The 143,330-nt window shown below is 44.6% G+C and overlaps 6 protein-coding genes and 1 long non-coding RNA gene across 10 annotated transcripts; 5 read left to right on the top strand and 2 right to left on the bottom strand.

Moving 5' to 3' along the window:
* Positions 1-2,281: 2,281 nt before the first annotated feature.
* LOC130119808 (RUN domain-containing protein 3A-like) lies at positions 2,282-14,238 on the bottom strand. Its single transcript, XM_056288403.1, has 13 exons — positions 14,223-14,238; positions 13,873-14,090; positions 13,540-13,764; positions 12,749-13,058; positions 11,765-11,898; positions 8,912-8,997; positions 8,654-8,743; positions 7,218-7,298; positions 6,685-6,850; positions 6,385-6,542; positions 4,514-4,627; positions 4,274-4,377; positions 2,282-2,908 (listed from the first exon to the last, which is right to left on the bottom strand). Exons 1-13 carry the CDS (start codon positions 14,236-14,238, stop codon positions 2,766-2,768), a joined length of 1,845 nt encoding a protein of 614 aa, XP_056144378.1. The 3' UTR covers positions 2,282-2,765.
* A 1,621-nt stretch (positions 14,239-15,859) lies between these two features.
* Positions 15,860-17,759, top strand: LOC130119089 (uncharacterized). The gene is made up of 2 exons (XR_008810821.1): positions 15,860-16,030; positions 16,871-17,759. It is a non-coding gene; the product is annotated as an uncharacterized LOC130119089 (long non-coding RNA).
* Positions 17,760-22,097: 4,338 nt separating this feature from the next.
* rnf113a (ring finger protein 113A) lies at positions 22,098-27,067 on the top strand. Its single transcript, XM_056287488.1, has 10 exons — positions 22,098-22,223; positions 22,441-22,520; positions 22,609-22,704; positions 22,979-23,086; positions 23,841-23,950; positions 24,090-24,196; positions 24,327-24,416; positions 24,508-24,601; positions 24,704-24,810; positions 26,863-27,067. The coding sequence occupies exons 1-10, from the start codon at positions 22,121-22,123 to the stop codon at positions 26,925-26,927; spliced, it is 960 nt and encodes a 319-aa protein (XP_056143463.1). The 5' UTR covers positions 22,098-22,120; the 3' UTR covers positions 26,928-27,067.
* A 1,280-nt stretch (positions 27,068-28,347) lies between these two features.
* strada (STE20 related adaptor alpha) lies at positions 28,348-47,196 on the bottom strand. Of its 3 annotated transcripts, none has more exons than XM_056287482.1 (11): positions 47,129-47,196; positions 37,598-37,626; positions 34,654-34,756; positions 34,452-34,573; positions 34,110-34,218; positions 33,832-33,955; positions 33,577-33,748; positions 29,303-29,407; positions 28,781-29,037; positions 28,642-28,684; positions 28,348-28,503 (listed from the first exon to the last, which is right to left on the bottom strand). In XM_056287482.1, the coding sequence occupies exons 3-11, from the start codon at positions 34,703-34,705 to the stop codon at positions 28,348-28,350; spliced, it is 1,140 nt and encodes a 379-aa protein (XP_056143457.1). In that variant the 5' UTR covers positions 34,706-34,756; positions 37,598-37,626; positions 47,129-47,196. The 3 variants fall into 3 exon arrangements, with proteins under 3 accessions (XP_056143457.1, XP_056143456.1, XP_056143458.1); XM_056287481.1 differs by lacking the exons at positions 37,598-37,626; positions 47,129-47,196 and adding exons at positions 46,192-46,251; positions 46,833-46,934; XM_056287483.1 differs by lacking the exons at positions 37,598-37,626; positions 47,129-47,196 and adding an exon at positions 46,833-46,908.
* Positions 46,998-64,396, top strand: ddx42 (DEAD (Asp-Glu-Ala-Asp) box helicase 42). 2 transcript variants are annotated; one of them, XM_056287479.1, is made up of 18 exons: positions 46,998-47,076; positions 47,570-47,794; positions 47,934-48,084; positions 48,548-48,609; positions 49,060-49,096; positions 51,685-51,837; positions 51,958-52,062; positions 52,432-52,551; positions 56,147-56,323; positions 56,478-56,606; positions 56,729-56,828; positions 56,942-56,989; positions 57,403-57,500; positions 60,038-60,314; positions 60,401-60,627; positions 60,728-60,838; positions 62,605-62,712; positions 62,809-64,396. In XM_056287479.1, the coding sequence occupies exons 2-18, from the start codon at positions 47,577-47,579 to the stop codon at positions 63,445-63,447; spliced, it is 2,760 nt and encodes a 919-aa protein (XP_056143454.1). In that variant the 5' UTR covers positions 46,998-47,076; positions 47,570-47,576; the 3' UTR covers positions 63,448-64,396. The 2 variants fall into 2 exon arrangements, with proteins under 2 accessions (XP_056143454.1, XP_056143455.1); XM_056287480.1 differs by lacking the exons at positions 46,998-47,076; positions 47,570-47,794; positions 49,060-49,096 and having other exon boundaries at positions 48,018-48,084.
* A 1,575-nt stretch (positions 64,397-65,971) lies between these two features.
* On the top strand, positions 65,972-82,068 carry limd2 (LIM domain containing 2). The gene is made up of 4 exons (XM_056287764.1): positions 65,972-66,107; positions 78,163-78,207; positions 78,372-78,508; positions 78,625-82,068. Exons 1-4 carry the CDS (start codon positions 66,105-66,107, stop codon positions 78,782-78,784), a joined length of 345 nt encoding a protein of 114 aa, XP_056143739.1. The 5' UTR covers positions 65,972-66,104; the 3' UTR covers positions 78,785-82,068.
* A 2,353-nt stretch (positions 82,069-84,421) lies between these two features.
* Positions 84,422-132,871, top strand: map3k3 (mitogen-activated protein kinase kinase kinase 3). Its single transcript, XM_056287763.1, has 17 exons — positions 84,422-85,622; positions 114,001-114,081; positions 114,776-114,897; positions 115,842-115,882; positions 116,328-116,427; positions 116,634-116,747; positions 117,531-117,651; positions 119,492-119,625; positions 120,145-120,218; positions 120,305-120,372; positions 121,097-121,192; positions 121,444-121,605; positions 122,130-122,278; positions 127,297-127,428; positions 127,849-127,978; positions 128,188-128,365; positions 130,429-132,871. The coding sequence occupies exons 2-17, from the start codon at positions 114,078-114,080 to the stop codon at positions 130,655-130,657; spliced, it is 1,854 nt and encodes a 617-aa protein (XP_056143738.1). The 5' UTR covers positions 84,422-85,622; positions 114,001-114,077; the 3' UTR covers positions 130,658-132,871.
* Positions 132,872-143,330: the final 10,459 nt, after the last annotated feature.

The raw sequence follows: 143,330 nt of genomic DNA, 5'->3' as shown, positions 1-143,330 counted from the left end.
ACAAGGTGTCTTCATTATCCTCCTGTAAGGAAAATTAACAAATTTTTTGTTCTATTCTAACCCATTATGAAAAATCTGTGACTCATTAAGAGTACTTACAACTGCCTGGAGGTCTGTTATGGCAGAAAGCTCCACCAGACAGATTACACCTTTAGAAGATGAAGATTAGACAATTAAAATATAAATTTATCCAGAAAAGTGCCCCACCTAATTTGAATGTTGTTTTTACAACAGTATGTGGGCCACATCAGTTTTTTTTCTTCAAATATATAAATCTGAGTGACCTTAAAATAGATTATGATATCTGAAAGACAACTAAGAATCTGACAAAGTAGCAGCCAATTACAAATAATTGTACTGCTACAAGAAAAGCAGTGTGCCGAGTCTTAAGATGGATGGGTGGGCATCACTGAGCTAACACTGGCAAAAGGATGAATGTACATATATCATGAATTTGAATAACTAACATCTTATGTAGGCCTTTGTGTCCTGGGGGGTGATTGGGTCAGATGAGTTTCCTCCAGAGATGCCTTCAGCAATATGTCACCCACTGTTTTCATTGAAGGATACAAGCGGCTGAAATTAGTTTCCTCCGTAGGGTGTCTGAGCTCAGCCTTAGAGATAGGGTGAGGAGCTCAGACATCTGGAGACAAAGCAAGAGAGACAAGATTGAGATGGTTTGGACATGTGTGGAGGAGAGATACTGAGTATATTGGAAGAAGGATGCTGAATATGGAGCTGCCAGGGAAGAGGAAAAGAGGAAGGCCAAAGTGGAGGTTTATGGATATGGTGAGGGAAGACATGCAGGTGGCTGAAGTGACAGGGGAAGATGCAGAGGACAGGAAGAGATGAAAATGGATGATCTGCTGTGGCGACCCCTAACGGGAGCAGCCGAAAGTAGTAGTAGTAGTAGTAGATACTCATTCTGCATATGCTTTCATTAATATTTCTAACTCCTTAGGTGAAGTAGGATGACCTTTTTTTTGCCAGTTGCCATGATGAATCGTAGTATTGGAGCTCCACTGATGATGGCTTGTTATAGTCGTCATGCACACGCTTAACTCAGAGTGAAGATACTCAGAGTTGATTGAACTAACTCATATCATCCATCCATCCATTATCTGAACCGCTTATCCTGCTCTCGGGGATGCTGGAGCCTATCCCAGCAGTCATTGGGCGGCAGGCGGGGAGACACCCTGGACATGCCGCCAGGCCATCACACACACACACACACACACACACACACACACACACACACATTCACAACTAGAGGCAATTTAGTATGGTCGATTAACCTGACCTACCTCTCTTTGGATTGTGGGAGGAGACTGGAGCCCCCAGAGGAAACCCACGCAGACATGGGGAGAACATGCAAACTCCACATAGAGGACAACCTGGGATGACCCATAAAGGTTGGTCTACCCCGGGGCTCGAACCCAGGACCTTCTTGTTGTGAGGTGACCACTCTAACCACTGCGCCACCGTGCCGGCCTAACTCATATCAGTGGTCCTGAAGCCAAAAACTCTTTTGAGTTTGGCAGCTCAGAGTTAATCAACCCAGAGTTCAGGTTTAAACTCAGAGTTTGTAAAACCTGCTTTCTGAAACAGGCCCCAGGTGCTCAAAGGATGACCTTTCCATAGAGAACAATACAAAAACACAGCAAGCAGTTTTTTACAGGGACACACAGCCTAGTCTGCATCATGCACATTTCCTTACTTGCTTAGCGAAGAGAACATGAGTGCTGTGTCCATGTTAACATTTTAAAGTCATGCATCTTTTAAACAGTCAGTGGTAGACGTAACGGAAAAAGTCAGTGTATTGTGACAAAAATATTGGTAATCAAATGTGTACTTGCAAAATGAACACAAAGCCTGATTTGAGAAATTAAGATGAATAAACATAAGCAGTGGCAGTGTTTGGTAGAATCAATACATCGCTGTACAGATTTATTCTTTTTCTGTAATAGTAAGTATTGTTTGATTACTCAAGCAGGATTATGATATGGCATTTCAGGTGTGGGAAACCCCAGGTTTTGATATCAATACCTCTGCCACAGTCATCAGACGCACCTTTTGTTAAAGCAGTTCTAATAAGCTTTACCGGTGTACATCAGACATTGTGCACAATGCAGTCTTCTATATAAATATTCCATATCTCTGAGCATAAGCATCAGTTTTCTTTTCAAGTGTTCTGACTGCACCCAAAGAGCTGTAACTGCTGTTTTGAATACATTTTGACATGAAAGCGTATAACAGCAAGAGGACACTAACACAGATAATGTGATGGATGGAAGGATAACATTCAGAGAAGTTGAGAGGAAAAAAAGAAAAAAGGATTCTTTAAACACTTATGAAACCAAAATCTTCCAGAGGCATCGCATGATCTTGACTGAGCAGACTCACAGATACAACTAACCAGTAGTCTGTGCACGGAGTACTGTTGGAAAGGCAAGCAAGGAATGAAGAAAGTATGCATATTTTCAGCTTCATTGCAACTTCATGTCCATTCATACAAAAATCCAGAGGTGGCGGTGAGTCTTTCCCGTCTAATTCTCGGTGTGCTCTAAGGATGCGAAGTCGCGTTGAGTGGGTTGATGACACGGATGATAGTAGTCGCGAGGGAGTTGCAGTCAGGTGGAGATTTCATGGTCAACGCAGCATCACCAGGCAAAACAGGCTGGGGGTTCTGATAGGGTTGGGTGGGCTCTGGGTCAGCTGGGGGCTCGGCTCTGCTCAGAGCTCTGCTCCGGTCTGTTCTGTGCTTCCTAGCTGGGGGAGAGTGCAGGGCTGGGCTCCATGCTGATGTTGACTAAGCACTCGCTGGACTTAAGGCTGGCCAGGGACTTAGAGCTTGGCAGAGAGGCCAGCGAGCCACACAAACCAAGCATGGAAGGGGTGCAGTCTTTTCCTGGGGGGGGAGGGGCAGAACAAAACAATGAAACGTCACAAGCTTCTGAAAACCTCACTGCTTATACCACCCACACGAAAAACACGCCATGAACACGGCTCAAACATGTCTTTGTATATGTACATACATGTACCACTGAAACTGTGCACTAGTGCAGAGCTTATCAAAATGTGAGGCCCGCCTCCCCTAGGGGGCGACAAAGAGTTTCGGGGGGGGGGCACGGAAAAAAGAAGGGAAATACAAGAAAAAAAATGTCTGAACGCCGCAGAAAGTATGACTATGTACGTGTAAAATTGAGATTTTCTAGGACGCAGATTCATGGCTCCCATTAAGGTGAAGAAGGCTATCCATGGTAGGCTTAAAGAGTGAGCAATCTGCATTGTTCCCACAGCGCGTTTAAACTTCACTTAACAAGCCACCTTAAGCCCTTCCGCATGGTGTGGGGAAGCAGCGTTGCGCACCAGTGGGTTGTGAACATTTTCATCATCTCCATTCTGTTAATGCACAAATAGCCATTGACCTATATACTCATTCTTAACCACTTTATTGATTTTTATTAAAATGTGGGAGATTGTATTACGACTGAGTGTTCAAAATAAAAATCTTCAGACCCTTTATGATTACAACCCTTTATTTTAAAATAGATTATATTATTAATTACTTTATTATTATTATCCATCCATCCATCCATGATCAAAACCACTAATCCTGCTCTCAAGGTCGCAGGGATGCTGGAGCCTATCTCAGCAGTCACTGGGCAGCAGGCGGAGAGACACCCTGGCCAGGCCACCAGGCCATCAGACGACACACACACACACACACACACACACACACACACACACACACACACACACACACACACACACACACACACACACACACACACACACACACACACACACCTAGGGACAATTTAGTACGGCCGATTCACCTGACTTACATGTCTTTGGACTGTGGGAAGAAACCGGATTACTCGGAGGAAACCCACGCAGACATGGGGAGAACATGCAAACTCCACACAGAGGACAACCCGGGACGACCCCCAAGCTTGGACTACCCCAGGGCTCGAACCCAGGACCTTCTTGCTGTGAAGCAATTGTGCTAACCACTGTGCCTCCATGCCGCCCTATTATTATTATTATTATTATTACTATTATTATCATGCCTTTTATTAAAATGGGGGAGGTGACTTGACGCTGTCTGAAGGGAGGCTCACCTTCTTACACTTTGAAAGCCGCTGTGTTAGTTAGTAGCTTTGTGTCTGTCTGTAAAACACAGACTTTACACAACGAAACCCACATGCTGGATCCCTGCACCTGTTTGGTGTTTGTATGGAACTGTGATGTGTTCTGAAAGTCTCTGTACCTGCTGAGGACCAGGCACTATCCCCATTCTGTCTCCCATTTTTCTGGGAATCCGAGTTCAGGCTGACCTCAGCAGAAAGCTGCTCAAAACTGTGGAAACTCCTCCTGAATTGGTGAATAACAAGGCGCAAATTAGTACTGTGTAGATACTATGTCATTAACACCATAAATAAACCCATCGACTCACAGACAACAAGAGAGGTCTGTTGGACCAGTATAACAGCAATGCGTGTGAGTTTACCTGCGGAACAGCTTGACGTCACCCTGGTTGTTCTTCACGGTGGACCACTGATGGACCAGGGGGATGGAGAGCTCCTTAGCCAAATGGGAGGACTCACAGGGAATAAGGGCAGAGCTGAAGGAAGAACAAGTGGTAAAACCCCTTTATGATATCGTCTGCACTATTCGAATGAGAGACTTGCTAAAATATACCCTAATGTCAGTCCGGGGTGCATGTAAGGGACCGAGCTGATAGGCAAATGTGTGGCTGCGAGTGTGGCCATCACAGTGCCCGAGATGCCAACATAGTCCGGCTACTACAGCTCACATGTTCCGGGCATGCCGATCTCCGACCAGTTTCTGGGAGCAGATGTTTGAGGCATTTTCTCATATATGCAGGAAGCTAATAGCGCCCAACCCCATTATCGCCATTTTTGGTGTGCCTCCCCTAGAGCATGGAGTTACTTTTCCTCAGGCAAATGCCATAGCATTTGCCTCGATCCTGGCCCGCAGACTTATTCTTCTGCGATGGAAGTCAAATAAACCCCCCTCGTTCGAACAGTGGGATAAGGAAGTGCTTTCCAGACTACCATTGGAAAAACTCAGGTATAATTGAATTAGATCCCACGACAAATTTACCAGGACTTGGTCCCCTTTTATAGAAATTGTTGAGAGGCTGTGTTTTGCTTACCAGCGGTGTTTTTTTTATCAATATTACTACAAGGTTGGAAACGGGCCAGTTGGATCTGATGATGCACAAAATGTCCCTGTGTTTGTTTTGTTGTGTACTGTCAAACATGCTTTGTATTCTGTGTCTGCCTTTTTCCCCCCTCTGTCTATCTGTCTATGTTTGTCTTCTATATCTGGAGGGCCTTGGGGCGGGTGGTGTGGGTGGGGAGGGAGGGATAAATGGGGATTTAGTATGTTGTATTGACTATAATTCAAAAACTATAAATAAAGTAAAGTAAAAAAAAACTTTATTATTTTGGAGCAGTTTTTACTTGAATAGATAGGACAGTTAAGAATGACAGGAGGGGTAAGTTAGAGAGAAGATGGCAAACTCCACAAACCATGATCCCAATCCAAACACTGACAGCTGTGTCTGTACTCGACATGTACACTTCATGGTATGTGGTACATGATACATGGCTATGCCAATATTTGTTAAAAGAAATCATTTAGTTATGCAAATATCAACCTGAACACGCATATTATTGGTATGTTGATGCATCGGAGAGAGAAAGAGTGTACTCTATGTTGTCTGTTCTTATTTGATTTTTGTTTTTATTTTTGGTAGTTTTTTTTTAATTTTTAAATCTGATATGAGAGGAACGAGAGAAGCGAGATGACATGTAACACAGGCTAACTGGCTAATTGGTTGACCAAGTGCTTTTTTTGGGGGGGGGGGATTTTTCCTCCTTTTTCTCCCCAATTGTATTTGGCCAATTACCCCACTCTTTCAAGCCCTCCTGGTCGCTGCTCCACCCCCTCTGCCGATCCGGGGAGGGCTGCAGACTACCACATGCCTCCTCCGATACGTGTGGAGTCACCAGCCACTTCTTTTCACCTGACAGTGAGGAGTTTCACCAGGGGGACGTAGTGCGTGGGAGGATCACGCTATTCCCCCCAGTTCCCCCACCCTCCTGAACAGGCACCCCGACAGACCAGAGAAGGTGCTAGTGCAGCGAACAGGAAACATACCCCCATCCGGCTTCCCACCCACAGACACGGCCAATTGCATCTGTAGGGACGCCCAACCAAGCCAGAGGTAACACGGGGATTCAAACCGGCGATCCCTATGTTGGTAGGCAACCGAATAGACCGCTATGCCACCTGGACGCCCAGAGCAAGTGCTTTTTTTGGGAGGGGGTGAATTTGCTTTTGCATTCTTACAGTTGTGCCTGAAGCTCCAGCACGATGGCCTCCAGCTCCTTCTTCTCCTGTTGGCTCTGACGTGTCAGCTCCTCCACCCTGGACCTCAGACACTTGTTTTCTGCCTCCACATTCTTCAGCTGGGACTCCCGCAAGCGCACCAGCTCCTCCAGGTAACCCTAAGGCAAATGACAAACAAGTTTGTATAAAAGCAGTACAAAGAGGGGAGGTACAATGACCTGACCGGGGATGGCTCCACTTCAGCTCAGACATCGGGGAGTTTAGAGACGGTAAAGCCAAAGTGTCAAGTCGTGGAGTCACCTTCTGGGCGTAGACGATCTTAAACCTCTGCTCCATCTTGCGACATTTGTTGCTCCAGCTCTCCTCGTCTGTGACCAGAGGGATGTAGGGATGCTCTGGGACACTCTCTTCACTGTTGCTGCTGTCCACACTGCGGCGGTCCTCCTCATCACTCAAGTAGTCATAGCTACGCAAGCAGAGATGTGAGAAAATTTTACATGGATTTGTGAACTTCTCATTTATCAACACATTTCCCTTAACATGCTCTCAAAACATTCGATGAAAACAGCTGGTTTTACCTGCCTAAACACTCTCATTGAGGTCTATTTGTTCTTATTGTTTTGATATGTCATCCTTGTTCTACTTTATGTCATTACCAAAGGTTTATCCTGTTCCCTCTTGGCTGTTTCCTATTAACTGAAACTTCAGTGGTCCAGTTTGCTCACAGGATCATGAACGCTTCATGTAAACTACACACAGTGCTAACGGCTGCAGCATATTGCCATTCCAGCAACTACTATGAATTCATAAGTGGACCACCTCGGCAGCCTCACCTCTGAGTGAACTTCAGATAGGGGGTGTAGTCTATCACAGCTGGAGATTTGCCATCCAGCACCTCCCCTTTCAAGCAGAAACTGTCAGAGAGAGAGAAAAAGGGAGCAAAATCATGGCGGGTAATTTTTAAAAGAAAGAGAAGAGGACTAATGGTTTAACTCTACACAGAAATACTTGAAAAATGTACTAAAACATTATTAATGATGGGTCCCCACATTGTAAAAGTACTTTGTCTTGGAGAGGTATCAACAGGGCTGGGCTGTAACAGAATACAAGTCATGGCATTCCATATTCATTCATTATCCAAACAGTTTATCCTGCTCTCACGGTCGTGGGGATGCTGGAGCTTATCCCAGCTGTCATTGGGTGGCAGGCGGGGGAGACACCCTGGACAGGCCACCAGGCAATCACAGGGCCCGCCCACACACACACACACACACACACACACACACACACACACACCTAGGGGCAATTTAGTACAGCCGATTCACCTGACCTACATGTCTTTGGACTGTGGGAGGAAACTGGAGCACCCGGAGAAACCCCATGCAGACACGGGGAGAACATGCAAACTCCACACAGAGGACAACCAGGGACGACCCCCAAGGTTGGACAACCCCTGAGGCTCGACCCCAGGACCTTCTTGATGTTAGGTGATCGCGCTACCCCTGTGCCACCCTGCCACCGCATTACATATTCTGACTAAAAAATATCAGCCGACATTACGTTTCAAAACACCAGTATTCAGACCTTTCTACATTTTGTGGAGAATAGTTTTGGAACGCTTTCCTCCTAATTGGCATTGACATTATGACTGGGATCATGTGTTCACATTTTGTTGGCAGGTGAACACGAGCTCCACGCAAAATTGAAAACCAAATGGCAGGAAAATTTCTTTTAAACGGATGTCTTAGGCTGCAGTCTGCAACTCGGCAACCCTAAAACACAGGGAAAACATCTAACTTACCACAGTTAGTCTATGTATCCATAATTCATGTAGTGTGTTTGTGCATGTGTGTGTGCATGCATGCAGATCCAGTGTGTACATTCTCTGGCACAGCCTGCACGTGCCACACCTTAGTAGTGCACAGCAGTAATAGGCAGATGGCCAATACATATTGAAATAATGGTACTGAGATACCAGTAAAACCAAGGAAAAAGCAAAAATATGACATAAATCATATTCATCTGGCAACACAACTGTTTCATACATGTCCTTTGAAGCTGTATTCTAAATGTAATCTGAATAAGTTGCTCTTCTCTTAGCATCCTAACTGAATAAATGCTGATTGCATTTAGGACAGTGTATTCAGTATTCAGGAACTAAACAGTTTTTTTAAAGTATTCCTCCCAGCCCTGGGTATCAAAGGCCAGGGTAGTTTGTCTATAATGCTGAAGAAGAGCTCTTTCACTAGAGTACATGACAGGCCTTCACCTGAAGTCTATAGCGCTGAGCCCAATCAGCATGCCGGTCAGAACTGTGGCTTCCTCTCTCAGCATAATGGCCCCATCATCGTAGAACCTCCTGCCATGTGAAGAGGTATTAAACTCACTGAACAAAGAGTGCAAACCTTCAGATGTACAAGTGGTGGAGTAAACACTGATGATGACGAGATATACTAGTGCCACTGAATAGGTTCAGAGGGCAATAGTGAGCAGACTCCTTCGCTCTATGGATAGCGGTGAGTCTGACCTGGTTGTCCGTGTGTCTCTTAGGGCTGTGGCCACATACTCAGACAGACGCTTCTCCATCAGTGCCACTCGGACCCATGCCCGACCCTGCAGAATGACCACGGAGAAGGTAAAACTGAGCAGGAAGAATTTTTGTTTTTTTGTTCTCTCTTTCACTCTCTGACTCATTCCCTTGTGCTCCTTGCATATAAATATATATATATACACACACACACACACACACACACACACACACACACACACACACACACACACACACACACACATGCTATATGGACAAAAGTATTGGGACACCTGGCCATTACCCTACAGGACTTTTATGACACCCCATTCTAAATCTTCTGGGAAGGCTTTCCACAAGACTGTGGAGTGTGTCTGTGGGAATTTCTGCCCATTCATCCAGAAGAGCATTTGTGAGGTCAGGCGCTGATGTTGGATGAGAAGACCAGGCTTGCAATCTCCGTTCACCCCAAAGGTGTTCGATGGGGTTGAGGTCAGGGCTCTGTGCGGGTCAGTCAAGCTCTTCCACACCAAACTCACCCAACCATGTCTTAATGGACCTTGCTTTGTGCACTGGGCCACAGTCATGCTGGAACAGAAAAGGGCCCTCCCCAAACTGTTCCCACAAAGTTGGAAGCATAGACTTGCCCAAAATGTCTTGGTATGCTGAAGCATTAAGATTTCCCTTTACATGGTCTGCCACTTCGTGGCTGAGTTGCTGTTGTTCTGAAATGCTTCCACTTTTCAATAATACCACTGACAGCTGTCCATGGAATATGTAGCAGGGAAGAAATTTCACAAACTGACTTATTGCAAATGTGGCATCCTATGATAATACCACGCTTGAATTCACTGAGCTCTGCAGAACGACCCATTCTTTCACAAATGTTTGTAAATGCAGACTGCATGGCTAGCTGCTTGATTTTATACACCTGTGGCAATGGGTCTGAATGAAACACCTGAATTCAATGATTAAGAGGTGTGTCCCAATACTTTTCTCCATATAAATATATATATATACACTACCGTTCAAAAGTTTGGGATCACATTGAAATGTCCATATTTTTGAAGGAAAAGCACTGTACTGTTCAATGAAGATAACTTTAAACTAGTCTTAACTTTAAAGAAATACACTCTATACATTGCTAATGTGGTAAATGACTATTCTAGCTGCAAATGTCTGGTTTTTGGTGCAATATCTACATAGGTGTATAGAGGCCCATTTCAAGCAACTATCACTCCAGTGTTCTAATGGTACAATGTGTTTGCTCATTGGCTCAGAAGGCTAATTGATGATTAGAAAACCCTTGTGCAATCATGTTCACACATCTGAAAACAGTTTAGCTCGTTACAGAAGCTACAAAACTGACCTTCCTTTGAGCAGGTTGAGTTTCTGGAGCATCACATTTGTGGGGTCAATTAAACGCTCAAAATGGCCAGAAAAAGAGAACTTTCATCTGAAACTCGACAGTCTATTCTTGTTCTTAGAAATGAAGGCTATTCCATGCGAGAAATTGCTAAGAAATTGAAGATTTCCTACACCGGTGTGTACTACTCCCTTCAGAGGACAGCACAAACAGGCTCTAACCAGAGTAGAAAAAGAAGTGGGAGGCCGCGTTGCACAACTGAGCAAGAAGATAAGTACATTAGAGTCTCTAGTTTGAGAAACGGACGCCTCACAGGTCCCCAACTGGCATCTTCATTAAATAGTACCCGCAAAACACCAGTGTCAACATCTACAGTGAAGAGGTGGCTGCGGGATTCTGGGCTTCAGGGCAGAGTGGCAAAGAAAAAGCCATATCTGAGACTGACCAATAAAAGAAAAAGATTAAGATGGGCAAAAGAACACAGACATTGGACAGAGGAAGACTGGAAAAAAGTGTTGTGGACGGATGAATCCAAGTTTGAGGTGTTTGGATCACAAAGAAGAACGTTTGTGAGACGCAGAACAAATGAAAAGATGCTGGAAGAATGCCTGACGCCATCTGTTAAGCATGGTGGAGGTAATGTGATGGTCTGGGGTTGCTTTGGTGCTGGTAAGGTGGGAGATTTGTACAGGGTAAAAGGGATTCTGAATAAGGAAGGCTATCACTCCATTTTGCAACGCCATGCCATACCCAGTGGACAGCGCTTGATTGGAGCCAATTTCATCCTACAACAGGACAATGACCCAAAACACACCTCCAAATTGTGCAAGAACTATTTAGAGCAGAAGCAGGCAGCTGGTATTCTATCGGTAATGGAGTGGCCAGCGCAGTCACCAGATCTGAACCCCATTGAGCTGTTGTGGGAGCAGCTTGACCGTATGGTACGCAAGAAGTGCCCATCCAACCAATCCAATTTGTGGGAGCTGCTTCTGGAAGCGTGGGGTGCAATTTCTCCAGATTACCTCAAAAAATTAACAGCTAGAATGCCAAAGGTCTGCAATGCTGTAATTGCTGCAAATGGAGGATTCTTTGACGAAAGCAAAGTTTGATGTAAAAAAAATCTTATTTCAAATACAAATCATTATTTCTAACCTTGTCAATGTCTTGACTCTATTTTCTATTCATTTCACAACATATGGTGGTGAATAAGTGTGACTTTTCATGGAAAACACAAAATTGTTTGGGTGATCCCAAACTTTTGAACGGTAGTATATATATATATATATATATAGCGTGTTTTTTTTTCTGGAAACCATAAATGGTGTTCATAAAAGTGCTCAACAAATGAGGAGCGGAACATTAAGATAGATGTAGGAAAAAACTTTAATAAATAGCAGAACAAGCTTGTTTCATGCGTCACGCACTCATCAGCTGATGAGTACACAATGACATAAAAACACACAAACACACATAAACACTATACTTACCTTGGCCCTTGATGTGCTGATGTTCTCAATGTTCTCTATGCTGGTGATGCAGTTATTCTGCACCTTGCTGCATGCCAGCCGGATATATTCCCAGAAACTGCGCTGCCCATCTGAGCTGAACCACCCTCCTGATCCTGTTCCAAGGTTGAAATACAGCAATGGCTTATATCTGCTCCGGCAGAAGTCCACATCGTGAACAGGGCAACACACCAACAGCATAGTTCGCAGATGGTTATCAGAATCAGAAACGCTTTATTTGTCATTTCATTTCATGCACTTGTGCACATGAAATGAAATGATACATCATTTCCCCCAGCCCACAGCAGTGCAACACAAAGACAAAAACACTTATCCAAAAACTACAAGAACTACAGGAACACATATATCCAAACTAACAAATATATCCCAAAAAAAAAAAAATCACTGTCCAGGAGAACGAACGCCAGCCAGGTTTACTGTCGGAACTGCCGGTCTACATGGGCTAGCAGTTAGCTTAGCCTGACCCGCTTCTGCGTCCTATCAAACCCCCTCGGTGTTTCCTCCTCGGGTGCAGCTCCAGGCAGGGCCGTGGCCCCTGGGCCTACAGGACTCAGCAGACCAAGTTCTCCCAGCCGATTCAGCGCCAAGTCTCCCAGCCATCAAACGAAGACAAACTTAGATGCAGACGTGGATAAAGACACTGCATGGATGGTACTGGGGGAGGCCGCCTCAAACAGGAATGTGTGCCGCCATCTTCCCAAGATGTTATGGTATTATGGTATTATGGTATAAGTTATGGTATCCACTTCATTCCATCTTCCTAGCTAAAGGTCTTTAGCATCATTGTGTACGATACTATTGTGTACTACTATTACTATCAATAACATTGTAAATTAGATATGACATGTGCTGCATCTTTAATGTCACATTTAAAAACATCTGAATCGACGGATGAACTGTATCGTCCCTATCTCCTCTTGCGATATATGTTACCTGTTGTGTTACCTTTGAAGCGGTGGCTGAGGATGTGCTCTAAAATGGCAGCAAAGTTGATAAATTCTTCAGACGAGTCATCTATGGGCTCTGCAGTGTATTTTTCCAGGAGAGTCTTCACCGAGAATCTGGAAGAGAAGAATAGAGGGAGAGGAATGAGGGGGAGAAAAATACAAGATGCCAATATGAAAAAATTTGCATGGGTGCTATTAGTGTGTGAGGGAATCTTTTTGTTTGCTGAGAAAGGCACAAGGCAATATAATGGAAGCGTGTACTGTAAGAAAACAGCACGATTGCACACGCTCAGCAGACAAATGTACTTCTGTGTGTGAATTTTGCAACAATAGTTGGGAAGAGGATTTTTTTTTTTTTGGGAGCCATGCCATCTTACTACTGAGATCATCCCAATTGTCCTGTGTATGGCACAATGTACCCTTTAGTCCTGTGGAAAAGTTGTCATGACAATAACACAATCGCCCCCCTGTCTCCAGGAATGGCAGATGACACGGTCGGCGGCGCTGCAGCCTTTGTCAGTCACAGGCTTCCAGGTCACTCTGGCTCTCTAAAGGACCGGCCATAATCAAAGAATGATCAGATAACGCCCTCATTCCCCCTCCTCCGCACATGGTGGTGTGATCTATTTAGGGCAGCTACTGCCACAGTTTTAGTTTGGCACTTGACCTCGCACACTCACCCCTGTTCCACAACTGGTGGCTGGCCATGCTGTGTGTATGCTAGGAGTCAGGCTCCAGGCACCGGCTAGGGGTAGCTGCCTGCGGTTCCATGGGCAACACTAGCATCACCGAGGGCAAGACTGCCCTGGCAGTGGGCAAAACTTCTATAGCCAGGGGAAAGACCACCGTTTCCTTAGGCAACACCTCCATCTTCAGGGGGGTGACCACCACCTCCATGGGAGACTCCACTATCCAAAGGCAGAAGACAACGGTAGCACTGGGACGAGCCAGCTTCAGCCGCGGGACCACCACCACTTCCTTTCGTAAAGCGTTAATGTCCAAGCGAAGGACACCCTAGATGGACGGGACCCCAGAAGCCAAGGTTAAGACACCCAAGGTAGCAAAGCAGTCAAAGAGAGATTCTAACAATGAGTGGAAAACCACATTTTTATCCAGTAAGACCTCCTTCACTAAAGGCAAGAGTTCAATCCTGAAGACTAAGTACGCCATCTCCTGGGGTAAATACTCAATCTCCTGGAGCAGAACTACCATAACCTTGGGCAACACCACCATAGCGGTGGGCAAAACTTCTGTCACACGGGGCGAGATCACAAGCTCTCTCACCACTTTGACTTTCACCCATGGAACCAAGTCTGTGTCTGTGGTCAGATCCACCCTCACTAGGGGCAAAGAAACTCACAGAAACATCTATTGGGATTTTCACATGTGAACACTGTGCACACAGTCAGAACTGGGAGATGTCAGTCTCAACAGGTCAGTAGCAATATAAGTCAATACAAAACCAATCTGACTCTGATCAAAGTGCATCAGGGGTTGTATGTGAAGCTGTATGTCAACAAAGCGCTTTGAGTGGCTGTTGCAGCTAGAAAAACGCTATAAAAATACAACTTGATTGATTGATTAATTGATGGCATTATGGGTATTCATCTAACACTCAGATCAACATTGGGTGGTGATTCTCAAGTGAGAAAGTACAAGTTACGTGAGTTTTAGATTTAACAGACTTGGAATGACAGTGATTGAGGTTTTCTGAAGCTAAACTGGGATGGTTATTCCAACGTGACAGTGATGAGATGGTGGTTTGCGGTGTGTTGGCAGAGGCAAAATGTAAAGTAGCTGTGTGTGATGTATGCAGAGACAAAAGCAAGCCTGCTGTTAGCACTGCTCTTCTCAGGACCTTGTATTGCATATTGTGTGTGTACAGTAATTATATTACCTCCACCCCTTTGGTATAAGAGCATGTCATATTTTGCATGCTGATAATTCAGGTCTCTATTCTGAAGTGTGTGTGCCTCTCAATAATTAGCTACCATATGTTCAACAGCAAAATAGATTGGAATTAGATGACTGTAAAGATTTATTGATGTAACGCTGCTCATAAAAGTAACCATGTTTAAACACTGCTTTGTTTTGTTATCTTTTTGTTCTATACACAAATTGAACTATATTGTATATTGCATGATACACCCCGATGCTATGCTAACTCCAGTACGTTGCATTCAACTACCAGGACACAAATAGATTAAGAAATACAATTAAAGGAGCTACATCCATGTAAAAAAGGTAGACAAACTACACAAAGGAAGCAAGAGTAACATTCAAGCCTCAATAATGTGTAGAACGCATGCAAACATGCAGCCCTTTATTTGTCAAGTCTTAGATTGTACATCTCATTTCACATACGGTATTTCATGTTTTACACTGAGGCAATGTCTTACAATCAGTGGAAAATAGGGGACAATGGCTTAGAAGACTGTGATGTCACCACAGCTTGTTCCCTTTGCAACAATGTCTCCTTCAGCTGTTCGGTGTCGTCGTGGCAACAGGACAATTGTTCCACTGTCACCGTCCCCCCCAGGATAGGCTGTGTCCACCTACGGCTGCCTCTGTCCATTCACAGGGGACACATGGGTGGTAGGTGGCCTTCCAAAGCCCACATCTACCAGCTCAACGGAGGCATTATGTGGCACGGGGGTAGCACTATCCACGCTTAGCATTCTGGTCTGGTCTGGATTGTAGGTTCTGCTACTATCACTCCCAAGGGGCTTGCAGACTTGGGTGTGCTGCATGAGTTTGCGATGCGTTTTGTCGTGTGAGCCCCAAAAGCCGCCACCACATCAGGGTCAGCGAGAAGACCTTCTCCTCAATGGGCAACACCAGCATCACCGAGGGGAAGACGGCCCTTTCCTTGGGCAGCACCTCCATCAAGAGGGGGAAGACCAAGATTGCCATGGGCAACTCCTCCATTACGAGAGGCAGGAGCACCACGTCTCTGGGCTCCTCCACCATCACCAGCGGGAAGACCAAGATCTCCCTGGGCAGCGCCTCATTCAGCAGAGGCACCACCACCACCTCATTTCGGAAGGCCCTCTTCCCCAAACGCAAGACCCTCTAGGAGCGAGGGGATCTCACCGCCGGATGGGGGGGCTGGCGGTTAACTCCACAACACGAAAAGACCAAACAAAACAAAGCCATCACAGGGAACATTCAGACACAGAAGCATCTGCAGAGAGTTTACTCAAACTGATTCCTGAAACTGGATTAGATATAAGTTTGGAATTTTTACTTTTTTGATCATGCAGGATCTCAAAGGAAACAGGTAAGTGGCATCAGAATTATGTTATAGAATGTGTTATGCTAAAAATGTGTGGGTCCATTCTATTGGATTGTGTTTTTAAGCAGTCATATAGGGCTCTTACCAGTGTTCAATGCCCTCCACTGTGTGTCCCATAGCTTGTTTTGCAATGAATATTTTTGGCAGTTAATCTCAGCTTGCATGTAAGCAATAATGCTTCAGAGGCTGAACTACCAGATTGATAATGTATTTTAGGGTTGAGTTTCAGCCACTGAGTTTTAAAATCAAAAATGTAGCAGGAGAAACTTTAATGTTAAAAAATACCTAATAACTGGCAGGATTTGTGTTCATGTAGTGTATGTAACTGAATGTATGTCACTGAAATTTCCAGTTGTGGTGGATTTAGTGACTATGGTTTGATGAGCTCTAATCTGAAGGGGGTTAAAGAGCAGGAATTGCTGGCATGCCTCTTATGCAAATGGATGGAGTGCCACAGCAGCATGCTCTTGGTACGATTTGACACTGAAAAACAACCGCAGGGCCTTCTGACAGGCATCTTTTGTGCCCCCTCTCACTCTCGCTGGACCCCCGCCAGCCCCACTCAGCTCTCTTCAAACAAGCCCTTGTCTGACTGTCTCACTCCTCTACTGTACTTACACTCCTCTGTGATCAGCAGCAGGACCTGCCATAATAATAATAATAATAACTGACACCAACTGTTTCAGCAGTGAAACTTATTCCTAATGAAGACACGTTCAAACTAATTCCCTCATCTTTTAGCTTTATGACTTTTTGGAAACCTTTGCCTGAGTCCTGTCTTTCTTTCTTTCCCTGCCTCCTCCTCCTATATCTCTGTCTCTCTAGTCTTTGCAAAACCAGCAGAATCAGCTGACATGGGAGGAATCCTCACTGGCCACGGCTCTGTGCAGCACCACCTGATGGTGGGTTAAAAATCCCGCACAGTGAGGGCGGGGGGAGATGCCCTGTCCTGTTGTGGATCAACTCTCAGTGTCCTGAGAACATGGTCGAGGGGAACTCCTTGAGCTGTAATGGGAATTTGATGGGAACAGTTACGATGATCTTCTGGGCAGTATCCAAATAGACTGAACAATATTATGAGTAGGGGGCCTCTCTCTCTCGCTCTCTCTCTCTCTTCTCTCTTGCTCTCTCTCTCGCGAACAAGAGTCCCAGTAAAGTGCTGCATGGCCAAAGAATGTGTAGATGGGCTGGCATGTTGTAAAAGTAATGGTGTTGAGCTGGAGTCAAACTGAATGTACAACAGAGTGTGAAACCTGACAGAGGGGTAATGTGAGAGACAGCAGTTTGTCATAGTGATACTGGCATATGGAAGGAAAATAGAAGATGTTTGGCTAAAGAGAAATGATCGATAAGTGTTTATCCAAACGCATCAAACGGTATGCTGTAATTTCAAGTACTTGATCACATTGGTAAAAGTTCAAATGTTCCATGTCAGTGATCCCTGCCATTTCTTTTGCAGCATCACAAACAACAAGATACAAAGAGATACACGAGGAAAATGACACCAAAGAAACTTCACAAAACAACTTCACCCCAGATTTGCAATCTCCATCTCAGATTTTGATGTTATTGGTTAGCAATGATGCAGTTGCAAGAGAAAAGAAGAAGAGGAAGAAGGAGGAGAGGAGGGGGAGAGAGAGAGAGAGAGAGAGAGAGAGAGAGAGAGAGAGAGAGAGAGAGAGAGAGAGAGAGAGAGAGAGAGAGAGAGAGAGAGGAGAGAGAGTAAAAGAAAGGAATGGGGTAGAAGAGGGAGGGGGAGGAGAAATGGTTCAGTAAATGTGGCTGTTGTCATTCTATGCTTCTTTCAGACTAAGAAAAGAGAGGCTCACTACCATTACTACTACTACTACTACGAGTAGTATTAGTGCTAGTGGTGGTAGTAGTAGTAGTGGTAGTGGTGGTGGTAGTAGTAGTAGTAGTAGTAGTAGTAGTGATAGTGGTGGTAGTAGTAGTAGTAGTAGAGGTAGTAGGAGTAGTAGTAGTAGTAGTAGTAGTAGAGTCTCTCAAAGTGATGGGAATATGTAATCATGGTCACGATGTGTCTGTGGAGCTTTCCAACAGAAGCGGTAACAAAACGTCTGGAGAGCCGCGCCTATGAGAAGTTAAAAATCTGCGTAGGCGTGCAGCACATCAGCCCCCTCTCCCTCACTCATCTTATTTGTTTACAGGAAGCAATAGGAGGGGATGACTTGTAAGATCTCCAAAGTCTCACCCATCTCATCTATGTTTTCATAGGTTCCACCGCATCATCACCATAATCACAACACCGTCCGTCCACTTGTGGACCTCAGTGAGAGGTCTTAGGCAGCAGAACATTAACTGTAGCTGCTACACATTGTGGTACAGCATGTGGCCCGTCCACAGATTACCCTCGTGATGGCTGATTAACCCAGTTTAGAGTTCAAAACATTATATTTGCGGTATGGTGTCACTCTGAACACCTTTCAAATTTACCCTGATGAGAAAAAGCACTCCGGTCCTGCCTGTGTTGGTTGAAACGTGTTGCCCGTAGCAACAGCACAGACAGACGGGAGATCAGAATCAACACTGCTGATACTGTGGACTTGATATCCATCACTAAGTGTCTTCACAGCCACACAAAGGTTATCTTTTTCTTTGGATTACATCCACCAACACCCCTCTCTTTTTGTTATTATTATTATCATTATTGTTATAATTTTGTATGTTGTGGAGTTCAGTTTGTTTAATCATATACATTATGAACATCATAAACACACATTTTAATAAATGTCCAAAGCCCTGATGCAGGCCTACTGCAGAGAAAGCAGTTACTTATGGCAGGTTTTTCGTTCATGTTTGTTGCTGTTAATGTCTCTGTCTGATCACAGCAGGTTCATTCTGTCATATATTTCATAGGAGAGAAAGGGCTGAAATTCTCATTGTAAAGTGAGAGGTCTGCCATGTTACAAGCATGTTACAAGCCTGAAAAACCTGCCATCTCACATATACAAAACTTTTGGGTAAATATCGGCCTTACTGGGACTGTTATGCCAGACTGCTTTTGTTTTGAACCTCCATGATCAATATAGTGATGATCGTATTAATGATGATCAGTACAGACTCTGCAGCAGTCTCTGGGATTCTTGTATTCTGTCTGTAAGGATTACAAGCCACGGATCTCCAAATTGGAAAACGTCTGACTAAAATGTAAGAGGCCAGGCTTTCTGAAGTCCTATAGAATGATATAACTTCATCCAGTGAACTGAAGGGAATTCAGCGTGTTAATCTATCTGTGTTAAGTGTTTATGATGAGGTCAGACTTCACATGTACACAGATATCTATTGGGGAAAAGGCTTGAGCTAGTGCACTAACTGATCACTAACGTAGGCTTCACTGCACAGGTTAGCTAGCGTGGCTCTGTCCACGGCATGATCCTGGGAAGCGTGTCGTGTCATGTTGTGGCACAGAAGACGCCCTGCGGTGGTGACGTATGGCAGATGGCTGATGCCAAAAGGCCTGAGCAAATACACCGTCCCAGTCCTGGCGTCTGTCTGTGGGAAGGCTCAAAAAAATCACACTTCTTTTGATGACTTGAACGTCATCGACCGTCACAGGCACATGTTGGATGTGAGCGTTAAGTAAGGTCAAATGGACATAGAGCCGTACTGCCATCTAAAGCAACACGGAGGAGCCGGGTGTCTGATGGAGGAGCTGGGTGTCTGATGGAGGACCACAGAGCCACCCGTGATGCAGGTGTCTTCACATATCCAACGCCACACAGAGATGCCCACAATGTAAACTTACTCAGTGTCACGTCTTTCAGGAAATAAAACATGGGAGAAATGTGTGTGATAATTGTTACTGATGGAGAAACTGTTTACTTCTGTCTCTCTTGTTTATTGTCTTTACATGTTTGCATTAAAATGGTCTTAGCACAGTAAATCGCTGTGTAAAGGCAACATTGAACCAACTGCGCTTTTGTGCCCTGCTAACCCCTTGTGCAGTCTTCAGTCCATGACAGAAACCTTTTTTCTTTTCTTTTCTTTTCTTTTGTGTTGGAAATGTGCTGTGTAACGTTGTGTGTTTTGTTACTTTGTACGTGTAACTAAAAAGGCAAAACAGGACCTTCAACCGAGAGGTGCTGCAATAAAGACTTGCTTGGTTGTGTGTGTATTTCAGTCTGGCAGCATTTGTGTTTGTTCACTTCTGGTCAGCACATGCAGACACTGCAGACAAGCCCCAGACATGCAGACTCTGCTGATAACGCCAAGAGGCTCGTATGGCAGGAAAACGAAACACAACAAATATCAACAGATCAGTGTACAGGCCTTAACCGTGCTTGTCATTTGTTGAGCAACATGTCCCTCGTGCAAGGACAGAGTCCCTCATAAGTGCAGGGCAGACGTCCTGTGACTTCTCCCTTTGACAACACACATGCTGGCATGGCCCACATTTCATTATCAAACCCCAAACTCACATGTATCCGAGGCAGCAATTAGGCCCCTTCACATTTTCATAACATTCACAACAATAGCTAATTTACAACCTGGTTTGTCACCGTGGACAACAAACCCACAACTCACACAGGATGGATTAACATTATGTTATGACTGATCCATAAAAGATGACAGCAGTCAGCAACTACTGCAAAGCTGCTGACTGCCAGCCCTTCACCTGCAAGCGTTTGGAAACAAGGCGATGACATCTGAACTGGAAGGATGCCCGCTGTACTGTGAAGGATCATGACCCCATTAGGAAGACAGGGATGAAGACCTGTGGTCAGGTAAGATAGGGGCCACGCAGACAAGGTGTTTTCCTCACATGGTAAATTGATGGACATTCAAACCTTTGACAGCTTCCCTAGGCCTCGGCTATCACGAGAAATGGTCGTTTTTCAACGCAAAATGTCAAATCGACAACAAAACAAGCTGCCAGAGAAAAAACTCCACAATGCAATCTGCTATGTAGGACCCGTTTACTCTGAGGCCCATTGCTAACGGAGTATTTTTTTTTTCACTGCTTCAAATGCCCTTACTCCAGACAGGCCCTCATCACGGGGACGTCACTTGATGTTGATGAAAGCACAAAAGCGTCACGACGATCTGTTATTTCTATGACTCAGTCGCAGGGTGCAGTCGGTATTACTTCACCATTAGTATCTGTCTTTCCTATTAAAAGCTGCGACTCTGCGGACGGGCGGGCCGTGGAGGAGGTCTGCAGCCCGGGTACATGAAGGTGAAAACGCACCTGCCTCTTCCTCTCGGGCGAACTATAGGGATTTAGACTCGATAAAAGGCATGATATCAATCAATAATCATCAATAATAGCAATGCAACCGTTCGATGGTCGTACCTTGCAAAATATCTCAAGTGAAACCCTAGCTGTGCAGCATGCAAGATAACGGCACACCGTCGAGGAAGAAGAAACGCGGTGATATACCTGCAAACCGTGATGAGGTTTTTTCGCTCCACGCCGACGCTCCGGGCAGATGCCTTTTTCGACGTTAACCCCATAGCCATCGCTGTCTGGACGCAACCCGACTCCATTCAGCAGCTCGGCTCGGAGCCCTTCGGCACCCCTGCCTGCCTGTAGTAGGACCGCTCCCTCACGCCCTGCGCCGTATTAAAATACCCCGGTGTCCTCCTGCGGGAGGGGGGGAGGGAGGGGGGTTGTCAGGGATGCTGGAGGAGGAGAAGCGAGGAGCCAAACCAGGCACGTCAACACTCGCAGGTGGGCTCAGGTCTACTTTCACGACTCACTGGGAGTCGTTGCTGGCACTAGCACTCCCAATGAAGGGACAAAAATAACACACAAAAAAACACGTCTTCCCTCGTGACAGGCTGTTACTCCTCCAGATATACAATGACTGACAGACGTAAATTGTGGCGCTAGGTTTAGTCTTCACAAATTGAAAATGGTCTTACATGACTGATGGACGGATGGGAGGTGTAACAAATGTTTTGGCCGTTTGGTGTTTTTGGTACTGACTCATCGGGAGTGGTAGTTCTCCCATCGGCCAGCAGGGGAACACGGCGTGCCGTCTGCATGTAGCGGCTCCGAGGCACCAGGGGTCCCTGTGGTGCCTTTCGTTGCGTGTATACACCACTGGGAAGATGGCGGAGTCCGAGGAGCCAAAGGCAGCTTGCACTTTTCTGTTTAAAAAATCTTCTAAAAAATTCTGTGGACGAAAGAGGAAAGCGAGTGACAGTGACAAAGGTAGCGGTGCCCCTTATTTACGAGCTCAAATTATAATTTCCCAGCTGTATTTCCTCCCATGCACTGCTCTTGTTTTAGCTCTTAAAATAGAGTTGATAGCGCCGCTCAGGTACATTACTGAAACGTAGTTAAGTTGACCAGTTTGCGTGTGTTTTGTTTTTTTGGGAGGGGGGGGGGGGGGTCTTGGACAGTTATCAACTGATGCTGTCTCTTTCAGATGCCAACAGCGACGAGGACCAAAATGTTGTGGTCAGAAAAGAAAAGAAAGATACTCGAGACAACCCTATGATACAAAGGGTGATGTGATAACTCTCATGAGACATATTCAATTTTTTTCCCCTTTGATTGTGGAGGTTAGTTTGAACACCGTCTATTCCCTGTACAGAGCAGGAAAGTGGAGAGAGAAGCTGTATCGTCCAGTGAAAGTGATGAAGATAAAGAGGGCAAGATCACCGTTGCGTACAGGTCTACACGGTCAGCAGTGAGTTCACAGATTTCTCTCTGTCACGTTTCACACATCAGTTACCCTCCCACTTCACAACCATCACCGTCAGTGTTGGGGAACGTATAAGAACCGTCTGCGTTTGTCTGACCTAGTGGCCCTGCGTTTTGTTGTTTCTCCAGCTATTTGTTTTGTGTATTTGAGCTCTGATACGTTTGAATCTGCTCCAGCTATTTTTTTTTCTATGACGAATAGTTTTTCCTCCACACCTTCACCCTTCCCCCCTCTCTCACCCCCCTGTCTGTTTGAAAAGAAACCAGAGGGACCCGAGGACATGGGTGCCACTGCAGTTTATGAGCTGGATACGGAGAGAGACAAGGATGCCCAGGCTATCTTTGAAAGAAGTCAAAAAATACAGGAGGTAAGAAATGAGATGCTATGTTTCTAAGCTAGTATAATGGCTTAGAAGTCGTCCCTCTAGAAAAAGGACTGCCTTATGAAATGTAGTGACCAATAGAAGCAAGATCTTTGGTTGTCTAACCTCATTAGCCATTTGCTTGGGAACTTGCCATTGCTCACTAGCTTAACTAGAGCTGGGCAATAATTATTGTATTTTTACGGTATTGTATCCGGGTGAGATTTGGATTAATTAATGATACTGAGAATCTATTACGTAAAAATAATTTTGATTTTAATATTATACTTTACCAAGCAGTTCAATGTGATGAAACCCAGTTGGATTGTTAACTATTGTATTTGTGCATATGTAAGCAGATATCTTGATATATATTGATATTGTGTAAAATTCCCTATGATTATTGTGATGATATTTTCCATATCCCCAGTTCAACACAACTGATCTGCCCAAAGCTAGTTTTTTTTTATTTCAGTGATGGCTATCATAGATCAACAGTCTAATCAGTTTTGGGTGAAAAAAAAATCAAGAACAGTGCTTCAGATGTTTAGCAGAATTTGAAAATGGTATTTGTGAAAGCTTCAGGTAACAGTTATTTGTCCTTTTATTATAATATGCTGTATTTGCTTTTTGTTTTGAAATGGCAGAAGCTCTTGGTGTGCACATACTGCTCCTGCTGTCAGTAGCTGCAGTTCTGTTGCCCTTAAATGCCTTTGTAATCAGCTTACTTATTTCTTATGATTCATTTTCCCTTCACCAGGAACTGTCTGGCAAAGAGGATGATAAAATCTACCGGGGAATCAATAACTACCAAAAGTTCATCAAACCAAAGGACACCACCATGGGCAATGCATCCTCTGGCATGGTTAGGTATGTGAAAGAGTTGATATTCATCACTTCCATCCTTGACTAATCTTGACTATTAATGTAAATTAATGAGAAATAACTTAGAGTTAGCATTTATTTACATACATATACACCCATATTCTATTCACCCACCGTTGAACAGGAAAGGACCGATCCGGGCTCCTGAACACTTGAGAGCCACAGTCAGGTGGGACTACCAGCCCGACATCTGCAAAGATTACAAGGAAACTGGATTCTGTGGTTTTGGAGGTTTGTAAAAGATGATTCTTTTGACGGTATCTGAAATCTGAAAAAATGTCTTCAACCTTTAACATAAAAAGTACAAACTTTGTGACCGTCAGACATCTCTTGGAAGTTTTGTTTTTGCTACTCCATCCAGACAGTTGCAAGTTTCTTCACGATCGCTCAGACTACAAACATGGCTGGCAGATTGAGCGAGAGCTGGATGAGGGCCGATATGGAGCCAATGGTGAGTTTAAGTGTGGATGCAGAAATGTTTGCCAGTGTGTTGTATCAGTAGTCAGGATACCTCATCAACATTTGCTTGCTCTTTTATGTAGATGAAGAGAACTATGAGGTGAGCAGCGATGAGGAAGACTTTCCCTTTAAGTGCTTTATCTGCAGGGAATCCTTCAAGAACCCCATTGTCACAAAGTGAGCCAGTCTCATCAGGATACTGTTGTTCATTGTGTAATATCTTTCAGTATTACTATTGCAATTGCGTTTGTTATTTATTTGCCACTAAATGTCTTCCAGGTGCAAGCACTATTTTTGTGAGACCTGTGCTCTTCAGCATTACCGCAAGTCCAAACGCTGTTATGTTTGCAACACACAGACCAATGGTGTTTTTAATCCTGCTAAAGGTAAGACATGTTTTTGAAGGAGCCTTGTAGTGAGAGGGGTTGACTCGAACTAAAATCCAAGATTTCCCTTGTTTTGTTTTTTTTTGCGCCCCCCCCCCCCACCCCATTTCTCCCCAATTGTACCTGGCCAATCACCCCGCTCTCTCGCTGCTCCACCCCCTCTGCCAGTCCAGGGAGGGCTGCAGACTACCACGTCTCCTCCGATACATATGGAGTCGCCAGTCACATCTTTTCACCTGACAGTGAGGAGTTTCGCCAGGGAGACGTAGCATGTGGGAGGATCATGCTATTCCCCCCAGTTCCCCCTCCTCCCCCGAACAGGCACCCCAACCGACCAGGACACATACCCACATCCGGCTTCCCACCTGCAGCTGTAGACACAGCCAGTCGTGTCTGTAGGGACACCCGACCAAGCCGAAGGTAACACGGGGATTCAAACTGGCGATACCCGTGTTGGCAGGCAATGGAATAGACCGCCAAGCTACCCGGGTGCCCTGCCAAGATTTCCCAAAGGCAGTTAACGCCTACATAGATTTCCTTGAATGTTCTTACTGACATTTTCAATATATAGTTCATCAATCACTTATCTAGTGTGCGACATCTTAAGTAGGTAAGGGTTATACACTCACCGACCACTTTATTAGGCACACCCGTCCAACTGCTCGTTAACGCAAATTTCTAATCAGCCAATCACATGGCAGCAACTCAATGCATTTAGGCATGTAGACAGGGTCAAGACGATCTGCTGCAGTTCAAACCGAGCATCAGAATGGGGAAGAAAGGTGATTTAAGTGACTTTGAACGTGGCGTGGTTGTTGGTGCCAGACGGGCTGGTCTGAGTATTTCAGAAACTGCTGATCTACTGGGATTTTCACACACAACCATCTCTAGGGTTTACAGAGAATGGTCCGAAAAAGAGAAAATATCCAGTGAGCGGCAGTTCTGTGGGCGAAAATGCCTTGTTGATGCCAGAGGTCAGAGGTGAATGGCCAGACTGGTTCGAGCCGATAGAAAGGCAACAGTAACTCAAATAACCACTCATTACAACCGAGGTATGCAGAAGAGCATCTCTGAACACACAACACGTCGAACCTTGAGGCAGACGGGCTACAGCAGCAGAAGACCACACCAGGTGCCACTCCTGTCAGCTAAGAACAGGAAACTGAGGCTACAATTCGCACAGGCTCACCAAAATTGGACAATAGAAGATTGGAAAAACGTTGCCTGGTCTGATGAGTCTCGATTTCTGCTGCGACATTCTGATGGTAGGGTCAGAATTTGGCGTCAACAACATGAAAGCATGGCTCCATCCTGCCTTGTATCAACGGTTCAGGCTGGTGGTGGTGGTGTAATGATGTGGGGGATATTTTCTTGGCACACTTTGGGCCCCTTAGTACCAATTGAGCATCGTGTCAACACCACAGCCTACCTGAGTATTGTTGCTGACCATGTCCATCCCTTTATGACCACAGTGTTCCCATCTTCTGATGGCTACTTCCAGCAGGATAACGCGCCATGTCATAAAGCTCGAATCTTCTCAGACTGGTTTCTTGAACGTGACAATGAGTTCACTGTACTCAAATGGCCTCCACAGTCACCAGATCTCAATCCAATAGAGCACCTTTGGGATGTGGTGGACCGGGAGATTCGCATCATGGATGTGCAGCCGACAAATCTGCAGCAACTGCGTGATGCTATCATATCAATATGGACCAAACTCTCTGAGGAATGTTTCCAGTACCTTGTTGAATCTATGCCACGAAGGATTAAGGCAGTTCTGAAGGCAAAAAGGGGTCCAACCCGGTACTAGCAAGGTGTACCTAATAAAGTGGCCAGTGAGTGTATATCCTGCTCAAAAGGTAGTGTCTGGTATGGCTGCATGGTGGAATCCAACAACATGGGCCAACAAACACTAACCCATCCTCCCACTCAGAGTATAGGAGGTGGTTGACTGCTATTTATGTTGAGCTAAGAGTCGAACATTTTCTGATTTGTTGTTGGACGCCATTCTTTATTGTGCCATTACACTACTGTTCTTTATTTTTATTTCAGAGCTGATGGCCAAACTCCAGAAACAGCAAACTTCATCAGACCAGCCACCATCAGATGAGAATTAGCTGCTTTGAAACCATTTTCCAACCCCCCCCCCCACTTTTGCGTTTTAGTTGTTATCATCTCTGTCAGTGTGAACAGCTTTTGAATAAAGTGCTTTTCAAATAATCATTTTCATTTGGTGCCATAGACTTGAGAAGTTTAAGCAAACATTTTTATTAGCAAGTAAAATAGTAAATCTTGACATGTGCAATACTTGTACTTCCTCAGTCTTTCTCAATTCTACATGCAACCATACAAGACAAGCACCATTGTAACATTCATCTTTGACATGTGTAACATAACCTAGAGTAACTTTTAGAATACACGTAAGTCATATTTTCTTAAGGTTCAAATAAACAGATGTTATATTTTGAAGTCCTACATAACAAAAGCATGAGATGGAGCATTTAGTGTAAGACAGGCGGGGAGCTGCTCTAGGAAATGTGTACATGTGCAGAATGTGCACGATGAGGCATCCAACTTGGACCTTCCAACTGGTTTAGACAAGACTAGTCAGGTCAGGCTTTGTAGGTGCTGAAGACCAACACGAACCTTTATGGTGGTTATCACTGAGCAGATGGGACACATCAAGTATCTGTAATCAAACAAGAGGTAGACTATACCCTCTGAAATATTAGCCCATTTCCACCAATCCTGTTCATCCTTTGGAGTTAGGCTGCATCCACATCCATATACACTACTTGTAGGGCAGCCCAGTGGTTAGCACTGTTGCCTCACAGCAAGAAGGTCCTGAGTTCGAACCCCAGGCCGTCCCAGGTCCTTTCTGTGTGGAGTTTGCATGTTCTCCCCATGTCTGCGTGGGTTTCCTCCGGGTGCTCCGGTTTCCTCCCACCATCAAAAAGACATGCATGTTTGGGTTAATACTCCTGTCTGTGCCCCTGACCAAGGCAATGGAAATGATAACTGGAGTTGGTCCCCGGGCGCTACAGCTGCCCACTGCTCCTATACAATAGGATGGGTGAAATGCAGAAAACAAACTTCATTGTAACCTACGATGACACAGTAAAGTGGCTTTCTTCATATACCCTCCTCGAAACTCCACACACGTCAGATAGGGCTTCTGTTGAGGCTCCAGGGTGCCACAACAGGCCTACTTTTTACTGAGTTAAGTACAATCTAAAGATTCTGTGTGTGAGTTTATGTGAGAGAAAAGGAAAAAAGAGGCCTTAAGTGCAAGAGTTTGTGCATACCTATAATAGAGCTAGAGGTCGCGAGAAACATCAGAGGCAAGATGGCTGCTGGCTGTAACACTCAGTCTGAGAGGAGCAACTCCTTTTAGTTTATAGTTTGAATTATTTACAAAGGGAGTATTACAAAACACAATCACATCCAGTGCAGTCCTAAGAACATTTCCCCGTTAAATTTTTTTTTTTTTTTTAAGTATCGGCCCATCTCTCATCTCCATCACTGCCTCCTTCAACGTCAGAAATCCCAGTCATCCACATCCAAGTGGCTGAGGCCAGACTCCAGGCTGGCCAGTCCAGATGGAGAGTCCTGAGGCTGGGAGCTTTCAAAGCTGGTGATTGGCGACAAAGGCCGGAATAGCTCAGGCAAGGCCTCTGAGGGTCGGCGCTTAATCTGGGATTAAGAAAAAACAACTGTAATATCTTGATAAAAGGTTAAAATGTATATTCAGTGTGATAACACAGCTCTCTGTGGAAATCATAATCTTGATTGATTTCAGTTGATATTTGCATTACAGTGTAACCTACGCACCTGTTTGAAAAAAGGGTGGCCTACCAGAACAGTGGCAGAAGGTCTGATGGTGAAAACAACAAAAGAAAAATTTAATATCTGATCCTTGTCATTTTCAGCACAAGGCAAAACAAAAGAGAAGACATAGCAATTAGTTCACCGTTTTTCTGGGTCCCTCTGAAGACACAGCTCGACAAAGGCATGGAAGTGAGGGGAGAACGTCCGGCTGTATGGGTGTCCTGCTGAGTAGGATGATGATGGCTCTCCATTAGAGTGACGGACCCCACCGGCCCCGGGGCCTTCGCAGATCCCAGAGTCAGCCCCCGAGCGAGATGGCTTCATGGACAGCTCCTCTGGCGGGATCGTGGTGGTGTCCAGCAAACACGGCACAGTCCCGTTCAGCTTCTCCAGCAGCATCTACAGAGGTGATGTAGGCACGGGGGTGCTGATTTACAAACCAACTGACAAAAACAATATTACCAAACCCAAAGACAACAAACGAGTTGGGAGTAAAGAGGTGGAGTTTAACTGAAGAAAAATAAATAAAAAATGCAAAGCACCCACATCTCATCCAACCACAATTGGCAAAACAAAGAAAAAAAAGAAAAAAAAAACAGCAAAAACAATTTGAACAGAAATATGTTGGGAGAAGATGGGAGGTAGTCAGGAACTTTCTGCTCACTTGTGTGGCTGGCATGTCTTTGAAGGGAACATGTCCATTGGCAAGCTCACAGGCTGTGATGCCAAGGCTGTAGATGTCAGACCGAGAGTCATAGCCTTGTAGATTCTGTGGGGGGAAAAACACACATCACAGTACCGCAGATATTACATCACCTATGCATTTCTATATTGTTCCCATCGAATTTCAAATTCACACACACACACACACACACACACACACACGCTTGCTGGTGGTGGTCCATCGAGTCCAGTGATGACATCCCTCCTCATTAACGGTGTGTTCTTTGATGACTGTAGAGTCCAATTCTTGATCCACGAGTTTTATTGCATGTTGGGCATATGAAGTCTGAGGTAGTGGGGGAAGGCATGGTTGTGTGTCTCCTTAGTCTTTTCTGTTGTTTTTTTCCCATTCCTCTCCATTTCCAGCTGTTCTATACCTCAATGGCAGATCTCCAGCCAGTTGGAATGGTTGATGGCAGCTTGCTCCAGTCTCAAGGGGTCGATACAACACTTCTTCAGTGATGTTTTTAGCTGGTCTTTGTTTTTGCTTCTTCTGACCACCTATGGACCGGCGGCCCAGATGAAGCTGTCTATACAGGACTTGATGTGGCAGGCATTCTTGAGGCATCCTGATGACATGCCCAAGCCAGCGCAGTTGGTGTTCAGTGACCGTGGCTTCTATGCTCTTGCAATTTGTCCTAGCAAGAATCTCAACATGAGGAACATGGTGACGCCATGTGATCCCCGCGATTCGCTGCAGATACCTTATGTGGAACTGCTCCAGCAACCTTAGGTGGCGGTTGTATGTGACCCAGCCTTCACAGCTGTATAGGGGTTATGATGCAGATGGCTTTGTAAATGGCAATTTTGGTGTGCAGGTGGAGGTGTTTGTTTTGGAAGCCCTTACATCAGAGTTTGCCGAAGGCTACAGGGGCTTGTTTGATTTTATTATGAGTTTCATGATCAGTGTTGCAGCCCTCAGAAAGGATGTTACCCAGGTATTTGAAAGATGGCGCAACTGAGAGTGGTTGGTGTTCTATAGTGAAGACAGGCATGGGGGTGGAGGGCTGGACCTCCATTGGCATAACACCTCAGTCTTGGCGGTGTTGACTGATAGACCAGGCTTCCTGTAGGCATTCACAACTGCGGTAAGGATGGTTTACAGGTCTTCTGGTGTGTGATCCCTCCTCTATTGCTCTCCCTGAGGTTTCTTCCTATTTTTTCTCCCTGTTAAAAGTTGTTTTTTTTGTGTTTTTTTTAGGGAGTTGTTCCTTATCCGATGCAAGGGTCTAAGGACAGGATGTTGTGTTGCTGTAAAGCCCCTTGAGGGAAATTTGTAATTTGTGATACTGGGCTATACAACTAAAATTGACTTGACTTGACTTGAGCCACAACAGTGCAGTCATCAGCGTAGTGCAGCTCAAGGACCTGCACTGCAGACAACTTGATGGTTACCTGGAACCTTCAGATGTTGAAGAGGTTTCCATTGAACCTAAAGTCTATTGTGATCCCACTACTGTCTTCCAGATCTTTATGAAAAAGTTTTGTGACACATAGGAGGTAAATGTTGAAGAGTACCGGTGCCAGCACACACCCCTGCCTCACTCCAGTGCATACATTAAAGGGCACCGATTCCTGTCCTCCTATGGTGACTGATGCCACCATCCCATCATGGAACTATGATAGAATGTACACAAATTTGCTTGGACAGCCAAACTTTTTCAGGATTTTCCAAAGTAGCTCTCGATTCACAGTGTCAAAAGCTTTGGAGAGGTCGACAAAAGCCATGAAAAGGTCTTGATGTTGTTTGCGGCACTTTTCTTGTGGCTGTCTTACTGTGAAAATCACATCCATAGTACTCCTGTTCTCCCTGAAACTGCACTGTGACTCTGGCAGCAGATGTTCTGTCAAGTGCATCACCATCCTGCATAGCATGACCTTTGCTAGGACCTTGCCTGCAACAGCTAGTATGGATATGCCATGACTGTTGCCGCAGATGGACTTGTCACCCATTTTTGTACAGTGTGACAATTTTAGCATCCCTCCACTGTTGACGGACACTTTCCTGGTCCCAGACCTGCAGGATGTACTGATAAATCATTCTGGTGCACAAGTATTCTCCTTGTTTTAGGAGTTCTGCTGAGATATCATCACTGCCAGGGGACGTATTGTTCTTTAGGGAGTTCATAGTTGTAAGTACTTCTTGAAAAGTTGGTGAGTGATCAAGGTTTGGGATGGGCGGACGAATTGGCAGCTCTTCCAGGATGGATTGGTTGGTTGGTGAGTGCTGGTTAAGTAAGGCTTCAAAATGTTCAGCCCACCTTGCCAGGATCCGCTTTTGGTCTTTCAGGGCTGTCAGTCCATCCGCTGATTTTAAAGGTGTGATAGAACAGTTTCTAGGACCATATATAGTCTTTAGAGAATTGTAGAAGTTGTGCATATCATTTCTGTCAGCCTATGATTGAAACTCATGAGCTTTTTTCATCCAACATGTATATTGCAGAGTGCGCATGGTTGTTTGTACCTCCTTACATGCCTGTGTGCCCTACACATGGTTTCCAGCAGGGATGTGATGGTGTCATCAAGAGTTCTCATCATACCAGTCCTGATGTTTTCTGGCTCTGTAGCCTATAGAGTCGATGGCAGCTTGATGGCAATGAGGTTAGGGAGGTCAATTTCTGATCCATGGAATTGTCAGAACTCAGAATGGCCTCAAACTCTAGTGCCATCGTGCCTACAGAGCAACGAAACTCATTCCATGCTGGGGCTGACTTCAATTTAGCACAGTTCAGTTGCTTTTTATGGGTTTCTTGAGATGCTGTGGGGGGCGCACTTTGATGTGGAGCTTGGTCATGATCAGGCGGTGATCCGTCCAGCATTCTGCACCTCTCATGGCACGGGTCAGCAAGACATCACTAGTGTCAGTATGTCTTGTTATGAATCAATCAGGTGCCAGTATTTAGATCGTGAGTGCATTCAGGATGTTTTGGTCTTCTGCTGAAACAGTGTGTCGATAATGGTGAGGTTATGCTCTGCACAGAGTGTTAGCAGGCTCAGACCATTTGCATTAATCTGACCAACCCCATGCCTACCCAGTATTCCACTCTATATATCCTTGTTCTTTACTACCCTAGCATTAGTCTCCCAGAAGAAGGATCTTGTCCTTTTTTGGGATACCATGAAGGGCCTCATCTAGTTGCTAGTAGAAGCTGTCTTTCACACCATTGTCAGATGGTAGTGTTGGCACATATGGACTTAACAGAGTGACATAGCGTGCTTTTGCTAGGGGGATACGGAAGGGTCATTACCCTCTCACTTAGTCCGGTGGGTGTTTCAGTGAGGCTGGGTAGAATGCTGTTCTTGATTGCCAGTCCAACACTATGCTGATGTTGTCCGCCAAGGGGATAGCCTTTCCAGTAAAAGGTATACCCTCCTCCTTCCTCTCTCAGGGAGCCTTCACCCAGGAGCCTGGTCTCGCTGAGAGCAGCAATGTCCACGTTGTAGCATCTCAGTTCCTCAGCAATCAGCGTGGCCCTTCGATATGGTCTGTTGACATCATTATCAAGCAAAGTCCTAACATTCCATGTTATCAATTTGAATGGGATCATTTTCTTGTTTTAACCGGATGGAATTCCCAGTAGGTGCGGTAACCTACCCAGGTGGTTGGTTGAGTGGACAATTTTTAGGCCACCTTTTCTCCCAACTGGGGTGAGCAGTGTGGTCCCTAAATAGGGCTGCTCAGTCACAAGGGGGACTGCCGAAAGCAGCTGCCACTCAATCCCAGCTGCTAGTGACCATATACCCCGTGCCGCTGATGTGCAGGGCTCTGACTAGGAGCTCCCAGGCCAATTCTACTCTGCTCCCTTCACCAGACACCCCAACACCACCAGACTTCAACCGGATATAAGGCCGGATATTGTACACCATGGTCAGAGGTGGAGACCTACACAAGGTTTTTAGAGTGCCACAGGGGGTGCGCAGTCACACTGTCTTTGCCATGACAGGTCAATCCTGGTGGCACGGGCTTATACCCAGGACAACCAGTCACCCGTCATGACTGTAGGGAGGCTGCCGGAAACTCCAGACTGTCAAAGAACCACCTAATGTGTGCCGCCAAACACGCTACTTTACTCTCGGGGTGTGTTCCCCTAGCCTTTGTCTCAATAAATTTCCCACAAAGCAGTGGGGGGGGGGGCAGCACACACACACACACACGCATGCACGCACGCATGCACGCACATAGTTGGTTGTGATGGGTGTTGAGGAAACCAATACCTGCTGCAGCACTTCTGGGCTGAGCCAGGGAAGAACTTTAACACTGTACTGGGGAAAGTCATGGACCACTTTGGCCCGCTGACCATGACGGATGAGGCTGAAGATACTCCGCAGACCTGACATGCACACCTGGCCATCTGCCGAGATCAGCACATGGCTTGCCTTTACACTCCTACACACAAAGCAGAAACAGAATTTCCAGGTCCATGTCTTCACTACATATCCGATTTAATCACATTTCTAAAGGTACCTTACCGGTGCACATAGCCCATGTGATGGATGTATTCCAGAGCTTTCAGCATGCCAAGCAAAATGTATGCAATGGCCAGCTCGCTCATCCCATCGGTGAAGTGAGTGCTGATCAGGTCTCTAGCCGATCCTTTGGCATGATCAAACACAGGTGACGGTGAGAACTCAGGGGCCAATTCAGTGAACTCATTTTCATGTAGTAATACCTTCTTGCTCAGCTTTATCACATCCATTTGTTTAACATAATTAGAAGTTATGTAGGTTAAAGTCAGACTCTTCCTTACCATAAGCCATAAAGGGACTGATAACCCAGAGCTCATTTTCAGCAATAAAGACGCACTTATAGGGTAGAATACTGGGATGGTGAAACAACTTTGACACATGAAGTTCACCCTGGAGGGAAGAGAGAGAGAGACATTTTGATGCATTACATCACACTGACAGACAAAAATATACCGCTCAGAACCAAATTAGAAAGGAAAATAGATTCAGGCAGTGAAACTAATCAGAAAATGGATGCAAGCATATTATATGTAGTTTCAGCATAGAGAATGACGAGAAGCTGAGTTACTTAGATTAAATGGACAAATGAGACGATGACATGAGTGATGATGAGGGATGAAGACCTGCAGGTAGGTGACCATGTCATTGGTGCATGATTCCAGGTCAATGCGGCGGATAGCCACATGCTCTCCAGTGGGTCTGTATCGGGCCAGGTTCACTGTCATCAAGTCCTCCAGACCCCGACCTAATGCGCACATTTACAGGTTCAAAGCAAAAAAACAACAACATATATTTTTACAGAAAAATAGAATCATGTTCATTTACCAATTACAGTGAGGAGCTCGTAGGCACTAGTGTCAGGGAGGAAGCTACCCATGGTGTACCGACGTGGGAGCGAAGTCAGGCTCTCCTGGCTGTCCTCATGGGCCTGTTGGAGGAGGTAGGGCAGATAAAAATCAGTTAAAGTTTAGGTTCACTTTCTTTTGAACCCAGGCCTCATAACAATGTCCCAGTTTGGAAAAGGAAATACATAATAGATTTTTAGTTTAAACGACTGCCCCCTCCCCCATAACTGTGTTGAAACCCAGAGAGAACATTTAGCAAAGTGATACATTTCTCAATACTAAAAGAGATCAGTCAAGTTTGTGTTTGTGTGATTCTAAATGACGCGTGACATCATTTTAATGTGGTCTAGGTTCAAAAGAAGTCAACCTCTACTTTAACCAAATCTGACAATGGCATGGCCTGACCTAGCCACTGTGTAGGACCAAGCCAGAGGCCTTGTGATGGCCACCACCACAGGATGAACCACACACATGACTGACGTGCCGTCACCAAACAACTGGCTATATGGGCCTGGGTGGATAACTAAAGAGTGAAAAAACTCAAACATCTCTTTTTAACATCCACTTACATCAGCTGTAAATTAAGACTTTGTGGATGTAAGCTTTTAAACATGTTGTAGACTTTGACTTTACACGTCCTTTAACACCCAAATAAGGTGTGTTAGTATGGTGCAACAGGGACAGAACAATAAGCCATGAAACTATTGGCAATCAAACCATCACTGGCAAAAGGTGTCATAGTATTGAATAATGAGTAGTAAGTAACCTGGCTTTAAGGAGTCATAATTGATTCACTTAGTCCAGCAATTCAAAGTAGAACAGAGATTTAATACATAAATTGTTAAAATAAGTGGACTTCTCCTGAGCAAATACTGGGTGGTATTATCCAGGTGAATGCTCCCATTGCATCTAAAATAATTATCAAATCATTCCAAAGCTGTCTAACTTCAGACTATATACTATCTTTTCCTCTGTCCACTATGCTGTTTTTGGGGAAAAAAATAAAAAATAAATAAAACAAAAACACTCAAGCATAGTAGCTATTTTCAGCAGTAATCCTGTGCGGGCTGCTGAAATCTGCCGGCAAAATGACGGAAACATTACAGACGGAGGTAGAAATAGCAGTGTCTTTTTGTCTTGGTACAAAAACAAAGCCAAGCGGCACACTGTAGCCATTTGGAGTGTTTCCATAGCAACCAGTGTGAAGAGGCACTTTGAAAGAGTTAGAATATATAGATAGTGCACACCCTAGGGTATAAACCCATCAAACACCTTAACATAGGAGGAGGAGCGTTGTTCCCAATAGAGTCGTCGTTGTTTTTGTTGGACTGTTCATTGTCTACACCTAATGCCTTCGCCATGAAAACATGCAGAGTGTCAACTCCATCTACAAACTCTAATTCATATACAGTGTATGTCTTTTATAAAGGAGATGGTATGTCTAACATTCTGCTGTGTCAACATCAATTATAAGATGCATATGACAAATAAAGAAAATGGTTGATTCGGACAAGAAACCTATTCTATCCATTGTAATTCTGCGGGCACTGTGTAAAACTGCCACAGCAACCAGACCCAGAATGGTTTGCCATGCACTGCTGGAGCTGCACATGTGGAGCAGCATCCACTCCATCCATCTGTGGTACACACGAACACACAACGGCTGATGCTTTTTGTCAAAGTATGCCACTACCATATCAAAATCACCTCAACAATAGGCCATACAGACAGACAGGCAGCATCACACAACAAGCCGTGAAGTACTCACGTCACACAACAGTCCATCAAGGAAATTATTCAACATGTTTAGTGAGGGACTACAGACAGTGTAAGCCAGACCACAAAGGTTTACCCCCACGCCACAGACAGACACAGACTCAGAAGAGCAAGCTATGTGATAGAATTATTAGTTCTCCCACAAAAAGCAAAAGTCCTTCTGTACCTACATGATTGCACAGTAAAAGTACAGTAATGAAAACAATCACATTAATAACAATAACATTCTTACCAAATATCATTTCTTGTAGCTTATATCATGTTTCACTTTTTTTGGGGGGGGGGGGATTTTTCCCCCCCATTTTTCCCCAATTGCACTTGGCCAATTACCAGAGGTGGAAAAACCCGGTCCAGAAAGTAAAAACCCTAACTGTGTCTTTACTCCACCCATGTACTAAACCATCTGATTGCACTGACTAGTTTCCCAAATTAGCTGGTTTAATACATGGATGGAGTAAAGACATGGTTAGGGTTTTTACTTTCTGGACCGGGGTTTTTCCACCTCTGCCAATTACCCCACTCTTCTGAGCCGTCCCAGTCGCTGTGCCACCCCCCTCCGCTGATCCGGGGAGGGCTGCAGACTACCACGTCTCCTCCGATACATGTGGAGTCACCAGCCGCTTCTTTTCACCTGACAGTGAGGAGTTTCACAAGGGGGACGTAGCACGTGGGAGGATCACGTTATTCCCCTCAGTTCCCCCTCCCCCTCGAACAGGCACCCCAACCCAAACCAGAGGAAGCGCTACTGCAGCGACCAGGACATATACCCGCATCCGGCTTCCCACCTGCAGACATGGCCAATTATGTCTGTAGGGACACCCAACCAAGCTGGAGGTAACATGGGGATTTGAACCGGCGATCCCCGTGTTGGTAGGCAACGGAGTAGACCGCTACGCTACCGGACACACTACCATGTTTCACATTAAGTGTTCATCTTAACATAACAAGAGAAACCCCAGTGAGTGTGGATGGTCCACTGAGCATTAAACATGTACAGCTCATGCACAGAAGACGTGTTCAGCCCTGGGGGGGGGGGGGGGGGGGGGGGGTCCTTCACAGACGCATACAAATGCACATGCACACACACAGACACACACAAAGGCAAGTGGGAGGGATTATAAAAGCAGTGATAAGAGGACCACACTTACTTTCCTGCGAGAGAGTCCCTGAGCTTGCTCTGGGGTAGAACAACCACATCAATGGCATAGAAACAAAGACAAACACACACACACACACACACACACACACACACACACACACACACACACACACACAAAACAGGAAATGGATACAATCTTAAAGTGACTCTTAAACCAGGAGGTTTCTATACACTTCTCTTTGATATATACACTTGGGAGGCTTCTCGGCATTACTAATGGGATTACACTACCGCAGAAGGTTCATATTTGAGGTGAGGACGCACAAAGGCACACAGCATCATCATTTTAGGCACTTCTGCCAATAATTAACCAGGACAAGTTCAAGCAGTGGGGAGATCACCTTCATTTGGGTCCAAATAAATAAATTCTATGTGACCTTAATAAATTGCTTCCGTCAGCACAGAAGATGTAATTACATATTACACGAAGCAAAACCAGTGACTCTATCTAAATGTTCTTCCCAGACACATTATTGTGTCATGCATCGAGAACAGAGCAAAGCCAAAACAAAACTTGTGTGCTTCAACAAACATGCAACATTATGTAATAACATGTCAGCAGGAAAATTAAGATGAGGCAAAGCTTGCAACTAAAATGTAAAACCCAAGATCTTTTCCATCATGCAACTAACCTTCAATAATCTACAACAACTACTACTACTACTACTTTCAGCTGTTCCCGTTAGGGGTCGCCACAGTGGGTCATCCGTTTCCATCTCTTCCTGTCCTCTGCATCTTCCTCTGTCACACCAGCCACCTGCATGTCCTCTCTCACCACATCCATAAACCTCCTCTTTTCCTCTTCCCTGGCAGCTCCATATTCAGCATCCTTCTCCCAATATACCCAGCATCTCTCCTCAACACGTGTCCAAGCCATCTCAATCTTGCCTCTCTTGCTTTGTCTCCAAACCATCCAACCTGAGCTGTCCTGTCCAAGCTGAGCTGTATGGAATATAACCATTCCTAATCCTGTCCTTCTTCATCACTCCCAATGAACATTTTAGCATATTCAACTCTGCCACCTCCACCTCTGCCTCTTGTCTTTTCATCAGTGCCACTGTCTCCAAACCATATAACATAGCTGGTCTAACAACCATCTTGTAAACCGTCCCTTTAACTCTTGCTGGTACCCTTCTGTCGCAAATCACTCCTGACACTCTTCTCCACCCACCCCACCCTGCCTTCACTCTCTTCTGCACTCCATGTTACTTTGAACAGTTGACCCCAAGTATTTAAACTCACACACCTTCATCACCGCTACTCCTTAAAACCTCACCATATCACTGTCCTCCCTCTCATTCACACATATGTATTCCATCTTACTCCTACTGACTTTCATTCCTCTTCTCTCCAGTGCATACCTCCACCTCTCCAGGCTCTCCTCCACCTGTAACCTACTCTCGCTACAGATCACAATGTCATCCGCAAACATCATAGTCCTCGGAGATTCCTGCCTGATCTCGTCTGTCAACCTGTCCATCACCATTGCAAACAAGAAAGGGCTTAGAGCCAGTCCTTGATGTAATCCCACCTTCACCTTGAACCCAACTGTCATTCCAACCGCACACCTCACCACTGTCACACTTCCCTCATACATATCCTGCACCAATCCTACATAGTAATTCTCCGCAACTCCCGACTTCCTCATACAATACCACACCTCCTCTCTTGGCACCCTGTCATATGCTTTCTCTAAATCCACAAAGACACAATGTAACTCCTTCTGGCCTTCTCTATACTTCTCACTCAACATTCTCAAAGCTCACATCTGTAGTGTTCTTCCGTGGCATGAAACCATACTGCTGCTCGCTGATCATCACCTCTTCTCTTAACCTAGCTTCTATTACTCTTTCCCATATCTTCATGCTGTGGCTGATCAACTTTATACCTCTGTAGCTGCTACAGTTCTGCACATCACCCTTATTCTTGAAAATCTGTATCGGTATACTAGTGCACTCCTCAAGCATCCCCTCACTTTCTAAGATTGTGTTAAACAATTTAATTAAAAACTCCACTGCCATCACTCCTTAACATCTCCATGCCTCCACAGGTATGTCATCAGGACCAACTGCTTTTCCACTCTTCATCCTCTTCATAGCTGCCCTCACCTTTTCCTTGCTAATCCTCCACACTTCTTGATTCACTATCCACACATCATCCAACCTTCTCTCTCTCTCTCTCTCTCTCTCTCTCTCTCTCTCTCTCTCTCTCTCTCTCTCTCTCTCTCTCTCTCTCTCTCTCTCTCTCTCTCTCTCTCTCTCTCTCTCTCTCTCTCTCTCTCTCTCTCTCTCTCTCTCTCTATCTCTATCTCTCTCTCTCATTTTCTTCATTCATCAGCCCCTCAAAGTACTCCTTCCACCTTCTCAACACACTCGCCTCGCTTGTCAGCACATTTCCATCTCTATCCTTGATCACCCTTCCCTGGTGCACATCCTTCCCAGCTTGGTGCCTCTGTCTAGCCAATCGGTACAAGTCATTTTCTCCTTCCTTAGTGTCTAACGTCTCATACAACTCACCATATGCCTTTTCCTTTGCCACCTCTCTCTTCACTTTACACTGCATCTCCTTATACTCCTGTCTACTTTCTTCATCTCTCTGACTATCCCACTTCTTCTTTGCCAATCTCTTCCTCTGCATACTTTGCTGTACTTCCTTGTTCCACCACCAAGTCTCTTTGTCTTCCTTCATCTGTCCTGATGACACACCAAGTACCTTCCTAGCTGTCTCCCTCACTATTTCTGCAGTGCTTGCCCAGCCATCCGGCAACTCTTCACTACTACCCAGTGCCTGTCTTAACTCCTCCCTGAACTCCACACAACAGTCTTCCTTCTTCAACTTCCACCATTTAATTCTTGGCTCTGCCTTCACTCTCTTCCTCTTCTTGGTCTCCAAAGTCATCCTATATACCATCATCCGATGCTGCCCCCTATCACCACCTTGCAGTCTCCAATCCCTTTCAGATCGTGCCTTCTACATAAGATATATTCCAACTGTGTGCACTTTCCTCCACTCTTATATGTCACCCTGTGTTCCTCAATCTTCTTGAAATATGTATTCACCACAGCCATTTCCATCCTTTTCACAAAATCTACCACCATCTGTCCTTCAACATTCCTCTCATTGACACCATTCCTGCCCATCACCTCCTCATCACCTCTGTTTCCTTCCCCACTGCCCATTGAAGTCTGCTCCAATCACTACTCTCTCCCCCTTGGGTACACTCTCCACCACTTCATCCAACTCACTCCAGAATTCAACTAACCTTCAATAATCACTGTGCCAAAAATAGATTTTGAATAGCAATACCAAACTAGTAAAAACACGCCAATTTAACATAATAAATAATTATATTCCTCATTATCCTTTTCGTTTTCCCCTGTTTTCAGTTTTGTGGTCAATTCCAATATTTTTTCTTTTAATCCTCCTAGACATTTGAGAAAAGTGCAACATCTAGCCAACACCAGGTGTACAACACAGGCCCATTGATAAGCTGACAGCCACATGCTCATCACATACAAACACAAGTCTGGTCACCACAAGTGATGTGGTGTATATTGAAAAGAGAAGAGGACCGAGCACTGACCCTTGAGGTACCCCTGTGGATAAGCCATATGGTTTGGACACGTCTCCCGTTCAAGATACTCTAAAAGATTTCCCTGAGAGGTAGGACATGTACCAGCGGAAGGCAGATCCTGAGATACCAAGCTCAGTGAGTGTGGAGAGGAGGATTTGGTGGTTAACCGTGTCAAAGGCAGCTGACAGACCTAGCAGCAATAAAGCTGAGGACTGACCAGCAGCTCTAGCGAAACGCAATGATTCTATTACCGACAGGAATGCAGTCTCGATAAAGTGACCCCGCGTAAAGCCAGACTGATTCGGATCATACCGATTGTTCTCAGAAAGGAATTCAGAGACTTCGTTAAAGACTGCGCGCTCAAGTATTTTTGAAAGAAAGGGTAGGAGTGAAACCAGTCTGTAGTTTTCAACCTGGGCTAAATTGAGTGTAGGTTTTTTGAGCAGTGGGGTAACCTGAGCTTGCTTAAATGCAATAGGGAACACACCCGTTGTAAGCGAGGAGGTGATGATGTGTGTGATTATGGGGTTAAGTGCAGGGGAAATGGTCTGTCGGAGGTTGGATGGTATTGGATCCAGCGGACAGGTAGTGGGACGAGAGTCCAGCAGAAGCTTGGAGACTTCCTCCCCAGTCAGGGGGGAGAATGAAGTGAATGATGTACTGTTAGCTGGCTGTGGCAGACAGAGTTGGTCAGGCGTAGCGAACTGATTACTGACGGCAGAAACCTTATCAGTAAAGTACGAGGCAAACATGTTAGGAGTGAGCAGAGTGGAGGTCAGAGGAGGAGGCGGATTGAGTTAAAAGCAAAAAAAAAAAAAACTTTTCGAGCATCAGTGGCGCCACAGATTGTGTTCTGATAGTAAGTGGTCAGTGGGCTCTCTGGTTTTACAACCTTTTCTCTCTGCTGCTCTGAGCTCCGCCCTTTACTCTCTGATGACCTCGGTGAGCCATGGACTAGGGGGAGCATTACGAGCAGGTTTGGATGTTAGAGGGTAGAGATTGTTAAGTGAGGAGGCTAGTGAGGAACAGAGTGTGCCTGTAGCCTCATTGACAGGGAGTGAAGAGAATTTATTATGAGGAGGCATGGAAGCCAAGACGTCATTGGAGATCTGGGTCGGTGTAAAGGCCTGGAAGTTTTGGCGGAAGGAGACCCTTCGTGGAGGAACAAGAGGATGTTCCAGTAAGGAGGTCATGAACTGAATAAATTGATATTGCTACGTGTGTGTGTGTGTGTGTGTGTGTGTGTGTAGGGGGGACAGTCAGATTTGCTGAGGAGCAGTTCCAAGTCAAAATCAGATCCAGAGTATTGCCTGCCTTGTATGTGGGGAACAGAAGAGACAGGAAGTCAGTCGCTTGTTTTTTTTTAGTAAGGATATTAATGTCTCCCATGACAATCAGTGCTGTGTCATCGTCAGGAATGGCTGAGTGTAACAAGTCTAGTTCAACTAAAAAGTTCCCCAATTGACACCCAGGTGGACGGTATATGACAATCACAAATAGCTTAATAGGAGCAGTAACCATGATTGAATGGAATTCAAAGGAGGAGTTGTTACTTAGCGAAGAAACCGCAGTAAATTTCCAGTCTTTGGAAATGAGGACACCCGTACTGCCTCCACGCCCAACAGAATGGGTGTGTGTGAGAAAGCAGAGTCAACAGAGAGTGCAGCCGGTGCGACAGTGTTTTCTGGACGTATCCAGGTTTTCGTCAGGGCTAGTACCTGAATGTCTGACACATTAGCAAGTGCTTACAGCCGATTGGCAATTCCATAAGTCAAAAGTAAAGGAGGAGTGAGTACAGGAGGCTTTCCTAGGTGAATACAGGTTCTCAGGGTTGCATTATCTGCGACAGATGCGATTTTTTTCGATAACGGTGAATGACAGGGATGTCTCTGTAGCACACGGTGGGTGAGGAAGGCAACAAGATAAAATAGTAGAAAAGGGAATTACCAGTCAGTGTCCTTGCTTGGTGGACTCGCACAGGTAGACTTGCAGGTCTTTACCCAATTCAGTCTTTGCCCAAAGAGGGCTGACGCTTCTGCTAACGCTACAGCGCAGCTGTGTTTAAATACCAGGAAGTACCACAGTTGAATCTACCCTGTCTGATTTTCACAACAAAGGAAGCAACAGAGGGCGCGAACCGAGTTTGCTGACACAGTTATTGAAGCTCAGACAGTGAAACTAGCAAGTGCTCGGCCCAAAAAAAGCCTGATAACGGCCTAAATCAGAAACATTATTTGTCATTTCATTCCATACTCATGAAATGAGAAGGAATATTGTTTCCCCAGCCCACAGCAGTGCAACACACAAATCCACACATATCAAAACCACAAGAACACATATGATCAAACTACAAAAAAAAAACTCCAAAAACACATACATCCAACATATCCAAAACAAACAAAAAAAATCACTGTCCAAGAGAGCGAACACCAGGATGACTGTCGGAACTGCCGGTCTCCACGGGCTAGCAGTTAGCTTAGCCTGCCCCGCTTCCGCGTCTGTCAGACCGCCCTTGGTGTTACCTCTTTGGGCACAGCTCCAGGCAGGGCCATGGTCCCTGGGCCCACAGGATGAAGCAGACAAAACTCTCCAAGCTGATCAAACGCTAGCTCTCACAGCCATCAAATGAGACACAAACTTAGACGCAGACATGGACAAAGACACTGTATGGACGGTACTGGGTGAGGCCGCCGCAAACGTAAATTCGTGCCGCTATCATCCCACACCGGTGCTGGGTAAGGCCGCTGCAAACGTGAATTCCGGCACCATCTTCCCACACCGGAAGCGGAAGACCTTGTATCCGAATCAAATCAACTCTGAATCAAAACTCAAAGCAAGTTTTAAATCTCTTACCAAATGACTGTAATCTTCCAAGTTACAGATCAGAGCTTGTTCTGCTGAGTTTAGTTCAATCTCTCTTAAAAACTGTTAGTGAAAATCTCACCCTGTCTGATTTTCACAACAAAGGAAGCAATCGAGGGTGAATATCTCTGCTGATATTCATCTATTTATTTTTCCTTTATTTTATATTCTTTCTTTATATTCCTCGTGTTTCTTTGATAACAGCATTCAGAGTGGAAGGCAAAGGAAGAATTTCTTTGTACAGGGAAGCTTGTTTTTAACTGTGCATATGACAATAAACACTAATTTGACGTGACAACACACTGCAGGCGGCAGTGTTTTAGAGGTTAGACAGACTTAACACCAAAGGTTTGCTGGTTCAAATCCCAAACTAATTGTAAAAAACGTGAGGGGAAGTAAATGATTTTTCCTCACAAAAACTACTTCAATGAGATCCTTGCACAAGGACACCTAAAACATAATTGCTAAGCCTCTGATCAGGTGAAGTTGGTCTGCAGGGATGTGAAACAGGGTGCTGCTATAGAAGAACATGCTCAGTCAAGCTTTTTTTTAAGGTACTTAAAACTCAACCTCTCAACATGGCTCTCCAGTTGAATTTAGAATTTATTGTAATTTTTTACACCCAGCTAACATAATTTATGGTTTAGATCAATTCTAGATTACAGAATTCTAATTACAGGTCAGTCCCACTTCAATATTACAGGTCAGTCCCACTTTGCTGAATATAACTCATCAAGACATCCTGGTAGCAGAGGACCTGGCCTGCTAAAGGCTGAACTGAAAGGAATTCCTGGATAAATAGTATTTCAATCAATTCATACAGCTTATTTAAAGCAGAGGGAACTAATAGCCTTAACTAATTACATATCCTAGAATCTACTACTAAGTGAACACAGGTAAGCCAGCCAGAACTTTGCTGAATGTTTAGGCTTACATGGAGTAAAGTGTGTAATGAAAAATTAGAGATCATCCTTAAAACATTCTCAAAACAGTAGATCACTAGCCTAAGCAGTGTTTGTGGAAATGATAAAACTCACCGTCTCATCTCAAATTTCTCATTATCACTAAAGTGGTGAAACTACAATATCAAAGTTTTTGACAATGTCAAAATGGAGATAAGCTATGCAAAATCCTGTGCAACTTTGCTGTCCACAGCATGCATCACCAAAATACTTGGGTCAAGATTTAGATCTTGTTGCAAAAAGTGTTAAAACAAATAAAAATGAAATAAAATCAAACTACATTTTATGCATTCATGATAAAAAAACAGCTACAAGAAGCATTAGCTGCTATAGCACAGACTACTTGATGCACACAGGACATTGACTGAATTTGTTTTGAAATATAGCAACTGACACATTGGCAGACGAGAAATACATAATTGATGGACTAATTTAGGAAAAAAAATACAAATTGTCATTTCAACATAGATGATTAAAGGGTGTTTCTGTTAGAAGTGGGGCAAAGCAGTCTCACTGAGAGCAAAGCTATGATTAGAATGGATTTTTCTGTCTGTATTAGGCATTCATACAGTAGGTAAAGTGCCTAATGTTTCAAGCAATGGAGTATTGAACCTTTTCATTGTAATCTGGACTGCCTTGTACCTCACCTCCAAATAATTCCAAATCCCGCAGGCTCTCCACACTCAATTTCTCAGATACCCAACGCTGACAGACACAGAAAGTTAATTACAGACATGGAAAAAGAGGGGGGGGGAAATCAAGCAAGAATAAGGAAAGGTTCCACACAAGCATAATGACAGTTTAAGCTTTTGAATGAAGATGATTCAATGTCATGACAACCTAATTTAGAGCAGTTTCACAAATGGAAGTGCTGATGTGCAACAACTGTCACTTGTTTAAAAGAAGAATTGGTCTCTGGTACTTTCTATCAAGTTTTATCAGTATGGCTCCATGATATTGCCAGAAAATGATGACAAATCCTCTGTCTGGCTGCTTACAATGTGAGCTTGGAAAAAGATGGCATATGGTCAGTGATGGAAAATAGTTAATTTAATTAAACTTAAATGGTCCCTCTTGGTTATTGGCTCACGTCAGACACTGCAGCATCATATGAAAGGATACAGCAACTCATTCATATCCATTAGACAAAATTGTGCTCATGTGCAGTTGTTAAACTTTACTTACAAGAAAAGACATGGATCCCGTCGAATGTGAAATAATTTCAGAAACTAATCCAGTTATTATCTGAGGAGAAGAGCACAGCCACCGTTAGAAGGGACCTTTTTTGTATTCCCTTCAAATGGGAAACATTAAAAAGTCACCTCTTATATTACAATGGATATTAAATCACTAAACCTGAGCTGCATAAGAATTCTGATTTTCCACGTGGACATTTGGTGACGTTCTAACCGTTACATTATTCTACATACCTATCCTAGTTCATTGATATTATATTATGCTTCGCTAACTTTTTTCACGGGCAGGCGTTTGGAGTAATCCCATTTCTATCTACTATGATGGCATTACTAAAACATCAAGATGGCATATGATGTGCCCCACTCCTCGATGTCATGTGCTACTGCATTGTTGGACATCGGCAAGCTAGTAGTATACATGTATGGAGAGTAGGGATAAACCTGTTTCACCATTGTAACAACACATAAAAAAACAATTGGGCGCCTTCTTCGTGAGCCAAGCTTTTCATTAACAGTTTTTGATAATGGATCTTCGTGTTCGTTTTGTACGCTAACGTTAACGTCAGCTAACCATCCTCAGTCGAGTTAGTAATCACAGCAGAGCACCTTGCATACGACTCGGTAACCTACCTGTGTGGTATTTCAAGCGACGATGTCCGGTGAGAATTAAAAAAAATAGCCTAGTTATTGTCTTTGCAAGCTAAGCATCCTTTCCAGCGGAGTGTTTTTGACAGGGCTCTGAGACGATTGGTCGAGAAGCAACGCGTCGCTCAAAAATGACGACACGTTAAACGAATATCTCTGCGGCTTGATGACGAAACGTCACTTGGGTCTGTTGGCGAAATAAGGATCTTCCTTGAGAATTAGAAAGCAGGTAAATACTAAATGCAAACACTCGAATCACTAGGTGAAGGCATGCTACTTACAAAAGAATGGTTCAAATATCCCGGCTGTCGAAGGTAGCTGTAATAGAGTCACAGCTACGGCACGTCGTCAAGCTTCGTTCCTCGCACACCCACATCGTCCGCGTCGCACGTCGCCTTGTTTCGCGGCCTTTGACTCAACAGACACTTGAAAACAAGAAGTCCTGTCGAATCGGTGTTATTGATTACCCCTAATGCAAGTCGGACATGGCATGCCTCCCTTAAAGTGCTGTGCGACGCAAGTAAAATTGGACTAGCTACATGCTAACAAAGACACGCGTCTTTCTCATTTACTATTCTAGCTAACATCGAACTATTGCTTGCTCTTTGGTAGCACTGAACCAAGAGATCACATAGTTCAGGTGTTTGGATCAGTTACATATTCCAATTCCTAAAGCAAACCGAAGCCAACACTTTTCATACATCCCCCTTTTTACTTAACAGCGCAGTTATGAACTGGAATAAAGGTGGTCCAAGTGGAAAGCGAGGCTTTGGTTTTGGAGGATTTGCTCTTGGAGGGGGAGGTAAAAAAGAAGAGCCCCGTCTAACACAGAAGTCTCACACCTCATTTGGGGCCTCAGCCTCCGCAGGGGGTTACGGAAAGAACCAACAACTCCCTTCATTCTACAAAATAGGGACAAAAAGAGCCAATTTTGATGAAGAGAATGCGTGAGTATGCCCCCCCCCCCATACACACACTTACAAACTAATTAAACCCCTTAGCTAGTTAGATTTTATTCTGGAATCCTTTATCAATGTACCACTCTCTTAAACCATTGCCAATGTCTTTCTAATTTTTAAAATCAAGGTATTTTGAAGATGATGAAGAGGAGTCCGGCAGCAGTGTGGATCTCCCATACATCCCAGCTGAGAACTCGCCTACAAGGCAACAGTTACAGTCTGGTGGAGGCTCAGACAGTGAAGATGACCCGTTGGATGCCTTCATGGCAGAGGTGGAGGTGAGAAGAGAATTGAAATTCAGATAAGCTAATGTGCTTTCAAAAAAGGCAAAAGCTCCAGTATACTGTTTGGCTTGACTGCCAATTGTAATATTTGTAGGAGTCTTTTTTGTACATTTTTTTATTTCTAGTGTTTATATCTAAATAAGAAAATATTGTTCGATGCTTTTTGTTGACATTTCCCTTTAGTAGAATCGTAGACTTGTTCAAACACTGGCCTAAAAAGAGGCTTTACAGCTAATGAGGCAACCATTAACTAACTTACAATTACAGCTTTACCTGGCTGTTATACCCCTATCCCATTATTGCTACTATGTCCCCATGCAAGAGTTTCTTGAAATTAATTATTATTCAAAGCATGTTGTGCGCTATTTAAAAGCATATTGTGCACTTTTTCACCTTTTCAACAGCACATCCACTTTCCTAGCTATTTTCCTAAGCAAATGTTTCTTTTCTGTTCCAGAGCCAAGCAGCCAAGGACATGAGGAAACTAGAGGAGAAGGAAAAGGAGAAAAAGTCAGCCAAGTAAGCTTTTCATTTGTTTGAATTTTGTTTGCATGTATTTTGCTTAATACTGTGTTAGCACATAGTGTAATTTATGGACCTTATACAGGAGCTCCAATTTTAACTTAACCATGCATTTTGATAACTATCCAACCAAGAAAAAAAGCATCAAACATGATTTATCTCATTTGGTAAGCAAAGGTATTAGCCCACAAATTTGCCAGTTTATTAGCGTTGCTAGATAGATAACGACTAGAGGAAACCCAATGCTTTAAAGCAGAGCTTACTATTATAACAACTGAGCTCTATACGATATTTGGTTCTTTAGTATCTCTTCAACTGATTCACTGGCATTAGTTCAGTGGAGGACTTCATCAGCTAAATGACTTTAGTCATAGTGGGATGAGGGCTACCTTGGGTATATGAACGAGTCGCAGGGAAGTTTTTTTTTTTTCTCCATTGTCTTTTCAGGGGTATTCGTGATGACATTGAAGAAGAAGATGAACAAGTGAGTGAACCGTCCAAAGTTCTTAATCCACTACATTTCTGATCAGAGAGGTCTCCGGACCAACCATTCCCTCCCTACCCACTCAAACCTTACTTTGCCCTCCCTTCTCCACCTCTTCCTTAATAATACCAGCTGCATATTTATAAGCATCATCACAATAGTTATAATTGTCTTGCAATTATTTTTCAATTTGTTAAACAAATGGTTAAAAACAAAGCATGATCAGTCGATATGTAATTCAAGTAAAAAAAATATTTGATTTGTGCTTGTGGAAAGAAATGTTTGACCTTCCTTACAGAGCTTTATTTCACTAGGTATTCGTGAGTCTTCATTAGGGATGGGTATCGTTAAGGTTTTAATGGCGCAACTTCTCCTACCAATACTGCTTATCGATCCAGTACTTTAACGGTACTCTTATCAGTTCTTTTTGTTATTTTTTTAAGAGAAAAAAACCCAAAACAAATTAAGAACAGAATTAACATTGCTTTATTTTCTCATGTCTGGACAGAGTGTTACTTTTTCTTTTTTTTACTTTGTTTATTAAGTTTTACATGAAAATACAAGTGTGCCACCAGTGCATTACACATTTTTTTATCCAAAACAGGTATAAATATATATGTATATGTACATATACAATAAACCTCCCTATTATCAAAATACTGTAAAAAGTGACAATCAAAAGACAGAGTGTTACTTTTAATCATCAACCCATGTTTCTACAATTTAGTTAACTCTGTGTGGGCTCTACACTGCTAGCACATATAACATATCAGAGGTGGATGGGGCAACAAGAGAGGAACTACGAGCTAGGTGGTCGAAAACTGCATTTTCCCAGCTGTATTTGATGTACTTTCTCCAGATGTTTCAAAAGACAGCTTGTGTTTTCACCCTTACATGCAAAAGACTTGTTGCACTTGTTGCAATGAGCATTGTCAGCATTGACTCTAGTGAAGTATAACCAGACTTTTGACCGTTCAGTTCTCTTTCTGCCATTGTCCCTAAGAGCAGACCTGCCAACATGTACGCATTTCTCGTACTTGGCACGCATTTTGACCCTTAAGTACACTTGTGCGATTCACTGCTCTCCAGGTACGCATTTTGTTGCATCTCGCATTTCGCCGGTTTCAGTTTCTATGCATTCTATGAAGTTGATTCTGCCGCTGAGCCACAGCAATCTATGTAAGTGGAGTGAAAAGCTTTCGGCCAATCAGAGGGCAGTATTTGAACCCACTCGCCCACCTGCTGCAAACAGCATTGAAAAGATAATAAGTTGCCGTTCATCTATACGATGTCGTGTGTGTGTTGCAAATAGTAGGCTAACCGTCACGTTTCCCCGAATCCATTAGCCCACAGACAAAAACTGTAGGCTTGCGTGCCATGGCTGAACCGCATCAAAAGAAGGTTCGGAAACAACAAAGATTTCTGGACAGCTATCGGGAGAGATGGCCTTGCCTCCACATGTCCAGGGTACCTTATCACACGTTCTGCACCGTGTGCAGAACAAAGAATGTCCTCAGTTTACTTTTAGAAGTTTCCATGGGCTATGCCTCCTGTACAACACTTGTACAGCTGTTCTGACAATAAATCTCGATTGGTGAAAGTATATTATGTGTATTTTATGTATTATGATGTTGGATATCTCAGTGGTGGTGGGTGAGCAACGGTGGAGCGTACATTGGTGGTGGGCTATCAGGTGCGCACATGCGGGGATGGGGGAGCGTACATTGGTGGTGGGCTGTCAGGTGCGCGCGCGCAGGGCGGGGGGTGGTTGGTGTTGTGGGGGTACTCATAATATTTCTTCAAGGTTGGCAGTTCTCTGTGTGCGTGTGCGCGTCTGAGAGAGAGAGAGGCAGAGAGCTGGCCCTGCCCCTCAGCTCACACATAAAAAAAGCGCCGAGAGAGAGAGATCTCTCTTCTGTATTGGGAATAGGAAAAACGCATCATAGTCAAGTCAATTTTATTTGTATAGCCCAATATCACAAACTGCAAATTTGCCTCAAGGGGCTTTACAGCAACACAACATCCTGGCCTTAGAACCTCACATCGGATAAGGAACAACTGCCTAAAAAAAATGTTGAACATGGAGAAAAAGAAATAGGAAGAAACCTCGGAGAACAACAGAGGAAGGATCTCTCTCCCAAGATGGGCAACGTGCAATGGATGTTATGTTTACACAATTTACAGAATACAATATTGAAAGAGGATAACAGAATTATAATGGAATTATAAAATGTATGAAGATTATGATGTGCAGGATGCTAAGCATTGTCCAGAGGCCACTGGGACAGCCCATCATAGATGAATGTCAAATTAGAAACTTGAGTTGGTGAGATAAAAGGTGCAAGATAATGTTTATGTAGCCTAAATAAATAGGGAATTTAGTTTCTTAATTTTTCCAATACTGATAGCAGAACCGTTAACGTCGGAGCTTATCAATACTACGGTCTTCAATAATTTAGCACCGGTGCCCGTTTAATACCGGGTTTTGGTACCCATCCCTAGTCTCCATCTCTTGATACCTGAGTCCTGTGTTAAACAGGCAAACTGGTTCAGTGGTTCACATACATATAATGCTGTGCTTTCTCCAGGAAGCCTACTTCCGCTACATGGCCGAGAATCCCACGGCTGGACTGACCCAGGAGGAAGAAGAGGAGAACATAGACTATGACAGTGATGGGAACCCGATTGCCCCCACCACCAAGAAAATCATTATGCCCCTACCACCGATTGATCACTCAGAGGTAAGGCTTAGTCATTCATAGAGACAGGTTAAAAGCTCTCTTTCAACCATAGATATTACTTTATTAAGGGAAAATTTGTCTAATGCATCTATTGTTGCCATTGTTGTTCTGTCTGTATAGATCGATTATCCACCGTTTGAGAAGAACTTCTACAATGAGCATGAAGAGCTCAATAACCTGACAGGAACTCAAGTCTTGGAGCTGAGACAAAAACTGAACTTGCGGGTAAGTCCTGAGGACATTCACTCACCACACACTCTGCACACACTCACTTACACTTGGAGCTATCTAGATCTATTTACTTGGAATCTTGGACAGTATTTCAGTTTTCTATAACGTATTGGTTTGGTAGCAGTGGTGGTTGATTTTTATTTTGGTTCAAAGATTTTGTTCTGATGCACATGGCTCTAAAATATTTTTGGCACATAAAAAAACACAGCTGGAGAAAATTGGCAGGATAAGTAACTTTTCTTTTTTTCTTGTCAGTGTGGATGTGTAAATGTTTATTGGAGGCAGATGCTTACATAATATGACTTTTCACATCAAAAACCCTAATGCCTTTATTTTTATCCCTTTTTTTTTTTTACTTTTCAGGTATCTGGTGCTGCGCCCCCAAAACCTTGTACCAGCTTTGCCCACTTTGGGTTTGATGAGCAACTAATGCATCAGATACGCAAGTCTGAGTACACTCAGCCCACACCAATTCAATGCCAGGTATTGTACAAGCAACCTTACTTTTTGCAGCATTAGCTAATGATAAAATACTAATGTAGGGCTTGAGCACAGAAAATAATGAGGAGCCCATTAGGTTAATTAATTAACTTTGCTGCCTTCAATTTTTCGGAGAGTGCTTCCATTTTACGCGCTGTTTGACCAGTCATTTCTGCACGTTGCTTACCTTGTAAGTTGGGTCAATATCAATGCCATTTTTCTTATGTAAGGCAATTGAGGAGGCAAAGCTTAGTCTACATTTTACTACTCCTGTCTGGAGCATTTTGGGATGTGGAAGCAGCAGGGGTCCTGCTTTCCGTTGCACGTCACAGCATTTTGACTTGCATATTGAGATGACCTCCTGCATTTTGAAGTAAAATAACGAAAATACGTTTCTCCATTTAAATGATAAATTTTGATTATAATACAACAATAATCTGAAATTGGTCGTCTCCACGCTAATATTTTGTTCCCCGTTTCCTCCACGCCAAAGTAAAGAGCCTTGTTTTTCAAGATAACCTTGTTTTACTTCCATCTGATTTACACAGTCTGTTTTAAATTTCGCTCGCATGAAACTCCGACTCAACTCCCACCGTTTGAAGTCGATGAAGTCGACTCCTCGACTCCATCTAGGACAGCACCAGTGTAACACAGGAATATATTAGGGAATAAATGATCCTAAATGCAGCTTTTTTGAATTGCTACAAACACAGTGTTATGATGCCAATTAAATTCATAGTTTAAACTAAGCTGTATAGTTGAATGCAAATTCATGGCCTGGGGATGGCCTTGTTCGTGAGTAGGGTTGGGCATCGAGAACCAGTTCCAAATTCCGATTCCAAAGGAATCGTTAACAAATTAAAATTTCGATTCTGCCTATCGGTTCCTAAATAAATTTCACTCGCGCTAAAGTTTATTTCAGTTTCCGTGGTGGCGGCATGCAACTTCCGTAGTTTCCACCTTAGCGAGAGCAAGTTAAATGTGCACCATCATGGACCAGAGCAAGTGGCGGTCGAAAGTGTGGCTTCATTTTGCCTTGAAAAATTAAGGGTTGGCACAACGCCTGTGGCAAAATTATTTCGTGCAAGGGAGGATGCGCAACAAATATGGCCAAACGCCTTCGCCTACATGGTGTACAAATTAACCAGTGTACCGTGTTTGACACGTTGCACCGGTCTCCATCTCCAGCCTCGACGTCCTCTTCAGCCAACCCTGAGCAAGCAACACTTCGTTGCAATTGGGTAAGTGAAAATTAATAACGTTTGTCTTATTCGCAACAGCGAGACAGCAAACAACTTACACATGAGCGAATTGCTATAAACTGTATGCAAATACTGAAATGTATTTTTTCTGTGCTGAATGCTCACGTATACAGCCTGAGAAGGCAGATATGCTCATTTTTCTAAACAAGAACAGTTTCTAATTTAAGGAGTTTAATACCTGGTAGTCCGGACCAGGTTGAGACTGTGTCTCTATTTCTTCATCTTCATGTATGAAGACAGTTGTTGTAAATATAGATATAGGAATGAGACATTCACATGAATGATCCGTTCTTAAAACAGAATGGCTTGTATGAAGTTTTTTTAAATAAATTTTTCTTCTGCGAAATAAGCGTGTGACCTGTTTTGACCCCGCCTCTCAAAGAACCGGAATCGAGAATTGTTAAGAACCGGAATCGAAAAGCAGAATCGGAATCAGAGTCATTAAAATCCAAACGATGCCTAACCCTGTCCTCAGCAGGAGCAAACTCTTTTCATCAGCCGGCAGCCATATGAGTGTATTTTACGGTTCTTGCTTCTTGCACCATATGAATTGGGTCCAAGAATGGATCAGTTTGCAGGACCATGTATAGGTCATGTACATAATCGTCCTTCCAGAAATCAAGGTCGTCCCCCCTTCATTTGAAGATGTTTGCATTTTTTTTTTTTTTTTTTTTTTTTTTTTTGGATATTTTTCTCCCTTTTTCTCCCCAATTGTACTTGGCCAGTTTCCCCACTCTTCCAAGCTGTCCCGGTCGCTGCTGCACCCCCTCTGCCGATCCGGTGAGGGCTGCAGACTACAACGTCTCCTCTGATACATGTGGAGTCGCCAGCTGCTTCTTGTTGCCTGGCAGTGAGGAGTTTCGCCAGGAGGATGTAGTGCGTGGGAGGATCATGCTATTCCCCCCAGTCCCCCCCCCCCCGAATTGGCACCCCAGCCAACCAGAAGAGGTGCTAGTGCAGCGACCAGGACACATACCCACATCTGAAATCCCACCCGCAGACACAGCCAATTGTGTCTGTAAGGATCCCCGACCAAGCCGGAGGTAACACAGGGATTCGATCTAGCGATCCCCATGCCAGTAGGAAACGGAATAGACCGCCACACTACCCAGATGCCCCTGTTTGCGACATTTCAATGTCAACATATTTCTGGTGTTTGTTTTGCTTGCTATGTAATATATAAAATGAAACAATTGTCTTACATCCCCAAAACTTTGTCATTTTGATAAGTTGCAACCTGACGCTCACAGCTGTCAACAATCACTTGTTTGTTGCAGCTCTGCTTAGCAACTGACTGGACAAACTTTGGTGTCATATTTTTTTGTGCTGCTATAACCACAGAGCCCTGTGTATTTAAAAAAAGAACGACCAGCTGGTCATTTTTACCATTATGGATCATCCTTGTTTAATAACTTTGTGGGGGGGAAAGATACAGATCTGCCTCTCCCTGGATGCTCCTAAAATTGCATATTTGCATTAAAATGAGTTTTAGATCAATTGCACACAAAAAAAAGTTATAAGACCTACCTAAAACGACCATGAGCAGACAAAATGACCGTTCGTAATTTGTGTGTGATCGTGCGCGTCATGTCACTATTTGTGACGTGTGTTGGTCGCATCATTTCCTTCGTGAAGTTCATTGCTGTGTCCTAGAAACACACTGGCATTCTCCAGTGCAGAGTAATAATCTAAACTTGATTTTTGATTATTGCCAACATGTCTGGTTACAGACGCCGTTTCAGACGCACCATGACTACCACCAAGGCGTTGCAGTATTTACAGGCGTTGGACAGCGGCCATTTTAAATTGTTTGAAAAAGAAGTATTAAAGTTGTTAAAATGTTAATTTTGGTGTCAGTCGTTTCCTAACAGACATACTAACATATAGAATGCATTAATGTTTCAATTGGGGCATTTATCTTGACAGAATATAGCGTTTAAAAACCGGCGGTCATTTTGATAGCCCATGGTCATTTTAGGTAGGGGTGAAATCCCAGTCATTCCAGTGTTAAATTTGTACTTGCACAGATGCTCATGTTTGAGTCTTCTCAGTCATCTGTCTTAGTTTGCAGGTATAAATGCTCACACTGTAGAGTCCTGTAATGTTTATGTCAGTAACAATAGTAATGTTGGTAATAGTAATGTTAGTAATTGAAAATATAATATTGATCATAATTATATTCATATAGTTCTTTTCTACAACAAAACTTTAAAAGGTACATCACAAATATAGCAAAAGTCATGGAGATGAAATTACACAATGTAGGAATAGGAATTATGAATGAATGCTAACATGAATAGCACCTATTCCTATGTTCTGCTGTGCCTGGGATGTAGGGAGTACCCATAGCATTGTCTGGGCGAGACATGATCGGCATTGCCAAAACTGGCAGTGGGAAAACCGCAGCTTTCATCTGGCCCATGCTGGTTCATATCATGGACCAGAAGGAACTGGAAGCTGGAGAGGGGCCCATCGCAGTCATAGTGTGTCCTACCAGGGAGCTCTGTCAGCAGGTAAAAACTAGGAAGAGATGGCTTTCAGACTTGTTGATGACACGAAATAATTGCTGTAACACCTCAACCATGAAATATTGTGCAAATTAGGATTAAGGATGAAGTTTATTTTTTTAAAGAAAATTTAACAAGCATCCCTGTAAATGTTGCACAGATCCATGCAGAGTGTAAACGTTTCGGGAAAGCGTATTCTTTGCGCTCTGTGGCAGTGTATGGAGGAGGCAGCATGTGGGAGCAGGCCAAGGCCCTTCAGGAGGGAGCAGAGATTGTTGTGTGCACCCCGGTAAGAAGGGAAGGCTCCAGTTTTCTGCAGATGTAACACTCTATGTATTTTCTAATCTCAGAAAAAGAATATTCATGCTCCACAACTACAAATGCCACATTACTGTGTTTGTCTGTGCACAGGGTCGGCTTATTGACCATGTGAAAAAGAAGGCCACGTCCCTGCAGAGGGTGACATACCTTGTGTTTGATGAGGCAGATCGCATGTTTGATATGGGCTTTGGTGAGTTGCCATTTTATGCATACCTAAAACTATATGGACTAAACATTTTGTTGTTTCACTGTGACTTAACAATCTGTGCAGGTATTTTTTATTTTTCTGTTTTCCTTTTTCAGAATATCAAGTCAGATCTATTGCCAGCCATGTCCGCCCAGACAGACAGAGTAAGTGGATACCAAGTGGTCTTAGGAGTCTAAATTAGCGCAGGACAGTAGTTCAATATTATCATTTACTGTCTTTCAGTGGCATTGTATCATGATGAAATCTGTATATTGTCATATGGTGCTACACTTTTTTTTTGTTTTTTTGTAAATACTAACAGCAAGTAGATATAACCTATACATTTCTCACAAAATGAGATCTGAAATATTTGGGTGAGTATTATTTGAAAATTAATTTTGGTTTGACATTATACTTTACATTAACAAACAGTTCTTTGTTGGGTTCTTAAAACATGGTGTTTTTGCCTCTGTACGCAGATATTCTGGTATATATCGATATTGTGTGTGTTTGATGCATTTGCCTTAGTTGTTCAGCTGCCAGGCGTTTTCTCATTTAATCACAACTGCCCTCTCAGCCCTTCTGTTCAGCGCCACTTTCCGGAAGAAGATAGAAAGACTAGCCAGAGACATCTTAGTAGATCCCATTCGTGTGGTGCAGGGAGACATTGGAGAGGTATGGACTAACTTTTTATTAAGATCATTATCTGTCGGGGTGGGGGGGTGGGGTTATATTTTCATCCCATTTTAGCATGTCCAAATCCCTGTTCAAAGGCACCAACATTGCGTGATGCATGCCACAGCTGAGGAGGTCATGGACTTCTTTGTGTGTTCTCTGTGGCCAAATCCCAATTTCCCCCCTTGGCCCTACCCCTCCATTTTGCATGTGGCTGCATATGGTAAGGTGTCCCATTTCCTTTGTGGATCAAGGGGTAGTGGTCATCTAGCCCCCCAAACGGCCCTCCAAAGAGAGCGTTTTCAGATGCAGACGCCAAACGGCGAGGTAGAAGAACATTCTCAGAATGCTTTGCGAACTGAGGCAGTGTAACATAGAACATGGCTACCAGTGCCCCCCCCCCTTTTCTCCCCAATTGTATATGACCAAATACCCCACTATTCCGAGCTGTCCCTGTTGCTGCTCCACCCCCTCTGCCGATCCGGGGGGGCTGCAGACTACTACGTGCCTCCTCCAATACATGTGGAGCTGCCAGCCGCTTCTTTTCACCTGACAGTGAGGAGTTTCACCAGGGGGATGTAGCGTGTGGAGGATCCTGCTGTTCCACCCAGCCCCCCCCCCCCCAAACAGGCACCCCGATTGATCAGAGGAGGCACTAGTGCAGCAACCAGGACACATACCCACATCCGGCTTTCCACCCGCAGACACGGCCAATTGTGTCTGTAGGAACATCCGACCAAGCCGAAGGTAACACGGGGATTCGAACCGGCCATCACCGTGTTGGTAGAAAACAGAATAGACGGCTACGCTACCCGAACACCTCATAAATATATATATCTTTTCAAATATTCATGCAAAAATTTTAAAACCTGATGGAATGTCTTAGTTTAATGTAGATGTAATTGTGTATTCTTGGTGCCAGTCCCAAGCTCAGATAAATGGGGAGGGTTGCGTCAGGAAGGGCATCTGGCTTAAAATCTTTGCCAAATCAAATATGCAGATCATAAATCAGATTTCCATACTGAAATGGATGATCCGCTGTGGCAACCCCAAACAGGAGCAGCCGAAAGTAGTTCTAGTAGTAATGTAGATGTAACTGGATCGTTGTAACAAGCATTAAAGAAAACTCTATTCGTGATGTCAATAGAACTGTTTGACATGACAATTTGTGAGTGACGGTACAGTACCATGTATAAAGCTTGAAAAACGATCCAGCAGCAAATTTTCTGCACTTGCCTGCTCATCTGATATCAGTGCAGGACAGGATAACACCTTATTAGAAAAGGTGTGCATAAGACTGGCACGACACCATCATAACCATGACATGACACCTGTCATGAAAATTAAGCAATCTTTCTAAATGTTTATGAAATGCCATTCGGTCAATTATGTAATTTTTAATGCAAAGTTTACACTGTTTGAGATGTCTGTTTTTGAGCTGGAGACGCGTGAAATATATCAAATCGAGCTGCTCGGTCCTACTTGGGTTGCTACAACAAATTCTAACAGTATCGATTTGCATTAAAAATGACTTAATTGACTGAATGACAATAACAACAGTCATAAACATTCATAAAGATTCCTTAATGTTGTGTGACTCACACCTTGTAGCTCCATTCTGAAGGGCCCTAACCCTAACCCAGTAGAGGGCACTCCAAAACAAGGAGTAGGGTCAGGTGGGGGGAATTTGGAGCGGGCATGATACATGTGGAGCAAGCGGACCACTCCTTTTCACCTGCCAGCTGCAGGTTTCTTTGGGGGAACATAACCTATGCAGAGAAAGCATTATTTTCCCTGGGACGTGGTACTTCACTCAGATCTCCCCACAGCTCTACAGACACCCCACCACCTCGCTAATTGCGATGGCGGAGCACATTCCCTATTTGGCTCTCAGTTGTGCTCGCTGGGATGCACGGCTGAGCTGGAGGCAAAACCAGGGTCTCAACCGAAAGGGGATGGGATGCTAGTGTATTTGACTACTGCACCATCTGATTGCCCTTTTATTTTATTGTATTCATTTATTTTTCTGTAGAGAAGGTGCTTTTGCAAATTTCTACTTCCTTCTTAGCAGCTCCAATTCTCTGTTCAGTGATGGTCAGCATGTAGTGTTTGTTCACATTGGAAAATGGGACCAATCTTATGTAAATGAATAATAAATCTGCTCACTATTTGTCCTACTGGTTTCTGTTTTTTTATGTTTGACCATGGCACACAGAGAGCTCATTGCACTTGCTTTGTAAATGGAGTTAGATGGTCAGATGTAGGGAGAAGTCCCATGTCTTCCACTTTATTAATCACTCTCTCCCAAACTGTTCAACCCTTCAAATCTTGCAATCAAGTCCAAAGCTCTGCTTTTGAAATACGAAAAAACTCTGGTCAGTGCTTTTTTTTTCACAGCACCTACTTTCGGAATAAAAGTAAGGTGGCAATTACTGCATTTGAAAAGAAAGCAGAGTATCGTGAACACAGCCCTGAGTCATAGACACAGAAAGAGAGATTTTCCTCGTATTTACCTCTCTCTTTCACCCTCTTCTTAGGCCAATGAGGATGTGACACAAATGGTGGAGCTACTCACCAGCGGGACAGACAAATGGACCTGGCTGACACGTCGCCTGGTTGAGTTCACCTCTTCCGGTTCAGTACTCATCTTTGTCACCAAGAAAGCCAACAGCGATGAGCTGGCTGCTAACCTGACCCAGGAGGGCCACAAGCTGGGCCTGCTCCACGGAGACATGGACCAGAGTGAAAGGAACAAGGTCATCGCTGACTTTAAAAAGAAGAGCTTGCCAGTTTTGGTGGCTACGGATGTGGCAGGTAAGTGCAAGCGATGGAGTTACATAAAAGAAACATTCTAGTGAAAAGAAAAGTATTCTAGATTTTTTTTCCATATTCATCCTCAGCCCGGGGTCTGGATATCCCATCAATTCGCACTGTAGTGAATTATGATGTGGCAAGAGACATAGACACACATACACACAGAATTGGCCGAACAGGCCGTGCTGGAGAAAAGGGTGTGGCTTACACTCTCCTGACCAATAAAGACACATCATTTGCTGGTGACCTTGTCCGGAATCTGGAAGGAGCCAATCAAAGTGTTTCCAAAGAGCTGATGGACTTGGCTATGCAGGTTAGTTTATTTATAAATTAGTGGTGCTTGGTAGCATGGTTCCACACATTGCCCTTTCTGAACAATGTCTATAACTTTGCCAAATTTATATTTTACCCAGAATCCCTGGTTCAGGAAATCCCGTTTCAAAGGTGGTAAAGGAAAGAGGCTGAACATTGGAGGTGGTGGCCTGGGGTACAGAGAGAGACCGGGCTTGGGCTCTGAAAGCTCTGTGAGTCATGATTTAAGTCTGTTTTATGTGTTTTTGTCTGTGATGGACTGGCGACCTGTCCAGGGTGTTTCCCCACCTTCCGCCCAATGAGCACTGGGATAGACTCCAGCACCCCGTGACCCTCATCAGGATAAGCGGCTTGGAAAATGAATGAATGAATGATGTGTTTTTGGATGATGGTAATAATGAAGATAATGATCTGAAAAACTGTAAAATAAAAGGGTCAAAATAATTACTACAAAACCATCAGCTATTATAATGATGGAACTTACCTTTGGTAAATGGAAAAAGCTAGGGATGCGCCAATTCCGATACTGGTATCCGATATCGGGCCAAAACCAGGTCAAAATGGAATATCGTTATCTAAGATGTTACCCAAGACTAAAATTCTATACCAAAAGCCAATCATATAACGTTATGAATAAAAGCAAAATTGTATGCCTTTTTGGCATAAGGAGGCCTGTATTTCTTTAATGGTGGAAAAAAACTGATCCTATCAAAATTATTTTGCCCATTGGCCCCAAACTAATGGTCTAAGTCTACAACATTAAGCAAAAGTATCAGTATTGCCCGATGCATAAATTTGTACCGGGAATCAGTACCTGTGGTGAAAAAGTGGTATTGGTGCCTCCCTAGAAATAACACAAGCGTATGTAACACTAGTATTACAAATATACATAATTTACATAGGTTTAAAACCACAGTTATTTGTTAACACTAGGATTTTCAGCGTTTAATAACTTAAAATTAAAAAAAAATACCTGCTGCTCCCTGAATGCTCCCAAAATTGCATATATTTGCATTAAAATGAGTTTTAGATCAATTGCACAAAAAAAAAATTGATGATAAGATCTACCTGAAATTACCCTGAGCGGTCAAAATGACCGCTCGTAATTTGCGTGTGATTGTGCGCATCATGTCACTATTTATGACGTGTGTTGGTCGTATCATTTCCTTCGTGAAGTTCATTGCTGTGTCCCAGAAACACACTAGCGTTCCCCAGTGCTGAGTAATAGTCTAAACTTGATTTTTGATTATTGCCAACATGTCTGGTTACAGACGCCTTTACAGACGCACCATGACTACCACCGAGGCGGTGCAGTATTTACAGGCTTTGGACAGTGACCATTTTAAATTGTTTGAAACATAGTATTAACGTTATTAAAATGTTAATTATGGTGTTGGTTAGTTTCATAACAGACATATTAACACATGTATTAATATCTCAACTGGGTATTTATCTTGACAGAATATAGAGTTTAAAAACCGTGGCAGACAAAATGACTGCCCACGGTCGTTCTAGTAGTTTTTAAGTTCCGCTCGTTGTTTGGGACTGTTTCAGTATTTATTTTCAGTTCTTTACATTTCACGTTTTATAGGCCTTGTTACGTTTGTTAGATTAGCAATATGTGTTTTCCATTTCGTTTTTCAGGTAATATTTTCACTTTTTCAATTTTGCTATTCAAGTTCGACCACGTCTCTCTGAAGTTTAAATTGTTTAGAAATAGTATTATAGCTGTTAAAATATTAATTTTGGTGTCAGTCGTTTCCTAACAGACATACTGACATATGCAATGCATTAATATCTCAATTGGGTATTTATCTTGACAGAATATAGAGTTTAAAAACCGGCCGCCCATGGTTGTTTTAGGTAGGCGTGAAATCCCGGTTGTTCTGGTGTTAAATTTTACTTTTTTTTTTTCTGGTTATGTTTCAAAATCAGATACAGAGCTCTTGCTTTCACTTACATTCTCTTGCCTTTCCAGGAACGCAGCAGTGGGTTGTCATCTTCTTCAAGTTGTTATGAAAGCTACAGCAAACCAGCCACTGGGGCTATGGGAGACCGCATGTCAGCAATGAAACAAGCCTTCCAGGTATCCCTCTCTCTGTTGTACAGTCTCCTTGTATCCAACTTGGTTGTCTCCTTCATGACACCTAACCTCTTCATTTGTATGGTTTCTTTTTTGCAGGCACAGTACAAAAACCACTTTGTGGCTGCATCTGGCGTCTCTCCAAAGCTCACCACCAAGTCCAGTTGCTCATCAGGCTGGACTAGTGCTGGTAGTCTGAGCTCAGTGCCCACAGAGGCTCCTGAGGGCTCAGATCGGTCCCGAGCAGGTATCTCGTCCATGGCCCCTCCACCAGCTCTAAGCTTAGGAACTAAGATGGCTGGCTTTACCAGCGCTGGCTCACTGAGCTCAGTGGCCAACAGTCAAACCACATCACAACACAGTTACGCTCCCGCTGCCCCACCATCACCAAGGGACAGCTCCCGCGACAGGCATGGGGAGGACAGAGGACGCCATGGTGACAGTCACTACCGGCACAGTGACAGAAACGACCGGCACAGTGGGAGTGGAGAGCGTGATCGCTACAGCGAACGTCAAGGCGACAGAGATCGTGATCGGTATGGGGACAGGGATCGCCATGGCAGCAGCCGCCATGGTGACACCCGTAACGGGGAGGGAAGCAGAAGGGACAGAGATGAGTTGAGGAGTGACAAGGAAAGTGGAGACAGGGCTAGTGGGGATGGGAGGGGTGACAGAGGGGATGACAGCTTTGCTGTCCCAGATCCACCGAAGCGTAAAAAGAGCAGGTGGGACAACTGAAAAATAAAATGAAACAAATCAAAATAAAAAAACATTAGCTGAACATCTGAAACCAACTGCTTCTTTATGAGCATGTCTGTTGGGCAGACAGATGACAAGACATATCATAGGAGGCTGACGCAAGCGTTATATTTAGGGATCCTTACGCTCTCTTTGGGTGTATGGATCAAATGATGAAGGAAAGGGAAGGATGCTAGAGATGCTGTCAGACCGGTAAGATAGTCGTGATTGTGAGCTCTCGCGCTCAACCACCGCAGACAGCCACTGTATATATACCATCAAGACTTTTAATGTATCACGTCAGTAGAACTGAGAACTAGTGCTTTATTTGATTCAGTTGCCAGGAAGCGCCCCCAGTTCAGATTTGCTGGTTGGTGTCCTCTTTCACTCAGTCCCACATGCTTTTGCGCTTTAGAACTGATACTGTATTTTCCTACTTGATATTTGCCAAGTGTGTGTGTGTGTGTGTGTGTTTTGTCTACAATGCTCACTCTTTGTTAGAATAATTTTTGTAAGGCTTTCTGTAGCAAAATGCATACATAGTATCCACATGTAAAAAAAAAAAGTATTGTATTTGAGTTTTAGTGAAGTGCCTTTTCTTGGCAAGTTCATTTTGTTTGAAAAGGTACGTTCCAACTGATAGTTTGCAAGTGGATGATAATAACTTTTGATTTGTGTCATCTATTTTCTATGTATTTATGGTCATTCTAAAACTATCTTTTCATCCAACTAAAAGCAGCAGCATAGCTACTATGAATTTGAGTTTCTTTTTGACATCAGTTTTTATGGGAAAGCTTTTGTTCCCTAAACAAATAAATATGTGATTATTCTCATTATTTTTTACTCAACCCAAGTGTTTATTGGTTTGGTGTTTCTCCAAATGAAAGCATAAGTATCTTGTCTACTTGGTGTGAAATGTTGCGCAAATAAACCATCAACACAAAGGAAAGATGATGGACTTGTGGCTGGTATTGGGTGACAGAATACCATCGCTGAATAACCAGTGGATGCTGGATGCAGCTACACGTTAATAAAAGATACTTGGCTAGCAACCTCTTTCTTTTTAACCTGCAAGCTTCAGGCTCAGGCTGAGTCTCAAAGGGAAGATTCCTGGCTCCAAGCCTAGATTTTATCACACCTCACAGGTGAAATTACAACATACAACTATTGCTATCTGCCAAATGTTGGGGGTGTCCCCTCCCCCCCAACACACAGACACACACACACACGACCATCTCATGAAGAAACATCATCCTCCATTCAACTCTTTTCTTCTATTTCAGTCTCAGGCAAGAGACAGAACATCTGTTTTGGATTATCAGACTGAATTTGGTGAAAGAATTTAGTCCCAGCTGACTAAATGCATGCACCTATGTACTATGAAACTACCACAGCTGATTTAAGTCAACTGTAGAGTATTATTTTGCTTATTTTTCATTTTCTTATGAATTGCATTGCAGGCCTATATCCAACACATCTGTATGCTGTACAGACTGGTGCTCGACATGGACAGGATCAGTCTTAACATACGTGATGCAACTCGGCTCTATTTTCAGTCTTCAGTCGTGATCTAGGCTGCAGTGAGTCGCTGAAGAATTAATGGCCCAGTCTGTGATTTATTTGACCATGCCAAACAGGTGTATTTACATAGATAATTGTGGAGTGTTAGTTATAGATTGAAAATAAACTTTGTCTTTCTCAGCCGAAAGCAATTGAAAATATGGACCTGTTTTACTCCAATGTGGACAACCATTACTGATGTGGAAAAAAACTAGCATGAGAAAACATTAAAAAGTCAGACTTAGTGAAGCGTCAGTCCTTATCGAGATATTAATCAATTTTGGAGTGAAAAAAGGATTCTGATCATGTGTTTTGGCAGCAGGGCCACCCTGTTCTTTACATTCTAATTATGTATTGCACCTTTAAAGAACACTTTACGGTTTGTTTCAAACTGCAGGACAAAAAAAAAATTACCATTTGTTCTTTTGTATCTCTTCTGTAAACATCAAAAAACAAGAGCAACTATGAACCCCTTTCCCTGCACTCTGCTTACTGTGTGTGTGTGTGTGTGTGAGAGACAGAGAGAGAGAGAGAGGGTGGTGACATATTCTGAGAAAGCAGAAATATGGAGTAAATAATGCGCAGGTTGACAGAAGAGAAGTAAACAGTGAGTGAGAGACAGACCGCCCGCCACACACTTTTATTGTCTTACAACGTTACACTGATCAAAACATGTGACATCTGACTGAATGACACCGGAAACTGTTTATCGAATACACTGCAAATTCAGAAGAGGGAGGAGATATGAGGTGGGGGAGGGGGGTTAGAAGAACCAATCGCGTGCGACATCCTGCTATTAAACAAAAGTTAAAAACAAAAAGGAGACGAGGGGGGAGGAGAGGGGAGAGAGGTAAGATGGAGAGGGGAGGAGAGGGGAGGGGAGGGGAGAGAGGAATGGGGAGGGGAGGGGAGAATGGGAGGGGGGAGAGGAGAGGGGGGAGAGGGGAGTAGAGCCGAGGTGAACTCGCCGGCACTGTGTGGTAAGCTAATCGACAACAAAAGCCTCGCAGTGAAACAGGAGGCGAGCGAGAAAGCTGCTGAGCTGCAGAGAGACCGGAGGCCGCGTTACCCTTTCGCTTCCCCAGACAGAAGGCCAGATGGTGAGTGTGTTTCTCTGCAGCCTCCCTCCTTCCCTTCTCTGTGATGAGGCAAGGTGATGTCCGTCCACCCGCTAACCGTTAAGGCTAGCCGGCCAGGAGCCGCCGGCTTGTTGCAGATGTAGTAGCGCCGTGGCTGTAAACGCAGGGTTTCCCTCGTATTGAGGCAGAAGCAAATAAAAAGCTGCTGAGGCTTGCACCGTGACGGCAGGTCCGAGTGAGCCGGTCTGAATGCGTGCTAGCGCCCTTGCAGTTTGAACATGTTAGTTAGCCTGCAAGCTAATTAATGAGTCTACAAGGTATTTAGCTAACCACCTTCGTTAAACATTAGAGACACCGTTATTCGCCCTGATATCATTCGTCTTTTTCTTTAAAATATTTTGCCCCCCCCCAATGTGTGTTATCCTCGCGACCAAATTCGTCTAATATTATAAATGAAAAGAAAACAATTGGTTCTCAAAGGCGATGCGATGCACAGTGTCGTGTATTTCCCCTGCGTGCGCTGCAGTGTAGAGGCTGAATTCTTGGCTAATAAGTCCCGAAGATGGTTGTCATTTAAAAGCCACTCTGGTCTGTGGCAGACCGAGTCAACACATCTGCTGGTGAAATGGGTCCCAGTAAACGTGCAGTTCGTGAGTGGTGAGACTGATGCTGTTCTGTGATGTACATGACTTCCCCTGGCACCTGACTGCTCAGATTACCCTGATCATACCAACCAAGAGCTACATGAATCCTGGCCGGGAACTCTGACATAGGGTATATCTAAGACCGCAGGGGAAGGGAACCCACATTTCACATCAAAGTCTCTCTTTCCCATGTTTATGTTGTTGAGAAGTTGACAAACCTATCCGTGACCACTTTTTAATCCATCCAAGACACACCATCTACAAGTAGCCTGTATAATTATAGTCCTGGCATATGGCAACGAGGCTTAAGTAAGGATACGGTCATTTTCATTTTCTGCCGCTGTAGAATTGGGGATCTGTCAGCTTGCTGTCCCGCGGTAATTCAACACAGATTGACACTCCAAGCTATACCATGATTTGTGTCAATGTTCTGGTAGGTTTACGAGACATCTGTAACTAGGTTGACTTGGATGCCCTAAAAGCACTGCGGCTGGTGCGTAGTACCAAGCTGTAATAGGAATTAATACCATATATTTTGTGTTGTCATATGCTCCTCTAAAACAATTTCCAGTAATGTCACAAAACCTGACTTGTTGGTGCTTGTCAGAAGTGCCATATGTTGGGGAGGAGATACTTGCAAGTAGTCAGATGTGTACAACAATTGTTGCCTAAATGGGTTGCTGTCATATCCATTTCAAAGAACTGCAGAAATATTGGCTTTCACATCCTATCATCTCCTTTTCAATGTTGTCTTATTGTATTGCAGATGTAGGATTTGCTTTGGTGAGAAGCAAAACACATCAGGTTTCCAAGTGGTTTTGTCTTAAATGGGTCAGACAGAGAGGCAAGTGTCATGTCAAGATAGAAATGCAGGCGTTTCTCATTTCTCAAATGTATACTTCAAAGAGAAGTGGTGTGTATGTAATTATTACTTGGCTGCTTTTAGGGAAGTTGAACTATTTTTTTTCTTTGTTGTTGTTGTTAATGATCATGTTCATTTTCTCTCCAGCAGACACGGTGCAGTCTGTTTTTGGTTAATGGAAACTTTAGGCCTACACAGATCGCACCTTCACATCTCTGTGAGCCTGCCCATTTTGAGTAAAGCAGACGTCGTTCGTTTTCACTGATTGGACAAATGTACAATTGTTCAACCTGCATTTATTGTGGCCAACCCTCAAAGTCACATCCACCACCCTCCAAATGAAAAAACAACAACACTTAAACGAACAATGGCTTGTTAAATTGTAAACATATACTTAAAGTTGAAATCCTTAACATATCTCCATTAATAAATAGTTATTCTATCCATCTGGATTAAGTATTCAGGTTTCACAATTCTCTCATGGTTGGAGACACTCTCCAGTCTCAATATGCAGCTGTTGAATGTTTTGACCGGGTAGGACAAACACGGGTGCAGCGGCAAACACGCATGTGTTGGAAACAACTCCAGCAGGAAACAAGACTGAAACATGATGCTGATGTGGTGATTCTTCTGTTAGACAGACAATAAATATAACTGTAGAACAATGTGTTGATGTAGATTGATGAAGTTTAGCTTGCCTGTGTTAGCTTTGGTCCAATGATCACATTTTAACTATGGTGTGGATTATTTACTGGTGAGCTGACGACACATGAGCCATAATGGCTGCTACATCTTGTTTGTTGTCCAAGACAATCAGTGTCAACAGGTCTATTTTTCTCTGACTCCTATATCCAACTATGTTGGAACGCTGTTCAACTTTAATATTGATTGATTGTCCAACAGAATCGCCACATCATCACATTTGAAATAACTAAAAAAATGCAAAATCTTACAGATTGCAGTTTTAAGGGTTGTGGATGTGACAGGGCAGCCCACTACCTGGCACACTCCTTTCACCTGGATTAGTTTCATCTACATACCAGCAACATTTCCTGTCAACATTGTAGCTCCTTCACTGAAAACCTATTCTCAAAAAGTCTCATACAATCAATAGCAGTCCTGCAGATATTTATTTTATGACATGCCAGAAATAATTTAACATTTTACCCTTCTGTTAGTCCAAATCAAAGTGGGGGATGAATTGTCCAAAAACTGAGGTAGAGGATAAATAGCCTTAGCTTTCTGACTTTTCAGAAATAATTTTGGTCTACATCAACTGTACTGTTTTTTGTGGGACCTTTTTTCCCCATGTCACTTCTAGACACACCGTTGTGTAAACTAGTCAATAAATTGCTTGTCACAACATACTCCTCATAAATGTGTATGTTCAGTACTATGGGGAAATCCAGCAGACGTTCAAATCTATTCACTGGACATTCATTTTCAGTTTGAAAACAAACGGAAAACTGAACTTACGTCTAGTAAACAGTTGAACATTTTCTGGATATGTTGCTACCTGGATGACTGAAATGAATCTTCGGGGAAATGGTTTGTCAAACGCTGTTACACTCCCAAACCACCTACATTTCATCATGAGACAGGGCTGTTCCAGCTGAATCTGATGCACAGGCAAGGTGAGTGTCATTCAGGCCAGGAAACTTCAGTGTCTTAACGTAAACTCAGTGGAATGGCAGCACAAAACATTTCCATGCAAGTTTTGGTTGACACGATGGGACTTGCTGAATTCCAATCCTTCTGGAGGCTGTGGTTGTGAAGTCTTTGTGCGATGATATCTGATCATTAGCGCTGCTGAAGGAGGTTCCTCCACTGTGTTCAGTGAGGTGCCAGATATTAATGGCCTCCCCTCAGGTTCTTCCATGTTCAAGTTAATGCAAGCTTGAGGTTTTGACCCCATTGTTTTTCAGCCTGTCACTATTTATTTTTCCAAATTTTCTATTTTCTTGTTATCTTGTATCTTGTTAGTTTTTAGTTTTTTTTTCTTTCTTACTAGAGCGTGAGTGTCTGTAATAGAACCCAGTTTCCCTTTGGGGATGAATAAAGTATTCTGATTCTAAAATCGCATGAAGTGAGGATAAATGGGTTTGACTCTTCACTCTAAGGACACCAAACTTCAAAGTCGGCTGTATCGGAGACGGACACTTCCCGTTATCTTTTATGAATAATATAGAATTAGATAACGTGAGGTCACAGGATAAAATTAAAATTGGAGGTTTCTGCTAATTTGGAAGATTTCCATTGGAATGCTCCATGTCTTATTTTAGCTGGATATTGGACAAATTTCCAAATACTATATCAGCAGCTGCAAGGCGTTAATTGTATTGACAGGCAATGTATGACAGGGGGCTCTTTCAGTTTTATTTGACAGATATTACAGAGTGCCGTCATGTTTTAGGAGAACATCCTTTAAGACACAGGCTGCAAATTACAAGGGAAACATAGGTCTTCACATCTGAGATGGCATTCTCCCTTTCAGCAGTGTCACCTGTGAAAATGTGAGCGATGTTGTTCTGCCACCCAAAGGCTCAATTTGTATTGGTGAGCATCAACCTGTTTCTACTGTGAAGGTGGTCTGCAACTTATTCTGTACTTTACAGGTTTTATTGCTTCTGAATAAGACAAAACAATATAAGTGCTACTGATTTCAAAACCTGTCTAACTTTGGGTACATGGGCTACATTTATTTGAGCAAGAAGTTTGAGCTATTGCAATGGCAGGAAAGTCACATTATCTTGGGCTAAGCCCTCAATCATGTTGTCAGTGCACTTGCTATAATGACCCAGCACACTTATTTCCTCACAGGAAGTAGCCTCCCAGTTTTGAAGTGAAGAAAGCAGCGTGCCTCAGTTAACCAAAGATAGCTGTCAGATAGCACTCAGACCATACAGTGATCTGTCCCCAGAAATGCAACTGTATCTCTTCCTCTTGGTTTATCATTGAATTTAGGAAGTTGAGAAAGGAGAAAAGTAACTTGGGTGACCGAACACTATGTGACTTCCCCAATGGTGAATACTCTGTATGCTAGTATGTTGAACCCCCATCTACATACTGCGTGAATAATGTCCTGTTATTATCCATCCTTAGCAACTGGAGTGTCAAAGCCACATTTTGGGCAAATTTTTACACTCGGAGAACTGTTTGGCAAAGTCGCAGCCCTTATTTCATTTTTAACATGTGCCTGCACATTGTTTTTAATGACAACAAATCGAATTGAATTGAACTGGTTTAAATTGGACACTCTTATGGATCGCTTTTCTGGAAGCTTTAGCTTGTTGCTTTCTACCCAGGTTCGTGTTTCAAAAGGTTTGCTCAGTCTCATCATGTTCAAAGTTGAAGATGGAAGCCTGCTGTCAAGGCAAGGCCCCATACCTACCCTCAAGCAGCTGTTTTTGTTGTTGGGAGTAGTGCCAATGCCCTCCTAGCTAGGCCAAAGAGTGCAATCCACGATGTTATCCACGACTGGGGAAATATTTTAACTTGAGGTTTGAGGCGTGTCATAACTTGAAAGATTCCACCATTGCCAACTGTTAGTATTATAATCATTCAGATGATGATGAGGTAGGTATAATAAAGGCCTGTATGTTGGTCTATTAACAGTTACGATGTGCTCAAAGGAAAAGGCTCTTAAATATGTTCTGTTTTCCAGCTCAGTGTCTTGAGTGATCAGTCTCTGATCACAGATCTAAAAATAAGGGGTAGAGCAAATTAATGACCACAGACATTTGTTATTACACTCCTCTCTCTCTCCTTGTAGGGCTAGTTGCAGGGAATTGTGTACAGTCCACGGTCTCTGCCATATAAAGGGGGAGTTGTCCTCTGGTGTAGACTTTGTCCAGCTGTACTTCTTGATACCATTTATACTCTTTCTGAATACATTGACCTTGGTAATATTCCTCAGTGCTGCTGCAGCCGCTCTAATGTCAGTTATCTCTTGTAAACACTGGGGAATTGACAAGGGAGCTCTGGTTTGTAGTATTGACTCCGGCTTGACACCCACAGCTTTTTTTTTTTTTTTGCCTCGAAGTCCAACGCCCAACTGTAACCTCTTTGAGACCTAACAAACACTTAAACTTGAGGTTACTGCAATCATCCCATCCATGGGGGGGGGGGGGGTTGCCAATTAAACTAACTCGTGGAGGAAAGGGTGCCTAGCCATTCCTTTCACATTTGAAGTGAGGTGTCTCCTTGTCATCGCAGTGTAGGGGATGGTGTCAGGAGGTATAGTGTGTTTCTGTTGAAGAGAGGGAGAGAGACTTATATTATCATTGTTTGAGAAACTGTTCTTTGGAAGGATGCCAAGTATTATTTGGCTCCAGCTTCGCACAGACCAGTATGTCTTCACAGTTGAATTGTAGTGCTGCGTATGAGCCTGCCTAATTAATTAATTGCAGCGTTGCACAACCGTTGTTTTTCTGCATATGGCAAACACCTGGTTTACAGAACATAACAGCCTCCACGCTGCTGTCTGGTATGCATGGTCTCATTTGTCAGCGTGAGTACACATGACGGATGGATAGAGATCTTGTTGGTATTTTCAGCTTGCAGGCCCCAGTGGGGTCATGGCTGGCATTTTTTTATTGGAATAGAAGTGAGTGAGGCCTGTAACTCTGACCGTTCCTCCAGGGCTCTCTGTCAGACAAAGGAAGTCAGATGTGTAACCACGGCTTCCTGCCACAATTCAGCTTTTTGCTTGTAACTGTGAGTGTCTTATGTACAAATAAGGCAAAAGACAGATGGCGCAGGCTGGTCTAAAGCCTGTTTCTGTGCATGTTGGAATGAATGTGTGCCTGGTACCCCTGACATGGCATCTAATCATATTGCATCTTTGCTCTTTACTACGAGTGTAACATGGCCATTATGAGCCCTCACTCAAATCAAAAATTGCTGAAGAGAAAGCACTTTTTTGGGGGGGGGGCACTTTTATTTAGCAAAAAGATCAAGACTTTCATTGATCTCATTTCATCATCCTTATATCCTTTGTTTCTAGATGCATTTTTTTTCAGATTTCCCTCTGTTTTCCACTTTGATTCGTTTTCGATCAAACTTTTGTATATTTAGTACACTAATATTCATTACAATGCATTTTACATTAGAACGTGTAAACATACATAAAAGATTCATAGGACAAGAAATATACATAAATGTATGTATACAAACTATGTAGACCGTTTCCATATGATTTCAGTAGGACAAAGCCAAACTGCCTTTGTAATAATTTGTTACTGCAACAGGAAGTGGTGGTTGTGTTCTGTGCAGTCTAGTGTGCAGCAGAGTGAAACCTGCTAGTTAGCAGCACTTCACCCCATGTGAAGTGCTGCTAACTAGCAGAACTTCACCCCATGCATCCCCTCTCTTCAAGGGGAGGCATAGATGATGAGGGCCACTGGTTAGATGTTGATTGCATCCAAAGGAAGTTGTATGGCTATACTGTTGTTGAGCCCATCATTCCAACAGTGAACCTTCTGGTTTCTATAACTGCTTAGGTAAACAAGGCGACTAGCTTTTCCCTCTGCTCAACCCCTGACTGTTGTGTTAAGGTGAAAGGTGATGAACAGTTTGGAAAATATAGCTTTCATTCCATTGAAAATAAAATGAAAAAGAGGAATTTAATTCAGTTCATGAATGTTTGCAGTGTTAGCCACATTTATGCTGTTTTTATGTTTTGCTCATCATGAAGCATAGCATTAATCTCTTCATAGATAGAATTGGAATGCAAGCGTGGGGGAGGGTAGATTATACTGAACCCTGTCTTTTGCCCCCATGGCAGCATTTTTAAGGGCAACAGTTCATTTTGTCAATCTGATTGTAACATCTTTGTTGATGAAGGCGACAGCATACTTAGGGCTAGCCTGTGTCTGTATATGATGTTTCATGAAGTGAAGCTGATTGAAGCTCTGAGTGAAACTGTGAATTACATAGTTATTTTTGCCTACAAGCACTGATCTCACTGATCCACCAAAGGTTTATGCTTTTGCAAATGGAGAGATCAGCACGATCTCCAATGCCGAGGTCTTTCTCCCTGTCTAACTTGGCTAGACAGCACACTCAGCTCAACCCAACCCCCTTACATAGCAAAGTCTGTAGTGGATTTTCCCCTGTCTAAACAGAAGGAGCCCTTCTTCACTGTGCACACTGGCTTTTTTTCACTGGCCATTTGCATGTTACTCTAAATAGTTTTCCCCCCCCTGTCTTTGCGTGATCCACTCAAACTACCTGTTAGTCCTGCTTAAGCACACAGTCCTTCATGTTGGCTGCTGAGAGAGAAGCTGCTCTTGTCCTACAACCATTAAGACAGTTTGGCTTTCCCCTCTGTTTTGAGCTGATGAATGTTATGTGGCAAAGATACCCGCTTCCGGTGTGGGAAGATGGCAGCGCAAATTCATGTTTGCAGCGGCCTCACCCAGTACCGTCCATGCAGTGTCTTTGTCCACATTTGCATTTAAGATTTGTCTTCATTTGATGGCTGTGAAAGCTGGCGCTGAATCAGCTAGGAGAACTTGGTCTGCCACGTCCTGTGGGCCCAGGGACCACGGCCCTGCCTGGAGCTGTGACCGAGGAGGTAACACTGAGGGCCGTCTGACAGGACGCGGAAGCAGGGCAGGCTAAGCTAACTGCTAGCCCACGCAGACCGGCAGTTCCGAAAGTCATCCTGGTCGGTGTTCGTTCCCTTGCACAGTGTTTTTTTGTTTTTAAGTTTGGATATACACTCACTGGCCACTTTATTAGGTACACCTTGCTAGTACCAGTTTGGACCCCCTTTTGCCTTCAGAACTGCCTTAATCCTTCGTGGCATAGATTCAACAAGGTACTGGAAACATTCCTCAGAGAGTTTGGTCCATATTGACATGATAGCATCACGCAGTTGCTGCAGATTTGTCGGCTGCACATCCATGATGCGAATCTCCCGGTCCACCACATCCCAAAGGTGCTCTATTGGATTGAGATCTGGTGACTGTGGAGGCCATTTGAGTACAGTGAACTCATTGTCATGTTCAAGAAACCAGTCTGAGATGATTCGAGCTTTATGACATGGCGCATTATCCTGCTGGAAGTAGCCATCAGAAGATGGGAACACTGTGGTCATAAAGGGATGGACATGGTCGGCAACAATACTCAGGTAGGCTGTGGCGTTGACACGATGCTCAATTGGTACTAAGGGGCCCAAAGTGTGCCAAGAAAATATCCCCCACACCATTACACCACCACCAGCCTGAACCGTTGATACAAGGCAGGATGGAGCCATGCTTTCATGTTGTTGACGCCAAATTCTGACCCTACCATCCAAATGTCGCAGCAGAAATCGAGACTCATCAGACCAGGCAACGTTTTTCCAATCTTCTATTGTCCAATTTTGGTGAGCCTGTGCGAATTGTAGCCTCAGTTTCCTGTTCTTAGCTGACAGGAGTGGCACCCGGTGTGGTCTTCTGCTGCTGTAGCCCATCTGCCTCAAGGTTTGACGTGTTGTGCGTTCAGAGATGCTCTTCTGCATACCTCGGTTGTAATGAGTGGTTATTTGAGTGACTGTTGCCTTTCTGTCAGCTCGAACCAGTCTGGCCATTCTCCTCTGACCTCTGGCATCAACAAGGCATTTTCGCCCACAGAACTGCTGCTCACTGGATATTTTCTCTTTTTCGGACCATTCTCTGTAAACCCTAGAGATGGTTGTGCGTGAAAATCCCAGTAGATCAGCAGTTTCTGAAATACTCAGACCAGCCCGTCTGGCACCAACAACCATGCCACGTTCAAAGTCACTTAAATCACCTTTCTTCCCCATTCTGATGCTCGGTTTGAACTGCAGCAGATCGTCTTGACCATGTCTACATGCCTAAATGCATTGAGTTGCTGCCATGTGATTGGCTGATTAGAAATTTGCGTTAACGAGCAGTTGGACGGGTGTGCCTAATAAAGTGGCCGGTGAGTGTATGTGTTAGTTTGGATATGTGTTCTTGAGGTTCTTGTAGTTTTTGGATATGCGTTTTTGTCTTCGTGTTACACTGCTGTGGGAAACAATATTTTGTTTCATGTTCCTGATTCCTGAAAGACAACACTATGCTTCTAAAGTGTGCATTATGAAGGCTGTAATGCTCCTAATGTTGCTGCATTATTGCTAAATTATGGGAAGAAGGGAGGCATGTGGTAGGGAGAGGCTTCATGGGGCAAAAGTGACTTTGAGTAACAGAAAGGTGCTATATAAGTTTGATTTATTATTGTTTATTATTATAAAAACTTGACTAGTAAATGACTACACTGCAGTGTGCAATATAAAGAAGTTTCCACTTTCACAGCGCTTTCACACCATATATAATTACTGTAGCTTGGTAGCCACAATGATAACCTCTTGTTCATAAATTTACATTCATGAAACTGCTGATTAGTTGAGGGGGCCACTGATAGAGCAGAGGCAAAGGTAAAAGGCTTATCATGGACTACTTAACCTATTATTATTATTAATATTATTATTTATTATATGATGGTAGGCGCTGTTAGGCTAGTGACTAACCAGTTCACTAGGACCACTTGTTGGTCTTGTGCAAATGAGCAGTCATTGTTGTAAAAAGTAGATTGGCTCAATTTTGGCCGTTCCATTCTTTTTTCCATCTGATTTCCACTTCTGCTTGGCCTACTGTTTAATTCATAACTGAATAACCCGCTGCAATACTCTCTTTATTGGCAACATTTGCATCCCATCACAATACTTATCAGCAACTGTTCCATTGATTTTTAAAGATAGATTTTTTTTTGCCGGTAGCCATACCAACATGTACCCTGGCTCTGCCAAATGACGGAAGCCAAGCAGGTATGGGCTTGGCTAGTACTTGGATGGGAGACCTCCTGGGGAAAACTGAGTTGCTACCTGAAGTGTTGTTGGTGGGTCAGTAGGGGGCAGTCTTCTATCTGTTCCTAATGAAAAAATCCTAATGCCCCAGTGCAGTGATGGGGACACTGTGCTGTAGGAGATACTGTCCTTTGGGTGAGATATTAAAATGAGGTCCTGACTCACTGTGGTCATTAAAGATCCCATGGCGCTTATCGCAAAGAGTAGGGGGTTCCCCAGTGTCCTGGCCAAGTTCCCAACCTTGGCTCTCTCCATCTGGCAACCTAATCATCCCTCCGTGTAATTGGCTCAATGATTCCTCCCTCTCCACCTCAAGCTGACGTGTGGTGAGCGTTCTGGTGCAAAATGGCTGCCATGCATCACCTAGGTGGGTGCTACACATTGGTGGTGGTTGAAGTGACTTACTCCCTTCAATATGAAGCACTTTGGGTGTCTAGAAAAGCGCTATATAAATGTAATTGTTATTATTATTATTATAAAGTGACCTGCCATGGCAGACCACAGTAATATTTGATATAAAAGTTATGTAACATTTAAAGAGATACTTGCCTCAAAATCCAACTTTTCCTGTTGTTAATCGATGTACAGAGTGTGGATGAGATCGATGAGACAAATGGTAGCCCTAAAATCACATTTATGGCCAGACGAGAGATATCGGTGGCAGAGTAACTGATTTCCAGTTGGCGAAAATGTGGTAACTTGCCATGTCACAATAGCGGAACGCTATAAAAGCGGAGACGCACCCCTCTGGAGTTGAAGTTGGTCACTTTAGACAGACAAACAAGCTAACTTAGCTAGGTAACGTTAGGCTTTACCATTCGGTTGCATCCCCGGTCCTGTCCTCATGAACACGTTGCTAAACCAATACAGCGGGGCTACTGCTGTGGCTGCTGCCAGTGGCTCGAAGGAATACGGCTGTATTGGCTGAGCAACATATTCTTGAGGTGAGTAGTTAACTTCCACCGAGAAAGAGGAATCGTCTTCCACATCCTCAACCTCAAAGCTGCTGTCGGTGGTCTCGTCACTCGCCTTTTTTTTTTCTTTTTGTAAAGTGACGACGGCGCAAGAAGGGGGCTGTCACCAGTGAATTTCTCATTTTTCTAAGGCAAGCGGTTTAGCCCACCCAGCTACACCCACACGACCACCCTGAATTTCAGTAGCCAATAGCTATGGAATCATAAAATCACACCTACCTTTTGGTTGTAACTCAGACCACCCGTGTTAAGAATGTGCTCAGAAAAGGTATAAAAGTATCTCTTTAAGCTGCATAGTTTGCACATGCTCACATGGAACACTGTCAGCCAACAGTGAACTGAGCCTGTGAGGTTGGTATCTTTGAGGGTGATTCTGTGCTGTAGTGCTGAAGGCAGAGCCTCCTACTGCTCAGCTCACATGACCAGAAGGCACCTGGTCCTCTCAGGGTTGCAGAGACAGTTGGATAGAATGGGGGGGAGGCAGAAAGAGATCAAATTACCAATATGGAAGCACTAAAGGTAATGGTTTTGAGAACTTTGAGATTATTATACATATATATCTTTATATGATCTAGTTTCCATACATCTTTGCTGCATCATTTCTATCACAAGAAATCAGGATAGAAAAGCCACTGATGCTGTTGAACGTATACAGTACTTGCACTGGTGGTTGACCTGAGTCTGCATGTATTTGAAGGAATGTTCATTGGTAAACGTTAGCTTCTGCGGTTTCCTCCTTCAGGACACCAGAAACACCACTGAAGAGAAACCTGTCCAGCGCTCTAAGGTAATTGTGTATATAGACTGTCTCTCCTCTTTAGTGAGGGGCTTATTTTCCATTATTTTAACTCTCATCTCGAATTCCTTATCCCTTTATTTATGGTTCCAAGTCTGTTGCACCACCCCATTGATACTTGTCAGCCTCTGATGATGATGGATGTATGTGCTCAGTCCTTCAGCTTCAAGACTCAGAGGGAGGTGTGCTCATCATGTGAGAAGACGGTCTACCCCATGGAGAGACTGGTTGCCAACAATCTGATCTTTCATTCAACCTGCTTCTGCTGCAAACACTGCAACACCAAACTCAGGTAACAAGTTCCCATCTTCTGTCACTTTATTTGTCTTTGCTCCCTGTTTTAGTTTTTATTCGTTTTTTCTGTCCTTTTTTTTTGTATTTGACCTTTTCGACCCCCTTCCGTGGCAGCCTTGGCACCTACGCAGCTCTTCAGGGTGAATTCTACTGTAAACCCCACTTCCAGCAGCTCTTCAAAAGCAAAGGCAACTACGATGAGGGCTTTGGGCGCAAACAACACAAGGAGCTATGGGCCTCCAAGGAGACGGAAAATATCACCAAGACAGCATAATTAACATCTACCTGCATTTTCATCATACTCTCCCATCCTTGGACCCTGCGACTTTTACTTTTTTCCCATTGCAAATTAAACATGTTTCGATAACCATGTCACATAGTACGTGAGGGCCACGCCCTTAAATCACCCACACACTAGTTTACTTTTCTCTTTTTAAAACATGCTGTACAATAGATGAACACATGCAGAAATGCCTAGTAAATGGCAGAAAAGTCATAATCAATGGTAAATTGTGACTTTTATCTTAACCCCCCTACCCCACCACCCAATTCTCTCTTTGGAATTGGTTGTTGATTGTGACCAAACACCCTCTCAACTGTCCAGTGCACTGCTGGAAATGAGGCATGAAAAATGAGGAGTATAATTACGTATAATCACATTTGCATTTTAGGACTTTGTTTTTATCGCTTTGTTTTTATCTTCTTAATAATGAGCACCCTTTTTTCATATTGTATGCTCAGGCAAAATCTATTGGTAGAGAGGCTATAGATCACCCACTCTGCATTAGAGCATACACTCAGGTCAGTATTTACAGGGGTTCAGTTATCTGAAAAGAATCTTTTTTTTCTTTTCTTTTTTTTCCCCCTCAGACATGCAACCCCAACACAAACTAAACAATAGCCCTCACTTTGACTTTGCTGCCAGGGACAACTTTGTCAGTTTTTCAGGTTTTAAATATTTGAGGAACTAAGGGTACAACGTACTGTAAGATGATCGCACACAGGGGCGGTAGCTCACTTTTCTTCTTTTTTTTCTCCTCCTTTTACAGAGTTTGGCTTTCGTTGACCCATATTCCATGTTTTTAAATGACCTATGTGACTTTAGTTTCAAACTTGCATGTTTATTGGTATGACTGGGTCTTAATAGCCGTATCATCTTAAAACTGTTTAACCTGTCTCTCATGGGTGACAAATGATTTGTTTCATTTACTCAACAACTTCTTTCAACGTTCCTGTTCTGTGCATCTGCTGGATGTGATTGGTGACAGTGTAAAATCAACCCCTCTGAGCTCTTACAGTTGAAATATGAATGGGTTTTTAAGACTGTCATTTGTATACTATCTGTACATATAGCTGTAGTTTGTGTTTCGTGAACTTGCCACACTATGCTGTACTCTTTTCTTGCACATACGACCCACCCATGCATGATCATCACCAGGCAGGGTGTCGATAATCACAGAGAAAACTAAGGCCCTGTCTCTAAAACATCTATTTCTCATCCTTGAGAAGTAATGTTCAGGAGCTCTGAAAAGTATATTGATTTGGTCCATTGCCACCATTTTATTTTGTTCTGACGCGTGTCAGGCAACAGATGATTCTGGACAGGGCTGAAACCTCACGAGGAACCACACAACTCTTAACTTCATCACCACATGCTATGTCGAATGTTAACTTCTCCGTGTTGACGTTTTGCCCCCTGTATTCGAGTGTGTTGGTTAAGCTTGGACAGCAGTTCAGGAGACATCATTCTAGTGTGTTTCTCTCAAGGCCCAGCCAGTGAGCAGTGAAATGTTTCCCCTGATAGTAAATGCCTTTCTGCTCTCATTTCTTGTCTTATTTGCAAAATACTTCATAGCACCCGGACCTGGGCCTATTGTTATAATGAACTGAACTTAGGGTTGTTGGCACAGCTTGAGAACATTGGCCCCTAGTAGTGCTTGTGCGTATTGCAGCTAAAGCCCCACACAGAGCTCCCCCTGCTGGAGAACGTGTGCCACGATGTGGTGTTGATGGCATGAGAGGCGACTCAGATGGTTGCATCCTAGTTCTCCTCATAGCGTTTACTCACTTTTGATTTTCAGCAACGCCTCAGCTTGTAGTGCTGCCACTGCGCTGACTACTTTTTTTTTCCATTTTAAAAATACCTTACACAAATTCAGTCAGATAAGGTCTTGTCTATTTCGTTCTTTATAAAGAATGAGTCGAAAGCCATTCAAAATGTTTTAGAAAATCTCTTAACACCACTTATATTTTACTGACACTTGAATGACACAAAACACCTTTTTGTGACTGAAGGTTTACTGTGAATTTTAGCATGCTGTGCAGAATAGAAAGCTTCACTGGAGAGGAAGATATTTACTACTTGTTTTTTTATTAAATGGAAGCCTTACAAATTGATAGCCAAACTCACTGCATTTTCAAACAATACTTGTTAAGGCTCCCCTTTTTAAGATGAAAGATCGCCTGATCATGCCTTGTCAAATATATAAAGGCTGTCACTGTACCGGTCCCAAGGTTTAGTTAGTGTAACAGCACTATTTCATGCAGCCTGCCCCACCGAGTATCCACATGCTGCTGTAATGAGTCTGGTGTTTGCAGGGCCAGGGAAATGTCTAAATGTGCATGTTGCTTTATTTAAACCCCAAGACCTCAAAAAGTCTTGGATACAGCTAATTATGCCATTTCATGACTTAAATTCACATTTTAGGATTAAACTAAAAAAAAAATCTTTCTACATGTTCTTTATTTTTGGAGAAATCAGCCAACATGACATTGTCATATATTTTAACAGATGTATAGTTTTCATTTAATTTAAAATTGGAAAAGGGCAAAATCGGTCATGTATTGGCTGTGTCATTTATTCTGGTACTCAAAGGTTCTTAAAACATCAAACTTGATGTTTAAAAACTTGCAGGCACTTGTCATTATCGCATGCAACAATGTTCAGTTTATTCTGCATTGATCCTCTGGATCTCCAAGGATGCTTTTAAACCAACAGCAAAGGATTTTGAAATAAAAAAAAGTCATTCCATGTACTCGATACGCCACGGTACAACTGCACAATCTGAATTACATTTTCTCCAAAGTGAAACAAAAGAGAAGGTACACTTTTCTACACTGGTGCCAAAAGGCTCAGGTGAATGAGAGCGGTGTGACTTTTTAAACTGTTGCGTGAGTCCTTTAGTATTTTTGTGCTGAACATGATGTTGACTTTTTTTTTCTTTTCTTTTTTTTAATACAGGTGGCACTGTTATTAGATTTAAATGTTTGCATCTTATAATAATTGTATTCTAGAGCCTATTACAAACTTGACCTTTTTGGAATGAGGTGGCCTTACAGCAAAAAGATGTTGGGCTGTATTTGCTGTGTTTCCCCTCTGCTCCTTTCCCTTATCAAAGCTCTGTTGTATTATACAAATGCAACATTTTGAAATGTAAGCACCCTCTCTACACAAACACATGCAAATATGTTTGTGCATTTTTCTTTCCATGTTTTTTTATTTTATTTTTTTTTTACATGCTTTTGGAAAAAAAAATAAAAAAAATGCTGATGGCGTTGACTGAATCAGTGGTTATTTTTCTTGAATAAGTTGTACAGAAGTACAGTAAAGATGGCTTTGCTCCTTTTCAGCCTCACAACAGACTCAGGCTTGAATGCATGGTTGCTAGGATTGTTTTAGAAGAAACCCCATTGCAATGCCTCATACAGATATGTCTCAATAATGTCATTCAACTACTTTGAAAATTTAAAGCTTGCCAAAGCTGTCTACAGCACTCCCTCAACAGAGTTTAAAGTAGTAATCTCGAAGTTTTTCACATGAATGAATGTCTGTTGTTACTGTTACCAACTATGCTGTAACGGTAGTGACTCAGCTCACTGTTCATGAAAGCCTTTAATTCTTAAAGCGTTTGTGTGTGTGTGTGTGTGTGTGTGTGTGGGGGGGGGGGGTTAAAGCTGCCACAATGGAGAACTGACGGATTTTACTTCTGTCAGCAGTGGTTGGTCCCCAAGGGAGGGTGGGCAGAACTTGTTCTGACGGACCAACCAGAGCAGAGCTCCGCTTGATCCAACAAACAGGATATAAAAACCCAATCTCAGTGTCCGCCTTAAACCCTCACAGGCTTTAACTGACTGCGTGATCAATGCTTGAGGGCTTGAAATGGAATAAACAAGAGGCAAGCACTTTGGGACGTCACACGTTACCTTGACAACGGCAGTTGTTGCTACCTCGATCTGCGACGTTCCTATTCTTCCCGACTGAGGAGCATAAGTGACCGAGACTGCCTGATTTTACCATTTGATTTATTGTAAACTTTGTTGTTCGTTTCCTGTTTATGAATAAAATAGTAAGTAATGTCGAAGGTTCAAAACAACTGAAAAGTGAAAATAAAGTTCGCCAGCCATGCACATTGTGTATATTTACATGGACATTTATTCATGCCGGCTCCTTCCATGGTTGTCTCACCATTCGTTGACGTTCAGATAATAATACCGACAATGGCCGTTTGATTAAGGTGTACCAGCACGACAGACAGAACCAGCACTAACTACTGTCAATAGTACTGTCAATACTGGTTCTTTGGTACACCTACATCCAGCAGAGCCATTAATAATGTTATTAATGTTATTATCTGCAGCTATGTTTATCCTGCTATGCTAACACCAGAGTACCAAGACCAGCCTGCCATGTTTTTAACTTTTACAATGGTTTTTAACCTGTAGATGTCAGCAGACTCACTAAGATGGTCTTGGGTTTAGTTACTCTTGGTTTTTCTTTTACTTTCTTGAATTCACTAGAGAGGCAAAATCACTGTGGAATATAATTCATCCAATGGTAAGATCAAAACTAGAGAGAATTGACTCCAGATGCCCACCCAAATTTCCAAAAGTGGGATACAAGACATGTGGGGTTTTGCTGTATGGACTTGACCTGCTTTGTCAAGATTCATGCTCTTGTTCCACTGGTGGTGGGTGGACCTCAGTGATAACCAAGCAAGCGATGAGTTAGTTCAGCTTCAAGTCAGCAACTCTAATATATCAGCACAAAGTAATGATGAAACATAAACAAGTGACTACAGGCCTACGTGAATATGAAGAACAATGATTGCATTTCTGAATATGAATTGCATATTTGAATCTACAAACTGTCAGCGACGTATTTTGTTTTGTATCATGGTCAAATAAATTTATAGGCCTAATGTGGAGAGAGAGAGGGAGAGAGAGAGAATCAATCATTTGTGTATTCCTGTACTAACCATTTGCACTGTACGGATCTATGTACATAGACATACTGTACATACAGAACACATACCTTTAAATACATTTCTTGAAAAAGAATTGTTGCAGTTTACACAGTTCTTAGTATTTATATTTTTTAAACTCCAATGTTCACAATTTTCTAGTTTTATTTTAAGCTATCTGTACGTACATGTGCATATATAACTTTTTAACAGCAGACTCACAATTCTTGTCTGTATTTTTAAGTTAAATTTATCTATTTTATATATATTTGACTACACTGTTGCAATTTGACACATTGTGTTTACATATGTCTTTATTCTAGTAGAGCTCTACTAATTGTAAGTACATTTTTGTTTTATTTCAATTTATACGCGTTTCTCATGCCAATAATCTCCTTTGAATGAGAGAGAGAGTGCGAGAGTGCAAGAGAGAGAGAGAGAGAGAAAGAGAGGTCAGATCGCTAAACTGACAGCCGTGACCTACGTGACTACGTCATAGCTGGTCTGCTTCTTTGAACGCCCCGTTCGTTCTGTGCGCGCCCCCGAGACTGCGCGGCGCTAAATTAGTCGCTGTAAGTGGAAACCGTGTTGGGACTACACGTTATAACGACTATACATGTTATTACGCGTCTACGGCAGATAAATGGTCAAAGCATGTGGGAAACGGATTCCAGCCTGGAATATGCTTCTCATGTCTGGCTGGAGGCATTAAAGAGGTTCCGGTAGTGATATTTTTCGCTGTCAGGAAGTTTGTCGCATTGAAGATTCTTCTTTTTCTACTTTGTTTTGGGATGAAAAGTTCACTGTCGTTGACGTTAGACTCCGTTCGACAAGTTTGTGAAATATATGCTGTGTGCAAACAAAAGACTCTCCGTTTTTACTTTTCAGATCGCTTCAGCATTTCTGCCAAACGCTGCAGGAATCGTACCAGTCCGATCGATACTCGACGCAGTTTTTCGTGGTATTGACTGAAGTTAGCCTCGGCTAGCATGTCAACGCCACTTTTCCAATTCTGTACAGTCACTAATGTTTGATACCTTTTGCCTTTCCGTCGATTTATCTCGACGAGTCGGAGCTCAGCTCGTCTACAGCATGTCGGGTATAGTCCACCAGTCTCTCCCCTACTTTTGCTGTTCGCCAAGTTTTGGCCTGGGTGGACTTTTCAAAAACTACGTTTAGAGACAAGTTGAGGAGGCACGACGGGATAACTTAACTGACAAAGTCCCAGAAAACAGGCAACGCTGTGGAGCGAGAGACCGGGAGACACAAAGACGGGAAAATCTGCAAAGCAAGCAGGAAGAGTGGCTATCAAAATCACGGAAATCGACTGGTCTTTTCCTCCGGCGTACTGTTACAAATGGATTTCATAAAAGCTACACGATTGTTGTTGCACCTTTTTGTGATTCTTGTCATTTGAGCAACTTTCTGTTCGCAGTGAGCCTGGATACACAGTTCTCAGGGCCTGTGCTTGCATTTGCCGTCTCAGGCCGTAGGTTTGTAAAAGTGACATCCTGTGGTACTGTTGGAAATGTGGAAAACCATGTTTTCAAAAACACCGTTGTGGCGGTTGAATAGAACTTTATGTTTGGAGGCCAGTCTGAGCAGGCTGAGGTAGGATCTGTCCGCTGGAACGGTTCCCTCCGACCCCCACCACGGTCCCACCTGACAGCCGGAGCTCTGCCGTTCAGAGGCACCACATGTCGGTGTGGCTGCCCGACTTGGGTGACAACAAAGACGGTGGACATTACGATGCTGCCGCAGTGGCAATAACGTTTGAACGGGCCGAACCATCTTTGCCGAGCAGCAACGGCGGAAAAGTCAGCTGCCAACCGAGAACCTGTCCCAGCACCACCGCGGACGTCCCGGCTCCAGGTGAGCGACACCACACGTAAACTGTCGGATGCGAATGTTCGTTACATGCATAAACATGGTCGTCCCCATCGTATGTATAGTGTTGATATAGTGGAGAGTATGTCTTTTATCTGAATTGATGAGAAAATATTGATCGTTTCTCCATAAAAAATTTTCTTGCGGAACCCTATTTGATGATCAGTTTTACCTGAATCTCTGAGACTACTGGCGGCCCGATATGGCAGGCATGTTCCAGTTCCCCAGTCGGTTTGCATCTTCACACCTATACAATAAATCACATTGCAGTGGTTCTGTTTAATCACAAACTAAGCTGATTATCACATAGATAAGGCTTTCCATTTCAAACTACATGCATGAACATGCCTAGTGCACCTTGTAAAATAAAACCAAGCAGAATGTGTAGCTTACATATCCGACAGGTTTCCCTATAAAGATGAGGAATAAAATGTCTACATATTATCCAGTGTTGTACAGTCTTTCCATCGGAATTGTGAAAGCTGAACAGACTGTTGTTGACACAGGTGTAGAGTTTTGCAGGAAACTGCAAGTTATATTCCTCAAGAAATCTTTCAAATTGGGTTTGGCGTGAGTTTTTATTTGATAAATTTGCAAAGTTTACCTTGTGTTGTCACCCAAGGTTACCAAGCAGCAGCTGTTTTTCAAGATGTGAAGATAGAAGTTTAGGGAGTCGCCCAAGCCCAACAAACACAGGCAGGGGAAGCAAAAGGGGTTATGATCTAAGAGTCCAGATGCATCACTGGTCAGAGAGAGAATTTTGTCTGGGAAAACAGTTTCAGACTAAACACCTCTAAGCAGATGGGGAGGGGGGGTATCCATGCAGATCCTGCTAGTCCTGGAAATATGATACAAGCAAAATAAAGCAGGCACAGCTGACTAGACTGGCAAAGTAAGGCCTTTCTCTCCGTCCGCTGGATTCCCTGCATTCCGCTTGGGAAGTAATTAAAATCAGGAGTGCAGAGGAGGAAGGAACATGTCCCAGAGATGTACAGAGGGGTTAGTCATCGTGTTAATGACAACTGGGACTTCTCATGGTTCTATGACACCGTCTGAACTTAGTTTAAGCTCCTGATACAGCATCTTGTTAGTGGAGAAGTTACAGTTCAGTGTTTCTTGAAGTAGAATGGAACAGTGGGATTAATAAATCTCAGGCGAACATGCCAGGCATTCCCATTGGTGAATTTATTACCCGGGAATCGGGGATGTCACTGTGTTGCTTCAGGTGCTGAGTCTGCCCTTTATTTCTGTGCATCATGTTACGTTTCCTCTATGCACAAGGTAGATGTACTCAGCCAGGATTGCAGCATCCTCTGCTAGAGAAGCTCTGTCAGTATTGTATGCCTCATGTCTAGTATTTCTTCATACTGGTGTTTTCATATTCAGTGTTGAATTGTATTTTTGCAATTATTTCTCATTGCTAAGAACAAAAGAGGATATCCACACACTGAAAAATAAAGCTCACAAATTTGATGCAACATTTTGGTCAGACATCAGTCCTATGACCTAAGTTCTAAGACTGCATTAAATTACAGTCAGTGCTAAGGTCTATCAATAAAACATTGCATTAAATAAGCAGCATTGGAAGAGTATTTTGGGAGCTTTATCTTTCAGTGTGCAATTATCCTCACATGTCCTTCATTTGAGTTTTTGTCCTGCATCTGAACCCTCAATGGGCTGGATGTGCACACCAATACCTTTTTATTTTTCTTGTTATTTATCATCGCTTACCTGGGGAAGAAACAAACTGTTGGCTGGCATTTCTGGAGTATGTTCCTGAGTGAGGTGAAGGCCAGGTTAGTGTGAGTGATTCAGCAGGCTCTGTCAGGTTCAATTCCGTATTCTGTGCTCGTCCATTTTGACCAGTGACAGAAAATGTATTATTATTTGCCTCATTTCATTGGTAGTGACGTAGTTTGACTTGCAATAATGTTGACAAAGATGTAACCTTTTTGAAATAGGTGATTGTGGTTAATGCAAAAGCCATAGCGGAATGGCTTGGCACACACATTACTACACGTGAACCAGTTACCTCATAACGACAATTGATGTTGTAGAATTGTTCTAGTGTTTAGTTCACAGGATTTAGTGATTTTATATTTGTTGAGCCACTTGTTAAAAGTTATTCACAGTTTTTTTTAGGTCTGACTTGAAATACAAGGAACTCATCACCATATTGTCAAAGAATTCTTGTTTGACTTGAGAATCACCAGAACTCCTGAGTTCTGTTACTAAAATTCATTTTATTTTCTGTGTTGAATTTGTTATTTTAACATCAACAGTTTTTATTGTTAACATATTTTGGCAAAAATGCCGAAGTTTATAGTGCTGTTGTCGCCTTGCTTGGCTGATGTTCTAATAGACAACCTTATTAAGGGAAATGGCTAATCACTGAAAAATGTGTGTCTGGCTCCAAGCATCTGTCTCTTTTAAAATAATATTGCAGTCTAAACATCAACAGTAGTGTAGCTCCCCCCAGTAATCATGAGCACAAAGGTGCTTTAATTCAACTGGCAGTTTAATTCGAAATGCACCAATCATGGATTCATCCAGAATCACCATGCTGTGAAAACTTGAGAAAAATAAACATAAAATAAATGAACATTTGTAATGTACTTTGTATTGAGTACTTTCTTACAGATTACTCATGACTTACTAAATGAAATTCGCCAGACTTTCATATAAACATTATATATGCATTGTGCAATATCTAGCTTAAGAAATGAAATGAAATTCTTAACATAAATATTATAACATGAAATAACAAGAAAATCACATATACATTCATTTTGTTTCTTAGCAAACCTAACAGTTAAACTACATTGCAAGTGAACATGTGCAAACACGTTTCATGCTCTCCTGCATCATTAGCTAATTACCTTAAAACTTAGTAAACGTTCCCATTAACCTAAACACATAATACACATTGTATAAACGATAGAAACACTTCAAACGAAAATCATTGGCTGCTTATACAGAAGGGAGGGTGGTGCGGCTTAAAATCATCATGTTTCCTCATAATTATATCCTAATTCTCTTGGTAACTTGTGTTGGAGTTTAACATATTTCTGCTGAAAGCACACAGCTTAACCTTACTGTGACAGAAGAAAAAACTATGCCAGAAGCAGAAACGCACACAAGAATTAAAGCCACAGCCCCTCACTTCCTATTTCCAGTGACGTTAATTTAATATTATTAATTTAAACATCACAAATATGAACATATACAAAATTTATGAATATTTCATCAAAAGGTAGTGTACATTACACCAATTAAGATGATCAAATAAAATTACTTTTAAAGGGTTAATTGTGTTTCTACCTGAGCTTGTGTGCATCAATTAAAGGATAAGTTCACATATTATATTTGGAAGCCACACTTCCGCCAAATAATTTATGATTTCTTTCATGTAAAACTTGTGGAAATGAAGTACTGTTGTAACTGACATCTAACTGGGACTAACCTAAGGAATGGCAGTGTGTGTGATGGCTGGAGCTCTTTCATAGTGTTCCCAGTAAGGTGACTGTCTTCTGAATGGGCCTTTTCAGGTAGGTGGGCTTGGTGCGTTTGCCCTTCTTATCTAGGGTTGAGTCCCTAATCAATAACTTCAATCTTCTCACTTGGCCATCCTTCTTTGGATAAATTTCTGTCACCTTCGCTAATTTCCACTGACTGTGTGGTGTATAATCATCTTGTAGAATGACAATATCATTGACCTTTGCACTGCTTCAGTTTTTGCTCAATTTCTGCCTGTGTTGGAGATTCAGGAGGTACTCCTTCCATCGTGTCCCGAAGTCAATGGCTAAGAATTGCACCTTGTGCCATCTCTTGTGTAGATAAAGATTTTCTTTGATGAACTGTCGCGGTGGTGGTGAGATAATATTTGATTTCATTGTCGAGATGTGATTTGGCGCGAGGAGCACTGGCCCAGATGGATAATTCAGATGTTCAGAGGTTAGCAGCCTACTGTTCACAATCGCCATGACTTTGTATAGAAAGGTATGCAGGGAGGCTTTATCAGTTTTTTTGCTGGACTGGTCAAGAATGGATATCAAGACACATCTTGCTGTGTGTATTTGCCTCTTCCAGATTCCGCTACTCTTGATCCATCTCCTTAAATGTGTCAAGAAACTCACGTCTTGCACCGACGAAGTTGGTGCCTTGATTACATCGTATTTGACGAAAAGCTCCACGAATAGCAATAAATGAGCACAGGGCCTTGATGTAAGCATCAGTGGTCAAGTCGTCAAGCATCTCAATATGCACTGCTCTGGAGCACATGCAGGTAAGTAGTAGCCCATAACGCTTCCACTCCTTCCTTCAGTCCTTGACATAGAAAGGTCCAAAGCAGTCCATCCCACAGTATCTGAAGGGAGGGGTTGTCTCCATGCATTCTTCTGGGGTGTCTGCCATCCTTTGTTCTACGGTGCATCTTCTAAACTTCCTGCATTTTATACATTTGTAGATGTGAGAGGAGGCTGCACTGCTGCACCCTAGAATCCATATGCCATTAGATCGTATCTTATTTATAGTCATTACTCATCCATGGTGCTGTACTCTCATGATGGTGCTTGATGAGCAATGTAGACAAATGACTATGTCTTGGGTGGATTGCTGCATGCTTCAGATGTGGAGGAAGGGTAGCATATGCTAAGCGACCTCCCATTCTGAGGATGCCTTGTTCATCAATGAATGGACACAATGTATGCAACTTGTTTGCCTTGCCTTTGGTTTTACATTCCTTCTGATGCTTGAGGCTCTGTATATCCTTGGGAAAGGCCGCTTCTTGAGTCATTCTTATGATTGTTAGCTCTGCCTCTCTCCTTTCTTCTAAACTTGCAGTTTCACAGGACCTCAGCTTGAGTCTCTTAGCTTCCTTGACACGTTGCTTGAGTCTAGCTATAGCTTTCACCACTCTTGTCCAGTCTGAGAACTTGCTTAGGTGATCTAACAATGACCTTTCTTCCTTTGTCTCCTTAGTCTGGGTTCAGTGGACCTGGCCTTCTGTAGCTCTAGGTCATTTCTTTCGGCTTCTCCCACCTTGACTTCTCCGCTGGGAAACTTCTTCTGCCAAAGGAAGTCTGGGCTGATGAACCATTTAGAGGCCACAAGTTGCTCTGCTGTGAGTCCTCTGGAAACGTGAGCAGAAGGATTCTCTTCAGAGGCCACATATCTCCATTGATCAGGATCTGTGCTTTGCTTGATGCGTTGAATGTGGTTCGCTACAAAGATGTGGAATCTTCTGGCCTTATGGTTGATGTAGCCAAGGATGACCTTCGAGCCTGTCCAGAAGTATTATTGTAGATCTTCCAGCTCTAGCTCTTTCTTGAGCATGTTACTTATTCATACAGCTACCACTGCTGCTGAAAGTTCTCATCTGGGTATAGTCATAACCTTGATAGGAGCAACTCTGGACTTCCCCATGACTAAGGAGCAGTGAACGTCTCCTGATACACAAACTGCTCTGAGGTATGAACACATTCCATAGCCGGAGACACAGTGGCAATGGAGAAATGATGGAGCTCATAATGCTGGATCTCCTTTGAACTTGATGGAAGGTAGCATCGTTTGATCTTTACTTAAGAGATTTTGCAAATCTAGCAGCCAGGCTTCCCACTGACGATGTAGATCTTTCGGAAGAGGGTCATCCCAACTGACCTTTTCATTGCACATCTACTGCAAGATCTGCTTCCCAGTAAGAATTAAGTTCTCACATACTCAAGTGGATCATATACGGAGGCTATCGTGGACAAGACTCCTCTACTGGTGAGTGGATTTTCTTTGGCAGACTCTGAATTGGAACTCGTTAGATGCAACGCACCACTGCACACCGAGCACCCTCTCCATGTGCGGCTCCCCCAGCACCGTGTCTAGGTATTTGACCCATTCAGCACATTCTTCCTTGGGAATTGATTCCATCCCTTCCTTACTGTTGGAGATAGATTTGTGCAGCCATAGTTTACCAGTGCTGTAGAGCTCCCTTGCTTTCTTCACCAGCTGGATTGCTTTGACTTCGGATGATACACTTATCAGGCCATCGTCAACAGAAAAATATCTTTCTATAAACTGGATGGAATCTTCAATGAAACGTCCTTGCCCTTCATTAGCAAGATGCTTGAGGCCATAATTGGCACAGCCAGGTGATGAAGCTGCACCAAACTGGTGGACTTTCATCCGAGATACTGAAGGTTTGGACTCCAGATCTTCATTCTCCCACCACGGAAATCTTTGATAGTCTTGGTCTTCTGTTTTCACATGGAACTGGTGGAACAAGCATTCGATGTCACACATGATTGCCACTGGACCCTTTCAGAAATGGCAAAGGATGCCTACCAAGGTGTTTGTCAACTCTGGATCTGTCAGAAGGTGGTGATTCGACATATCATAAGACATATCTTGAAAAGTCGCTGAATAGTCAAAGACAACACATTCTTTCCCACCTTTTTGTGGGTGATACACCCCATGGTGTGGGATGTACCAAGCTGGGTGGTTGTTAATCTCTTCTACCAGGGCCTTCTCTGACTCACGACGGGCTATGAGCTCATCCATGAAGGTGGCGTAGTCACAAAAGCCCTAAAAAAGAAAAAAGAGAGAAGACAAAGAGAAAAAAAACAAACATAATCAAGCACTAGAACAGCAATGAATTAACAAAAGCACAGCATCATCTCTGCAGCACCCAAAAAAAGTGAATAAAAAAGTATATGTCCATTACACAATTAAAAACTTCCCTGTATATTCCTCCCATGTGTATATTCTCATTTACGTGTGTGTGGGGGGGGGGGATATAAAGCACAAACTAAAAGAGTAACAGAAAATCCATATTTCATTAAGATGAATATAACACCGTCTATTTTGGGTTCTATTTAGCTTACCAACCCTTTTGAGATTAGTTAGAATTTATAGCACTTCCGGGGGAGGTGAGGGCTGTCTTCTGAAAACTCGCAGTCTCTCCCTGATATTCTTTACTTGCTCTTCCCCGTCCCCTGCTGTCTCAATCCTCCCACCATTTCCCAAGCGGCGCGGGATAGCTGCTCAGCCAGGCTCTCTCTCGACATGATCACGCTGATGGGCAGTCCTCTGTTCTTCGTGTATGTAGTCGCATCCATGGTGCGAACTACGGGGGAGCTAGGGGGAGCTCAGCTCCACTTAATAAGACATGGGCTCCCCTGAAAACGTGATTTGTGAAATTTTGGGGGTCTCCAAAAATATTGACAATGTGTTATTTTGACATGCAATTTCAGTTTTGTGTATCGTAATCGTCATGGATTATTATGTGTGAAATTGCGAATGTGTCATTCATTCATGCATGACGGTGACTTAACACCAATTCACTTCAATAAAGATAACTACACATGCTATTCTTGTCATGACCATCAAGGCGTGGCGGTGCTGTGGTGCAAATCAAACTCCACTCATGTTTACATGTTAACTCAAAGATTCGTAGAAAAAATATAAACGTTGGAGGCTGAGTCCCATTGATCCGCGTGTGAAGTCCTTAGCATTTTCTTTTCGCAGTTAGCATCAATAGCCATGTCAAAAAGAAAATAAGGCAGTTTAATTAACTTTGGTTTCACTAAGAAATCGTGTTCTAGTGATGTTGGCATGACCGAGTCACCTGCTGCAAGCCCTGGGACCGCTGTTAGCACACCGCCCGCCGGGGTGCCAACGCAGCAGGAAGAAGCTGAAGAAAAGTCCTCTCTGGCTGAAGATGGTGGCGGTAACAGCTCGTCAGTGGAAGAGGCCACGGCCGGTCACGATCCTAACCCCTCTTGCTCCTCTCTCCTGTCAAACTGGAACAGCCAGCAACGGAGAGACTGGAAAAGCCGTTATACATATGGCTGTTCGTTAAGGATGGAAGCTTGGGGTGCACTGCTTGCAGGGACGCAAAAACCCTTCTTCTGTCTGAAAAGGTACCTGGCACGCACTTGTCTAAGGAGTGGATTAACGAGGAAGTAAGCAGCACTGCTCAGAACAAATTGCGAAGAAAGATATATAAACAAACATTGCACACAAGAGGGCCATTAAAGTGGCATTGACTAAGCAAAAGGCGATTCTGCCAAATAAAGTCATTGAGGTGAATTCCAAGTTAATGGAGGAGACCGCAGCATCATTCAGGTCCGCCTATATGGTGACTAAGGAAAGGCTGCCTTACAGAAAGCTTACCCCTTTAATGAAGCTTCAGGGGCTTAATGGCGCAATGGTGGGAACTGCGCATAAATCAGATCACTCCTGCGCTGAGAGTATCGGTCATATTGCACAGCACATGCGGAGGATGTTTGTTTCGAATATCCGAGAGCTTAATTCAAAAATCAGTATCACCATTGATGAAAGCACAGTACACGGTCGTGCCTATCTCATCGTATATGTGAGATGTGATGTGAGTGGCGAGCGAGATTTGGAAAATGTTTTTTTAGACATTGTAGAGCTGACACAGGGCACAGATGCAGAATCCATTTACAACAGTTTGAGACAGTGCTTTCGCACAGTGGGATTAGATGATGAGTTTTTGGGGAAACACCTCATCAGCATCGCCACAGATGGGGCTTCAGTTCTCACAGGCAAAACCACTGGAGTCATTGCAAGGCTTTAGCGTGACTTTCCAAACATCCAGTCCATACATTGCTTGGCCCACCGCCTTGAATTGGCTGTCCATGATTCTCTGAAAGTGGCTGCTGGATGTAATCATTTCAAGTTTTTCTTTGCCAAGCTGTATTCTTTGTACCACCAGTCTGCAAAGAATGTGAGATCGCTTGAGGAAGCAACTGCAAATCTAAATATGCAGATTTTGAGAATTGGACAGATATTCGCCATCAGATGGGTGGCGAGTAGTTTCAATACTGTAAAGGGCAGTCTGGAATAACTACCCTGCTTTAGCGTGCCAATTCAAAACTGCAAGCGAGGATGCATCTCACAATGACACAGAGAGGAAGAAATTCCTGGCGCTATACAAAAACCTCACAAACTCTGGGTTTTTACTTGATCTGGCTTGCATGAAAGACATACTCCATGAGCTACAGGGCCTGTCACTGAAATGTCAGCAAGCGACATCACTCTAGTGAATGCCAGTCGCCATATTCTGCAGTCTATTGATATACTGAAAGCAATGAAAGTGAGTGGAGGCAAATCCACACAGAAGGTCGAACAGCGCACGTCCCTGGGGCTGTTTAAAGATGTTCAACTAGTTAAGGGCATGGGCAAGATTAACCAAAATCAGTTTTATCAGTCTGTGATTGACAATCTCACAAGGCGAATGCCAGAATCAGACCTCCTACAGATGCTGAAACCCCTGAACAAGAACTTTTGGCCACAGGATTGGAATGCTTTGATTCTGTATGGAGAAAACAAAGTATAGGCACTTGCTAAAATGCTTGGAGAACCAGCCAGAGAGGCGGTCGAGGAGTTCCGCGACTGGAAGTTACAAGACAGAGCACCAGGCAAAATGCTAGAAAAGCTTTGTACAGCGAGTAGAACATACATACCTCCCCACTTCAGCTGAGTGTGAGAGGGGATTTTCTTCCATCAATGATACTAACAGCAAGACCACGCAACCTGTGCGCCTCTCATCACTCCTTTTTGTGGATATTAATGGACCCCCGTTGGGAGAGTTTCGACCCAATGCCCTTTATAACATCTTGGATTAAGGCAGGTCATCGCCTGTCCACATCATGGATTTCTGGACGAACAGCAAAAGCACCTGACCCCAGGCCTCTGTGGTCGATTCTGTATTAAGGTAAGGGCATGTTATTCCCAATGTGTTGTTGCTGGGTTGTTATAGGTCTCCGTGACCCTCGATGTCTTAATTGAACGGAGGCATTATGGCATTCTTCTGTAGCCTGTGACGGGTAACTTTAACCTCTGTTGATGTACTTGATTGTAGGCAGCCTGATGCGCTTTGTTTATAGCCTATTTTATATAGAGGGAGTATAAGAGTATCTACTCATATATTTTCGGGAATGTGTGTGTGTGTGGTGTTAGTGTGTGTGTGTGTGTGTGTGTGTGTGTGTGTGTGTGTGTGTGTGTGTGTGTGTGTGTGTGTGTTAGTGTAGATAGCGGGACTGAAAACTAAAGCATTTATGATCCTAATTCTTTTTGGAGGTGGTAGGTATTGTTCCAGAGAGGACCAGAAAAATAGCAGGAAATTAAAATAATTATGCATAATTATGCAAAATATGCATTTTCTAAAAATGGCTAAAAACAACTTTTCTCGGCATTTCAGATGATTCTGAGCGTTTAGGGGGAGGGAGTTGGAGTGGGGGGGGGGGTAAACCACTTTTCTCGGCATTTCAGATGATTCTGAGCATCTTTGATTTTTTTCACCTAAATAAAAAAAAATTTCTGGGACCTAGATATATTTTCGTAACTAGAAGAACCCCGCTACAATGTAGCAGTTTGGTTATCCACCCGTCTAAATCTCCCTCCTCTTCATCCTGCCAGCTAACCGCCTTCCCCCTGCCCCTAAACCCCCCCCACTCCAACTCCCTCCCCCCAAATGCTCAGAATCATCTGAAATGCCGAGAAAAGTGGTTTACCCCCCCCACTCCAACTCCCTCCCCCCAAACGCTCAGAATCATCTGAAATGCCGAGAAAAGTTGTTTTTAGCCATTTTTAGAAAATGCATATTTTGCATAATTATGCATAATTATTATAATTATTTTAATTTCCTGCTTTTTTTCTAGTTCTCTCCGGAACAATACCTACCACCTCCAAAAAAACTAGGATCATAAGTGTATTTTTGCAAAAATGCATATATTTTGCATAATGCCAAAACATTTGTCCCAGAAAATTTTTTTTATATAGGTGAAAAAAATCAAAGATGCTCAGAATCATCTGAAATGCCGAGAAAAGTGGTTTTTAGCCATTTTTAGGAAAATGCATATTTTGCATATTTATGCATAATTATGCATAATTTTAATTTTCTGGGATTTTTTCCCATACTCTGAGACAATACCTACCACCTCCAAAAAGAATTAGGATCATAAGTGCTTTAGTTTTCGGTCCCGCTATCTACACTAACTAATACACACACACACACTAACACCACACACACACACATTACGAAAATACTAGAAGAACGCCGCTGCAGTGTAGCGGTTTGGTTATCCACCCGTCTAAATCTCCCTCCTCTTCATCCTGCCAGCTAACCGCCTTCCCCCTTCCCCTAAACCCCCCCCCACTCCAACTCCCTCCCCCCAAATGCTCAGAATCATCTGAAATGCAGAGAAAAGTGGTTTTTAGCCATTTTTAGAAAATGCATATTTTGCATAATTATGCGTGATTATTATAATTAGTTTAATGTTCTGCTATTTTTTTGGTCCTCTCTGGAACAATACCTACCACCTCCAAAAAAAATTAGGATCATAAGTGCATTTTTGCAAAAATGCATCTACTCATATATTTTCGGAATGTGTGTGTGTGTTAGTTAGTGTAGATAGCGGGACCGAAAACTAAAGCATTTATGATCCTAATTCTTTTTGGAGGTGATAGGTATTGTCTCAGAGAGTACGGGAAAAATCCCAGAAAATTAAAATTATGCATAATTATGCATAAATATGCAAAATGTGCATTTTTCTAAAAATGGCTAAAAACCACTTTTTTCGGCATTTCAGATGATTCTGAGCATTTGGGGGGAGGGAGTTGGAGTGGGGGGGGGGGTTAGGGGCAGGGAGAAGGCGGTTAGCTGGCTGGATGAAGAGGAGGGAGATTAAGACGGGTGGATAACCAAACCGCTACATTGTAGCGGGGTTCTTCTAGTATATTTATATAGCCTATACGATGTGCTGGCATGAAGCAAGTAGGCCATACACTTGCAGCTGTTGTATCTTTGTAAGTCAATGTACACTCACCGGCCACTTTATTAGGCACACCCGTCCAACTGCTCGTTAACGCAAATTTCTAATCAGCCAATCACATGGCAGCAACTCAATGCATTTAGGCATGTAGACAGGGTCAAGACGATCTGCTGCAGTTCAAACCGAGCATCAGAATGGGGAAGAAAGGTGATTTAAGTGACTTTGAACGTGGCGTGGTTGTTGGTGCCAGACGGGCTGGTCTGAGTATTTCAGAAACTGCTGATCTACTGGGATTTTCACACACAACCATCTCTAGGGTTTACAGAAAATGGTCCGAAAAAGAGAAAATATCCAGTGAGCGGCAGTTCTGTGGGCGAAAATGCCTTGTTGATGCCAGAGGTCAGAGGTGAATGGCCAGACTGGTTCGAGCTGATAGAAAGGCAACAGTAACTCAAATAACCACTCATTACAACCGAGGTATGCAGAAGAGCATCTCTGAACACACAACACGTCGAACCTTGAGGCAGATGGGCTACAGCAGCAGAAGACCACACCAGGTGCCACTCCTGTCAGCTAAGAACAGGAAACTGAGGCTACAATTCGCACAGGCTCACCAAAATTGGACAATAGAAGATTGGAAAAACGTTGCCTGGTCTGATGAGTCTCGATTTCTGCTGCGACATTCGGATGGTAGGGTCAGAATTTGGCGTCAACAACATGAAAGCATGGATCCATCCTGCCTTGTATCAACGGTTCAGGCTGGTGGTGGTGGTGTAATGGTGTGGGGGATATTTTCTTGGCCCACTTTGGGCCCCTTAGTACCAATTGAGCATCGTGTCAACACCACAGCCTACCTGAGTATTGTTGCTGACCATGTCCATCCCTTTATGACCACAGTGTTCCCATCTTCTGATGGCTACTTCCAGCAGGATAACGCGCCATGTCATAAAGCTCGAATCATCTCAGACTGGTTTCTTGAACATGACAATGAGTTCACTGTACTCAAATGGCCTCCACAGTCACCAGATCTCAATCCAATAGAGCACCTTTGAGATGTGGTGGACCAGTAGATTCGTATCATGGATGTGCAGCCGACAAATCTGCAGCAACTGCGTGATGCTATCATATCAATATGGACCAAACTCTCTGAGGAATGTTTCCAGTACCTTGTTGAATCTATGCCATGAAGGATTAAGGCAGTTCTGAAGGCAAAAGGGGGTCCAACCCGGTACTAGCAAGGTGTACCTAATAAAGTGGCCAGTGAGTGTAAGTCCTCCTTTTAAGCCACGCGCAAGCGCCCCCCCCCCCTATCAATGAAAAAAAAATACAAAAAGTGGGCTTCCCGAAGGCCACAGTATAGTTTGAACACTGGTCGCCTCCGCCACTGTCTGGTACAGCCGCGTCCCGTCTTCGTAGAACTATCGTACTTTAGCAGGGTACGGAGTCTGGAAGCTGATCTTTCTCTGCTTTAACACTCGCTTTGCTTCAGAGTATTCCTTACGCTTCTGTAGGATCGCTGGGGGTAATTTATTATTGTTATTATTATTAATCTTGATCAAAATATATTGGTCTCTCATTCAAAAAACCTTCTTCTTTCCCCATGCCTCACGCAGAATCTCTGATTTGGTGTTGCAGCGGAGGAAACTGATTGACCGTGGCTTGTCTTTCCTGTCCTCGGAGGATCTCCAGGCGAACGATCGGTGTGCTCTCTCGATTTCAAGCTCCGTAGTCGGGGGGAATCTCCAGCGTGTCCCGTAGTAGTTTTTCTATAAACTCCACCACAGATGACCCCTCCACTCCTTCGGGAACATTATATAACCTCATATTTTTCCGTCGAGACCTCCCCTTCTTGATCGAGTAGTTTATTTTCTTGTTGATATATTACTTTTATCATCTTGCCTAGCACCTGTTCGATGTTTTGAATGCGATCTTCCACCTTTTCAATTCGCGTCTCTGCCTCCACTATTTTTTGATTAACGTCGGAGAGCTCGGATTTAATATCTCTAAAACTTTGTTTAATGTCTTTGCGTAAGTCCCATATCTCCTCCACAACTTTAATTAAACTGGCCACTTCATCTGAATGAGGGTTAGCATTAGCTTCGTCGCCTTGTGCCTGTGTAGGAGAGCTGTTCTCCGTATTTTCTTCACTTACCGGCTCTGCAACTGTCCTTTTTTTGTTTCTGTCCGTTTTTCCTATTCTTGCCACCCTTACCAGTTCAAATATCATCAGAGATTTTGTATTTGACAATTTAACGGGGTGAAATGCGTATTTTTTCGGAGGTGCTGCTATTTTAGACATCATTCTGGGTGATGACATCACCGGAGCCTGCTTATCTCACCTAAGTCTCCTTTCCAGGCACTCGAGATGGTGAACAGCACACAGCCTGTTTTTTGGCAGGTTAGGCCTATATTCCTTATATGGTAGCAGCATCTCATAATGCTCATTGTCCCTTCGTTAAATGTCCTTTTCCATTTTTGACAGGAAACATCTTTTTGAGAGTTGTGGCCATCCCCTGCTGCTTTCTCAGTGAAGTCCGATTCTCTATCACCTTGATGGCATCTGTTGGGTGACTATGTCTTTAATCTGCGTTCTACAGACATAGCGTACCTCATTTGTGAGGTTGAAAGTGTGTTGAAGACTTTGCACGACTTGTTTCACAATGACCTAGTGACTTACTCCAATGGCATTGTCATAGTAAAAACGTGGGCTACCGTAGCTTACTACACTACAACCTAGGTCTGTTCTCTGTGCAAAGGGTTGGATTTCTTTACCAGGCACAACTTCTCTTGTGAGGAAAACTTTAGGACAATTATATTCAATCAGGAGGCCAATATCACAACTCTGTTGAGGAGCAATCTCATCTGCGATGTGTTCAAGCTGAGGCCATGCTCTTGCAATCTTTGGTATGGGAATATGGTCACTATTTGCAGGAATGAACTCTTGTGAATAGGTTGCTGGCAGAGGTTTTTTTTTTTTTTTTGAGTAAAATCCTCTAACCTGCAGACCAGTCAACTTACAACAGGGCACTGTTGTATTTTTTGAAGCCATTGTAGAGAGCTTTTGAGAGCTTCAGATGCACCAGTTCCTTCTTGTACTGAGAGCTTCGGCTGTCCCTTCAAGGATGGAGGTAGTGTCACTCTGTGTGTCAGGGAGTGAATACACAAGAACTTCACGATTTGGCTCATTTGTGGTTTACACCCATACTGGTATGATTGTGGAGCTGTGGGTGTGCAATTACCTGTATGACTCTGTTTGAGGTAGTCTCACTTGATGCTCTTGTCCCTCTAGCTTGTGGAGGCTCCATATTCCTCTCCTTTAGTTCTTCTCTTTTCCTTGACCATTCTGGCTTTGATGTCTTTTGTGCGGTCTTTGTGTAGACAAGTTGGATGCTTCCTAAGGTATGTGTCACAACTGTTCCTGTTCTCACAGTCCCTTGAACGATGGCCAGACTTCAAACAGCTGAAGCACAATTTCTACTCTTGAATAAACCTGTCACTCAGCGACTGTCTTCTCCATAAACTGACTCCTAGCTGGACAGGAGGGGCTGAGATATCGAGCTGCAGAGAGACTTGGGATGCTGAGAGGCTGGTAGGGCTACTGTAAGGGCTGTACCCAATCCTGGCCCAAGAGGGGCCTGTACCTTGTGCAGGCGGCTAGCATGCCAGCGAGTGCCATCCATGAGCCTGAATGTGGCTGACCTGGACAGGATCTGACCAGGATGACTGCAACTTATTGTCGTGGTGAGGTCGTCGGATCCGGACCCAGTCATAAGCGGCAATGGCAGGAGGCCTGGCTCGTCATTTCCGGTTGAACCAGTTCTTCATTTGGCTCTGACATGTGTTGACTGTGGCTTGAACTGGGTGAGTTGTAGCGTGGGCCAGGGCAGGGCGGAGCCTATCCAGAGATAGCTGAAGCTCCTGTCCCAGCATGAGGGAGGTTCGGGGGGCTCCAGTGGTGGCATGTGGGGTGGCACGATAGTGTAGCAGTGTCTGGAGGAAGCTGGTATTGAATGTGAACCCTTGGGCAAGGTGCACCCTGATTCCGTTCTTCAAGGACTGATTCAGCCATTCCACCCCCCCCACCCCATTGGCAGCTGGGATATAGAAAGCTGTGCGAATATGGCAGATGCCTTTCCCTTCCAGGTAGGAGGACAGTTTGTGTGAGACCATCTGGGAACCATTATCGGCCGTGATTTTTTTGGGCAAACCCCATCGTGAGAACAGGGAGTCTAAAATATCAATTAACACCTTGGCTGTAACCGAGCCCACAGGTGTCACCTCCGGCCACTTAGAGTGGAGGTCATAGGTCACTACAATAAACCACTGGTGGTGTGGTACCCCATGCAGCTCACCACAGATGTTGAGTTGTAGATGCTCCGAGGGCTGGGACGGCCAGTTCAGGGGCTGCATGGGCGGGGGCGGGACTGGAGCCCTGGTCTTACCACTGAGCAGACAGGCAGTGCAGTCCTTGACCAGGATCTCGATGTCTGTCGACCCTGGCCACCATGCGAAGTCCTGGCATCATTGTTTGAGCCTGACTATGCCCAAGTAGCCCCCGTGTGCCATGGCAAGGACACATGCATGAAGGGCACTTGGGACCACAGTGCAGAGCTCTCTTGCATCACAAGTGTCCTGCCAGCATGCCAGCTCCTCCCGGATCCTGAAGTAGGGAGACAGCTCATCCGACACCTTCACGGGCCAGCCCTGCCTGATTACGTTGAAACTGAGGAGAGGACAGGGTCAGCTGCTGAGCCATCGTGGAGCTCCCTCAGTGACACCGTCTCCTGAAGGGGTGTGTGGAGAAGCTGGACAAGGTCATGCTCTGCCTGGTCCTGCTCGGGCTGGAACCAGGGGTGTGGGTAGGTTGGGGATCGAACATGATAGCAGGTCAGCCACCACATTGTCCCGGCCCGGCGTAAACTGCAGGTGATAGTTGTACTGCTCTAAGTGGTCAGCCCAACGGTGAAGCCGGAGTGGTTTGTGGCCAGTGCCTGATGTGGCCAGTAGGGTGGTAAGTGCTTGATGGTCCATTCTCAAGGTGAATTCGTGTCCATAAAGGTACATGTGCCAGCGTTCACAGGCCCAGAGGCACGCTAAAGCCTCTCACTCCCCTACTGAGTACCTCTTTTCTGAGTGCTTTGGAGGCGAAAGCAATGGGCCTTTCCACTCCCCTGAGCAGCTGGGACATCACGGCACTGATGGCGATGGTGGAGGCATCACATGTGATGAGGGTAGGACTGGCTGGGTTGAAGTGCGCCAGGATCACTGATGAGGTGAGCTGTGACTTTAGGCAGCGCAGCAACTCAGAGCAGGCTGGTGTCCCGAGCCAGGGCTCGTCAGTCCTCAACAGTTTGCGCAGCGACGCCATTGTGTCGGAGTACTGCAGCAAAAATCGGAGATAATACGCCATCATGCCCAAGAAGGAGGCAACCTGGGTGGGCGAGGAGGGCTCTGGGACACATAGGATGGCTCTCGTGTTCGAGTAAAGTGGGCGCATGCCCTCAGTGGAGAGGGGGAACCCCACATACTCAATGGCTGAGGCCCCAAAAACGCACTTTTCACCATTTACTGTGAGGTGGTGCTCAGCTAATGCACCAAGTACGCTGTGGAGGTGTTCGTCATACACTGCGGTGGTGGCTCCGTGGACAATGATGTCGTCAAGGTAGACGGCCTCGCCCGGGATCCCAGCAAAGATGGAGACCATGATTTTCTGGTAACAACTTGGAGCTGAACTCAACCTAAAAGCCATATACGTGTGTAGTAGAAGACCCCTTTGTGGGTAATGAAGGCGGTGAGGTTGTGGCTTTCAGGGTGTATGGGCCCCTGGAGATAGCCCTGGCGGAGGTCAAGTTTTGAGAAAATGGTGGACTCATAGAACTGGGCGGTGAGCTCCTCTGTCATTGGCAAGGGGTATCTATTGGTAGTTATGGCTTTGTTTACCGCCATAACACCCGATAGATACACAGATGCCCACGCAGATGCGCAGCCCCCTGTTTTTCTTCTTAGCCACAACCAAATTGGATATCCAAGGTGAAGTGTTCACCTGCTCAATTATGCCGTCATTAAGCATGTGCTGTAGCTCAGAGGAGATGTCGTCGTGCAGGGCCAGAGGAGAGCGGCAGAGCAGCTGCATGATAGGCGTTACTAGTATTGGGTCTAATGGGGGCTGGTGGTTGAAGCCAGTGAGACAGCCCAGCCCGTAAAACAGTGCAGGCCACTGTTGCTGCCAGGGGTTGGCGACGGTGTGAATCTCTGTGCCAGTAGTGTCTAACAGGAGGAAACCTAGGCTGCTAAAGAGGTCGAGGCCAAGGAGATTGGCCCCGTGCCGTGATACGTGAAACCTGAATGTTGACAGAGTCCTGTCGCCATACCTCATGGGCAGCTGAAGAGAGCCCACAATGTCAATTTCAGCATTACTGTAGCCACGTAGGGTCATGGAAGGCGGTCCCAGCGGCTTGTGGGAGAAGAATTGTTTACAAATTGCCAAGTTCAGTAATGATACTGTGGCCCCATGTCGAGGAGGAGGGGTAGAGTGATGTCGTCAACCATCAATGAGCACGTTTTAAATTACCCTCATCCTGAGCGAACATTATGGATTATTGTTGCAGGAACAGGTGCGGCTGAGCGTTGTCAGTGGGCTCTGGCTTGGGCAGACCTACAGGCTGCCCCAGCTCAAGTGGTTGAGCTTTCCACAGTTGGAGCAGGCTTTTCCACAAGCAGGACAGGTTTGTGCTCTTGAATTGTGTGAGGGAGAGCCACAGTTCCCACATCGCTGCTGTGAGCGAGCATGGGGTTGTGAGGCTACTTGTACACTGTCTGGGCTGCTAACAGCACTGGCGAGGGGAGTTGGTGTGTGTGGCCGGGTTGTACCCACTGGCTGATCATTCAGGGGCGGCGAGGTGGGGGAAGACAGACTGGCTGCGTATTCCAATGCGGACTCGACCTGCAGTGCTATCTTAAGAGCCTGGGCTAGTGTCAGGTCATCATTTTCGAGCAACAGTTTGTCCCTAATTCTGTCACAGTTTGTGTGTAAAATGAGTTAGTCATGTACCATTTCATCTTGTAGGGCCTCAGCTGTGCATATGCTAGCTTGGCCTCGTAGATCAGCCACATACTGGGATACAGACTCACCCGCTCGTTGGTGTCGGCGCCTGAATATAACGTAACCGAGAAGAGCGCTCTGTTGAGTGGCAAAGTGCTCTTTGAGTAGCTTTACAGCCTCTTCATATTTGGTTGATTTTGTGAAAGTTCCGAACACGTGCTGGCCCTCTGCTCCGAGACAGTGCAGCTTTCTCCCGTCTGACACGTCATCCAAGCCGGCAGCGAGGAGATATGTCTCAAACGAGGATATCCAGCAATTCCATGGCACGGGTAAAGCCAGGAAAGGGGAGGGTGGAGGCAAAGAACAGTCAGCCATCTCTCATCGCCAATGTAATGTTGTGAAAAAGACTTGACAGGCGAAGCTCTAGCCGGAGCATACTCCATTTAATCAAACAACACAACTAACAACGCTCCCTCACGTGACTCAGGTCAAAGCATTCAACCAGATTGGAATACGACATTGTCGCAGCAATGCCAGACGTAACACCTAGGTGTGTGTGTGTGTGTGTGTGTGTGTGTGTGTGTGTGTGTGGGCCCTGTGTGATGACCTGGCAGCCTGTCCAGGGTGTCTCCCCACCTGCCGCCCAATGACTGCTGGGATAGGCTCCAGCATCCCCGCGACCCTGAGAGTAGGATAAGCGGTTCAGATGATGGATGGATGGATGTGTTATTATCCGTGGCAACAACACCACTGATACAGACACACAGGAGAGTGCACGTACAGAAAGATGTATTGTCATCAGCTGTAGTTTTGCTCACTGCCAGTAGTGTTAGGGTTAGTTAATAAAAGTTAGAATGACTTTGATTAGCGTTTTAGTGTTCAGAGCAGAGGGCTGTCTCCCCTTGTTATATTTTATTTACAGTTTGTCAAATGATGTCAATCAGATTTTGCAGTCGATGTGCACGCGCGCGCACACACACACACACACGCACCCATGGCAACCTTGAAACCACAGAGCCCCCATATAACAAATCCCAGTTTAACCCCTGCTGCTTGGTAACTGGATGTGTAATGTGATGCTGTATAACAAGGTTGTAGCGTCAGCTCAAACGATGCATTGCATTACATTAATGTGTGCATTTGTGGTCTAGGTCATTGATGAGGTGCATTTGTGTTTGCATTCATTGAGCCAGTAGGTTTGTGTGTAGTTTCATTGACGAGTCGAATGCTGCCCATACAGAGTCTATTGTGCCCCACCAGGCTTTCCGTGCCAGAGACACCACTGATGACTTGTGTTGGAGTTAAACATGTTTCATGTGAGAATTAAAGTCAAAGCCCCTTGCTTCCTGTTTCCGATGACGTTAACTTAATATTATTAATTTAAAAATCATAAATACGAACATATACAAAATGAAAGAATATTTTATCAAAAGGTAGTGCACATTACACCAATTAAAATGACCAAAAGAAAACAAAAACTTTTAAAGGGTTAATTAATTGTGTTTCTACGTGTGTGTGTGTGTGTGTGTGTGTGTGTGTGTGTGTGTGTGTGTGTGTGTTTGTGCGCAAGTAAAGGATTAGTTCACATATGTATCACAGCCACAAGTAGAGTTATGACACAGCTCAGGAACTGTTTCATATCGTGTGCAATCTGAGAAGGTTAAAGCTGTTAGATATTTAAAATGGCAAAGTACCCCCTAATAAATAAAAAGACGTGTTCCTCCCTGTGGACTGTGCCAGACGGATCCGTGCCAGTTCAGCTAGATTTTCAGACCCTTTCCAGTCATCTTTTTTTCCTTCTCAAAGGAATAACACACTCACTCATTCTCACGCGCAATGCACACTTTGTGCTTGACTTCTATGTGCCATGCTTCTCTGCAGTAGAAAACGTGTAACATCTGTTATTTAATTAAAATACCTCATTATGCAAATCAGACAGCTTGAGACAATTACAATACATACACTACCGTTCAAAAGTTTGGGATCACCCAAACAATTTCGTGTTTTCCATGAAAAGTCACACTTATTCACCACCATATGTTGTGAAATGAATAGAAAATAGAGTCAAGACATTGACAAGGTTAGAAATAATGATTTGTATTTGAAATAAGATTTTTTTTACATCAAACTTTGCTTTCGTCAAAGAATCCTCCATTTGCAGCAATTACAGCATTGCAGACCTTTGGCATTCTAGCTGTTAATTTGTTGAGGTAATCTGGAGAAATTGCACCCCACGCTTCCAGAAGCAGCTCCCACAAGTTGGATTGGTTGGATGGGCACTTCTTTGAGCAGATTGAGTTTCTGGAGCATCACATTTGTGGGGTCAATTAAACGCTCAAAATGGCCAGAAAAAGAGAACTTTCATCTGAAACTCGACAGTCTATTCTTGTTCTTAGAAATGAAGGCTATTCCATGCGAGAAATTGCTAAGAAATTGAAGATTTCCTACACCGGTGTGTACTACTCCCTTCAGAGGACAGCACAAACAGGCTCTAACAGGTACTATTTAATGAAGATGCCAGTTGGGGACCTGTGAGGCGTCTGTTTCTCAAACTAGAGACTCTAATGTACTTATCTTCTTGCTCAGTTGTGCAACGCGGCCTCCCACTTCTTTTTCTACTCTGGTTAGAGCCTGTTTGTGCTGTCCTCTGAAGGGAGTAGTACACACCGGTGTAGGAAATCTTCAATTTCTTAGCAATTTCTCGCATGGAATAGCCTTCATTTCTAAGAACAAGAATAGACTGTCGAGTTTCAGATGAAAGTTCTCTTTTTCTGGCCATTTTGAGCGTTTAATTGACCCCACAAATGTGATGCTCCAGAAACTCAATCTGCTCAAAGAAGTGCCCATCCAACCAATCCAACTTGTGGGAGCTGCTTCTGGAAGCGTGGGGTGCAATTTCTCCAGATTACCTCAACAAATTAACAGCTAGAATGCCAAAGGTCTGCAATGCTGTAATTGCTGCAAATGGAGGATTCTTTGACGAAAGCAAAGTTTGATGTAAAAAAAATCTTATTTCAAATACAAATCATTATTTCTAACCTTGTCAATGTCTTACTCTATTTTCTATTCATTTCACAACATATGGTGGTGAATAAGTGTGACTTTTCATGGAAAACACGAAATTGTTTGGGTGATCCCAAACTTTTGAACGGTAGTGTATGTTTCATCAAGCTGGCCTTTAAAACCAGTTAAACCTGTGATTCCCTTTTCCTGTGGCCTCCTCTGTTATCTCGCCAACAACATGGACTCGAGTAAGTGTCCCTGGTCTCTCCATGGGATAACATTAGGGATGAGATGATACTGGATCGAATTCCAAATCGTTCGATGCAGTCTTCACAGTTCAAGATGCTCCCCATTTCGTGAGATTGTGTTATTAACACTAGAACGACCGGGATTTCACCCCTACCTAAAACGACCATGGGCTGTCAAAATGACCGCCAGTTTCTGAACTCTATATTCTGTCCAGATAAATAACCCAGGGGAGATATTAAAGCATTGCATATATTAGTATTTCTGTTAGGAAATGACTGACACCAAAATTAATATTTTAACAACTTGAATACTGTAGCGAAGTCAGGGGAGCAGCCGGGAATTCGCCACAGCCGGGACGCGAACCTGGGTCTCCTGCACCACAGGTGACTACATCGACCAGTCGACTGAAGGGTCCAACCTGTTAGCCAATGGGCTAGCGAGTCTACACATGTGTTATGTTGGAATAACAAACAAGACGGAGCTGTCTTTGGAGCTGAACCTACTCCCATTTAATCAACATACCGAACTCACCATCAAGCAAACAGGTGATGTAAACACAACACTGAAATTAACGTAAAGCAATGCACTGTCGTAACAGTGCCAGATGTAACATCCCCCACCCCCTTCCCATACCCTAGGAGTGGTACTCAGTGTCAAAGTCACGCAGGTGCCCAGGCCTGCTGCATGCCCTGACCGGGCGGGGCTCGGGTGCAGCAACTACTGGCGGTGGCCCCACCGCATCAGGCTGGGCTGGAAGGGCTGGTGTTGCTGCGGCACTGAACCGTGCGGCCAGCACACTCAGTCTCGGGCCGGGGGGGGGGCTGCACCTTATGCAGGCGGCTAGCATGCCAGCGAGTGCCATCGGTGAGCTTGAATGAAACTGGGCCAAGCTGTTGGCTGACCTGAACAGGGTCCAACCAGAACGACTGGAGCTTGTTGTCACGGTGGGGTCACTGGATCCTGACCCAGTCCGAGACGGCGATGGCAGATGGTCTGGCATGTCGGGCCCTGTCGAAGCAATTTTTCATCAGGTGTTGGCATGTGGCAACTGTATCTTGAACTGGGTGGACTGGGGCCTGAGCCGGTGTAGGGCAGAGCCTGTCCAGAGGGGCCCTGGTCTTACCACTGAGGAGACTGGCAGTGCAGTCCTTGACCAGGGTCTCGATTTCCCTGTCGATGCCTGGCCACCACACGACATCGCGACACCGCTGTTTGAGCCTGACTATGCCCAAGCGGCCCTCGTGCACCGTAGCAAGGATACGCACCCGAAGGGCACCTGGGGCCACAGTGCAGAGCCCGCGAGTGATGCAGGTGTCATTCCAACACGACAACTCATCATTGACCCTGAAGTAGAGGAGCAGCTCATCTGGTACCCTCGCCGGCCAGCCCTGCCTGATGGAGGTCGAGAGTGTAGAGAGGGTAGGGTCGTCAGCTGAGGCATGCTGGAGCTCCTGCAGGGACACCGTCTCTTGAAGGGCTGTGTGGAGGAGCTTGACATGGTCCTGCTCGGCCTGGTCCTGTTCTGGGCCCAGAGGTGGGGCTGAGGGTGGGCTGGGGATCAGGTGTGATAGCAGGTCAGCCACCACATTGTCCTGGCCTGGTGTCAACTGCAGGCGGAAGTTGTACTGTTGCAGGCGGTCGGCCCAACGGTAGAGACGGAGTGGTTTGCGGCCGGTGCCTGATGTGGCCAGCAGGGTGGTGAGGGCCTGGTGATCCGTCCTCAGCGTGAATAAGCGTCCGTAGAGATACATGTGCCAGCGCTCACATGCCCAGAGGCACACTAGGGCCTCCCACTCCCCCACCAAGTACCTCTGTTCCATGGATCTGAGAGCTCGTGGAGCGAAGGCGATCGGCCTCTCGATCCCATCTTGCAGCTGGGACATCACAGCACCAATGGCTGTGGCGGAGGCGTCGCATGTGACAAGGGTGGGGCTGGTCAGGTCGAAGTACGCCAGAACTGGTGGTGAGGTGAGCTGGGACTTCAGGAGGTGCACGGCATCCGAGCAGGCAGGTGTCCAGAGCCAGGGCTCGCCATGTTTCAGTAGGTGTCGCAGTTGTGGCCGAGTACTGTGGCAGGAAGCGGAGGTAGAATGCTGTCATGCCCAGGAAGGAGGCCAACTGGGTGGTTGAGGTAGGCTCCAGGGCCCGGTGGATGGCCTCCGTGTTCAAGTGGAGTGGGCACATACCGTTGGCCAAAGGCGGAACCCCACAAACTCTATGGCTTGGGCAGCAAAGACATACTTCTCGCCATTGAGTGTGAGGTGGTGCTTGATCATCGCACTGAACACACTGTGGACACGCTCGTCATGGCTCTCAATGCTGGCCCCGTGCAGCATGATGTCATCAAGGTAGATGGCCACACCTGGGATTCCAGTGAAGATGGAAGCCATGATCTTTTGGAAGCAGCTGGGGGCAGAGCTTAGGCCAAAAGTCATGCATCTGTAGCGGAAGACCCCTTTGTGGGTGATAAATGCAGTGAGGTTGCGGCTCTCAGGGTGTAGTGGCACCTGGAGGTAGTCTAGGCGGAGATCCAGTTTAGAGAAGACCGTGGACCCATGGAACTGGGCAGTGAGCTCCTCTGTCGTTGGCAGGGGGTACTTGTCAGGGATGATGGCCTTGTTTACTGCTCAAGTCCATGCAGAGTCGCAGCCCCCCAGACTTCTTCTTCACCACCACCAGGTTGGAGATCCAGGGCGATGCGGTCACCTGCTCAATGATGTCGCCATTGAGCATGCTCTGTAGCTCAGTAGAGATGTCGTCACGGAGAGCCAGAGGAGAGCGGTGAGAGGCTGGATGACAGGTGTCACTTTCGGGTCTAACGGGCTGATGAGTGAAGAGCTCGAGGCAGCCCACACCACTGAACAGTGCGGGCCACTGTTGCTGCCATGGGATGGCCACGGTGTGAATCTCTGAGCCAGTGGTGTCTAACAGGGTGAAACCGAGGCCGTTGAATAGGTCGAAGCCTAGGAGGTTGGTCCCATGGTGTGCAATATTGAACTTGAAGACTGGCAGTGTCTTCTCTCCGTATCTCACCAACAGCTGGAGGGAGCCCACGATGTCAATCTCATGCAGGGTGGTGGTGGGTGACCCCAGTGGCTCATGGGAGAAGAACTGTGAGTAAGTTGCCAAGTTCAGAAGGGACACTGTGGCTCCAGTGTCCAGGAGCAGGGGCAGGCTGACATCGCCAACCATCACTGAGCATGTTTTAAATGGCACTCGCCCTGAGCTGACAGTGTGGATGATTGTGGTAGGTGGCTGGGAGGCTCTACCCGGGGAAGACCTACAGACTTTGTGGAAGTGATTCCGCATGTTTTACCACGGGCAGGGTAGGTCTGAGCTCTGGAGTTGTGTGTAGAAGAGCCACAATTCCCAATTCCCTGCAGATTCTGCACTCGCGCGGAGGGGGTGCGTCTGTGAACTGTGCACGCCCATTTCCTGTGCCGGCGAGTTGGAAGAGGCAGACAAACTAGCAGCGCATTGCAAAGCCAATTCGACCTAAACCGCTAGTTGTAGAGCTGCTGCCAGTGTCAGGTCATCGTTTTCTAGCAACAGTCTTTCCCTAATCTTGTCACAGTTCGTGTGCAATATGAGGTGGTCTCTGATCATTTCGTCTTGCAACGCCCCAAATTTGCGCGAGCTAGCCAAATCTCTTAGCTCAGCCACGTACTGTGTCACGGACTCACCCGACCATTGGTGTCTCCGTCCGAATATGACTTGGCGGAGAAGAGCACTTTGTGGCGCGGCAAAATGATTTTTCAGTAACTCCACAACCTGTTCGTAGGTATTTGCGGTGCCGAGAGTCCCAAACACGCGTTGTCCCTCTGTTCCTAGACAGTGCAGCAGCAGTGCACGTTTCCTCTCGACCGATACTTCGTCCAAGCCGGCAGCTAGGATATAAGTTTCAAACGAGGATATCCAGCGGGGCCACGCCACCGGGGGCTCGCCCGGCAGGGCTAGGAAGGAAGAGGGTGGTGGTAGAGAGCTGAACCTACTCCATTTAATCAACATACCGAACTCACAATCAAGCAAACAGGTAACGTAAACACAACACTGAAATTAACCTTTAAGCAATGACCTGTCGTAACAGTGCCAGATGTAACAACGTGCATGATCGTTACAATACTATTTTTCCAACAATTTAAAATCGCCGCTGTCCAACACCTGTAAATACTGCAACGCTTCGGTGGTAGTTATGGTGCCTTGAAACGTTGTCTGTACCCAGACATGTTGGAAATAATACACATATTGCTAATGTAACAAACGTAGCAAGGCCAATAAAACGTGAAATGTAAAAAAAAAGAACTAACTTTGCGAATGAAATGATGCGAACAACACACGTCTTAAATAGTAGTGACATGATGCACACGATGACGTGCAAATTATGCGCTGTCATTTTGACGGCTCATGGTTGTTTTAGGTAGATCTTATAACTTTTTGTGTGCAATTGATCTAAAACTCTTAACTACAAATATATGCAAGTTTAAGAGCACTCAGGGAGCGTAAGGTCTTATTTTTCACAAAGTTATTAAACTTTGAAAATCCAAAACGTTCAAAATGACCGACTTGGTTGTTCTAGTAGTTTTTAAAGTTTTAATGTAAAGCAATTGTGTTACACAAGAAAAGATGGCACTTTTTTTTCCTTTTGGATCCCTCCCCCCTTTTTTTCCCTCCCCAATTGTACTTGGCCAATTAGCCCACTCTTCCGAGCTGTCCCCGTCGCTGCTCCACCCGCCCTGCCGATCCAGGGAGGACTGCAGACTACCACATGCCTCCTCCGATACTTGTGGAGTCGCCAGCCGCTTCTTTTCACCTGACAGTGAGGAGTTTCACCAGGGGGATGTAGCGTGTGGGAGGATCACGCTGTTCCCCCCCAGTTCCCCCTCCCGCTCGAACAGGTGCCCCCACCGACCAGAGGAGGTGCTAGTGCAGCGACCAGGACAGCACCATGTATAGAGAGTCTGGCCAACTGGCTACACGGGCGCCATATTGCCTGCCAACTGGTAAGCAGCGCCACGCGCGCTATTCAAAATCGCGCTCACTTCATGATCTCTCAAGCTGCACTTTCAAACAACTAAGAGAAAACAGAGCGTTCCATATAACAGAGTAAGCTATGAGCCTTGTTATGTCATGTGACCAGCTTAATGAGATAACTGACCAAAAGTCGCCTCACCTTTGATTCCTGTTAAATAAGAATTTAACATGACTATTGTGTCTGTCACCTTATTAAGTGGTCACACGGCAAAACGAGGGTCACAGCTTACCCTGTTTTGTGGGTGTAATGTACCATGAATGGATCACTATGTTAATTTCTATTACTACACTTTGACCCCAATTTAGAGGAAACAAGAATTTATTAGATTAAAAATTTAGACAACATATTGAAGCTATTGAGAAAGGAGTTTGGCCTTTTAAGGCCGCACCACTGCGTAAATAATTTTGAGAGACATTTTATGTATTTTACATCATTCAGTACCAGTACCTAGGGTTCCAGAAATTATGGATTTTCCATCATTTCAATCCCAGTTTCAGAGAACCAGAAATGTTTTTATCATTGCGTACCAGTAGTCAGAGTAGGTGGTTTAACATCAGATCAGGAGCAGAGGCTATGGTAATAACATGTTTCACTTTTTCAGTCCATGATGAAGGTGATGAGATCAGGAAGAACCCCACCAGTGGTCATAACACAGTGGCAGGCACTGAGCAGGGGCCTCTGCTGCATACATGTAGATTTCACCCCAAAGAATTTACTCCAGAGACTTTAATTTTTATCCACTACACTACTGGTGTGGTGGGTAAATTGGTGATCAGTACCAGTATTACATATTTTGCAATGTGCAGTAGGCTACTAGTGAATGATAATGAGCAATAATATCAGGGACACTTGAGAAATATTAGGCCTACCTGTTTTGAGGTTTAGCCAGTGCAGCGTCAGTTCTGTATCGGGGCTCTGTATCGGGGCTGTTTTGTCGCTTGCTCACCAAGGCATCCACTGTATCGTATTGAATCGAAATTGTGAGCCCTGAATCATGAGACATATCGAATTGTGAGATTTGTGAATCGTCCCACCCCTAGCTAACATGCACATGATATATTCACAGCATGACTGCCGTAACTCTGACGTGACTACAATTTCTCATTGTCCCTTACCTTGCTTTCTGACATCTTCCTGCTCATAAACATCCCTCTGAGATGAGAAATGAGAAGAGAACAGCATCCTCACTTCTGGTAGTCGTTAAGAGCTTTAGTCCCTTTGCTAACTGAGGTTGTCTCACCCCTGCAGGCTGTGGGTGGGCATTGGCACTGCAGAACACAAACTTCTGAGGATAAGCATAGACGACGTACACCAACATCACCAAAATGAGTAAGTACTGGAGGTTATGGCGTTAGACAGGCTTTTGGTACATGATTTCAAGACTGCATTAGCTTGGTCAAAACAGATACAAACAGACACACACACACACACACACACACACACACACACACACACACACACACACACACACACACACACACACACACACACACACACACACACACTTAAATGTTGAGCTGTAGCACTGGAGTAGCTGGCGCTTCATACACAGTTAGGTGAAGGGTTGGTTTACAGTGTTATGGATACAGATGTCTGGTTCCCTCCACTACCCTCGGGCTGTATGATGTCTGTCCAAGCTACACAAGGAGAATGTTTTCCCTCCTCAAGTGAACACGGCCAAGGCAAAGGCTTGCTCTGAGATCAAACCTGGGAATAGGGGATATATCAAAAACACTGCGGTCCTCTCCCTGCTTCTCGTACCCTATCACAGGATAGGTACTCTCTATGGATTTAGTTAATGATGACATACTGATCTTCTGCACACTTTGGTTGTGCAGCGTTACATGGTACTGAAGGGGTCACTGCCCGGGTCTTCGCTCTTATCTCTCTGTGTGTAGAGCCTATCTATCTTTTTCTGCTCTGTTTCTGTCATAAACACACACACACACACACACATGTAAGGCATCTATCTTCCAATCCTCATTCTAATTGTATATTTTCTTAAACCCATTATCCTCTGCAGATGAGAGGCAGGCTCTCCACTCTATAATGAAAGACCTGGTGGCCCTCCAGATGACGCGGCGCCAGCCGGTGCCATCTTTTGACACTGGCAAGCCTAAGACAGTCTCCCAGGCCAACAGACAGGTACATCATCCATGCACTAACTGACCTCTATCTTAGCTGTAAATTAAGAATAGAAAATTAGGGCATCCAGGTAGCGTAGCAGTCTGTTCCGTTGCCTACCAGCATGGGGATGACCAGTTCAAATCCCCGTATTACCTCCGGCTTGGTCGGGCGTCCCTACAGACACAATTTGCTGTGTCTGCGGGTGGAAAGCCGGATGTGGGTAGGTGACCTGGTCGCTGCACTAGCGCCTCTGTTCAGGGGGGAAGGGGGAACTGGGGGGAATAGCGTGATCCTCCCACACGCTACGTACGTCCCCCTGGTGAAACTCCCCACTGTCAGGTGAAAAGAAGCAGCTGGCAACTCCACATGTATCGGAGGAGGCATGTGGTAGTCTGCAGCCCTCCCCAGATTGGCAGAGGGGGTGGAGCAGCGACGGGGAGGAAAGGAGGTGGGGTAAAAAAAAAAAAGAAAATCAAAAAGCCGATGACTCTATTAGCCACAAATCATCTTTTTTTAGACAAGGATTGAAAAAAAAGTGCCTCGGTCACAAAGAAAAATGTTCCAATTTAATCAAGTGTCCTTTGATAAAACTTAACTCAGTTGTGTTTTTAAAGACTACAAAAATATGTGTCAGATATATGTGAGTGCTATACTGATGATGGTGATGTAGTGGTCAGTCCCAGGAGGAGCAGGAGGGCTCATGCTAGGAGGCATTAGTGGGTGTGATTATTATGAAGTGAACCTGTGTTCTGTGTGATTAATTGATCCATCCATTTGTGCACAACTGCACAACTGCTAGAGGGATGAGAGTGGACCCAAACATGCCTATTGCCCCAGCCCTTTAAGCTCAGTTTACTATGAACAATACTCAGTAGATAAGCGATAACTAAATCCTGACCTCAGTTTTCCCTTTGTAACCTCCGAGACCTGTTGCTGAATCACCTGCCTCCTTTTCTCTTCAGGATGATGTCAGAATAAAATTTGAGTTCTCGGGAGAAAGGAGGTGAGTTCGTACTCTTGTTTATTCAGTGTATGTGTTGCCCATATGCACATATTGTTAGCATATTGAGCCTTGCAAAAAAAAGAGAATATGCCTTTGAAAGTACATGCACAATGCACACACGCACTGACCATCATTCTGTGAGTTCATGGGAAAAGAGAGTCTGTGAAGAACATGTCCTGCAGCGCTTCAGTAAGACTGGTATGTAAAATGGAGAAGGGAAAAGGAAAGGACTGTGGTTAGACTGTTGCTGCCGGCACAAACCACAACTATGCTAGGTGTATTTTGAGGAATCTGCGCACACATTGCAGCATGAACATTGCTTTAGATTTGTGTGTGTGTGTGTGTGTGTGTGTGTGTGTGTGTGTGTGTGTGTGTGTGTGTGTGATATCACATTTCATGTTGTTCAGATTTGTCGGTATTCCGGTGCGTGTGTTTCTGTGTGTAGAATCCTGATGTTTGGCCGCCCTGTGCTGTTTGAGGAAGTCCAGCAGAAAGTCAAGACTGTCTTTGGCCGGCAGCTAGACTTGCACTATATGAACAATGAGGTAAAGTGGAGCTCTCAATCTGCTGTCCAACGTCTCCCTACAAGTCTCTCACCACTAACACAAACACCTCAACGACTTCATAGATGGTCCAAGAAAAGGGCAGTGATTGTTTATTGTGTGTGTGTGTGTGTGTGTGTGTGTGTGTGTGTGTGTGTGTGTGTGTGTGTGTGTGTGTGTGTGTGTGTGTATATGTGTTATCCTCCCAGTTGTCCATCCCTCTGCGAGGACAGGATGACCTGGACAAGGCCATCGACCTGCTTGACCGGAGTGCCAACATGAAGAGCATCAAAATTCTGCTTCTCACACAAGAGCACAGCAACGTGAGACCTGACCGCCCACTAAACACACACACACACACACGAGCGTCCAGGGAGCATAGCCGCCTATTCCGTTGCCTACCAACACGGGGCTTGCCGGTTCGACTCCCCATGTTACCTCCGGCTTGGTCGGGTGTCCCTACAGACACAATTGGCCGCGTCTGCGGGTGGCAAGCCAGATGTGGGTATGTGTCCTGGTCACTGCACTAGCGCCTCCTCTTGTCGGTCAGGGCGCCTGTTCGGGGGGAGGGGGACTGGGGGGAATAGCATGATCCTCCCACACGTTACATCCCCCTGGCAAAACTCCTCACTGTCAGGTGAAAAGAAGCGGCTGGTGACTCCACATGTGTCGGAGGAGGCATGTGGTAGTCTGCAGCCCTCCCCGGAGCAGTGACCAGGACGGCTCGGAAAATAGAGCAGGTAATCGGCCAGATACAATTGGGGGGAAAAAGGGGGATACAAAACAAAACAAAAAAAACACGCATACACACAAACATACTCAGGGTGTGCAACTACATCAAAGCGCACCATTAGCAGGTTATCAGTACAGCAGCGTGTTGTGGAAACTACAGATCCTCATCCATGTATCGCATGTCTACATATGTAGACATGTCATACATGTCTACATATGTATGACATGTCTACACATGCATGACATGTCTACATTATGTATGACATGTCTACATATGCATGACATGTCTACATATGTATGACACAGCCTGCAGGGTTGTGCGTGTGTACATGCGTGAAGTCCATTTCTCTCCCAACCTCGCCCTCCTCCCACAGGCTTCGTCCTCCTCCCATCACACAGTGTGTAAGCAGGTGAGGATAAAGGCCTCCCAGTCCACTGGTGATGTCAGCACGGTTTACCAAGCCTCAGAGCCAAGGGGGCGCCACCTATCGACCGGTGAGAGAGCGACAACACCCTGCAAAAAAAAAAAAACTAAACTAAATAAATAGATAAAAGAATAACAACAAAACAGATGGACTCAGACAAACACAGGTGTTTTGTGCTTTCTCTCGTTTTACCTGGAGTCGTTTCACTCAGCGCACACACGTTAAAGAGAAAGAGGCAGCCCTGTCATTTCTTTGAGGCCTTAATTGTTTTTGACAAACTTTTTTGGATTTGAGTTCATGTCATAGTCTCTCACTTCTCTTTTATTTTCTCTTTGCCCTTTGTTTCCACTGCAGCATTCTCTATTTGAGAGCTCTGTGTATGTGTGTGTGTGTGTGTGTGTGTGTCTGTTTGTCTGTCTCTGTGTCTCACTCTCTTGCTCTCTCTCACTGTTTGGCTGGCTGTTGTTTCTCTAGCTTCCCCTCCTAGCAGTGGGTCCTCTTCCTTTTCCTGTTCACCATCACTAGCTCTGCTACAATGCCTGTTGGCAACCAGCCAATCAGATTGCGAGATGCTATTAGCAGGGTGGGCTGGTGGCCTGTTAAAGACATGTTGGTTGTTTTAGGGATTAGCGATTAGAGGGGCAGCAGGTGGGGCCCAGATTAGGACAGCATGACGGGAGCTGTGAAAACTTTAGCAAGTCTCAACTGTTTCTCCTGTCCTGCAGAAATTGCATCAACCTTATCTGTTCTTTGTCTCTGTTCTTCATGGCGCCAGAAACAGAGGGCGGCTTGTTTATACACTTTTCTGCCTTAGTGCTTGATGATGGTCACAACATTTTTTGATCATTTAAAAAACATTGACTCAAAGGAGAGTATGTTTCCTTCATAATCTAATGAACTGTTATTGATTGAATGTTACTGATATTTCTATGTGATAAGCATCATCACAAGGGCAGCATGGTGGTTCAGTGGTTAGCGTGGTTGCCTCACAGCACAAAGGCCCAGGGTTCAAGCCCCGGGGTAGTCCAATCTTGGGGGGTCGTCCCGGGTCGTCCTCTGTGTGGAGTTTGCATGTTCTCCCCGTGTCTGTGTGGGTTTCCGCTGGGGCTCCGGTTTCCTCCCACAGTCCAAAGACATGTAGGTCAGGTTAATCGACCATGCTAAATTGTCCCTAGGTGTGTGTGTGTGTGTGTGTGTGTGTGTGTGTGTGTGTGTGTGTGTGTGTGTGTGTGTGTGTGTGTGTGGGCCCTGTGATAGTCTGGCAGCCTGTCCAGGGTGTCTCCCCGCCTGCTGCCCAGTGACTGCTGAGATAGGCTCCAGCATCCCCGCGACCCTGAGAGCAGGATAAGCGGTTTGGATAATGGGTGGATGAATGTTATCTAATGTTATAATGATGGTTATCTAAGCACATCTAAGCCATATCACATGTTCGTAGTCTGTTAATGATAGTGTTTGTGTATACTTGCATGTATCATGAATGAGTGTTCTTAATGTGTGTGTGTGTTTGCGCGTGTGTGTGTGTGTGTGTGTGTGTGTGTGTGTGTGTTGTGACTATGACTGATTCATTGTACATGTGTAACATGGTTGTTTATGGGATGCATTGTTGTTGGGTGCTGTTCTGAACTGTGTCTCCATCTTTTGCTATGTCTGGAATTATTGATAGATACATACAGATTGTGCGTACCGCATTGCTGTGATTGTTTCCTGTAGCATGCTGCCTGGAGAATGCCACTTTTCAAGCCCCTTGAGGGTTTTTTAGGCAATTCTCCTTCACATTCTCTTTCCAATTATACATTGTGTCTTTTTTTTTCATATGTGTAAACAAACATGCTGTTGCACTGTCCATTTATAAAATATCTCAAGGTTATTCCCGTCGTTATAACTCCTCTGGTCATTCTGTCCAATCCCAGGTTCTCAGAACACTGGTCGTAGCTCTCCGCCCCCCGGGTATGTGCCCGAGTGCCAACAAAGAATCGCCCGCCAGGGTTCATACACCAGCATCAACAGCGAGGGTGAATTCATCCCCGAGACCAGCGATCAGTGTGTGAGTCATAGCACAGCTATTAAAAGGGGGGAAATAACAGCTTAGAATAGAATCCACGTGTTGTGTTCATGATCTTGGATAGTTAGGATTTGAGCCCATAAACGAGCGTTGGCACTTTAATCAACATGAAAAAAAAAGTTTTTTAAGAGGTGTTCCACTGAAAATTAGTTGGATTTTGTTGACACTTTTAAGTCTTAACTGAGTTGAAATGAGGAGGACCACTGTGCAGCTTGTTTGGGTGTAAGCGCTGTAGACTTTACAGGTGCACAAAGATAGCCCAGTTTACCATCAGTGCAACATTGGGGCAAATTGTGATTATATTATCACGAATGACATCACATTGAATATCTCCGTCGCTTACATTTAGAGAATTGCACACATTCACAGCGAGTAAAGGGCAAACATGAATACAGTTTTGGGTGGGAGGACTATCCTCCGTTAAGCATTTCTTCATATATGGCTACACATAAAGCATATACTAAAAGAAAGGACAAAGTTTTATCATCACCTCTTGTGTAGGTACTGGACCCCTGGAGTAGCACAGAGAATTCTGTATCTGGAAGCTGTCAGTCTCTGGACAGCAGCTCTGACAGGTGAGGACAAAGCCAGGCCTGGTTTGGGTTGTGCCATGTATGGGTATTAAGAGATGACTGACTCTTTTCTTTGCTCTCCAACCCAGCCCCTCCCTGAGGAAGTCCCGCACGCACAGAGCCAAGAGCTATCCCGACAACCGACAGGAGGGCTCAGGTGAGTGCCTAAGCTGCTCACAACTATGCAGTCACAGCCGAAGAATAGCTCCTTGCAGCAGTACCGATTCCCATGTTCTTAGCAACACACCCCAACCACCTGCTATCTCTTAGAAACAATGAGACAATGTTGTCCCGAGCATCAAGGGAGAGAGTAGCAAAGCAGCTCTTGGTAGCAGAAGCTCATTCCAATACTTTGCGAGTTGAGCTGCAGTAGAACCACTGTGCGGTCCTTTTTGATTTTCCTCCTTTTTCTCCCCAATTGTATCAGGCCAATTACCCCATACTTCCGAGCTGTCCCAGTCACTGCTCCACCCCCTCTGCCGATCTGGGGAGGGCTGCAGACTACCACATGCCTCCTCCGATACATGTGGAGTCGCCAGCCACTTCTTTTCACCTGACAGTGAGGAGTTTCACCAGGGGGATATAGTGCATGGGAGGATCACGCTATTCCCCCAGTCCCCCCCCCACCCCGCCCGAACTGGCACCCTGACCGACCAGAGGAGGCACTAGTGCAGCGACCAGGACACATACCCACATCTGGCTTCCCACCCGCAGACACGGCCAATTGTGTCTGTAGGGACGCCCAACCAAGCCGGAGGTAACACGGGCATTCGAACCGGCAATCCCCGTGTTGGTAGGCAATGGAATAGACTGCTACACTACCCGGACGCCACTGTGCAATCCTTTTGATCTTTAACCCCTTGTTGTTTGTTTGGTTTCAGACCGGGAGAATAATGCGTATGACAGGGTGGCTGGGAAAGGAGGAACCTATCCCCGTAGATACCATGTGTCCCTGCATCATAAGGACCACAGTGAAGGTAAAAACAGGAGTCGTACTCCTATCCACACTTGATACAGCTGACACTACAATCTCTTTAATGTGACATTAGAGAGATTGTAATGTCAGCTGTATCCAAGGGACATTAGTAATGTCCCTTTGTCAACACAAGCCTCAGCTCCTATAATTTTCACTTTGTTAATACCTGTATATGGCTTTCCCAGCCATGTTTTCTCTCACCTTACTTCATACCATACTAACCTTGTCCACCCTTTTTCTCCTGTTCCCCAGGCCGGCGGACTTTTCCACGGATACGCCGCCCCCAAGGGAACTTGTTCACTCTGGTTCCTTCACGGCGCTCACTCAATGGTAGTGAGGAGAGCCTGGGCAGCTGGCAGCTGGTCGATGCCCAGGGCCGGCTCCGACCCCAGGAGCGGTCCGTAGCCCATAAGTGTAAGTCTTGACCCCATCTTATCCAAATGCATTAATGTAACCCACCTACATTTACTCCAATTTACCTACCAGTTTATTTCAGTCGAAATATTCTCCCCAGCTTTTATATCTAATAAGAATCTTTTGAATAATGAATCCATAGCATACATTAAGTTTAGTAGTGGTAGGAAACTAAATAAAGACATGGATAGAATCTTTTGGGAGCTAAGCTATGACCTGCACACACAAAACCAACACCCAGCAATATAAACAAACATCGGTTACATATTCAGAAAGGCACTAATTAATATTTTAAACATTAAGCATAGTAAATGTTTATCTGAGTGTATGTTGGCTTTATGAAAATTGCTGAGTGGCCATGGCTGGCCTAATCATAACCATCACTGAGTGTGATATGTTCACTCTACATCAGTGGTGTGTTGTCCTTACCTTATACTGTCTGTAAAATGCCAGACTGCACCTTTTGTACTTCATGTTTATTTGTGGCAAAACATGACCTAACACTTCTGTGTTTTGTTTCTTAGCACCCAGTGCTCCTGTTACATGGAGGCAGGGAAAGCTGCTGGGACAGGGAGCGTTTGGGAGGGTCTACCTGTGCTACGATGTGGACACAGGGAGGGAACTGGCTGCCAAGCAGGTCCAGTTTGATCCTGGCAGTCCTGAGACCAGTAAGGTGAGATGCCTCTTTTAAAAGGAGTCGTGCTTAAGTGTTGCCATGGACTACCTGCCTGGTTTCTGTCACTCCTCATGAGTTCATCCTATGCTCTTGTTTTTGCCATCTTCACTATTGCTAATATTCTTTGAAGTAGACCTGTTCTTACAGCAGTTTGACCTGCTGTTAATTGATTTTGTTACTGTCTTAATGTAGTGCTTAAAGTAAGACTTTTCCATGTGAAGAAAACTTCACCCCTTAGCCTAATCTGAAGTACAGGATATACAGTTTTGCCATCATGCTCACTGCATAGTTTACATACTGTCAAAGATGCAATCCGTAATTTTTTTAATTTTGAAAATGACACATTTTGATACCTTTTCCCACTGCCATTTTCATAGCAACAGCCATTCAGTGTATTAGCACTCTGTGATTGGTACTCTGTGTGCTAAATTTCATTAGTGTCAGAGGGGTCTGCCATTTCTTTCAATAATTCAAATTTATTATCGCCCAAATAGAAAATACAAAGCTAAGCATTACCTCTTCCTCCTTCTTCTTTCTCCTCTTCCTCCTCCAGCTGCTCCCATTAGGGGTCGCCACAGCGGATCATCTATTTTCATCTCTTCCTGTCCTCGGCATCTTCCATGGTCATGCTAGCCACCTGCATGTCCTCTCTCGTCACATCCATAAACCTCCTCTTTGGCCTTCCTCTTTTCCTCTTCCCTGGCAATGCCATATTCAGCATCCTTCTCCCAATATACCCAGCATCTCTCCTCCGCACATGTCCAAGCCATCTCAATCTAGCCTCTCTTGCTTTGCCTCCAAACTGTCCAACCTGAGCTGTCCCTCTAATATAGTTGTTTCTAATCCTGTCCTTTTTCATCACTCCCAACTAAAATTTTAGCATCTTCAACTCTGCCGCCTCCAGCTTTGCCTTCTAAGCTGGTCTCATTACTAACTTGTAAACCTTCCCTTTAGCTCTTGCTGGTACCCTTCTGTCACAAATCACTCCTGATACTCTTCTTCACCCACTCCACCCTGCCTGCACTGTCTTCTTCACCTGTCCTCTGCATTCCCCATTATTTTGAATAGTTGACCCCAAGTATTTAAACTCATCCACCTTCGCCACCTCTACTCCTGGCATCCTCACCATTCCACTGTCCTCCCTCTCATTCACACATATATATATATTCCGTCTTGCTCCTACTGACTTTCATTCCTCTTCTCTCCAGTGCATACCTCCACCTCCTCAAACTGTTCCCTATGCTCACTACAGTTCACAATGTCATCCATGAACAACATAGTCCACGGAGACTCCACCCTGATCTCATCCGTCAACTGTCCATCACCATTGCAAACAAGAAGGGCTCAGGGCCAATCCTTGATGCAATCCCACCTCCACCTTGAACCCATCTGTCACTCCTACCACACACCTCACCACTGTCAAACTGCCCTCATACATATCTTGCACCACTCCTACATACTTCTCTGCCACTCCCAACTTCCTCATACAATACCACACCTCCTGTCTTGGCACCCTGTCATATGCTTTCCCTAAATCCACAGAAAAACACAGTTTAACTCCTTCTGACCTTCTCTATACTTCTCCATCAACATTCTCAGAGCAAATGTCTGTAGTACTCTTTCGTGGCATGAAACCATACTGCTGCTCGCTAGTCATCACCTCTCCTCTTAACCTAGCTTCTATTACTCTTTCTCATATCTTCATGCTGTGGCTGCTCAACTTTATACCTCTGTGGTTGCTACAGTTCTGCACATCACCCTTATTCTTGAAAATCAGTACCAGTACACTTCTTCTCCACTCCTCAGGCATCCTTTCACTTTTCAAGATTGTGTTAAACAATCAAGTTAAAACTCCACTGTGATCTCCCCTAAACATCTCCATGCCTCCACAGGTATGTCATCTGAACCAACCACTTTTCCACTCTTCATCCTCTTCATAGCTGCCCTCACTTCCTCCTTGCTAATCCACAGCACTTCCTGATTCACTATTCCCACATCATCCAACCTGCTCTCGTTTTCTTCATTCATCAGCCCCTCAAAGTACTCCTTTCACCTTATCAGCACACTCTCCTCGCTTGTCAGCACATTTCCATCGCTATCCTTCATCACCCAAACTGCTGCCCATCCTTCCCAGCTCAGTCCCTGTCTAGCCAATAGATACAAGGCCTTTTCTCCTTCCTTAGTCGCTAACCTCTCATACTACTCACCATACGCCTTTTCCTTTGCCTTCGCCACCTCTCTTTTCGACTTATGCCGCATCTCCTTGTACTTCTGTGTACTTTATTGATCTCTGACTATCCCACTTCTTCTTCGCCAACCTCTTCCTCCGTATACTTTATTGTACTTCCTCATTCCACCACCAAGTCTCCTTGTCTTCCTTCCTCTGTCCAGATGACACACCAAGTACCTTCCTAGCTGTCTCCCTCACTATTTCTGCAGTGGGTTCCCAGCCATCCAGCAACTCTTCACTATCACCTGGTGCCTGTCTTAACTCCTCCCTGAACTCCACACAACAGTCTTCCTACTTCAACTTCTACCATTTGACCCTTGGATCTGCCTTTATTCTCTTCCTCTTCTTGATCTCCAAAGTCATCCTACATACCACTATCTGATGCTGCCTAGCTATGTTCTCCCCTGTCACCACCTTGAAGTCTCCAATCTCCTCCAGATCGCACTGCTGCATACGATATAGTCCACCTGTGTGAACCTTCATCCAATCTTTTACGTCACAATGCTTTCCTCCTTTTTCTTGAAATATGTATTCATCACAGCCTTTTCAATCCTTTTGCAAAATCCATTCCTCTCCTTGACACCATACCTACCCATCACCTCCTCATCACCTCTGTTTCCTTCATCAACATGCCCATTTAAGTCCACTCTAATCACGAGTCTTTGTTCCTTGGGTACACTCTCCACCACTTCATCCAACTCACTCCAGAATTCTTCTTTCTTTTCCATCTCACACACAACTTGCGGAGCATATGCACTGATAACATTCATCATCACACCTTCAATTTCCAGCTTCATACTCATCACTCTGTCCCACACTGTCTTCACCTCCAACACACTCTTGACATACTCTTCCTTCAGAATTATTTCTCCTCCCATCCGTAGAAGAGTTTGAACCCTCCTCCGATGCTCCTAACCTTACTCCCCTTCCACCTGGTCTCTTGCACACACAGTATATCTACCTTCCTTCTCTCTGACATATCAGCAAGGTCTCTCCCTTTACCAGTCATAGTGCCAACATTCAAAGTTCCAACTCTCACCTCCACACTCCTACCCTTCCTCCTCTCCCACTGCCTCTGGACATGCCTTCCCCCTCTCCTTCGCTCAACAATACCATAGTTTTCACGGGCACCCTGCTGGCCAACAGTACTGGTAGCGATCATTGGTAACCCGGGCCTCGACCGATCCAGCATGGAAATCTGATGTATGAGCCGCATATTTGATTCGACAAAGGTTTTATGCCAGATGCCCTTCCTGACGCAACCCTCTCCATTTATCCAGGCTTGGGACCGGCATTAAGAATGCACTGGCTTGTGCATCCTCAGTGGCTGAGTTCAGCTTAGCTAAGCATGATGTGACATTTAAGTAATAAATGTTTGGTGGCCTGATATTTTGCTCAATATTGTCGATCAGTCTAATTTCTCCAAAATATGCGAACTGCGGCTGGATTATATTTTGGTTTTACACCAAAATCTGAGACCTTCAAAAATTGGGACCTGGACTTTAACATTTTCTGCGCATTCAAGATTACATTTATTTAAAGAATTGAACTCTGGGATTTCTGGTATGGAAATGAACATTTGTGACCACCAGATGATGCCAACTTCACCAAAAACTGAAGAAATGAAGGATAACCACTTTAATAATATGTTAATGTAAAATGTCAATTAGTTTTCTGGTATTGCAAAGTTGAATAATTTGTGGGTTTGTCAATCTGGCCCCATTTTATAAAAATCTGCTGTATTTGTCAAATGTATTGTGTGTGTGTGTGTGTGTGTGTGTGTGTGTGTGTGTGTGTGTGTGTGTGTGTGTGTGTGTACTGGATTAAAGAATAAAACTGCTTAAACTCAGCTCTTTTTAATAAGGTTAACTGAGGTCAGGGCTCAAGTCACATATTTCCAATTGATCACTGACAATGAATTACAATCACTGAAAAATGAAACGCTTCTCTTGAAGAATAAATTAACTGAAGAAGAGGACAACATCTGAAGGGACACCCCCTAGCCCACCCCTATCCCACAGTTTAATGTCTTTTCCTGTCTGCCACTGAGAAAACATGCACTGTCACTTCCTGTATCTGTGTTGACTGTTGTTGGAGTGGAGGCGGGGGTGATAGGGGCGGGAAGACGGGGTTAGCATTGATTTGGCCTCCAATCACCCCTCAAAGCCCTCTCCCCCCACCTCCTCTGTCTCCTCTCCTCTCTCCCCAGCCTGTAGCGGATGTGAATCGGTTGTTGTTTCTATCCTTTAAGCAAGCTTTTGTGTCTGAGCTTTGGGACCACTTTGTGTCTCTCCCCTCCCCTTTTCCATCGCTCTCTCTTTAGTCTTCTCGCTGTCTCTCTCTTCCTCTCTCTCTAGGTCTTTTCCTTTTGCCCTGTGACATGACCTCTGTGGCCATATCCTCTGAGGTAAACACAGGAGCGGATTTTGAGGAACTTAACAGTTGGGTGTCATGATATCCCGTTTTTGGGTCCCACTTTGAGCCAGAGGCTCCCTCAGAATGTTCCTGCAGCCATTTGTCACTGCTGTTATTGTGTATATGGTTATGGGTTTTTGTTGTTTTTTTTTTTTAGCAAGGAGAATCCATCTTAAGCCTGTGGGGCTCTGTTATATACCCTCCAAAAAAAAAAAAAAAAAACCACCATCTTCACTCACAAATGTAAACTGCTAATCCAAGAAGTGACCTTCTGTTTGACATACCAGTCATCCTTTTCCTTTCCAAGCTGTGTGGATTTTCTTTAGATATTTGTGGCCTTAACTCCCAGTATCTTGATTTGTGTCTGCAGGAAGTGAGTGCTTTGGAATGTGAAATACAGCTGCTAAAGAATCTCCATCATGAGCGCATCGTTCAGTATTACGGCTGCCTGAGGGACCACAACGAGAAGACCCTCACCATCTTCATGGAGTACATGCCGGGGGTGAGTCCAAGCTGAGTTCAAATATCAAGACCCAGTTTAACACTTGGATTTTTCTCAGATGCCAAGCAAAGCCAGGCCTCCTAAGATATTCCATTAGGAAAAAAACACACACATGTCCAAGTCTTTGTCTATATGGCTGTCATACTGACAGCCATATAGAAACAGATCTTCAACTTTTTTATTGCTCATATAACTGCTTAATGTGGAACATAACTTATGGCAGCTCAAGCTAGTGTTCATCATTTCTGGCTACAATGAAATGTGATTGAATTTACTCTGCCTCTACATGACTTTCCAAATTACTGGGTTTCTTGTATAACCAAAGCATGCATACATACTTGATTTTAGTGCAGTACTGTGGTCCTCACAGGTGCCTTGTTTTGGCAGGGCTTCCACACTAACGTGCTTCCTTTCTCTTAGGGTTCAGTCAAAGACCAGCTGAAGGCCTACGGAGCGCTGACAGAAAATGTGACCCGGAAGTATACCAGACAGATCCTGGAGGGCATGTCATATCTACACAGCAACATGATCGTTCACAGGGATATCAAAGGTAGCTCCATGTACAACACCAAACGTGCAAGGCCTTAATACACTGGTACAACCAGTTAATACGTTGTTAAGGTGCTGCATAAACATGCCCATATACTAGATAAATGTTTAGACTGAGGCTTGATATATAGGTGTTTGTGTTTCACGGCACGCGGAAGGTGATTGGTTGGATGTAGTATTTACATGTTCTCTGACTATTTTTGGGCTCAGGTGCCAACATTCTGCGGGACTCGGTGGGCAATGTCAAGCTGGGAGATTTTGGCGCCAGTAAGAGGCTTCAGACCATCTGCATGTCTGGCACTGGCATCCGATCTGTGACTGGCACTCCCTACTGGATGAGCCCAGAGGTGATCAGTGGAGAGGGCTACGGCAGGAAGGCTGACGTCTGGTAAGACTTAAGCCTTCATTATGCCAATTTAAAATTGCAATGTATTTTGACTTGTGGGTTGCTCACATGAAGCAAACAGGACGTGGGTAGCACGCATAAAGTCGAGCCTTTAAGTGAAGAAATCAGAGGAAGTGAGGAAATGTCTGAAGTAATACGCCTATTGTAGGCAGACTGCAGAAAGAGAATCTAGCTTCGCCATGAAAGAAAAATTAGTGGGTCTCCATTATGTGTTCACTGTTGAGAATATGGCACTCTCAATAAATATCTTAACAGGAATATGTCGTTCATCAGTGTGTTAATACATGTTTCTTTTCATAATCTCTTCATAGTATGTGGACAGGTTGTGTAGTATATTGTGGCAAGGTTTTCTGCCCCTGAGAAATGTGTTGGAAGAAACATGACTGATATGCAGTCAGGTTGTCCTGAATTACAGGGTGTTTCATATAACAATGAACATTTACATGCCTTGAAATAAGGTCCGTGGTAAAATCGCCACTGTCCTCTTACGACAAGATTATTGTGGGTAGTTTCCCAAACCACCAGGATTTGTCATTTTGTCCTTGTAAGAAGGTTCATTCTTTGAATAAGTTCCCTGCTTTTAAGATTCTTGGCTGGATGACGGTAATTTGAAAGAGGGAATGCAGCCTATGAAAGAGAAGGGCAGCTTTACCAAGGATGGAAAATGCTACTTTTAACCCAGTCCCTTGAAGAAAATTACAACAAAAACATGCAGAGCCTAGCAGCAGGATGAACCCACCTGCTGGCGAAGAATTCCCCTGTGTGGTCTAAATGGGTAGTGACCCATCAGGAGAGGGAAGTGGATTGGCCAGAGGCCATCCAGACAGCATGTACCAGAGGCTGGAATGTTCTGAGCTCCCACTCCCCCCCATGGAGCTGGCCAGGAGCTTCAGTTGTGGGTAAAGCTCTACAGGAGTGCTTTTAAAGCCCAAATCCTAATGCGGGATTTATACTATTACGTCGTGGCAATTTATACCCGAGCGTTTACCCATTACGTCCTTGCGGCCCCCCCTTACGTCCACTTACGTCCACCGCAAGGGCCTGACGTGTGCCTCCCCGAAATCCTAGACGCACGTCGAGGCGACGTAGCCCGAGCGCAGCAGCATTGGTTGTGATTGGTCCACTAACCACATCCGCTGGAGGCTGCTTTTCCGGTTTCTGCTCGAGAAACACCGCCATTTTTAAACGTCTTCGAGTCAGCTGGTTGGTTTTGTAGCACATTGTTTGAGTTGTATTCAGTGTAGAGTTATCTTCTGCATTTGTAGCACATTCTTTCATTCAGCTATCAAGTCGATAGAATCCAGAGTGTAGAATGAACAACTTGGAAGAGCGTCTGGCGGAGGAAGTTCGCAAGCACGCGAACCTATACGAGGTGTCCGCGAGAAATTATAAGGACCATCAGATGTCCACCAACTTGTGGGAGCAGATCTCTCGGAACACTGGATTGTCGGTCGATGAATGCAAGCTGAAGTGGAAGAATCTGAGGGACCGGTTCGCACGTGTGAAAAAATCAATGGCGACAAGCAGCGGTGATGCAGGCGGCAAGAAAGTCCCTCTAATTTACCATATGCTCTCCTGGATGGGACCGCATATCAAACACTTGGCCACCTCATCGAATTTTTAATTGCATTGAATTGCATCTCGACACATAAACCTCACGCAGAACCATCACGGTCTCATGACGGCGTCCAAGCAACGGCGTGGTTCTTACGTGGCCATTACGTGATCACCACAGACGACCATAAAACAAGCTTAAGTCCCCCTGTCTTTCTGTGTTTAGAAGTAAGAAGGCCCACGGTGGCCTGAAATAGCAAAGTTAATTGTCAACAATTTGGGAAGGAAATAAGGCAAACGTTTCCATCCAAACATTCTGCAGGAACTGGGGCTGAGTACACAGTTCCTGCTTGTAGTGAGCCTAAAGTGAGGATTCATTAGTTATGGCATTTCTTCAACTGCTTCAGAAAGTCAAATACAGATTGAACAAGTGTGATGGGTTTTATAGTTGCTGAAGCAAAACTAATGATGTCTGTTTTTGTGTGGTGCAGGAGCCTTGGCTGCACAGTGGTGGAGATGTTGACGGAGAAGCCTCCCTGGGCTGAATACGAGGCCATGGCAGCCATATTTAAGATCGCCACCCAGCCCACCAACCCCCCGCTTCCCTTGTATGTCTCTGACCACACACGCGACTTCATTCGCTGCATCTTTGTGGAGGCCAAACACAGACCAAGCGCTGAGGAGCTCCTCAGACATCCCTTCTCCCAGATCCTGTGCTGAGTGCGCCCAGGGTCTATGATCCTAAACCGTGGTATGGCTCCATGTTGTTGGTAAAATGCAGACTCCTTAGGAAGCTGTATGGCCCTACGTCTCAAAAAAGCAGAGCCCACTGAACCATGGAGCAGGCTGTCTAGACAAGTCTTTACCTTGAACCTATCCAGTCTGTGCAGACTCTTCACAGTTTTCATTTGCAGTTTTACAGACCAGATCTGTTATTACTATTGACAGTCTCAGTCAGTGTGTGTTGCCTTCACAACCTACCACAGTATATGCCCTCACAGGATTCACCACCAGAGGGCAGTAAAATACACATCATCAAGTTGCTTAAGGTTTGGTGATCTTTGTGTGAACCTGGCCCCCACCCACCCACACACACACACACACACACACACACACACACACCGACATATTCATACACACTTTTAAACAGTGCACTCCAAAGTTACTTACATACAGAGGTCATGTGCCAAATGTTTCTTCTAAACATGCTTAAGTAGCCAGCTACTGTGTTTACATTTCCTCAGCTGGCTGCTAGGAGACATCCTTGTAGACCTGAAGTATTTGACATGACTCTCACACATTTAGCAGGGCAGTTTCTTAAAACTCCAGCCGACCCACAGCAGAACTGTTGCCCCCATGGCGTGGCTGGCGTGCACGAATGTGTCCGCTACACAACAAACACGGTTAATCAGAACCGATTCTGCCTTTTGTGCCTTTATTGACATTGCTGATATCCATCCTCAAGTTTCTCTCTGCCAAAGATCCCTTTTTCGGATCTTTTGTGAATAACCCGGCCCACAGCCTCATGCTACATTTACAGCAGCGTGTCCGATTCTTCTACCGACCTACCTTCTTCTGCAGAGTACCTCAGCAGCAAATGTGTTCTCATCATAGAATGTGCCAAAGAGAATTGACTACAGGATTTTAAGTCCAGTGTTGCCTCAGTTTTTTACTTCCAGTTGCAAAACAAAACCCAGAGGCCTTGATTTAAAAGACATTGCATTTACCTGACAGTATGTATCATTCATGTGTGTCCGTGCCAAACATCCCTGCCCAAGAGGTGTTTGGTTGAAGATCTGTATTAGTTAGATGCACTTTTATGTAAAATGAATGTTGTTGGTTTTGTCCTCCTTACCAAATTTCTTTTATTTTACTTTCATGTGAAAATTCTTTCACTTTTATTTATATCCCTGTGTCAGTTCAGTTTGATTTTATAAGCAAATATATATTTAAAATTATATTTTTTATATACAGACCATGTCCAATCTAATGATACTTTTGGGACATGTTGTTAAAAGTGATTAATTGAAAGCAACTGGTTTTGCAGAGAATACAAAATTGGGGTTTATGAGTGAAAAAATTGGGTGGAAAACGATTTCTGGCTGCCTAGTCCTCGTTCCAGTGCCAGAAACGATCCCAAATTCTGAGCTCTTCATTTGAATTATTTGACTGCGTGACAGATACCTTACCCATTGAAAACTTTACATCAATTGGCAATACCGCATAGTTAAACTTCACAGACTTCTCCAAGCTCTTGTGGATGACACAGTTATTATTGTTGAAGGCGGAGATTACCTAGGTAATGGCTGGAAAACTGAAAAAAAATTGGATATACAGATGATTGCTTTTATGTGAAGAGCATTTAATCATTGAGATGTCAGTGTTCTCTAACTGGTGTGTGCTTGTAAGAGAGAGAGAGCGAGAAAAAGAGGAACAAAAGAGAAAAAGAGGAGCAGGATTGGACCCAGTGCTAGATGCTAGAGTCCGCCTCCACCCAGCCAGACGACTTTGTTTAGCTCAGGGTTCACAGGACCAGTACTGAATGATTGTCTGTACAAAGGCCACTCTGAGCAAACACCTTGCTTAGGGCTCAACTCTTAACGCATCATTCTCACATGGTCACTATTGGCTAAAGGCAGCTAAAACCAGTTCAGCATCATGAGAAAAGTGGTCATAGCTCTTTGGGAACCCTGGGATAAGTAAATGAATATGTGCTAGTTGTTTATACACAACTATATATATATAAAATTTGTGTGTATGTAAATTTGATTCTGTATCATGACAGGACTTGCAGTGCAAAGTCTAGTGTATCAAAATTATTTTACAGCAAGAAGAGTATGTTAAAAGACAGTGTTTTATATATATATATAATATATATATATATAAAATAATGTTTTCTTTCAAAAAACAAATAAATGTTTATGTTCTCTTGTATCTATGTGGTTTTTGTTGACTTATGTGAATGTGGAGGAGGAGGAAAGCTCTGCAAGGCGTCCATCTTGGTTTCAGGCCCGTCTTGTCTGGGTATCAGAGCTGCTCGCTGCCCCGCGCTCCACAAGTCCAGTCAATAAAAAGACTCAATAGAAAGAGCCCATTGTTGGAAGTAAGGAGCTGCCCCCCCCCGGCCGTTTGTCTCCCAGCCCCTCCTCCGTCCCTTCACTGAGACAGAAACAGGAGGGAAAGATCTGTACCAATATATGTGTGGATGTGACAGGGTGAAGCCTGATGCGGAAAAAGGGTCTAATTTTCCAGTTGATGTGTGTCAAAGAAAGATGACATATAGGCTTTTAACACTAGAATGACCGGGATTTCCCTCCTACCTAAAACGACCATGCACGGTCAAAATGACTGCCGGTTTTTAAACTATATTCTGTCAAGATAAATACCCAGTTGAGACATTAATGCATTGCATATGTTAGCATGTCTGTTGGGAAACAGTTGACACCAAAATTAACATTTTAACAACTATAATGCTGTTTTTAAACAATTTAAACTTCAGAGAGACATGGCTGAACATGAATAGCAACATTGAAAAAGTGAAAATATTACCTGAAAAACAAAATGGAAAACACATATTGCTAATCTAACAAGGCCTATAAAACATGAAACGTAAAAAAGAACTGAAAATAAATATAACAGTCTCAAACAATGACCAGAACTGAAAAACTACTAGAACAACCATGGCCCATGGTCGTTTTAGGTAGATCTTACTTTTTTCTTTTTTCTTTTTTGTGTGTGCAATTGATTTAATGCAAATATATGCAGTTTCAGGAGCATTCAGGGAGTAGCAGGTCTATAACTTTTTTTTCCCACAGAGTTATTAAACTTTGAAAATCCAAAACTGTCAAAATGACCACATTGGTCGTTTTGACGCATGTCTTCATCTTCCTGCCCCCACCCACTTGGGTGCATGAAGCATATGCGGGGTTGACAACACAACTACATGGCTGTTCAGTTTATACAGTAATGTTGACGATATATTTTTCCCCTAAACAGTTTTGTTTTAATGTTTTAGCAAATTTTATCCTTTTAATCATTCAGACTTAATGTGTCTCAGTGATAAATCTTTGTTCATGCCGTCTCATAATATATGACGTAAATAACAGTAAATGTCTTGAATGTTCATCCCATTTTGACAACCTCATTAAGAGACAGGTGAGCCAGTGAATGTTTACCAAGTTACGCTTGGCTTTATTCTGTCTTATTTGCTGTTCTCGAACTTGGTAATTGCTGTCTATCTACATATTTTCCTGCTCTGTTTTGATGGTGTAATAACACTCTTGGTTTGGGTTTTGAGATATGTGGCTGGTATGTGATTGGATCTGTTTGGTATGTATTCAGCTCTGTCTGCAGGTGTGTTTTTAGGCCGCTGGACCCCCAGCATTACTGCTGACAGGCAGACTACGGGGCCGAGCCTAAACTGGCTCTCTACCGGGCCCCTTTGTGACGGCACTGTTTGGACTCAGTGCTGCTGAGTCATATAGCCTGTTTGTCTGCTCCAGTTAAGCTCCATGCTGTCAATTACAGCACATTTACATGAGACTTTGCCATGTCAGGACCAATGCTGGCACACGACTTCTCTGGTTATAGCTTTAGTGTCTTAAAGTTCAGGCCTGTGTAATGTGGAGATTCTGGGGCCCAGGTTTGCCTGTGGTTAGTAATCTAAATCATCAGGAATGTATGCCATGTGCAGAGCACCCAGCGGGGAGCACTAGAAACCAGGAGTGGCCATAGAGTTGTAGTCATGCACTAATGCCTCGGTGAGTTCTCTTGTAAACAGGCTGTCCAGGAATAAAAGGAAGCTTGTCTGCAAAGCAGACCTTCATGTGAGGCCTGAGGTTAAGTAGCAGGATTGAGCCTACACATGTTGAGCTAACCGGGGGAGCAAACAAGCAGTACTGTTGAGGTGCATTTGATCTAGTGATGGGTGGTGGAGTGGGGTTTGTGTTTTCCAACTGGTTGGCCTAGATGAACTATTCTGTGTGTGGACATTGACATTCATGTCTAAGAAGCACAGCGCAGACCTGTTGAGTTGTTGCCAGGGACTCTGGGTGTAATGGGCAGAGCACAAAGCAAAGAGCGAGGGTTGCATGGTCAAAGCTAGCTGGCAGCCATGTTGTGTTGGCCAGACATCAGACTGCTCCCGCAGCATTAAGATTCTGCCTGCTACAGAGGAAAAGTCCTCCTTTTTTCTGCCTTTTGCAAATGGTGTGGTCATGTTGGACACATGAATCAGCTGTTTGACTTGGCCCCCCTCAAAGTGACTCCAAAAAAGCCAAGGGAGGGGGGATGGGTGCCCTCAATTTTCTCTTCCCCCTCTCTCTCTGTCTCTGTGTGTGGATATTTTGTCTTTGCGAGAAATTACCTCAGTGACCAGATCTGAGGCAACAGTTGTGATGGCCTCAGAAATCCAGGGGCCCAATATAATTAGTGTTACCGTAATGATGTGGCCATGCCATTAATCCTTAAGAAGGGAAGCCTTTTAATTCAGTGAATCCCTAACAGACTTACAGTGTTAACCTGTATTAACACAAACCACTTAGGATTCAAGTCAGCTTGTTGCTTTTGAACAAACACGCCAGGTCTTTGGTTGTAAAGTCATAATGGTTGGGTTCAGTGTCTCCCGGTACCGATGGCTTCCATCCCCACGACTTTATGAGCTGCTGACAAAGAAGTCCTTTATTTCCCCTGGTTCAGTGAGTGCTGCTGGAAAACCATAGAAGATGGATGAGTCATGAGGGACTGATTTGTTGTTTAATTAACAGAGGAGTTTGTTGTTTAATTAAACTGCAAAGCTTCTATTCAAAAGAAGTGATACTGGGTTGGAGTTTATTATGCTTATTTTCCTGGCAAGTTGGTTTGTCATCAAATCCATTTCACCTTTAGAAATGTGCATTTGGAGAAGGAGGTCTCAGTCTCTACGTGTCTTTCTGTTGACATGAAATGAAAAATGCTTCTACAAAGTGAACACTGAAGGTTACCATGGCAGTGGTGACAGGGTGCGAACTACAGGGGGGCCAGGGGGCCCTTAATAAGCTATGAGTGCCCCTGAAAACATGATTTGTGAAAAAAAAATGGGGGGGGTTCTAAGATATTGACAATATTCTATGCATTTCTATTTTTCGGTGTCTTCGTCATCATGGATCACGTGTGAAATTATGCTATTATTGATGCGTGATTCACACATGAGGATCACTAATCCACTTTATTAATAAAGATACCGGCATGCATGCAATTCTTGCCATCACCATTGAAGCGTGGCGGCGCAATCAGAAAAAAACAACAAATAAGCTCTTTCCCACTCAGTCTGCGCGCCAAATCGCCTTTATTCATGTTTGTTTTGTAGTCAGCATACAGATAGCTATGTCAAAAAGAAAACGAGGGAGTTTAGTCGCAAATGTTGGATTTACTACAAAAATTCAAGCCAATCGAAGAGCTGGGATTGCTGTCAGCACAAACCCGGTGTGACAACGCAGGACAAGCCGACAGAAGAAGCTGGAGATGGGGGTAACGGCGTCCGGGTGGCGTAGCGGTCTATTCCGTTGCCAACACCGGATCGTCGGGTCGAATCCCCGTGTTACTCCCGGCTTGGTCGGGCGTCCCTACAGACACAATTGGCCGTGTCTGCGGGTGGGAAGTCGGATGTGGGTATTTGCACTGGTCGCTGCACTTAGCGCCTCCTCTGGTCGGTCGGGGCGCCCCCCGGATCGGCAGAAGGGGGTGGAGCAGCGACCGGGACGGCTCAAAAGAGCGGGGTAATTGGCCAGATACAATTGGGGAGGGGGAAAAAAGGGGGGGTTGGAAAAAAAAGAGATTAGGGCAACAGATCGAAAGAGGAAGAGGCCGATGATGACGTTAACCCCACCTACCCCTCTCTCCCGCCTAACTGGATAAGCCAGCAGTGGAGGGAATGGAAGGGGAGACTCGTAACACATGGCTGTTTGTTAAGGGTGGAATCTTTGGATGCGCAGTATGCAGAGACTCAAAAACCCCTCTGCTTTCTGGAAAGGTAATTGGCACGCACTTATCGGGAGAGTGGATTAACGGGGGTGTAAGCAGCCATGCACAGAACCAGTTGCGCAAAAAATCTACACACATCGTGATGGCATAGCACACAAAAGGGCCGTTGAAGTCGCAGCAACCAAGCAAAGGGGGATTTTGCCAAACAAGGTACTCGAGATCAATTCCAAATTAATGGAAGAAACAGCAACTTCATTCAGATCCGCCTGTATGGTGGCCAAGGAAAGGCTGGTTTAAGCTCCCTCCTTTGCTGAAGCTTCGAGAGCTCAAAAGCGCAAAAGTAGGCACCGTACACAAGTCAGATCACCCGTGTGCTGAAATTGTAGGCCATATTGCACTGCAAATGCGGAAGAAGTTTGTTTCAAATATTAAGAGATCAATTTAAAAATCACCATCGCATACGTGAGATGCGATGTGAGTGGGAAAGGAGATGTGGACAATGTATTTTTAGACATTGCAGAACTGACACAGGCACAGATGCAGAATCAATTTACAACAGCTTGAGACAGAGCTTGCACCACACGGGATTATATGATGCGTTTTGGGGGAAACACCTCATCGGCATCGCCACAGACGGGGCTTCAGTTCTCATTGGCAAAACCACTGCAGTGACTGCAAGGCTTAAACGCAATTTCCGAAACATTCAGTCCGTATGCGGCACTTGGTTAAAATTGGTTAATGCAAACAGAGGCCCCCATTTTAACATTGGTTAATGTAAACAGATGCCCCCCATTTTAATGTTTTGTTAATGTACAGGAAAAACACATGCTTGTCAAAGTACAGAAATTAGTGTCATTATATTATTAGTGGTAACTGATCTACATCGATGATCTACGTTACATTATCACTGATAACTACGATCTACGTACGCTTGGCCAACAGAGGGCGCAGTGAGTCTAGAATTCCCGAAGCATCTGTAGATCGGTGATTCGAGAAACTTCGTCAGTGCAAGATGCGAGTGATAAGACCACTACAGAAAGAAACAGCGCTCTGATAATATTCTGTATTCTCTACTTTTCTACAGGTAGGTTTATCATGATTATCAGTCCAATAAATGCAATGAAATTGTACACTCGAGTGAATAGTAACGGTAATCATTAAGGAAGGAAATGTTGAGTTTGACCGTAGTTTAGCATCACAACGTCAGACTAGCAACAACAGTAAAATGGCGATTGCTGACAGAACGACCCATGTAAATGATGTATTCACAAAAGACGAGATATCAACATCAGTCTGCAGCGAAAATGATAGAAGCCTCTGTGTGTATTGTTATTATCATCAGTGCTAGCAGGCTAGATCGATGATTAGCTTAATTATCCGAAGACGATTTGTCATTCATTTATGAGGTTCTAGTTTAGCTAACTGCTAGCTTGGACTACAGTAAAACGCTGCAGTAGCTAGCCTAGCCTAGCTTACGGTCGCCACAAGGTGGGAGACACTATGCGCGTGTTATGCGTACTGGTGCTAGTAGAATGGCTACTTAATCTTCACATATCGGCAGCTAGTGAATCAGCTTGTCATCTTTAGACTAATTGGGATTAACAATAATAAGTAGAATATGGAGGATGAAAAAAAGGAGACGAGACCATCTCTCCTTTTGACCACACAGTCGTGGGGTCGTTTATTTCCTCCGAAAAACTCTTTAAGTCCACAGTTCATTACACTAAAAACCTTAGCCTCGTATCTACCCAAAATACCCCCTGCTAACCCCCGCCCACTGTCTTATAGGGACCGTCTCTAGCCCGCATGTCTGTGAATGTTCTCATTCATCCAGGTCATGGTTATCCAAAGGAGTCGAATCAAGTGCAAGTGGACTTGGTAATATATCCGTGAAGACGTTTCACCTCTCATCCAAGAGGCTTCCTCAGTTCGTGCCTTTCTGACTAGACCAAGCTAGTCTGACTGGCTGGTGATGAGACTCAGAATTTATCCTCTTTGGAGTCGTTATCAGAGCTATAGATATCCATGGCTCTTTGTGTTCCGATGTTTACCAACACCCGTCGCTAACAGAGCCATAGATATGAGTGGCTCTTTTGTGTACCGATGTTTGGCCATGCCCGTCGTTATCAGAGCTATTGATATGTGTGGCATGGTGAATATCTAACCTGCAAGTAGGTCACTACACACGCCCCCCCAGAATTCACCATGACTAAGAGAGGGGAAAAAAATCAACGTGGCGGGGGAAGAATAATGCGGCCAAAACGGCTCCTCTTGACGGGTGTAGGGGCAGGAGGGTGTCCACGCTGAGGGGGCTGGGCCAGTTGAGCTAGCCTGTCCAAGTCCAGGTGAGCCGGCTTGAGGCGGTCCACCGAAACCCACTCCTGCTTACCACCGACATCCACAACAAAGTTCTTAGCTCCCGCCGCATGGACATGGAAGGAGCCATCGTAGGGGGGCCGCAGGGTGTACGGTGGGCGTCATGCCGGATGAGGCCGACCCAGCCCGTGGGCACCATGGGCCGGGGCTGACCCGTGGAGATGTCACAGAGAAGTGTGGTCCCGGCGTTGTCGAACACCACATCCTTCAACTGCAGCCCAGTGTCAGCAGTCTGGTAGGCCTGCACTTCTGTGTCAGCAGCCTGGTCTGCAGCCATGGCTGCGTAGTTGAGTCCCAAGCGGACGGCCCTGAACATCGCCCGGCACAGGCAGTCAGCGACGAAGTTGTCCTTGCCAGCAACGTGCCGGATGTCAGTGGTAAACTCTGAGATGTAAGAGAGCTGACGCTGCTGGCGCCCAGACCACGGCTCGATGGCTTTGGCCATGGCAAATGTCAGCGGCTTGTGGTCCACAAACACAGAGAACCGGCGGCCTTCCAGCAGGAACCGGAAGCGGCGGTTGGCGAGAAACAGGCCAAGAAGCTCCCGGTCGAAGGTACTGTATTTCCTCTCACTGCTGCACAGCTGGTGGCTAAAAAAAGCAAGCGGCTGCCAGGCTCTGCCCACCCACTGCTCATACACTGCCCCCACGATGTAATCTGAGGCATCCGTGGTGAGTGCTACTGGGGCAGTTGGTGATGGGTGCGCCAACAAGGCGGTGTCAGCCAGTGCAGCTTTAGCGTCCTCAAACGCCCGGTTTCTCTCTTCCAACCAGTCCACTGGGCCCTTGGGGTCCTTACCCTTCAGAGCCTCATACAGGGGGCGCATGAGATGAGCCGCCCGAGGAATGAACCGGTTGTAAAAGTTCACCATGCCCAGGAACTCCCACAGGGACTTCACCGTGTTCGGGCGTGGGAACCCGGCGATGGCGTCCACCTTGTCGGGGAGGGGGGTTGCTCCGTCCTTTGTAACCCGGTGCCCGAGGAAATCAATGGCTGGCAGGCCCAACTGGCACTTTGCCGGGTTGACGATGAGCCCATGCTGGCTGAGCCCATGCTGACTGAGCCGTTCAAACAGCTGCCGGAGGTGGACCAGGTGCTCCGCTGCGGACGTACTGGCCACGAGAATGTCGTCCAGGTAAACAAACAGGAAGGGCATATCTCACAGCACAGAGTCCATGAGCCGCTGAAAGGTCTGTGCAGCCCCCTTGAGCCAAAACGGCATCCTCAGGAACTCGAACAGGCTGAACGGCGTGATTACTGCCGTCTTCAGCACATTCTGCAGGCGGACCAGCACCTGGTGGTATCCGCACACGAAGTCCACCTTGGAGAAGATGACCGCACCCACCAAGTGCACGGAGAAGTCCTGGATGTGCGGGACAGGATAGTGGTCTGGCGTCGTGGCGTTGTTGAGGCGACGGTAATCACCACATGGGCGCCAGCCACCGTTAGCCTTCGTGACCATATGCGGGGGGGGGGCATGGACTGTCGGAGCGGCGCACGATGCCGAGGCGCTCCATGTTGGCAAACTCCTCCTTGGCGATGGTGAGCTTGGCTGGGTCGAGGCGCCGTGCTCGGGCGTAGACTGGGGGCCCCGTAGTGGTGATGTAGTGTTCCACTCCATGCTTGGTGACTGTTGATGAGAGGATGGGCGTTGTGAGGTCCGGAAACTCAGCGAGCAGACGCTGAAATTCATCCCCGGTGGCAATCATGTTGGACAAGTGCATTGCAATAGTCTAGACGCGAAGAGATAAAAGCACGCGTCACCTTTTTGGCGTCCACCAGTGAGAGGTAGGGTCTAATTCTAGCAATATTTTTTGGGTGAAAAAAGGCACCCTTTGTAACATTGTTGATATGTGATTTAAAATCCAACTCAGAGTCAATGATGACACCCAGTTTTTTTTACTACATTCTTATTCTGTACAGCCAGACTTCCCATTCTACTTGATATCATTTCTCTCTGTGCATTAGTGCCTATAATGAGAATTTCTGTCTCGTCTTTATTCAATTTGAGAACGTTTTCACTCATCCATTATTTAATACTAGACAGACAATTCATCAAGGAATTAAGATCATTGGGGTCATCTGGCCCTACAGATAAATATAACTGAGTATCATCAGCATAAAAATGGAAATTCCCTCCATGATCACAGATAATCTCCCCAAGCGGCAGCAGGTACAGGCAGAACAATAAAGGACCAAGAATGGAACCCTGCAGAATACCTGAGAAAATTACATGTTTGTCTGAGACATGGTCAGAAAGACTAACAAAATAGCGTCTGCCAGTAAGATATGTGTAGAACCATGATAGGTTGTCCAGGTGGCTCCACGACTGGTGGTGGCTCTTCAGTGGTCACTTGAGTGTCATGGTCTGGCTCTCTAGTGAGTACTGATGGAATGCGTTCCACTTGAGTGCCATCCTTGTCTTGCCCTCTGGTAAGTACTGATGGAACGTGTTCATTTTGGTCAAGGATATGTTGAGGTTCGGATACTGGCAGAATGTGCCGTCGGTTTCTCCTGTATTTCTTTCCTTCCAATTCAACGATGTAAGATCTAGGTTCGTTGCACTTCCTTTTGATCACTCCGATCTTGTCATGTCCCTTTGTAGTCTGAAGACGGACCATTTGGGACGGTTCCAGTGCAGGCAGTGGTCTGCTTGACTTGTCATAGTGCGCTTTCTGCATTCCCCGTTTCTTTGACAGCTGAGCCCGGACCGTTACAATGTCCTTTGACAACGGCACCACCAGCTGCTGGCTGGCAGGTAGGGTGGTGCGTGTTCTCCTAGATAGGAGACGCTGAGTGGGAGAGCCCAGGATTATATCTCGTGGCACGTTCCGAATGTTCAGCAGATTCAGAAGTAGATCTGTCCCATCTCTCTTTGAAATTTCAAGCAGCCACTTTGCACTTCGAACCGCCTGTTCTGCCAGGCCGTTTGCTTGTGGGTATTCAGGACTGCTGGTGGCGTGGCGGAAACCCCAGGTTGTGGCAAACTCACAAAAAGTCTGACTGTAGAACTGGGTGCCATTGTCTGAAAAGACAGTGTCAGGGACGCCATGGACTGAAAAGTGTCGCTTTAGCTTGTTGACCACACTTTGTGAAGAGAGGTTTTTAAGTGGACCGATTTCAAACCACCCTGAATATGAGTCGACCAAGACCAGGTAGTGGTGACTGTTCCACTCGAAGATGTCTGTGGCGACGGTGGACCAGGGCAGTTCTGGGATTGGGGTGGGTTGCAGTGGCTCTTTCTGTTGATGTCCTTTTAGACTGTTGCACACACTGCAGGCTTGGACCATGTTCTCAACATCCTTTGCCATAGATGGCCAGAATGCAACATCATGTGTTCTGCGTTTCGTCGCTTCGACCCCAGGATGTCCTTTGTGTGGAATGGTCAAGTACTCGGACTGTGGTGTTTAGGGAATGAAGACTCTTGTTCCTTTCGTTACAACGTCATTGTCGATGGTGAGCTCATCCCGGAATGCAAAGAATTGTCTTGCAGCGGCTGCAGTACTGCTTGCTCGGTCGGGCCATCCTTGCTTTATAGTGCGGCAGAGAGCTTGCATTGAAGAGTCTGCAGCTGTGTGTTCTTGCAGCTCCTTCGGGTGATTTGATGAGATGGGCTGGACTACCATCACTTCGAATTCGTTCTGTTCAGTTTGATGCTGTGATGTGCTCTTCCTTGGTGCATGCGACAGCATGTCGGCCAAGTACATGAAATTCCCTTTGTTGTAGACGAGTGTCAAGTTGAACATGTGCAGCTTCAGCATCATGCATTGCAGACACGCTGGTGCATTGTGGATTGGTTTGTCCAGGATTATGATTAGGGGCTGATGGTCGGATTCGACTGTGATTGGCTTGCCGTAGACGTAGTCATAGAACTTGAAACATGCAAACACCACCACCACCAGCTCCTTTTCTATCTACGCATATCTTGTCTCAGTCTCCGTCAAGGTGCGCGAGGCATATGCTACAGGTTCACCTCCCTGTAGGCAAGCTGCACCAAGGCCATACTGTGATGCATCAAAGGTGAGTGTGACGGGCTTTCTCACATCATAGTATTTCA

The sequence above is a fragment of the Lampris incognitus genome, chromosome 10 (genome assembly GCF_029633865.1).
Source record: "Lampris incognitus isolate fLamInc1 chromosome 10, fLamInc1.hap2, whole genome shotgun sequence".
Taxonomy (NCBI): Eukaryota; Metazoa; Chordata; class Actinopteri; order Lampriformes; family Lampridae; genus Lampris; species Lampris incognitus.
The sequence above is the reverse complement of the archived record's forward strand: the minus strand, read 5'-3'. Positions and strand labels throughout refer to the sequence as shown.

Coding starts and splice junctions, on each gene's coding strand:
- ddx42 (XM_056287479.1), top strand. CDS start 47,577: ATGAACTGGAATAAAGGTGGTCCAAGTGGAAAGCGAGGCTTTGGTTTT. Junction 56,607..56,728: donor AGATTGTTGTGTGCACCCCG/GTAAGAAGGGAA, acceptor GTCTGTGCACAG/GGTCGGCTTATTGACCATGT. Junction 56,829..56,941: donor CATGTTTGATATGGGCTTTG/GTGAGTTGCCAT, acceptor TTCCTTTTTCAG/AATATCAAGTCAGATCTATT.
- rnf113a (XM_056287488.1), top strand. CDS start 22,121: ATGGCGGAGTCCGAGGAGCCAAAGGCAGCTTGCACTTTTCTGTTTAAA. Junction 22,521..22,608: donor ACAACCCTATGATACAAAGG/GTGATGTGATAA, acceptor TTCCCTGTACAG/AGCAGGAAAGTGGAGAGAGA. Junction 23,951..24,089: donor GCATCCTCTGGCATGGTTAG/GTATGTGAAAGA, acceptor ACCGTTGAACAG/GAAAGGACCGATCCGGGCTC.
- LOC130119808 (XM_056288403.1), bottom strand. Junction 11,899..12,748: donor CCTCAGCCACCGCTTCAAAG/GTAACACAACAG, acceptor ACCTTGGAACAG/GATCAGGAGGGTGGTTCAGC. Junction 4,378..4,513: donor GACGTCAAGCTGTTCCGCAG/GTAAACTCACAC, acceptor TCACCAATTCAG/GAGGAGTTTCCACAGTTTTG.
- limd2 (XM_056287764.1), top strand. Junction 78,208..78,371: donor AACCTGTCCAGCGCTCTAAG/GTAATTGTGTAT, acceptor GTATGTGCTCAG/TCCTTCAGCTTCAAGACTCA. Junction 78,509..78,624: donor CACTGCAACACCAAACTCAG/GTAACAAGTTCC, acceptor CTTCCGTGGCAG/CCTTGGCACCTACGCAGCTC.
- map3k3 (XM_056287763.1), top strand. Junction 115,883..116,327: donor GAGTTCTCGGGAGAAAGGAG/GTGAGTTCGTAC, acceptor TTCTGTGTGTAG/AATCCTGATGTTTGGCCGCC. Junction 116,428..116,633: donor TGCACTATATGAACAATGAG/GTAAAGTGGAGC, acceptor TTATCCTCCCAG/TTGTCCATCCCTCTGCGAGG.
- strada (XM_056287481.1), bottom strand. Junction 34,219..34,451: donor ACATGGTCACCTACCTGCAG/GTCTTCATCCCT, acceptor TCTTCCCTCCAG/GGTGAACTTCATGTGTCAAA. Junction 28,504..28,641: donor GCCACCCTTTTTTCAAACAG/GTGCGTAGGTTA, acceptor TCTTAATCCCAG/ATTAAGCGCCGACCCTCAGA.